The sequence below is a fragment of the Bufo bufo genome, chromosome 1 (assembly GCF_905171765.1).
Source record: "Bufo bufo chromosome 1, aBufBuf1.1, whole genome shotgun sequence".
NCBI lineage: Eukaryota > Metazoa > Chordata > Amphibia > Anura > Bufonidae > Bufo > Bufo bufo.
Genome location: NC_053389.1, coordinates 471,463,130 through 471,604,765, shown reverse-complemented (window position 1 = coordinate 471,604,765; position 141,636 = coordinate 471,463,130). Strand labels below are relative to the sequence as shown.

At 43.3% G+C, this 141,636-nt stretch overlaps 3 protein-coding genes across 9 annotated transcripts; 2 read left to right on the top strand and 1 right to left on the bottom strand.

The window, feature by feature from the left end:
* The first annotated feature begins 7,970 nt into the window (after positions 1-7,970).
* Positions 7,971-19,599, top strand: LOC120984482. The gene is made up of 7 exons (XM_040413386.1): positions 7,971-8,040; positions 9,847-9,909; positions 12,809-12,912; positions 13,009-13,571; positions 14,982-15,056; positions 16,441-16,540; positions 19,374-19,599. Exons 2-7 carry the CDS (start codon positions 9,862-9,864, stop codon positions 19,597-19,599), a joined length of 1,116 nt encoding a protein of 371 aa, XP_040269320.1. The 5' UTR covers positions 7,971-8,040; positions 9,847-9,861.
* Positions 19,600-25,637: 6,038 nt separating this feature from the next.
* C1H3orf20 (chromosome 1 C3orf20 homolog) lies at positions 25,638-55,057 on the top strand. Its single transcript, XM_040408968.1, has 12 exons — positions 25,638-25,775; positions 25,942-26,062; positions 26,733-26,864; positions 26,958-27,068; positions 30,359-30,512; positions 31,734-31,980; positions 37,158-37,241; positions 37,586-37,910; positions 40,258-40,374; positions 49,703-49,845; positions 53,499-53,574; positions 54,837-55,057. Exons 1-12 carry the CDS (start codon positions 25,723-25,725, stop codon positions 54,858-54,860), a joined length of 1,587 nt encoding a protein of 528 aa, XP_040264902.1. The 5' UTR covers positions 25,638-25,722; the 3' UTR covers positions 54,861-55,057.
* Positions 55,058-67,724: 12,667 nt separating this feature from the next.
* VEZT (vezatin, adherens junctions transmembrane protein) lies at positions 67,725-130,571 on the bottom strand. Of its 7 annotated transcripts, XM_040408951.1 has the most exons (13): positions 130,492-130,565; positions 115,522-115,650; positions 106,239-106,328; positions 91,381-91,556; positions 88,864-89,145; positions 84,702-84,851; positions 83,266-83,413; positions 75,622-75,953; positions 75,167-75,360; positions 74,793-74,893; positions 74,447-74,654; positions 73,901-73,934; positions 68,668-68,805 (listed from the first exon to the last, which is right to left on the bottom strand). In XM_040408951.1, exons 1-12 carry the CDS (start codon positions 130,525-130,527, stop codon positions 73,906-73,908), a joined length of 1,875 nt encoding a protein of 624 aa, XP_040264885.1. In that variant the 5' UTR covers positions 130,528-130,565; the 3' UTR covers positions 68,668-68,805; positions 73,901-73,905. The 7 variants fall into 7 exon arrangements, with proteins under 7 accessions (XP_040264867.1, XP_040264858.1, XP_040264863.1 ...); XM_040408933.1 differs by lacking the exon at positions 73,901-73,934 and having other exon boundaries at positions 67,725-68,805; positions 106,239-106,324; positions 130,492-130,571; XM_040408924.1 differs by lacking the exon at positions 73,901-73,934 and having other exon boundaries at positions 67,725-68,805.
* Positions 130,572-141,636: the final 11,065 nt, after the last annotated feature.

The window sequence follows — 141,636 nt, the reverse complement described above, 5'->3', positions numbered from 1 at the left end:
AGGTGGATGGCAGTAAAATTGTGCAAATGTCTGTAGGTATGGTAGGCTACACTAACCTAATAGATTGTTATGCTATTTATTAAGCACCCAGTTTTTCTTCACTGGAGTTTGTGTCTTCTGTAGGTGAGCTGTTGCTGATAACAGACAGCCAGTTTCTCCCTCACTGGAATTTATTAGTCTACAGCTGAGCTCCTTACAGTCGGGAGGGTTACGTTGGTCTTTTAGGCAGGGAACCGCTACATCAAAGGCAGAAATGCTAGTTATTAGGCTAGACACGGCGACACTGATTGCGCGACACCTGTCGCGGCCAGGATTGCTGAGTAGCGGTGATTCCATAGAAATTAATGGGATCGCCGCGTTGGATTTCTTGCGACTGCCGAGGCAATCCCATTCGTTTCTATGGGATCACCGCTACTCAGCGATCCTGGCCGCGACAGGTGTCGCCGTGTAGCCCTAGCCTTAGGGTCGTGTAGCCTACCATATCTACAGGCATTTGCACAATATTACTGCCATCCACCTAGCACACTTTGAATGAATAATTGCAGTGACCTGGTATTTTCAAATGTTTGTGTTTTTTTTCAGTTGATTATTATAGAGTATTAAATAAAAGTTATGTTTTAAAGTTACGCATGGGGCCCAATAGAGAGATTTTTTGTCTATTAGCACTTTTTTTCAGCCCCCACCCACCCAAACAAATACAGAGCTCAGTCCTCTAATCTCTTAAAATATGTTCACATACAGTAGAAATGCAACAGATTTTCTGTCTTAATTTTCCGTATGGAAAATCTGCAGCATTTACAGTATGAATTGACCTGTGGGCAGGTATTAAATCTGCAGAATGTCAATTTATACTGTGGATTTTTTGTTTTGTAATGCATAGGGTGACTTCTGTGGCAAACCCATAGCAAAAACTGTAATGTTCTGTGTTGAGAGACAGTTACAGTCCCCAGAACAGACTCTTCTAAACAAATACAGACCCAAGAACAGACCACCTCATTAAGGACAATGCTCCAAACCAGGCCCCTTAAATATAGACCTAGACCCCCCTAAATACAGATCCTGATCACACCCCCTTAATAAATTGAGGCTGCAGTCTCCAGAGCAGGTACAGTCCCCAGAACAGACCTCGTTCCTAAACAGACCCAAGAACAGATCACCTTAATGAAGAGTTTTGCAGGGGGGCTTGAGAGTGCCTACTGCCATGCATAGTATAGAGATACAACGATCAACACCAGGTGTCATGGTGTGGGGCACCATTAACTACCATGGCCATACCTGTCTTTTATTCATAAAGGGAACATGGACTAGCCTTTGGTATGTCCAGAACATTGTGGTATTAGTCCTACTGCCTTTTTTTACATAGGATGTCACGTTCAGTAGGGATGAGTGCAGCCCTGAACGCCACCCGCACCTCTATCCTTACCTACTTGCACAGTCCGTCCTAACCGACGGTGTACAACTGGGCGGCAGTCCCTAGCTTAAATACGTGCAGGGGCCTAAAGGAAGAAGAGAACTACCGTAACCAGAATCAAGGGAGCCAAGGTCCAAGCCAGGAGGAACGCAGGGACACAGGAAAATACTAAATCCAAGTCAACACAAGCCGAGGTCAGGAACCAAGAGGTAACAACAGTACAAGGGAAATAACAATAACGAAGTCAGATACCAGCCGGGGTCAGAAGCCAAGAGGTCGCGTAAGTACCAGGTGTTGTACCTTTTCATAGGTAAATGCATTGATATCCAATTTATTCTAGTCAAGATGGATGTTCATTGCCTTTAAGAGCCATGCTCGACTATATTTACAATTTTGTATGTCTTGAGTAGGCCAAAGTAAGGTCGCACAAAGGTTTCCGTGTAAAAAGGTTTCTACTCTTCAGTGTTATTCTTCTCATTAATGTACCGGTCTGAGAAGAGGCCTCCTTGTCTAATTATAAATTTATGACGGGAGATAAAGATAAGCTCGATGCAGCTGGTGATAATTACCTATACAATTAGGTATTTATTAATGAAGCAAAATATATAATATGTATGTATTCATTTAATGAGCCTTAGTTAGTCCTTAGCATAAAACAATCAGTAGGACATATATACTGTATATTACTTTATATTATATTGTTATATGTTATGAAGACAACATGTATCCAGTATATTATATATATTTCTCATTAGACGAATATTTGTCTCTAAAAGAGTGTCTGTGAAGATGTGTTTTGTAACAATAAATCACATCTTTGGTATGACAGGAGGTACTAATATCTCTGTGAGAAAACAAGGCCATTCATATCATTATGGTCCATAAATCAACAATGTGAGAAACATTCAGAGAGACGCCTAGAGGTCTGTCTCTAATTGCTACAAGTGTCAGAATTAATCCCTATAGCTTTGAATTAAAGCTTCTAAGGTCAAATGTATAGAATACGTTTTATTCAGACTTATCTAAGTTAACCCTTTATACAATGAAGCAAATAGCTTACACAGCAGTGCCACCTAGGTGTGAGTAGGTGACATTACAACAGTAGCAAAAGTGCATTCTGGGTAAGGTTATGATGTCACATTTTTTATCAATGGTCACGCCCATCCGACAATGATTGGAAAGTTCCAAACTAGGAAGGTGTGTCTAAGGCTACTTTCACACTGGCGTTTCTGGGTCCGCTTGTGAGATCCGTTTCAAGGCTCTCACAAGCGGCCCAAAACGGATCAGTTTAGCCCCAATGCATCCTGAATTGATAAGGATCCGTTCAGAATGCATCAGTTTGGCTCCGTTCCGCCTCCATTCCGCTCTGGAGGTGCACACCAAAATGCTGCTTGCAGCATTTTAGTGTCTGCCTGGTGATGCGGAGCCAAACGGATCCGTCCTGACTTACAATGTAAGTCAATGGGGACAGATCCGTTTACACTGACACAATATGGTGCAATTGTAAACTGATCCGTTCCCCATTGACTTTCAATGTAAGTCAGGACGGATCCGTTTGACTTACACTTAGACTTAGATTTTTTTTTTACAGAGTAATGCAAACGGATCCGTTCTGAACGGATACCAGCGTTTGCATAATAGGTGCAGATCCGTCTGTGCAGATACCAGACGGATCCGCACCTAAACGCAGGTGTGAAAGTAGCCTAACTGATAAGTTTGTGATCATAAACCATACACAGGGGTAGAACAAAGGAGGGGAGAAGTTGAGCTCTCTAGAGGGGTCTATCAAGATGAAAGCCAGTGTGAGATGCGCTATGATGGACCACCCAGCTTTCCTAGGAGCAGAAGTGAGGACTTGGTAAGAGACACAGAAAATGATATTTAATTATATTAAGACTAATTTGATAGTGTGGGTGAAATTATACCATCTAGATTGGCGAATAAATAAATAAATTAATTAATTGATCATCTCTATATTGAGATGTAGTTTTAGGATATTGTAAGGCTTCATTCTACCTGCAGAAGAATCAAGACTCATAATCTAGCAAAGCATTAAATGATTGCCTATATATATATATATATATTGATAGAATATTCTTTTCCAAGCTAAGTGATGGATTCCCACAGGAAAGACTTGTTTCAAGTCCTTCCCATTTAAGATATGATCTAGCAAAGATCCTAGATCCCTGTTATTTGTCTTAATAGTCTTACCAAAGTTAGGCCTCCTGCACACAGCCGTTTTCTTTCCCCGTTTACTGGCCGTTTTTTGCGTTCCGTATACCGTCCGTATACGGAACCATTCATTTCAATGGTTCCGCAAAAAAAACGGAATGTACTCCGTATGCATTCCGTTTCCGTATTTCCGTTTTTCCGTTCCGTTCTAACATAGAACATGTCCTATTTTTGCCCGCAAATCACGTTCCGTGGCTCCATTCAAGTCAATGGGCCCGCAAAAAAACGGAACACATACGGAAATGCATCCGTATGTCTTCCGTTTCCGTTCCGTTTTTTGCTGAACCATCTATTGAAAATGTTATGCCCAGCCCAATTTTATCTATGTAATTACTGTATACTGTATATGCCATACGGAAAAACGGAACAGAAACGGAAACACAACGGAAACAAAAAACGGAACAACGGATCCGTGCAAAACGGACCGCAAAACACTGAAAAAGCCATACGGTCGTGTGCAATAGGCCTTATATGTGTGAAAATAGTCCAGGATGGGGCGGAAGGATACAGTTATTTCTTCCAAGTTATATCCTTGAATGGATTTGCCCATCTTGAAGTCATGTGATGTGTAGTTGGTTAGGGGGGGCGGAACGTATTTAGCATTCCATATTGATGTCTAGGATTAGACATGCCCATCCTGATTTTCTCTGAACAGAAGTAATGTATATAAATTATGTTCCTATTTAATATCCTAACCTAACAATAGCTTTGTTATAATGTGCCGAGTTATTTCCACTCACATGTATTGTTAAAGGGACTCTGTAAATTTATGACAAATTTAAATATTTTTTTTTTTTTAAGGTTAATTATTTTTATGACAATAATTAATAATTCTTAATTGAATTATTATCACCCCGACACAGGGAAGTCGCAGAGACGAAGTCCAAAACAAGCCAAAGTCAAAAGCACAGTAGTCACGATATACAATACACTAGTGTGGTAAGACCAATCACAGGCAACCTGTGGCCAGCAGGCTGCCTGTTAAATAGCCCCAACTGATGAGTCACATGACGTGGCCAGCGTCACGTGACTCGCTACACGCACCTCAATGCAGCTGAGCGCTGATTCATCACTATCGGCGCTCAGCTCCCCTGCTGCTCATTGTCTAGGGGGATGGAGGACTCAGGCCACGCTAAGGAGGCGTGCGTGGCCGGGTCCTCTCCGCCCTGCCGTGACCATGGAGACGAGGGCGCACCACCAGCGGGATGCCGGCGGTGCTGCAAAGAGAGTGCGCGTTGCCGGCTCCCCTTTACATAGGAGACATGGTTGTTCCAAAAAGATAAGGTCCACCCACACGCTACCAAAGCTACACAATGTGCTCTTCAGGGTATTCAGCAACACCCTTGGAAAGCGTTACCCGCAGATCTCTACCCCATAAAGAATGTCTGTGTCTGGATGGGGTGACAGGTCTCCCATGCACAGAAGCCAACAACCACCTTTGCTGTAGTATGGGTCCAAGTTAAAAGACCTTGGAATGCCAAGCCAGAGTGGCAGCCTCTATCTCAGCAAGGGGAGATGCCACCCAGTATTAATATGACCCTGCCTCATCATATACCATGCTCCAAAACCCAAAATAAAGGGGGCACCACCTTGCTGGTGTGATCATTAAACAAGCACCACTTATCTGGCTTGTGATTGGCCATGTATATGGAAAAATATGTTGCCTATGCCAGAAGGAGCGGGGCAGAGGATGGGAGTAGTAGTGGCTGCATCGGTTATTCACATAAATCACAGTAGCAATCCTCATGCCAGTGCTCTCGACTACTGGGCAGTGATTGGAGGGTGCACCCTTTCTTCCCTTAAGGGCACACCCTGATGTTGGGGCTCTTGCCTGATGGTAGTTAAGGTGCCCTTGGTGTTATGAGTGTAGTATGGGTGCAAGGCAGGAGATGTAGGTGCTGTGGCTGGCAAATGCTGCAGGGCTCCGTAACCAGGCCAGTTGTAGAAAATAGACTCTCTTTAAAGTCTCTCTTTACTAAAGTGCAGAATGGGAATTGTAGTACATCCAACAATACCAAAACTCAGTTCCAAACAATTCACAGTGCAAGTCTTCCCTAATAGCAATTTATGGATATAAACAATGATGGGATTGTAGTACTCCTTCCCTATATACTATCTCTCTCTGCAGAATCTAAAGCTGGTAGTATGGTTCTTGCTAAACTTGGGGGGTACATGATTAAGATGAGGTTGGCCAAACCATGTCAAAGTGTAGAATAGTGTATTAGCAATGTTCCTCTCTCTGCAGTAAAGTCTTTATCGGCCTTAGGCTGCTTTCACATTGTCAGTGTTTGGTCAGTGACTTCCATCAGTGAGTGTGAGCCAAAACCAGGAGGTTTTGGCTCACAGATATAAGGTATAATGGAAAGATTTGCCCCTGGTCTGTGGTTTTGACCCGTACTTGGTTTTAGCTCACAATTGCAGCACGCCAGACCTGCAGGGTATAGCGAAGTGAGGTCACGGTTATGGGCAATCGAGGGTTGCTCACTGTATTGGAGGAGAACCCTGGGCAGGCATGCGGCAGTGAAGGAGAGGTAGACACATGTTCCTCTGGGGCACACTCTGTATGTAGGGACCAGGCCTGATGGTGGTTGAGGTGCCCTGGATGTTACAGGTATTTTGAGTGCCTGGGGCAAGGTCCGTTTTGGATTCGTGACGCCAGTGCCTGTAATGGTGGCACACCGATTTATAGTAGTAATAAGTGAGGTACACAGGTGGTATAGTGAACCAAACATTGCTTTACTTAACAGTCCAACTTTGTACATCAAGATAGTAATGCAGTCCTTTACATCACAAGCTTCATAAGCAGGCTTATTTCACAAGATGGCAGGTATTGATCATGCAAGATACTCACAGGGTAAATCCACAACACACTCAGAATCAGGTTGTACCTTTCCTCGGAAATAGTGTACACTGTTCTTTTAGAACTCCTGTCTGGTTTCAATCCCAAGGCCCGGATGCCTAAATGCTGGCTTAAATCCTTGGTAAATATATATCTTCCTCCCGTATTAATCCTTGCTTTGCTTTATAGTTCCTCTGCCTATTAGTGTACTTATCTTGGCTGGAAATATCCTTACTTGGCTTGAGAATGACTGCAGGTTTCTCCCAGGAGGTTCTGTCCTGCTACTGGGGTGACTTCTGAGCTAACTAAGGCTCTCTTGATCTTCAGGTAGGCTAGGGTTCTTCACTAGCCTCCTGGTCATAGCTAGCAGCCAGGGCTATCAAGCTGCATGTCAGGAGGAGGCCCTCATCATATCTCTGGCTGGTGCCTTCTTACTTCTGTCTCCACAGACTCCTGACTCTGAACTACCTCTCCCTGTCTGGGCCTGGACATTTATACTAGGGGCTCCCTATCTTCCTCTAGTGTCTAGGATGTCTAACTACACCCTAACTAGGCCTGCTAAGCATTTACACAGGGGAACATTGCACATAAAAACACATTAGAAAATACATTAAATGCATAGTTAAACATAACATTTCTGTTCCTTGTGAGTAGGAGTACACGCACACCAATTGACCCTTGTGTAGTGCCCACGCCTATCTAGTGGGACACTACACAATCACTAATGAAAATCACTGACCAATTACTGACTGTCTGAATAAGGCCTTAAACAGTGAATACCTTACTGACTGACCCCGATGCTCGGCCATGTGTTCTGGGCCTTCTAGTTCTTCCTTTTCTCACTCTGGAGTGCTGTAAAGTAGAGATGGCTTTATTGATACAGATATCTCAGAGATAGTGGTTCTCTGGGACTAGTTCATCCAAGGAGTGAGCACATGCAGCTCCTCTCTCTTTCTCAGCTGACCCTAGCTTCACACACTAAAACTAGGGGCGGTCCTAGGACCATCTCTTAGCTTCCTACAAGGGAAGAGTCAGGATTGTTAATCCTGACCTATCCATAAAAAACTATTTGTGTACAATACATCAGAATATTACATAGAACCAAATAACAAGAAACAATTTTGCAAGTTCCCTATTCTGGGGGGCTGCGCCTGCATTTATGGTGGGGCATGTGGCTGGTACTATGTATGATAGAGGTGCATTGTATAAGTAGCTCATTTGGAAGCTCCTTACGGGGGCATGCTGCTGGCACTTTGTATAGCCATATACATATATTTTATACAGTCTTATCATATTCCCATGAACTCAAGATCAGTTTTATTCACAGAAGTGTTCCTTTTATTCTCCAGGAAGAAAGCCTGTGAGATCTGAGACCAGGCACAAACACAAAAACCAGTAGGTAATGTAGTAACTCAATCCACAACCAGCTTGATTGTGTATGTAACCAAGCAACCAGCCTTCAAACTCTGCAGGACAAGCACCGTGTGAGAGCAAATGCTGTCCTGCTACCACACACCCATTACTGCTCATACCCTGAACCTTCTAAGATCTTCTCAGGGTAAGTCATATCCATCTGGTCATGTTTGCTAAGCTTCATGGATAGTATAGGAAAGTAGTATGGGGAACTTCAAGAAGCATTCTGTGTTTGCATTGTAGTGTATAAAATGCCTTTCTATATATATATGCATATAGTATGTTTGCTTACAGCCGCATTTATGGTTCAGCCATAGTTATGAGAGTTGCTAATACCTATAACAGAATACTTCACGTGTGGTCGCCTCTCCGGTTCCAGGCTCAAACATGGCTGTAACTTTGATCTATTTTGTTTGTGGTTGACATCTCTTCTTGCTTCACTCCTTGATCCTATAACATATTCCCTGCATTCTTCAGGTTTAGCAGATCAGAGATGTAGTAAAACTGATGACTATGTAGTATTGCCATGTCCTCTACTTGAGAAACAAACATATGAATGTCACTTTGTAACCCCGTTTCATAATACATTATATACTGTATAAATATGACCATAAAAGCTGAGTAACTTTGTAAATTCATCGCTTTACTTATTTCTCACTGATTTCGAGTTCCTTTATTTTAGCCAGTGACATATTCATAAATCTGGTAGCATCTATTGGAAACAGCCAACAAGCTTGATGATTAACGCATCCTTAGGGCTCATTTACATGGGCTGATACACAGGGCGATAATTGGAGAAAAAATCGTTGGTTCTCAGTCATTGCCCACTCTTTAAAGTTGCATTCACATACAGTAATCATCCCTTCTGTATGGGCAGGGGCTGTCTGGGAACTTAAAGTGGCACCGTGTTGTAGGCAGGTCCAGATTAACAGAAGGCGGGCAACACAAGTAGGTAGGGTCACTACTACCATAGCACAATATACCATCCTAGCACAACCAAATAACACAGTGTAGCACAATATACTGCCCCAAAAGCTTTCCCTCTGTGGTGACCATCAATAGCTACCATCTTCTGTCCTCCTCCTCCAGTTGTCTATGGAGCAGGGGGCTTAGGAGGTGAGATGCGGCCACAGCAGTTGAATATAGGAGGACATGTGCGGTTGCTGGCTGGATACATGGGTACCTGATTCTAACAGCATTAATTACCTCTGATAGCTCATTATGTACCCGGTCAGCGGCAGAGAAGGGACTTGGGTGGCCCCCTGGGGCATCGGCCCACCGGGAGATTTCCCTGTAGGGTCTATGGGCAATCCGCCCCAGTGTATGGGGATGTAAAGTCATTACTGCGATCATTGATCCCCATACAGATTCATTGTTTGGTGTCAGCATATCCATTTATACAGGGCAATGAGCAATAATTTTATGTGCCACATAAACACCATTTGTTTGGTGATCAACAGGACATTTGCACTGGGCAATTATTTGGAAAGAGCATTCATAAAACTGTTCGTTCACAATAATTGGCCCGATCATCTGTCCATTTAAATAGATACAACATTGATGACTTATCCTGAGGATTGGTCATCAATATTGTAATCCTGAAAAAAATACACAGGCGATCTATAGATGTGCCAGATTTATCATACAAACTGATCCACTGTGATGACTCTGGTGCGTTTAAAGACTCCATGTGTAGATGTCTACACCACCTAACTAATGATAAATCTGGACCTTTGAGCCAACAAGAAATGATGGAGATTTTAGTGTTGAGGAATGCAGAATTGTAATTGCAATTCACAGTTTTAATATTAATACTAATGCATACTGCGCATGCATAACGTCTCCCTCCAATCTTTAATTTCGACCTAGGCAGTAGCAGGCCAATACGCATTTTATGAATCTTTTAGGGATCATGTCATTAAAAAGATGAAATGTTTCACATCTTTTCTAGTGTGCCGTAGATCTAATGTCATCCATGATGCTGAAAACAGGACCTCTGTATTTCTACGACCAGGTACGTTTCATGCACACCTGCCTATATATCAGTTCCTTGTGTCCTCATCCGGTTTAAAAATACCTAAAATGTATTTCACATTGGCTGAGTTGGAGGGAGAGGCCAATAGTTAATTGCACTGAGGATAGGCCATCAATATTGTGAAGCTAGCCCCTTTGAACCAGATTAACAAATATGTGAAATGATAACATATACATTGTGACTGGGTCTAAGAAAGCATGTTAGGACAAAGGCTCCTAGGATTTACCTAACCACTTAACTGGAATTGCCAGGACCTGTTTGATCAGAAATAGTGGGGGTGTTTAACTGCATTTACCAGCAATGTCAGCAGTATTTGATACAAGGATTTAGAGGGATTATCTCATCCTATGAGAAAATGATGCACTTAAATGTCAGATATTTCTTCCTTTATTTACTGTATAGCCAAAATGGATTGTTTAGGAGTTTATGATATAGCCCTTCATTTCACACTGCTGGATTCCAAACTTTCAAAGTTTGCAAACCTACATGATCTCATGATTTTTTTTTTTTGTCATATTATACTAATACACGCATTATATCATAACAGTAAAGACACATTTCCATACCCAGATGTAAAAATGATAAATAAGACTAAAATTTTAGGGGTTTTCCGGTAGTAAAGTATAGGTCATCGATAACTGATTGGTGGGGGTCTGACTCCCAGCACTCCCAATGATCATAGTAACATAGTAACATAGTACATAAGTACATAAGGCCGAAAAAAGACATTTGTCCATCCAGTTCGGCCTGTTACCCTGCAAGTTGATCCAGAGGAAGGCAAAAAAAAAAACTGTGAGGTAGAAGCCAATTTTCCTCACTTTAGGGGAATAAAAAATTCCTTCGCGATTCCAATCTGAATAGCTCCCTCGATCAACGACCCCTCTCTAGTAGCTATAGCCTGTAATATTATTACACTCCAGAAATACATCCAGGCCCCTCTTGAATTCCTTTATTGTACTCACCATCACCACCTCCTCAGGCAGAGAGTTCCATAGTCTCACTGCTCTTACCGTAAAGAATCCTTTTCTATGTTTGTGTACAAACCTTCTTTCCTCCAGACGCAGAGGATGTCCCCTCGTCACAGTCCTGGGGAAATATAGATGATGGGATAGATCTCTGTACTGACCCCTGATATATTTATACATAGTTATTAGATCTCCCCTCAGTCGTCTTTTTTTCTAAAGTGAATAACCCTAATTTTGATAATCTTTCAGGGTACTGTAGTTGCCCCATTCCAGTTATTACTTTAGTTGCCCTGCTCTGAACCCTCTCCAGCTCTGCTATGTCTGCCTTGTTCACAGGAGCCCAGAACTGTACACAGTACTCCATGTGTGGTCTGACTAATGATTTGTAAAGTGGTAGGAATATGTTCTCATCACAGGCATCTATGCCCCTTTTGATGCAACCCATTATCTTATTGGCCTTGGCAGCAGCTGCCTGACACTGGTTTTTGCAGCTTAGTTTGCTGTTTATTAAAATTCCCAGATCCTTTTTCATGTCAGTGTTACCGAGTGTTTTACCATTTAGTATGTACGGGTGACTTGCATAATTCCTTCCCATGTGCATAACCTTACATTTGTCAGTGTTAAACCTCATCTGCCACTTCTCTGCCCAAGCCTCCAGTCTATCCAGATCAGATGTTTGAAGAGGCTGCAATGCTCCATTGGGGGCCGCGGCCTTCTCCTAGGCCAGTAAGTCAAGTTCATTGGTCACATGGCCTATATGCAGCTCAGTCCCTTTCAAGTGAATGGGTCTGGGCTGCAATACCAAGCAAAGCCACTATGCAATGTACAGCTGTGGCCTTTTCAAACAGCTGATTGGGGGGTGTCAGGAGTTAGACCCCCATTGGCCTGATATTGATGACCTATCCTAAGGTCATCAGTGTCTTTTCTGCTGCAGCTCAGGGGGCGTGTCTCAGCTCTCCCTATCACAGTTCAGGAGGCAGAGGAAGGATGAAACTGAGCATGTGTGGCCATCTCAGTGAGCTGGACAAAGAAATAAGAAAAAGAACAAACCTCAGGTGGCGCTATACAGATACATTTTATTGAATAACTCAGTGGTTATGCAAAACATTTAATTACACACAATTATAAATGTATTCAGATCCAGGTGCTGGTTTGAAAACTGTCGAATATTTTTCGTGGAACAACCCCTTTAATTGGTTTAGCACCTAACACTGATATGCACTAATGTTTTACTATACTAAATATTCCAAAGCATTATATGTGCAATCAACAAATCTTAGCTTCAACTCCCCTAGTGGGACTAAAATCAAGTGCAGAATAAAGTCTAATAATAAATGAGTATGGGAGTAAAAGCCCAATGTACCCCTAGTGGTGAAGGCAGCTGTGGCAAACCAAGCATGTCCTCTGCAGTGGCTCTATGATGTCAATTTGCCTTAATCTGTGTGTGCTAGGAATTTAGAACTGTGAATCAATAAAATTAGGCCTCATGCACACAACCGTTTTTATTTCCGTTTACGTTCCGTATACGGTACCATTCATTTCAATGGGTCCGCAAAAAAAACTGAATGTACTCCATATGCATTCTGTTTCCGTATTTCCGTTCAAAGATAGAACATGTCCTATTATTGTCTGCATAACGGACAAGGATAGTACTGTCCTATCAGGTGCCAGCTGTTCCGTTCCGGAATGCACACGGACGTCATCCGTATTTTTGATGGATCCGTTTTTTGTGGACCGCAAAATACTGAAAAATCCATACAGTCGTGTGCAATAGGCCATAGAAAAATTTTCTGATCCAGGTGCTGGTTTGAAAAATGAAGAATATGTTTTGTGACACAAGCCATTTAGATGATGTGGTATTATGTATTAGTGATATATGGCTGTCATCTTCAAATGCTTGAGTTGTATTCCAGTTGAAAACAAAGACAATTAAAAGAATGAAGAAAGTGCCAGAGGAATTACCGTCAGATATGAAGTACCTGAACATCAATCCACGTCTTGCAAGCTTCATTAACAGGTATAGTAAAATTCTTACCTTTCTGTAGTTCTCATAACTGCCTAGCACCCCTCTAGGCACACCAGATATCTGAGATTTTTTTGTGTTTTACACCAGCCTGAACAAAAATAAAAAAGGGATTTCTGCTCAAGCTGAAAAGAAGCATGTGATATCACCTAAAGAAGAGAAGCAGCATAAAGAGAAGTATACCGTGCTACCGGAGATTGGCGCACCTAGCTTTGTCAAGAATGGGGGAGACATCCATAACCAGAAGCTCAGTCAGGGCGTCCATGATGAGGACCAGTTCATGAACCCATTTGAAGACTATAAATATGTTGCTCCAACTTTGCTTTATGAGCTTGGGAAGCTATTGCGTTTCTTCTCACGGTATGAGATTGTTTTCCCTCAAGGTGTGGTGAATGTGCTGAACTATAGTTGGAAGGAGCTTATTGAAGGAGCAGTTTACCCAAAAAAGCAGTGGCAATCACTGACGTCCAAGAAGACAGTAGACACAAGTGAACAATCAGCTGCAGAGGAGAGTGAGTACAAAACCCCTGCCAACCTGGAGAGTGGAGACAATATCAAGAATAATAAAAATAAAGCCAACACTACACTACTGGAGGGCAGCAAGGATAAAGCGGGACAAGAACTTAGCCACATGAAGCCTGCAGGAAACAAATGTACGTGTATCACCTGTCAGTACTAGTGGATCACACCAATGTTTCATTTTGTATGGAATCTACATGTTTAGGGAGTTGTCTGATGTAACAAAAAGTAACGGTTGTGTCCCAGAGTGAAACTAAGAAGGAATGATCACACAAACTACTGTATTTACACAAAAACTCTGCATTAATATAAAATCAATGCAGGTCAGTGAGTGGCGATAATGTTGATTGGCACTTGTAGGCAATTTGCCTATGTAAAAGGACCCTAAGGACCCATTTACATAGGGCAATGCACAGGTCAAGGATCAAAAACGAACTGTTTATTCATGGTTATTGCTTAATTGTTTAACTGCAGTAAAGCTGCATTTATATACAGCAATCATCTCCTCTGTATGGGGATGAATGATCGCTACTACGCTAATACAGATTCCTTGATTGTCAGTAGCACATCCCAATTTATACAGTGTGATGCACTGATGGCAAAAAACAATTTTGTTGCATACAAATGTGATCACCTGACAGTCAAGCATTTGCTCATTCATCAGCAACACCTTTACACAGGACAATTATGAGGAATGAGCCCTCATATGAACAATTGTCCCCAATAATGGTTCCAATTTCAGCCTGTGTAAAAGGATCCTAATCCCATTATGTTTCTACCACAGGCAGCACAGCTGAATATGCACTAATATTTGTGGTCATCCACTGATTTCAGTGGACACCTGTGGTTTTCTAGCATGGCTCTTGGCTCTGCCTAACAATGGGAACCCATTCTATTAGCTCAGTATGCTGTACTAGGGAGATTAAAATGGGTTGGTTTAAAGGGAATCTGTCACCCCGATGTTTGGTTATTATTTACTGTAGTACTGCAGATATGGAGTCCATATCACAATTTTTTTTTTTTCTACTGCCCCTGGGGACGCTGTCAGTAGTCAAAGCTGCACTGAAATACATGGTCAGGACTGCTGAGCTGTTCTAACATAATGGAGAGGACTCAGTACAGGTCTAAGTGCTGATAGTGGTGGAACGGGGAGGGGGGTTAGTAGGAAAACAGAAAACTCCATATCTGCGGTACTACTCATGCACTACTGTAGCAGAGTGACAGATTCCCTTTAAATCGCCAGTCTCCTTAAGAGTCTCTTGTTCTCTTGTCTAGTTGTCAAAATTGTAACAGCCCTTCTTTAGTTTAACCTGTCTCTGGGAAGCAGGGTTACAACCAATTTCATCACGATTAGAGCTGTCAAATGGGTTATAATCCAGTTATCCAAGACTCCTGGGCATCTAATCTGACTCTATGAATAGGTCTTTTATCTTCATATTTATAAGAATGCTTTAATTTCCGAGCAATATGTTTAATTGCTTTTCATATAATGCTCATTTGTACCCGCTTTTAGAATGATAATTTGCTTTTTTCTCTTTGTCTAGCCCCTCAGAACTTTGCAGCCCATTTACCAGTTACCATCAGTTTCTCAATGTCATCTAGAGTATGTGAAGACAAAGGTAGACATTAATCCTGTATGCAGGGGCGGATTGGCCATAGACCTTACAGGGAAATTTCCCGGTGCGCCGATGTCCTAGGGGGCCGCCTGGACCCTCCTCACGGCTGGCCAGTGGAAGTTTTTGGGAATGTATTTTGTGCTGCTGGCAGTATTTTGTGATGGACGGTGGTATTTGGCTCTGTTGGGGTGGAATAATGTGCCACAATATGGTATAGCTGGCTACTTGTGTTGGCCCTGCCTTCCATCAATTTGGACCCGACTACAAAATGGGGCCACTTTTAGTATTTTTTCCAGGGCCACTTTAAGTTCCCAGTCCGCCCCTGCCTGTATAGTTCTTGATGATGATAATAATAATGATAATAAGAATAATATGATCATACAAGTAGAATACTTTGAAGGTCACCCAAACTGTTATAGAGTAAATGTAGATTTTGACCATTTAGTGATAAGCCATAGTATTCTCAAATGAAATGGTGATGTATTGTCTAAGTCTGGCATTGCACCCACATGTTAAAGAGGTTGTCTCATGACAGAAACAACCGTCCATATGTCCTGTTGGGGAATATGAGCTTCACAGAGCGGATTCTGCGCTCAGGACATCCCTCTAGGTACCAGAACTCTGTCTCCCTTATACAAAGAGTACATTTATTAAGACCGGCGTTTTAGATTCCGGTCTTAATAAGGCCCTGCGCTGGTGGTGGATCTGCCGAAGTTATGTAGAGGCGCCGGACACTTCTAAATGTAAGACAGCTTCTTAGCTGTTTTACATTTAGACCATTTTCTATGCCTAAAACAGGCAAAGAAAATGAAATGAGAGGGGCCTGCCGACCCGTCCTCTTCCACGCCATGCCCACTTTTTTAGACCTGGCATGAGTGGGAAAAAGTTGCAGATTGTTGCACAAGAACCTCTGAACCTCAATCTGCTCCCGGAATATGCCTAATATAAATGACCCCCTTTGCCTTTGTGAGAAAACCCCTTTAAAATGCATAAGTACTTTCTGTTCTTTTCAGACATATTAACAGTCTTATCAGTACTTGCACTTTTTCTGCAAAATCCAGAACACATCATGACCATGAACCATGTATAATATACACAGTGCACCCTATGACGATGCAACATTCAAGAACTTTGACATGGTGGAAATGCAGGAGAGCTCCATATATGTGTATGTTATGCAGTTTATCCACAATTCACAATTAATGGTTATGATTACTACAACTATAGTAAATCACGAAAAAGAGTCCTCATCGTAGCCCAAGGCTTTCTGTCATTTCCTTCTATAATCCATTTTCCAGTTGAGTCCAAGGTGGTTTTAGGTGCAACTACTATTCTTTGTAATAGCTCCACTTGTTCATTAAACATCAGTTTTTCATGTCTGATTCAGGATGGGTTTCACAAACAAATGAATCCAAATCTGAGGATATGGAGTGGAAAAGATTGATTTCCTGGGCCCTAGAGAGACTGCAGCTTGCACAGATCCAAATGTAAGGCCTATCATATAATAAATGATATGGGTGTTATAGAGAAATGATGGCAGCTTAGAAGGACCTTTCATGTATGAATTTAGTGGTAACATGTTTAATAGAGTCTTAGTAGACCACTCTTGTGGTTTTAAAGGTTGAGATACAAGCAGGGGCGTAGCTAATGGCTCATGGGCCCTGGTGCAAGAGTTCAGCTTGGGGCCCCCCTTCTCACAGTGCTTTGTGGCCTGGGGCAGGAAGCACATAGCCTTCATGCTGCCCGAGGCAAAAATTGAAACGCACCCCCTTGAGCCAGAGGTGTAACTTGACTAGCATGCACTTTCTATAATACTGGTGTCTTCTTATGCACCACAAGGGTCTTTGGGCCCCCTCAGGCTCCTGGGCCCGGTAGCGACAGCTACCTCTGCACCCCCTATAGCTACGCCCCTGGATACAAGGAATGAACACAACCCATTTACTTGGTATCACCCGAAAAAATGATGCGGGTCCTTGGATGTGTCCTGTGAGCTGCATGGAGTCTGTCACCAGGAAATTCCCTGTTAGGGCTCATGCACACGACCGTGGTTTTGGTCCGCATCCGATCTACATTTTTTGTGGATTAGATGCAGACCCATCTCAATGGGGCCAAAAAGATGCAGACAGCACAGCCATGTGCTGTCTGCATTCATAAGTCCACTCCGCAGCACCGCAAAAAAATAGAACATTTCCTATTGTTGTCCGTTTTGCGGACAAGGATAGGACATTTCTGAAGGAGTAAAAAAAAAAAGTGGCAGGATCTCGGCCGGTATCCGTGTTTTGCGGATCTGCAATTTGGGACCGTATAAACAGCTATGGCCATGTGCATGAGCCATTAAAGGGAATCTGTCAGCTCATACTCCGATATATATCCATCTGACATAGGTGATGTGCGCTGGTCAGTACATTCTAGTGCTCTTGTTCCCATCGCGATCTGTGCCCCCAGAAATCTGCCCGGCGACCTCCATCCATGTACTGTGCGTGCACTGAACGCAGGGGCACATTGGCCATAGACCTTACAGGGAAATTTCCCAATGGGCCGATGCCCAGGGGATAACCTGAGCCCTCCTCGCGGCCGGCCATCGGAAGTTTTTGGGGATGTATTTTTGTGCTGCTGGCAGTATTTTGTGATGGACTGTGGTATTTGGCTCTGTTGGGCTGGTATAATGTGCCACAATATGGTATTGTTGGCCCTGCCTTCCCTCAATTTGGACCCGACTACAAAATGGGGCCACTTTTAGTATTTTTCCCAGGGCCACTTTAAGTTCCCAGTCCGCCCCTGGCTGAACGCACTGCTGGGAGACTTCAGGGCCAGGCGTGGGTATGTCTTCACTGTCTGACCCCGTCAGTCAAAGAAGTAGGGGTCATGCCCTGAAAGAGAATGGGCAGAGCCTCATGGTGCAATAAGGTGCAACGGCAATCCCACCTTTGCACTAAAGGGTTAATTTGCATGACATTAAAAGACTGATTTCTCGCAATGAGTGGCACAGATCATACATTAGAATGAACAGACCAGCTCACATCTTCCAGGTGAGATAGATATCTATCAATGCATAAGGGCTCGTTCACACAAATGTTTTTTGTGTTCCGTAAACGGGCCATTTTTGCATTCCGAATATGGTCCGTATACGGAACCATTCATTTCAATTGGTCGGCAAAAGATGCGGACAGCACTCCATGTTATGAGACATGTCCTATTCTTGTCCGTTTTGCGGACAAGAATAGGCATCTCTATAATGGTCCTCCTGTTCTGTTCCGCAAATTGCGGAAGGCACATGGGCGGCATCCGTGTTTTGCGGAACGCAAAAAACGACATGGTCGTGTGAACAATCCCTAAGTTGACAGATACCCTTTAAATTCACTGTTAGGGTTCATTTACACATCCGTAGAATGGGTCCGGATCCGTTCCGTAACGTTGCAGAACGAATCCGGACCCATTCATTCCCTATGGGGCCGGAAGAGATGCGGACAGCACACAGTGTGCTGTCCGCATCTGCATTTTCGGAGCGTGGTCCCGATCTTCCGGACCGCGGCTCCCGAAAAAAATAGAACATGTTCTATTCTTGTCCGCAATTGCAATTTGCGGATCCGCAATACACTACGGATGTGTGAATGGACCCTTGGACCCTTTTTTTCCGTTTAGTTTTTTGCGTTCTGTATACCGACCGTATACGGAACCATTCATTTCAATGGATCCGCAAAAAAAATAGAAGGTACTCTGTATGTCTTCTGTTTCCATATTTGCGTTCCGTTCAAAGATAGAACATGTCCTATTAGACAAGGATTGTACTGTTCTATGAGGGGCCAGCTGTTCCGTTCCGCAAAAAACGGAATGCACGCGGACGTCATCCGTATTTTTTGAGGATGTTTTTTGTGGACTGCAAAATACTGAAAAAGCCATACGGTTGGGTGCAAGAGGCCTTAAGCTGATGCTAATGCACAAGTAAGTGGTCCATATTGAGGTTGATAAAGTTGAGAAAAACATTACCTTGTTTAGTCCTCAGTTAAAGGGAGTCTGTCACCAAGAAATTTACTGATAATCCAGGCCTTGTAGAGCAAGCTCGGCTGAAAATGATGATACCTTTCACTTAGCGATCTGTTGCTTCATTCTGGAGAAAATGAGCAGTTAAGCGCAGCGAGGGCAGAAAGAAGAAAGAAGCAACAGATAGACTCTCTCTAACTGAGCAGTATTAAACATAATGTTGTTCTCATGAACCTTGTCAACCTCATTTATGAAAGCTATAACTGACTTGAGCTTTGACTTGTTTCATAGTTCTGTGTTGTATGGTCATGTTCTGATCTTACTTTACTTTTTTCACAGAAACAAGCAGTTATCAGAGTTACATGAGAAAGGATTCTGTAAACCAGTTATCCTCCGGTACTATGAAAATACTAAAAAAGATTCATTCATAAAGCAAAAGAAGCACTGTAAGCCTCCAGTACATGTGCTGACAAATGGAAAACCACATATCCCAGACATCATACGGGAAAATTCTTCTTTGCGCAAACTCCATTATGCACTCATTGATGGTTCTGCAATGGTTTAATATCCTCTCAATGTGAATACTGGGTTCTAATGAACATGTATGGTCTAGTGTGGCTACATATGCTGAAATCATATAATGGGGCCATGGAGCAGGTGTGGACCCACTGTGTCACTGTACATATTTGCCTTGGGACTATTTCTTAAGGCGTTATCTAAGTAGCGCCCTGGTCTTCACACGTTATCTCCTATACATAGAGATGGACAATGCAGCAGGGGAACCACCAGGCTGCTACCTCTTGAAGTAGTCTCTGTTTACTGACAGCTTACCCAGGTGGGTCCAGAGACACTGGTGTGTTGCACCAAGGGGGCAGGGTGAGGTCATGGGAGGCAGATTTCGTACAATCCAGTAAACTGGCAAGTCATGACAGGCAGCAAGGGGTGAATACAGGAGTCAGGCATATGTCAGGCCAGGCAGCAGAGGGTCAAATCCAGTAAGCAGACAGAGGTCCATCATTGGAAATCAGAATGGTAAATCAACATATCTTTGCAGGGACTAGCAAACTAGAGAACCAATTGCTCAGGCATCCTCCCATAGAGGAAGGTGTCTTAAATAACCCAAGACAGGCAGTCATTGTCTATGGACTAGTTAGGAATACAGTCGTGGCCAAAAGTTTTGAGAATGACACAAATATTAGTTTTCACAAAGTTTGCTGCTAAACTGCTTTTAGATCTTTGTTTCAGTTGTTTCTGTGATGTAGTGAAATATAATTACACACACTTCATACGTTTCAAAGGCTTTTATCGACAATTACATGACATTTATGCAAAGAGTCAGTATTTGCAATGTTGGCCCTTCTTTTTCAGGACCTCTGCAATTCGACTGGGCATGCTCTCAATCAACCGCTGGGCCAATTCCTGACTGATAGCAACCCATTCTTTCATAATCACTTCTTGGAGTTTGTCAGAATTAGTGGGTTTTTGTTTGTCCACCCGCATCTTGAGGATTGACCACAAGTTCTCAATGGGATTAAGATCTGGGGAGTTTCCAGGCCATGGACCCAAAATGTCAACGTTTTGGTCCCCGATGCACTTAGTTATTACTTTTGCCTTATGGCACGGTGCTCCATCGTGCTGGAAAATGCATTGTTCTTCACCAAACTGTTGTTGGATTGTTGGAAGAAGTTGCTGTTGGAGGGTGTTTTGGTACCATTCTTTATTCATGGCTGTGTTTTTAGGAAAAATTGTGAGTGAGCCCACTCCCTTGGATGAGAAGCAACCCCACACATGAATGGTCTCAGGATGCTTTACTGTTGGCATGACACAGGACTGATGGTAGCGCTCACCTTTTCTTCTCCGGACAAGCCTTTTTCCAGATGCCCCAAACAATCGGAAAGAGGCTTCATCGGATAATATGACTTTGCCCCAGTCCTCAGCAGTCCATTTACCATACTTTCTGCAGAAGATCAATCTGTCCCTGATGTTTTTTTTGGAGAGAAGTGGCTTCTTTGCTGCTCTTCTTGACACCAGGCCATCTTCCAAAAGTCTTCGCCTCACTGTGCGTGCAGATGCGCTCACACCTGCCTGCTGCCATTCCTGAGCAAGCTCTGCACTGGTGGCACTCTGATCCCGCAGCTGAATCCTCTTTAGGAGACGATCCTGGCGCTTGCTGGACTTTCTTGGACGCCCTGAAGCCTTCTTAACAAGAATTGAACCTTTTTCCTTGAAGTTCTTGATGATCCTATAAATTGTTGATTGAGGTGCAATCTTGGTAGCCACAATATCCTTGCCTGTGAAGCCATTTTTATGCAACGCAATGATGGCTGCACGCGTTTCTTTGCAGGTCACCATGGTTAACAATGGAAGAACAATGATTTCAAGCATCACCCTCCTTTTAACATGTCAAGTCTGCCATTTTAACCCAATCAGCCTGACATAATGATCTCCAGCTTTGTGCTCGTCAACATTCTCACCTGAGTTAACAAGACGATTACTGAAATGATCTCAGCAGGTCCTTTAATGACAGCAATGAAATGCAGTGGAAAGGTTTTTTTGGGATTAAGTTAATTTTCATGGCAAAGAAGGACTATGCAATTCATCTGATCACTCTTCATAACATTCTGGAGTATATGCAAATTGCTATTATAAAAACTTAAGCAGCAACTTTTCCAATTTCCAATATTTATGTAATTCTCAAAACTTTTGGCCACGACTGTACACACTGGTATAGAGAACCAGAGAGGGCACATGTGGGTTGGTTCCCTACAGGCAGAGAGGACTGCAGGCAGGAAGTGAGCAGTTAGGCTGGCCTCTTGTGAGTGGGGCTTTATGCACTCCAGTTAAAAAGGGACCTGGGTTCAGACATTATTAAATAAGTAGCAGGTTATGTAGGGGCACAGCGGGCGAACAGAGTGGCGCCCAGAAAAAATAGTAAGCGATCTTACATCCATGGACTATGCCCTACATATTCTGCTACTTATTTCATAATGTCGGGACCCATGAAAAGTCCTCTTTAAGGTCAAAACTGTTTGGCAGTTCTTTTTTGGCACACAAAAACCACAGCCATAGAACTGTCTAATATGGCCACAATTATTTATTATGTAGAGAAAGTTAATACAAGGCACTTACTAATGTATTGTGATTGTCCATATTGTTTCCTTTGCTGTAATAGAAAAAAGAACTACCCTATGTGAGCTCCCATGGTCCTAGCGACCAGACAGAGCAAGCACGTCCACCACTGCTGGATTGCAGGGTGGCCGTAACCATGGAAAAGAACAGTGTATACTACTGGTCCTGGAACACATACTTATAGTTATATTACTGACTGGCCCTGCTGTAATCCACAAAATAATATTACAGCCTTACCACAAATATACCCGGCTTCGCAGGGGTCTATTTAATTTGTTGTTTTTGTGTGGTTAAAAGACATCCACAATGTTCTCATAACAGTGACATTCGCAGTGCTTCTATAACAGTGATAAAAATAGTGCCCCCATAACAGTGACATACACAGAGCCCCCATTACAGTGACATACACAGAGCCCCCATAGTGTCATCCACAGCGCCCCATAACAGTGATATCCACAGAGCCCCCATTACAGTGACATACACAGAGCCTTCATAGTGTCATCCACAGAGCCCCATAACAGTGACATGCACTGCTCCCCCATAACAGTATCATCCAGAGTGACCCCATAACAGTGAGATATATGGCGCTCCCATAACAGTGATATCCACAGAACCCCATAACAGTGACATACACAGAGCCCCATAACAGTGATATACACAGAGCCCCATAACAATATCATCCAGAGTGACCCCATAACAGTGAGATCTATGGCGCTCCCATAACAGGGATATCGACTGAGCCCCATAACAGTGACATGCACTGCTCCCCATAACAGTATCATCCAAAGTGACCCATAACAGTGACATGCACTACGTCCCCATAACAGTGACATCCACAGGGCCCCCATAACAATGATATCCACAGCGCCCCATAGCAGTAGTGACAACAGTGACATCCACAGTGGCCCAAAACAGTGTCAGCCACAGTTTCCCTATAACAATAAAGACAAATGGCTGTGTTGTTATGGAAACCTGGTGTAAAACTGTGTGTATGTCAATAAGGCCAAGTATTCATTAACACATCTGTATGAACGGGTCCCCATCTGTTCCGCAATTTTGTGGAACGGGTGCAGACCCATTAATTTCAATGGGACTGCAAAAGACCCCGTAAAAAAAGATAGAGCATGTCCTATTCTTGTCTGTAGCCATGGACAAAAATAGGCATTTCTATCACAGGGCCGGCCATGTGCGGTCCGCAAAATGCAGATCGCACATGGCTAGTGTCCGTGTTTTGCGGATCCGCAAGACACTTGCTGACGGGTGAATGGACCCTAAGAATGAGATGTGCAAGCTTCTATTGGCCAATAGGGGTCATGTGAGTGTGTGTATGTCAGAAAGGCCTCATGCACACGACCGTTCCGTTTTTTGCGGTCCGCAAATTGCGTATCCGCAAAACACGGAAGCCGCCCATGTGCCTTCCGCATTTTGCGGAATGGAACAGGCGGCCCATTGTAGAAACGGACAAGAATAGGACATGTTATATGTATATACAGGGAGAGCAGAATTATTAGGCAAGTTGTATTTTTGAGGATTAATTTTATTATTGAACAACAACCATGATCTCAATGAACCCAAAAAACTCATTAATATCAAAGCTGAATATTTTTGGAAGTAGTTTTTAGTTTGTTTTTAGTTTTAGCTATTTTAGGGGGATATCTGTGTGTGCAGGTGACTATTACTGTGCATAATTATTAGGCAACTTAACAAAAAACAAATATATACCCATTTCAATTATTTATTTTTACCAGTGAAACCAATATAACATCTCAACATTCACAAATATACATTTCTGACATTCAAAAACAAAACAAAAACAAATCAGTGACCAATATAGCCACCTTTCTTTGCAAGGACACTCAAAAGCCTGCCATCCATGGATTCTGTCAGTGTTTTGATCTGTTCACCATCAACATTGCGTGCAGCAGCAACCACAGCCTCCCAGACACTGTTCAGAGAGGTGTACTGTTTTCCCTCCTTGTAAATCTCACATTTGATGATGGACCACAGGTTCTCAATGGGGTTCAGATCAGGTGAACAAGGAGGCCATGTCATTAGATTTTCTTCTTTTATACCCTTTCTTGCCAGCCACGCTGTGGAGTACTTGGACGCGTGTGATGGAGCATTGTCCTGCATGAAAATCATGTTTTTCTTGAAGGATGCAGACTTCTTCCTGTACCACTGCTTGAAGAAGGTGTCTTCCAGAAACTGGCAGTAGGACTGGGAGTTGAGCTTGACTCCATCCTCAACCCGAAAAGGCCCCACAAGCTCATCTTTGATGATACCAGCCCAAACCAGTACTCCACCTCCACCTTGCTGGCGTCTGAGTCGGACTGGAGCTCTCTGCCCTTTACCAATCCAGCCACGGGCCCATCCATCTGGCCCATCAAGACTCACTCTCATTTCATCAGTCCATAAAACCTTAGAAAAATCAGTCTTGAGATATTTCTTGGCCCAGTCTTGACGTTTCAGCTTGTGTGTCTTGTTCAGTGGTGGTCGTCTTTCAGCCTTTCTTACCTTGGCCATGTCTCTGAGTATTGCACACCTTGTGCTTTTGGGCACTCCAGTGATGTTGCAGCTCTGAAATATGGCCAAACTGGTGGCAAGTGGCATCTTGGCAGCTGCACGCTTGACTTTTCTCAGTTCATGGGCAGTTATTTTGCGCCTTGGTTTTTCCACACGCTTCTTGCGACCCTGTTGACTATTTTGAATGAAACGCTTGATTGTTCGATGATCACGCTTCAGAAGCTTTGCAATTTTAAGAGTGCTGCATCCCTCTGCAAGATATCTCACTATTTTTGACTTTTCTGAGCCTGTCAAGTCCTTCTTTTGACCCATTTTGCCAAAGGAAAGGAAGTTGCCTAATAATTATGCACACCTAATATAGGGTGTTGATGTCATTAGACCACACCCCTTCTCATTACAGAGATGCACATCACCAAATATGCTTAATTGGTAGTAGGCTTTCGAGCCTATACAGCTTGGAGTAAGACAACATGCATAAAGAGGATGATGTGGTCAAAATACTAATTTGCCTAATAATTCTGCACGCAGTGTATATATATTTTTTGCAGGGCTACGTAACGGAGCAACGGATGCGGACAGCACACGTAGTGCTGTCCGCATCCTTAGCGGCCCCATTGAAGTGAATGGGTCCGCATCTAAGCCGCAAAAACTACGGCTCGGATGCAGACCTGAAAAACGGTCGTGTGCATGAGGCCTAAGGCTAAGAATCAAGGACCTGCAAGTTCTATTGGTTAATGCAGGTCATGTGATGTTACCCTATTTGCTTTTGCATTATTATTTTTTGTGAATATCTCGAAAATGGTTGGTCCCAGAGAGATAAAAACTGGTCTAAAACCTTGGCTTGGCGTTTTTTGGCGTGATTAAAAACATACAGACAACAGGAATTCATTTTTATATATAAGAGATAAGAAATTATAGGACATCTTTCCTTAACGCACAATCCATCTATCCTTCTGGACATCTGGCGGTGTGTCAGAGCTACTCTTGCTTGTCATCTGGAGGTTTTTATACAAATATATTTTCTCCGGAGCAGAACATGCTGGGCACATTCACTCCATTTGGACATGGCAGCATTCATTCTCCAGAGAGGTTAGTATATTAGATGGTGTTTATTCTCCACGGTTTCTTTGGCTGGTAATTTTATCTTCTGGTCTACCTATCTTTTTGAGCTACTGTAACATATACAGTTAAAATGACCACGTCAGTTTGCTAGTAACTTATTATGTCATCACTTATCAGTTTTAATATTTCATAGCAATGTTTTCCTATTGCAATACAACCAAGTTGGAGGAGTAGTGAAGAATAAAGAGGGAGAAACAATAAAGGAATGGGACTGGCCCAAAAAAGGCAAACTGTCTGATCCCTTTACAGTGCAGGTAATGTGCCCATTGGTTGATACTGTAATTCATGACGAGTTCATAAAATGCATCGTTTATAAGGGAAGCTTTGAATACAAATGTTGAACTTAGATTAAAGTAGTTTTCCAAGATTTTAAATCATCATGACCTATCCTCAGGATAGGTCATCAGTATCTGATCGGTGGGGGTCCAAAACCCAGGACCTCCGTCGATCAGCTGTTTAAGAAGGCAGCGGCGGTCACAGTAGCCTTGTGGCCTTCTCTCTGCTTTCCTAGGCCAGTGATGACACGTTGATCTGTCATGTGGCCTAAGGGCAGCTCAGCCCCATAGAAGTGAATGGGGCTGAGCAGCGATCCCAAGCACAACTGCTATACAGTGTACGACACTGAGCTTGGTAAACTGTGAGAAGCAAGCGGCGCTCACTCACAGGTCTGCTCAAACAGCTGATGAACACCTAGGACCCCCATCGATCAGATACTGATGACCTGTCCTGAGGATGGGTCATTAGTATTAAAGTCTTGGAGAACCCCTTTAATTCCACTTCACCATTTTTGCATCATATTTATACATAAGAGTTCTGTTGGTAGATCTTTTTTTTTCAGGGGGATGAGTGACACCCCCCAAGCATCTTCTCCCTGTAGGAATTATCTTACTTACACACCTTATGTGAGTACCCTTTCTTACCTAGGTTAATGAACATGTCTATGTTAGGATTGCCGGCCAGTATGCTATTAGCTTGATCTTCAGATGGCAGCATGAGACTGTGCGTTTATCTCTCTCACCAGTCCTGGATGTTCCTCCTCCACAGACTGAAGATTTGGTAAGCTTATATGAATACAGGAGGAGACTCTTTATAATCATTCTGGGCTCAGTGGTTTAGATATTACATATCATGTATTATATCATGTTATAGGGCCAGCTTATGACAAATGAGAATTTTTCTTCAAAAACTGCAAGAGAAATGGTCAAAGCAAACAAGAAGAAAGCAAAGGACAAGGACACAAAGAGGAGTCCAAAGAAAACTGTAAGCAAAATGATGATTTCTTATGCAGTTTTCATGACATTGACGCTACTGATATTTTGAATTGTCAGCACATTTGTTTTGAGCCATCAGCCTACATGGAATTGATGGATGACAATTGTGGAAAATCTCAACTTTTCTCCGACACTTCTTTGCATGACATCTTTCACATGCATTGGCTTAGATTATTTTATTGGGGCCCGGAATAAGAAAGTAAATGACAGAAATTTAAATTTTTATGCCTATGGTACTTAAAGGCTATGTACACCTTTAGAGGCAATTTTTTTTATGATTGCATTCTACTCATTTTGAGCTATAAATCATTTTTTCCATTGGTCTTTATTATAAATATTCAGCTGTTCTGTCACAAATGGTTAACTGTCTAGCTAAGTGACTGGAACTTTTTACTTTCACTTTGTGCCATCTAATAATCTCTAATTTACTAAGAGGTCATAAACACTTATTTGAGCCACATTCTTATCAGTATAATTTCCATATTTAAAGGCTATGTAGACCTTTGGTGGCATTTTTTATTATTGCGTTGTATTCATTTTAGCTAAAAATCTATTTTTAAATTGGTCTTTATTAAAAATATGGAACCTTTTTTCTGTACAGACCTGAGATGCTCTAATAGAGGGATCTGAATTTTCTCTCTGTCAGTCGGCTAATCTGACAGGCTCCTTATCTCTGCTCTCTCACATTATAAACACTCATTACAGCTCAGTTCTTATCTTACTGATTAGAATGTGGCTTAGGCTACTTTCACACTCGCGTTTTGGGCGGATCCGTCATGGATCTGCAAAAACGGATCCGTTACAATAATACAACCGCGTGCATCTGTCATGAACAGATCCGATTGTATTATCTGTAACATAGCCAAGATGGATCCGTCATGAACTCCATTGAAAGTCTATGGGAGACGGATCCATTTTCTATTGTGCCAGATTGTGTCAGAGAAAACGGATCCGTCCCCATTGACTTGACGGATCCGTTTGGCTCAGTTTCGTCAAGCGGACAGCAAAACGTGGCAGGCAGTGTTTTGGTGTCCGCCTACAGAGCGGAATGGAGACTGAACGAAGGCAAACTGATGCATTCTGAGCGGATCCTTTTCCATTCAGAGCGAATTAGGGCAAAAGTGATCCATTCTGGACCGCTTGTGAGAGCCCTGAACTGATCTCAGAAACGGAAAGCCAAAACGCTAGTGTGAAAGTAGCCTTAAGTAAGTGTTTATGACCTTTCAGTAGTTTAGAGATAAGGTTTATTAGATGGCCCAAAGTGAAAGTACCAGTCACACAGCTAGAAAAAACGTTAACCCTTTGTGACAGAACAAGTCAATATTTTTTTTTAATAAAGGCCAATTAAAAAAAAGATTTTTAGCTCAAAATGAGTAAAATGCAATTATAAAAAAATGCCCCCGAAAGTGTACATAGCTTTTAAATGATTGGTACCAACTAAGATGTGTCCCATTGGCAAATATAGAAAAAATGTATAGCATGTATGGAAGGTAACAATAATCATTCACTTATGCATTTACACATTCAAATTATAACTCATTATCATTATGTATAGATGTCTTTAGTTAAATTGATACTATAATCAAACCAGTCTCCAGCCAATAATGAGATTTTGTAAAGTTCTTCCATCTAGACAATATTGCCACTTATAACTTATACTTTTGGATATAAAACTAGAAACTATTCCCATATTTTAATTAAGTCCTGCAGAAATAGAATATTGGTAGGTATTAGATTACTAAACAGTGACATCCGTTACAACACTTTGGTCTAGATTTACTAATTCTGTCTAATTTGTAGACAGAATAAACCTAGTCTGAAAATGCAGAAATGTATCATAGAGGCTGCTGCTGGATGATAAATCTGGTGCCTCCTTAGACAGTCTAGTCTAGTGTTTACCACCTATTCCTTGGCTTGGTTTATTCCAAAATGTGCCCACATGTCCTAATAATGTGTTCCAATTGACCAAAATGCTGTCCACCAAAAACTTTAAACCAGTTGTAAGTTGTCCTAATCTGTGCCACTTTTATGTGCCATATTCGTGGATTTCAGCTTCATAACTGTATCTAAAAGGTAGATAAAAGCATGTGCATGCCCACATTTCAGTTTAAAACCAGAAAATAATGAGGATATAGGAAAAATTCTTTTTTGGTGCATCTGAATAATAAATGAGGTGGCGCAAACAAAGCCAAGAAAGAGCCACACTCAACATAGTAAATGTGGACCATTATACTAAACATAAAGACCTGACTTCTGAAATATGTGTGGGGTATGGAAGATCAGTAATCACCCATATATCACTTTCTGCATGACAGATATATGCGACTTTGTCTTCACACCAGATACTATTACTGACTCCTTATTCTCGTGAGATACATTATTGATCACAGCTTTGTCACGTATTGAACTGTTGTTGTATAGAACAATGCATCTTCATGATATAAACTCAGCCTTTACTCCCAACATCCTTTTGCAGACTACAAAATGCCATATTAGACCTTTATCTTCTAAAGATCTGACACAATTGCTGCTCTCTAGGGGTTCATAAAGCATAGTTTATATGCTGGCAAGGTAAAAAAGCTTGCAGATAGAGGATAAAAATTATGATGAACAGAACTTTGTTTCAAATATTAGCCGGAGGTAATTTACCCACAAATCATAATTATATTTCTCTTTAACTTTAATCCTTTTAGTGTAATTATGGTAGCCATATGGCACATGGTTCTCCCATGTGCCAAGATGTATTTCTCTAAAATTGAATGTATTAAATGTTTTAATGATAGGATAGTTTTGTTCATCTAAGGCCTCAGACCATTGTCATCGCACACAGAACCATTCATTTATGTGAATCCATTCCGCAAAACAGAACAAGTCCTATTGTTGTCCATTTTGCAGACAAGAATAGGCAGTTCTATTAGGAAAATGTGGCATGCACACGATCGCTATCTTCATTTTGTGGATCCGCGGTTTGTGGCCCACAATATACATATGGTCGTCTACATGTAGCCTAGTTATATAGTATTATTATATCCTAGTCAGACAAAAATATCAAAATGCTAATTCTATTCTCTTCTCCCTATTGAGAACATGTGCACACTTGACTGTGTCCATGTGTATGGGGGAGTCAAGCAGAATGGCTGTTGGCTGAGCAGGCATTTGGCCGACCACCATAATATTGGCTCCGTGCCTTGGTATATGACATTATATATGTAATTTCTACATAATAATAAGAAACTGTAAATAATTTCTAACCAAATATCTATTAATTCTCCAAATAAGACTATTTTATCAGAGTTGGCAAAGACACTTGTAATTCCAGAGGATCATATTAATCCTTCAAATGACTTCAATGCAGCTGTTGAGCTCAGGAAGCTTCATAGAAAAATCAGAAATATTGTAGATGACTGGATGGAGCATTATCGCTTGGCTTCAGGTAAATTCCTTTTCCCATTCTTATTCAGAACTCATAGCGCCTATTCACATGGGCAAATTACCGTATAGAGCCAGTTATTGAGAATGAACATTCTTAGAAACGCTTGTTCCTGCTAACTGACCCATGTAAAGGTGCCGCCAAACACCGTTCAGACAAGCAAAACACTTGGGTGATCTGTTCATTTTGCGGCAGAAAAATTACAATTTCTTGGCAGCTCCGTGTAAACATGTATTGGTTGGCAACAAACAACGAAACTCTATAGGAACAAATGATCGTAATAACAATTGTTCATCCCCATAGAGGGGGATGATGGCAGCATGCAAATTGCATCTGGACAATTTGGGAATGATCTGGAACGAGCGGTAATTCCTAGTTTCCTTTGTATTAGCCCATGTACATAGGCCCTCGGGGATAGAGCTGTATCTTTCTGTATAATCTGCAGTATCTCTGTGTGAGAGTTATTGTCCATCAAGTTGAAAAGAAGGGCTTTTTAATCTCACCTCCTCCAGTCAGTGAATGCAGCTGTACCTTAGGCAGCTGTCTATACTGCCTGCTAGGTCCAAGCAGCAGGACATTCAGTGATTATTTTATTACCAGGAGACCCACATTACATTTCAAAATCAAGATCTAAGTAAAGGAGACTGAGATGATGCTTAATTTTAGCTTTGGCGCTGTGGGAAATTTTACTTGGCATGCATATTAAAGTGGTTGTCTGAGATGCTGATATTGATAGCCTATCCTCAGAATAGGTAATCAGTATCTCATCTGTGGGGGTCCAACTCCTGGCATCCCCTCCAGTCAGTTGTTTATAGAGGCTGCGGCGCTTCGTTGAGTCACATGTCCTAGGCACAGCTCAGTGCCTTTCAAGTGAATGGGCCTGAGTTGCAATACCGAGCACAGCCACTATACAATGTATGGCACTGTGCTTTTCGCGCTGTGAGTAATCCGCTGTGCTCAGGAGAGTGTCATAGCCTCTTCAAACAGCTGATTGGCAGGGGTGCCGGGAGTCAGACTCCCACCAATCGGATACTGGTGACCTATCCTGAGGACAGGCCATCAATATAAACATTTTGGGAACTCCTTTAATGACATCAATAGGTATTTTATTTGCCTTTTTTTGCATTTGGTTTGCTGTTGTGTATTACTATGTATTGGTGTGCTATGGTCAGTGTATATAAGTAATGTGTGGAAAGTTGATGCTGAGACAATGCGATTTTGCAGGTATTGATTCACCGCATATACAGAAGATGTCTGATGCACCTCCAAAAATTTCAAGAAAAAGGAAAGTCCAGTCTGCTGCCATATTCCCAGTTACAGTGCCTGTTATAAAGTCCCAGCCTGCCACAGAAACAGATGTAGAGAGTGCACTACAGAAAGAAAGTGCCTTGCTATATGGCCGCCTGCTATCAGCCCCTGTGCATCATCATAATATGAGATGGGATTCATCACTGAGCTCTGCTTCACCTAGGTATGGAAAACTTTTAAACATGATGACATACTGAAAGGGTTAAAAGAGCTTGTGTCTTCCCCATTGAAGGGGCTGTCCACATTTAGAACAAAGGGTATGCTTTTTTTTTGTCAGAGGCATTTAGGGGATTTAATTTATTTTTTTATTGCTTATATAATAGGAAATACTTTTCTAATATATATGTATTTAAAATTCTGCAGGCATACCTTTCTTATATCAGGAAGGTGACCCTATATGCAGAAGAATGGTAAAGTCCATTTATCAGTCGTATGTGATGCATTCATGGCCTAACCGAAACATGGCATCAGTCATGTGACACTCTTTACACCCTGACATTCAGTAAGCAGCAGTATTACATGACGTACCTGTGGCGGCACACAGGACACATGCCTGTGATAAGTAAATAGAATAGTGATCTGATTTTTATTGTTGATATTACAGTAACTAATCACTGTGTGGCTGCTTCTAGGTGAGTGATGGGCAAACTGCGGCTCTCCAGCTGTTGTAAAACTACAAATCCCATCATGCCCTGCTGTAGGCTGATAGCTGTAGGCAGACAGGGCATACTGGGAGTTGTAGTTTTACAACAGCTCGAGAGCCGCAGTTTGCCCATCCCTGTTCTAGGTGATTCATAAAATGACTTTCTCTAGGTGATGTTGCCATGTGTTAATAAAATTTAGTGTAAAAAAAACTAAATAAAGCACACAGAGATCTGCTTGTACACAGGCAATGTCAGACATGATGAGATACTGCATGTAGTAATAGTGTATATGTTAAAGGCAACATATGAAATCAGGCATTGTATAGAATGCCTAAAGTATTCAGGCAAAGTATGAAACGCTTAATATTTGGCACATTTCCTAGGCATTCTACATAATGCCTAAAGAACAAGTGGCAAGGTATAAAATACTTGCCTTCTAGGGGTCGTTGTCACTATTCTTCGCCTTCCTTATTGCAATAAGTAAGGACCACTTGTCTTCGATTAGCATAGGAAAGACCGGCTGTGCAGGAGCTGGGGGCTTCTGCCTGAGGTCTGTCCACAGATTTTCAGATCAGGTCACTCTGAGGACCATGGTAAAACCTTCATCTTGCACCTTTTGAGGTAGTTTCAGGTTGCCATTTCCTCAGTTTCAAATACAATTTAGAAACAGCAGTTAACTGGAACAGTGGAGGTGAAGAAAAGGTCTGGAAGAGTAAGAAAATTTTCAGAGACAGCTGGTCATAGGATTGCTAGTAAGGCAAATCAGAACCCCTCTTCACTGCAAAAGACCTTCAGGAAGATTTAGCAGACTCTGGAGGTGTGGTACATTGCTCTACTGTTCAGCGATATCTGCACAAATATAGCCTTCATGGAAGAGTCATCAGAAGAAAACCTCTCCTGTGTCCTCACTACAACATTCAGCCTCAGAAGTCTGCAAAAGAATATCTAAACAAATCTGATGCATTTTGGAAACAAGTCCTGTTGACCTATGAGATAAAAATAGAACTCTTTGGCCACAATGAGCAAAGGTATGTCTGGATAAAAAAGAGATAAATCCCTGTGAAAGGTACACCACAATGATATGCAACTGATAACACTGGCCAATCCCTCAAGCTGATGTTAAGAACTGAGACTTTAGCCAATGTATTCTAGTCAGGAACACATCGGAGCCCTTTTGCACCACCGTCAAGGTATCTCAGCGTGGCATGGGTTCCTACCACTAAGCTACCTACGGAGTGTTAACACAGCCTGAGAGGTGCTAAGATACAACTTACAGCCAGGTTCCCACATACCTCCATAGTGAGATTACTCAGGCAGTGGGAGAGATGATAAGGCTGCAAGCCCCCCCTATAACAGGCCATGTGACACAGGCTACCAGGTGCAACAGAATGCTCAAAAACCCCAAACACTGTGGCGTGTTTATAACCGGGGGAGCAATTCCTCCGCATGTGATCCGCTGCTAACGGCAATACCCAGCAAAATGGAGGATGTCGGCAGCGGACCACATGCACCACAATGGCATCCTACACAAGATGGGATAATGTGTGGATGCAAATATAAAAATACATAAATCACTGCGAAAGGTGCACCACAATGATATGCAACTGACAACACTGGCTAATCCCTCAAGCTGATGTTAAGAACTGAGACTTTAGCCAATGTATTCCAGTCAGGAACACATTGGAGCCCTTTTGCACCACCGTCAAGGTATCTCAGCTTGGCATGGGTTCCTAACACTAAGCTACCTACGGAGTGTGAACACGGTCTGAGAGGTGCTAAGATACAACTTACAGCCAAGCTCCCACATACATCCATAGTGAGATTACTCAGGCAGTGGGAGAGATGATAAGGCTGCAAGCCCCACCTATAACAGGCCATGTGACACAGGCTACCAGGTGCAGCAGAATGCTACCAGCAGTACGCAATGGCCCATTCTAAACATATCAAGAAAAATAACTGAAATAAAGTGGCCTAAATGGCAGGAAATGCTCAAAAGGGGGAGCAATTCCTCCGCATGTGATCCGCTGCTAACGGCAATCCTCAGCAAAAATGCATACAATGGAGGATGTCGGCAGCGGACAACATGCACCACAATGGCATCCTATACAATATGGGATAATGTGTGGATGCGAATATAAAAATACATAAATCACTGCGAAAGGTGCACCACAATGATATGCAACTGACAACACTGGCTAATCCCTCAAGCTGATGTTAAGAACTGGATAAAAAAGAGCACAGAATTTAATGAAAAGAACACCTCTCCAACCATTAAGCATGGGGGTAGATCAATCATGCTTTGAGGTTGTGTTGCAGCCAATGGCACAGGGAACATTTTACGGTAGAGGGAAAAATGGATTCAATGAAATTCCAGCAAATTCTGGAAGCAAACATAACAACAACTCTAAACAAATGCTGAAGGTAAAAAAAAGGATGGATTCTAAAAATGGACACACTTAAAAATCCAATATAAACTACCTCAAAAGTCACCTTTGCGGGAGGATGTGCCTAATTTATGACAAGGCGCTACTGTGCGCTCAGAGCTGCTGTAGATTTCTGGCTTCATTTGTGCCAGAAAATTGGTGTAAATAAAGATAAATTTGTCGGGGCAGAGTGGTACTGGACATGCAGTACTGTAGATGGTGCTACAAGACAGACAATCAGCGCATACAGTTCAGTAATACAGATGTTTTACCAGTGAAATCTCCATGCTGATTGGATGGATCTTCCAGCCAATCCGATGTGCTGCTCGGGAGTGCCTGTGGCATTTTATATTGAATGTAGTTTTAAGCCACAAAAGCACAGAAAAGACAACTGTATATTGAAAATGTAATTATATATCATTTTCTACATACATTAAGAACACTAAATTAAATATTTAACTTGATTCCTTTTAAGGGTTTGCATTCTTTGATCGATTTTGTTTTTGTTATTGGATTCCCTGACGTTAAGTTGATCACAGGGCATCCCTTTGGGACCTCCATCATTCAGTTGTGCTCTTTTAGGGAATCTCATAATTAAGCCTCATTAACACTTCAGTGTTTGGTCAGTGATTTCCATCAGTGATTGTGAGCCAAAACCAGGATTGGAGCCTCCACAGACATGGAGAAAGATCTGCTCCTGTTCTATGTTTAGAGCCACACCTGGTTTTGGCTCAAAATCACTGATGGAAATCACTGACCGAACACTGACATGTGAATTAGACCTAAGGGCTCATGCACACGACCGTATGTATTTTGTAGTCCGCAAAACATAGATCCGCAAAGAAATACGGATAACGTCAGTGTGCATTCCGTATTTTGCGGAATGGAACAGCTGGTCCCTAATAGAACAGTCCTATCCTTGTCTGCAATGCGGACAATAATAGGACATGTTCTATTCTCTTGCGGAACAGACATATGGAAACAGAATGCACACAAAGTAACTTCAGTTTTTTTTTTTTAATGAATGGTTCCACATATGGTCCACAAAAAAACGGAACGGAAACAGAAAGAAAATAGGTTTGTGTGCATGAGCCCTAAGTGTGCAATTCTCCTGCAATGCCAGGGAATGTGTCACCTATTGCTTAAAGAGGTTGCCTCAACACAGACAATGTGGGCATATAGCTAGAATATGCCCCTATTGTCTTATAGGTGTGGGTCCCGCACCTATATCAAGAATGGAGCCCAGAAAGTGTTAGATGGTGCACTGCGCATGCGCAGCCGCCCTCCATTCTTTTTTTATGGGGCCACCAAAAATAGCCTGGCTTGGTTATTTCTGTCGGGCCCATAGAAGGGGACGGGAGCGGTGGCCGGTCATGCGCAGTGTGCTCCCATTCACTTCCATGGGGAGCGCGCTTGGTGGTGGCCGGACCAGAGTTCTCCCGCCACCACTTTGGAGGGCTCCGCTCCCGATATAGGTGCGGGACCCGCACCTATAAGACAATAGAGGCATATCCTAGCAATATGCCCACATTGTCTGTGATAGTAAAACCCCTTTAAATCAACGTCTTTATGTTAAACATATTATTTTCGAATTTTTGGTGGTTTTATTTTTTTTGCTTTTTTGTTTTTTCCATGTCTCTATAATTAAAAAATATATATATATAAATCATAAATTTTTACACTGGCCACTAGGCCTAAAATATGTTAAGCTTTCCTGTGTTTTGATAGCAGCTACATGGGCCATGGACACAATGGCCAGTTTTCTAGGCATACTCTGTGACCTATGCAAAGGTCAGCAGGGAGTAGATAAGCTGTGGTATAACCGATTGTGAATGGTGGATCCTGTATTGTCTAAACAGAGGTGTTACTTGTCATTGTAATTCTGCCTGTGGTGATGATAATTGCTACTGAAAAGTTACCTATACAGAACAGGAAATCATTACCTATTATTAGACCTAGTGAGATATAGATACTGACATGGAAAAACTGGGGAAAAAAAGCCAAAAACACTAAACAAACTATGTTTAACATTAATGTGTGATTTAAACAATAGGTCATTTTCTGAAGACATTTACACTAACCCAACTGTGCCTTAATAAGCAGCATCTTAGTGTCTGACAGCAACCTATTCCCCTCTCTCTTTGGCAATAAAATAAGCATATGGCAGCCTTCAGTTTAGATATTGGACCTACTACCACAAAATAGACAAAATGATAACCATTTCTGAGAACTGCCTTCATTTTTTTTTTTTTCGTTTTTTTTTTATGTTTTAGACCTTCATCTTTCTCAAGCATGAAGAGGGAACAAACCGCGGCTGATCCAAATTTAAGTAAAAATTTAAGTGTTAATAAATCAGGGTAAGTTACTATTTCACACTTCCATGTAGTAGTATGCATTATTTGGTGAAATGAATAGATTTTTTTTTTACTGCATTTCCATGTGAATGCATTTTTGGGATTGTGGTATTAATGATCCCACAGATCACTGTTCGTTATCTTATAGCCAGTAAAGGTCTGCATACTTTCATGTGTAATACATGTTCAGCTTTATTGCTGAATGTTAACATTTATTGGCCTTGTTGACTATAATGTTAGATTTTTTTTATATGTCATAATTTGAAACTGTATAATGCTGTATGGTAGCATTTATTTTACTTTTAGGTTCACACGTCAACTGAACTTTTCTTCTATAATTCCTATAGAACCCAAGCAAGCCATTCAGGTGCCCTGATTTCCTTAGAACAAGACCCAGAGATGCTTTGGCACACATCACATAATACCTGCCCCGTCGTCTTACAGAAAATGTTGCTAGGGGAAGAGAGCCGTGTATGTAGGTGTAGTAGTCACCAGATTCCCCATGTCACAGACCTGGAGTTTGACCAGCTGATAAACAAGACGTCATCCTTAGAGCAGGTCATTGTCGTGTGTGTTGTGTCATCCCTGGGCTCTCAGAAAAGTGACAAAAAGGATGTTCTAGACCAGCTGTACGAAAAGAAGAACCGATATAGAAGTATGCCATGTATGCAGGTAGGTAACACAAAGAGAAAAGCTTATAATAACACTTATTTCATTACAACTCCAGGTGAACTGCATTGCACTATGTCTTCATGTGAATTCTGACCTTGAGATTCCTCCAAAGCACCCTTTTTTTAAGAATACCTCTTGGGCAGGACTAAAAAAATGCAGTAGCAAATTAGACCAGATTTAATTTGATTCCTATTCTGAATAGACATATGTGTGTTTGCATACAGTTGCAACTCTGCCTCCCAGTGGCCATCATACACTATATGTAGCTGTCCATGGGCCCTGTAGACAAGGCCAGAAAAAAATATATGATGCTGGCATTGAGAAATAAAGAAGTTGCCCTAGGACTCATTGTACAAGTTGTCTGCACAAGGCTCCTCTAAATGTGTCTGTGTCCCACTCTGGCACCGCAACATTCAGGAAGGTTGCTATATAATTCTTAGTTTCTATAGATTTATATATATTGTACATCAAAACCTTTTTTCCTTTTAAAAAATTGCAATGTATTAGTTCATGTTTTAAATTAATAGTAACTAATGCTATGAAAATAGTGTCCAATGGATATAGTTTACAATATATGACCGTACATCTGCAGATCTGTTATCACTCATTTTTTCACCAAAAATGTAACTGATAATTTAGGTGCTGCCACACATTCAGGTTTTATAATGCAGTTTTTTATTCTATCTGTACTTAATAATTTCTCACCTTTTATGATCCACTCCTGATTTTGGCTATAAAAACTGCATAAAAAAACCTTAAGGTTTGGCAGAATCCTAAGGGTACAACCACATGTCGCGGTCAGGTGACGCTAGTGACGCAGCCGAGAGGGCCACAGCGAGATCTAATTAAACTATTGAGACAGCACTGTTCAGTGGGTCTCTATTCTTAATGGTCACGTGGCACCTACAATACTGTGCAGCCAATAAGAATATAGACCACATGCGCCACACGACCGTGCCATGTGGGCCTACCCTAAACCTGAATACATAGTGTGGCATGGAATTGTTTAGATTACACATGCCCACTCAATATCTTAGTTTGGCAAGAAGAAAAAACTTCTTAAACTTGATTTATAACAGATTAAAGGCTATGTACACTTATTGGAGGCAAAAAAAAAAATTATGATTGCATTTTATTCATTTTTGGCTAAAAATAATTTTTTCAATTGGTCTTTATTAAAAATATTGAGCTGCTCTGTCACAAAGGGTTAACTGTTTTTCAAACTACTGAGAGATGATAAACACTTATTTAAGCCACATTCTTATCAGTAAGATAAGAACTGAGCTATAATGAGTGTTTATAATGTCAGAGAGCAGAGATAAGGAGCCCGTCAGTAATGTTGATCGCGAATACTCTAATCGAATTTATAAGTTGAATTTAGGCACTTCGAGAATTCGCGAAAATCTAGAATATAGTGCTATATATTCGTAATCGCAAATGTTCTAGATTTTTTTTTTCCATCAGTACTACTGCTTCTTGCTTGTGGGCCAATGAGAGGGCTGCAATGTCTTTGTCTGAGCTTAGCAACATCCCTAACAACCAATAGGAAAATGTCCTACCCCTTACTATATAAGAACCTCCCCAGAAGTCATTTTCTACAGATTTATGGAGTTCTGAGAGAGAGAGCAGTGTCATTGCTGTGCTCTGTGCTTTACTGTTTAATTAGATAGTTAGTTAGTTAGTTAGCTTATATATATATATATATATATATATATATATATATATATATATATATATATATAATACAGATAGTGGGAGATAGTCAGTGTAGGTTAGATAGTGATAAAGTGTAGCTGATAGGTTCCAGTGCAGGGGGTTAGGTAGTGTGATAGGAATTACAGTTTCTCTGCTGTCCATACATACATGCTACAGACATAGTGCTGTGATGTCACAACAATACTTAGTGCACCAATCAGTAATATCTACTCAGACCTGATAAAATGTGAAGTTGCATGTTTTACGCAAAAAAATGTGCATTATTAGTGCCGATTTGCGCAATCGCGAAAATAATGACTGCGAATATTATGCGAAAAATTCCCGAAATATTGAGAAAACGAATATTGCCTATGCCGCTCATCATTACCCGTCAGCTCCTGGCCTTACAGAAAAGACAGAAAATCCACAGGCTGCTACTAGAGCATGTCAGCATGTACCAAAAAAAGGGTGTCATATTTTTAATAAATTGAAAAAATTATTTTTAGCTCAAAATGAGTACAATGCAATAATAAAAAAATTGCCCCTAAAGGTGAACATTGCCTTTAAAGTTTGAACAAAGAGCATGATTGCATAGAGATTACAGATTAGATTTCTCCTGCTATGATATAATTTTCATGCTTATGTGTTACAGAGTCGGATGGACTCCTTCCGTCTATTAAAGTACGACATCAACACATGCAATATTATCACAGGTCATAAACAACCTTTACTGGTTGAGCGACACAGTGTTGCTCCAGGAATAATCCTGGTAAGGACATGTACAGTATTTATTGGTGTGGTCTATAAACTCATGTTTACTTTCAAAACTTGTGTTAAAGATGTTCCCTACTGTATTACGGTTCAGCCCCTGAGATGTATGTGTATACAGGCACATGTAGTTCAGACACTGACAGACCCCAGTCTCAGGGACTGAACTGAAGCACATATAGTTTAGGAACCCTTCTTATACTGTCCACTGGGTGGCAGTGTAATCCTTCACAGCTGTCATCAATCACTGCTCGTGAAACATTCAAAGGGTGGTTTTACACTATGTATTTTTTTTAAACGTTGCTGTTTTACAGTTTTTTTAGCAAATAAAAAACCATTGCAGTCAGGTGTTATATCCTGGTTCTAAAAATCTCTACAAATTTGTTTTCCTGGCATCTAAAGAAAATGGATCACCACAATTTCGTTCAGCTCGTTAAAACCAGATAGCGACACATATCCTTTTTTCTGATTGTAGATTTTTTTTTTATTCTATCTCCTGAACATGATTATAGGGCGGCCAGCTTGCCTGAACTGTTCTTAACAGCATGTAGAAAGCATTAAGAAAATTGCTTTACGGTAGCCTCATGGGTCATAGACATGATGGTCAGGAAGGGACCTCATTGACTTCTATGGGAGGGAGAGTTTTCTAGGCATGTTCTGTGACCTGTGCAGAGGTCATTGTACATGGGAAGAATAAGCTCTGACAATCACCTATTGTGAAGTGGATCCTGTCTTATCTGTCATTCTAATCCTGCCTGTAGTGATATCACCTCTGTGTATAGATAAGCAGGTAACTGCAGTAAAGTGATCTGTGCAGACCAAGAAGTGGTGCCTATTATTAGACGTAGTGGCCAGTTCGAAAACTGCAGGATTTTATGGTTTTTGTTTAAATATAGATACTGACATGTAAAATTTTAAAATAACCAATTTTTTTTTTTTAAATATGTTAAACATAAAAACGTGATTTAAATAAGGGGTCATTTTCTGATAACACATTTCCTTTAAGTCAATTTCCTAGTGTTTTTTTTACTCCCTTGACATTTTTTTATTTGCTCTGGGTAAAAACAACAGAATGTAATGCTTTTGTTTTTCTCAATAGAGAAAGTAAGTTGGCTTTCCCAAATCCTTGGTAACTTGTCATCTGTGATGTTTCAATTAGCACTGCATTTCTTTTAGTTTTTTATACAACTTCAATTCCAAAAAAAGTTGGGACGCTGTTTAGAATGTAAACAAATGTAAAATAACAGCAGAATGCAAGGATTTGCAAATATCACAGTCCTACATGTTATTCACAATCGATCATAGAACCTATATCAGATGTTGAATGTGAGACATTTTATCATTTTATGAAAAAAACAACTTATTTAGAACTTGATGGTAGCAACTAGAGATGAGTGAAGCATTGGAAAATGCGATTCGGCTGCTTCGCTGAATTTCACAAAAAAATTAGCTTTGTGATAAATTATTTTGTCATGAAGCACACTTCTTTGTAATTAGTGGGTGCAATGACAGGGAGCGGCGATTATGCTGCTCCCCATCACTGTACCCCTCAGATGCAGCATTCATCCCTGATTGCGGCATCTTAACCACCTCCGGACCGCCTAACGCAGATTCGCGTTCCGGAGGTGGCAGCGCTGCGCAGAGTCACGCATATACGCGTCATCTCGCGAGACGCGAGATTTCGCTCAAAGCCGGCCCGCGCATGCGCATCGCGGGCCGGCAAAAGTTCAAGGACAAGTTCGTCACCAGCCTGCCAGCAATGATCATTGGCTGGCAGGCTGGCGATTTTCAAAAAATCCAATCACAAGTCATATAACAGATCATATTAGTAAATATGATCTGTTATATGGCTTGTCTGCTCCTCTGCTGGTCCTTTTCGTCGGTTGGATCCAGCAGAGGAGCAGACTGAACTGTGAGTAGCACCAACAGTACACTTAGCCCCCAGATCACCCCCTGCACCCCAATTAACCCTTTGATCACCCCTTTGATTGCCCCTGTCAATCACCTAGTGAAAGGAAAAAAGTGATCAGTGTAAACTGTCACTTTTTTTTTCACTGGTATTGACTGATAGGTTTTAGGATAGTTTAGGCCCCTTGGTTAGGTAGTTTAGGGATCAGTTAGCGCCCAGCCCACCGCAGTCACTTATTCGCTGTTTAGCGTATCGCTAATTAGCATTTGAACTTTTATAGTATCTGTAAGTGATCAAAACTGATCACGGTCAGATCTATAATAGTATTAGTGTCACCTTAGCTCACCCTCCACCCAAAACGCAGTGTTTGCCCGATCGGTCGCCCACACGTGCGTTCACCCACGCCCGCCCCACCGCAGTGACAAAAAATATATATTTTTTGATCACTGCACATTCACTTTACAAGCACTGCGGCGATAAAAAAATCAGTTTTGATATTTTTTATCAACCGCAGCGGCCTCCGGTACTTCGCTAGCCTCCCCTTTGTAAGACAGGCTTGCTTTTTTTCTTGGGTAGTCTCAGGGAATACCCCTAAATTTAGTAGTCCAAAATGTCAAACAGGGGGTATTCTTCTGAAGAGGCCTACAGGATTCTGACCCAGTCGGATGAGGAATGGGAATCTTCATCTGACGAATCTAGCGGGTCAGAATAGGAACCTGTAGAAAGCAGTGGCTCTCTGACCCAAAGTTCGGACGAGGAGGTCCCTGATAGAACCAGGCGTACCAGGCCCCGTGTCGCTAGACCACAGGTTGTGCAGGATCCGCTTCAAGAGCAGCAGAGTGGGGCTGGCGCTGTCGGATCACGTGGTGAGGCATACACCAGCAGCGCAGCCCTCCCTGGACCTAGTACCAGCACTGCCGTACAACATGGTGACGTGGCGAGCACCAGAAGGGCAGTTGAAGCTGGTACGGTGGCACGTGCAGTAGTTACCCCGTCGCAGCCACCGAACAGACAGGCCCGTAGAGCCCCTAGAATCCCTGAGGTGCTGGCAAACCCTGATTGGCAGTCACCAACTTCAGCCGCACCATTAGTTCCCCCTTTCACCGCCCAGTCTGGAGTTCGGGTTGAGACGGCTCAGATCGGTTCGGCCCTGGGATTTTTTGAGCTGTTCTTGACTGCGGAGCTCTTGGACTTAGTCGTGGCAGAGACAAACCGGTATGCCACACAATTTATATCCGCCAACCCGGGAAGCTATTATGCCCAGCCTTTCCGGTGGAAACCAGTCCAAGTTTCCGAAATTAAAATTTTTCTGGGCCTTCTCCTCAACATGGGTCTAACTAAAAAGCATGAATTGCGGTCATATTGGTCCACGAACCCAATTCATCACATGCCCATGTTCTCTGCTGCTATGTCCAGGGCACGATTTGAGACCATCCTGCGTTTCCTGCACTTTAGCGACAACACCACCTCCCGTCCCAGAGGCCACCCAGCTTTTGACCGGCTCCACAAAATTCGGCCCCTCATAGACCATTTCAACCAGAAATTTGCAGATTTGTATACCCCCGAGCAAAACATCTGCGTAGACGAGTCCCTAATACATTTTACCGGGCGCCTTGGCTTCAAACAATACATCCCAAGCAAGCGTGCCCGGTATGGGGTCAATTGTATAAGCTCTGTGAAAGGTCCACAGGCTATACCCAGAAATTTCGGATCTATGAGGGAAAAGATCAGACCCTGTAGCCGGTCGGTTGCCCTGACTACCTGGGGAGTAGTGGCAAGACAGTCTGGGACTTGGTGTCACCCTTATTCGGCAAGGGGTACCATCTTTATGTGGACAATTTCTACACAAGTGTAGCCCTCTTTAGGCATTTGTTTCTAGAACGGATTTGCGCCTGTGGCACCGCGCGAACTAGTCGCGTGGGCTTCCCCCAACGGCTTGTAACCACCCGTCTTGCAAGGGGGGAAAGGGCTGCCTTGTGTAACGAAGAACTGCTCGCGGTGAAATGGAGAGACAAGCGTGACGTTTACATGCTCTCCTCCATTCACGCAGACACGACAATCCAAATTGAGCGAGCAACCCGTGTCATTGAAAAGCCCCTCTCAGTCCACGACTATAATTTGCTCATGGGAGGGGTGGACTTCAATGACCAGATGTTGTCTCCATATTTAGTTTCCCGATGTCTGTATATTTAATTCAATTGGCTCTGTACAATAGAAGACACCCCAAGGTATTCCGTGAGGGGCATGGCGAGTTCCTAGAATTTTTTATTTTTTGTCACAAGTTAGTGGAAAATGATGATTTTTTTTTTTTTTTTCTTACAAAGTCTCATATTCCACTAACTTGTGACAAAAAATAAAAACTTCCATGAACTCACTATGCCCATCAGCGAATACCTTGGGGTGTCTTCTTTCCAAAATGGGGTCACTTGTGGGGTAGTTATACTGCCCTGGCATTCTAGGGGCCCAAATGTTTGGTAAGGAGTTTGAAATCAATTCTGTAAAAAATGACTGGTGAAATCCGAAAGGTGCTCTTTGGAATGTGGGCCCCTTTGCCCACCTAGGCTGCAAAAAAGTGTCACACATGTGGTATCTCCATATTCAGGAGAAGTTGGGGAATGTGTTTTGGGGTGTCATTTTACATATACCCATGCTGGATGAGAGATATATCTTGGCAAAAGACAACTTTTCCCATTTTTTTATACAAAGTTGGCATTTGACCAAGATATTTATCTCACCCAGCATGGGTATATGTAAAATGACACCCCAAAACACATTCCCCAACTTCTCCTGAATACGGAGATACCACATGTGTGACACTTTTTTGCAGCCTAGGTGGGCAAAGGGGCCCACATTCCAAAGAGCACCTTTCAGATTTCACCAGCCATTTTTTACATAATTTGATTTCAAACTCCTTACCACACATTTGGGCCCCTAGAATGCCAGGGCAGTATAACTACCCCACAAGTGACCCCATTTTGGAAAGAAGACACCCCAAGGTATTCGCTGATGGGCATAGTGAGTTCATGGAAGTTTTAATTTTTTGTCACAAGTTAGTGGAATATGAGACTTTGTAAGAAAAAATAAATAAAAAATCATCATTTTCCACTAACTTGTGACAAAAAATAAAAAGTTCTATGAACTCACTATGCCCATCAGTGAATACCTTAGGGTGTCTACTTTCCGAAATGGGGTCATTTGTGGGGTGTTTGTACTGTCTGGGCATTGTAGAACCTCAGGGAACATGACAGGTGCTCAGAAAGTCAGAGCTGCTTCAAAAAGCGGAAATTCACATTTTTGTACCATAGTTTGTAAACGCTATAACTTTTACCCAAACCATTTTTTTTTTTTACCCAAACATTTTTTTTTTATCAAAGACATGTAGAACAATAAATTTAGAGCAAAACTTATATATGGATCTCGTTTTTTTTGCAAAATTTTACAACTGAAAGTGAAAAATGTCATTTTTTTTGCAAAAAAAATCGTTAAATTTCCATTAATAACAAAAAAAGTAAAAATGTCAGCAGCAAAGAAATACCACCAAATGAAAGCTCTATTAGTGAGAAGAAAAGAAGGTAAAATTCATTTGGGTGGTAAGTTGCATGACCGAGCAATAAACGGTGAAAGTAGTGTAGGTCAGAAGTGTAAAAAGTGGCCTGGTCTTTCAGGGTGTTTAAGCACTGGGGGCTGAGGTGGTTAAAGTGTAAAAAAAAAAAAAAATCATACTTACCTCATCCATTTGATCGCGAAGAGCCAGCCGCCACCATCTTGATTAAAGATCCATTACGAAATCTCGCATGGCCCATGACTACGTCACCACGTCAACCGGCATGATGTCACTGCACAAGGGATTTCACGTGGGTTCTTCAGTATGATTTTTTATTTTTTTTTACTGCCGTTTCAGGGAAAATTGATTCCCTACCATGAAGCACAAGGAAATTCGGCTTGGTGGTGAATTGAATTCTCCCTGAAATTCCACTTCATGGACGGATTCACTCAACACTAGCAGCAACATATCTCAAAAAGGTTGGGAAAGGGGTAACAAAAGGCTAGAAAAGTGAGTGGAAGTAATAAAAGAAAAGCAGGAGGAGAAATTTGCAACTAAGTCACATGACTGGGTATAAAAAGAGCATATTAGAGAGGCAGAGCCTCGAAGAAGCAAATATGGCCAGAGTTTCACCAATCCTCAAAAACTTGCGTCTATAAATAGTGGAACAATAACAGAAAAATATTCCTCAACGTAAACTTGCAAAGAATTTGAGCATCCCAACATCTACAGTGCATAATATCAATCGATTCAGAGAATCTGGAGAAATCCATGTGCACAAGAGACAAGGCTGACGGTCAATATTGGTTACTTGTGATCTATGGGCATTCAGGCGACACTGCATTCAAACCAGGCATGATTCTGTACTGGAAATCACTGCACAGGCTCAGGAACAATTCCAGAAAGCATCGTCTGTGAACACAGGTCGATGTACTATCCACAAATGCAAGTTAAAGCTGTATCATGCGAAGAAGAGACCATGTGTCAACATGATCTAGAAATGCTACCATCTATGCTGGGCTAGATCAGTGAGATCAAATCAAAATTTGAAATTCTTTTTGGAAATCTCAAATGTGTCCTGTGAACTGAAGTGCATTCATCACAACAGCATGGCTTCGTAGAAGAAGAGCCCAGGTGCTCAACTGGCATCATGAAACGAAACATCCGGCAAAGGAGACCAAGGACTGTTGAGCAGCTAGAATCCTACATCGGACAAGAATAGGACAACATTCCTCCCACAAACTCCAGCAATTGTCCTCCTCACTTCCCAGATGTTTGCAGACTGTTGTTAAAAGAATAGGGGATGCCACACAATGGTAGACATGGCCCTGTCCCAACTTTTTTGAGATGTGTTGATGCCATTAAGTTTTAAAATAGTTATTTTTCCATGAAATTGTATAATGTCTCACTTTCAACATCTGATATGTATTGTAAGATGAATTGTGAAGAAATATGGGTCTACAAGGTTTGTAAATCATTGCATTCGTTTTTTATTTACCTTCATTTACATATTACACAGTGTCCAAACACTTTTATGTAGATCCTCGCTTTGTATATGACATACCTAGAGTGTAAATTCAGCCATAAATTCCCAGGCTCATCACACACAGTGAGCACATATTCATGAGCATTACTAAGTGCAGTCAAGGATCTAATGTTTGGCCGTGACCCAGCAGAAATGGTCTTGAAAACATTGTTTACTGTAGACAGAGGAATGAGATTTTGCGGTGCTGACCTCATTTCATTCCCACTGTTTTAACTTGCACTGTTTAGACCTAGGACTAGATCAAAGAATAATACACATTAAAACATAGCATAAAAGATTTAAATAACAATATGTGAGCACTACCTACTAATATGTTGCCTGCGGAGACTTGATATCTTTTATATTTAAGAAGTTTCATAATTGTTAATCCCCACCTACAAACTGATGCTCAGACTGAACAGAACTAGTTGACTGTGAATTGTGTCAAGGGAGGCGTGCGTGGAATGGCCATAAAATACCTGTAACTAAATAGATAAGGGGATATATAAACTCATTGTGTACCAAAGTCAGCTATAGATCACATCCCTCAAACATAATTACTATACCTAGGTGTAAGCCAAAAACACTATTGTACCCGCTGATGCACTTAACTGTTTAGTGTTCATGCATAGCATGGATTTAAAAGAAGCATATCACATGCCTTTTTGTAAGAAAAACAGTATGGTTATTGTGTGTTTCTCCAGATCCCCAGCTTCCCTTAAATAGCTATTTGGCACGGGTGCCAGAACCCCACCAATATTGATGACCTACCCTGAGGATAGGTCATCAATTTACTCCCGGAAAACCCCCTTAACACGACCATAGAGTTCCATGATAAAATGATGCCTGCATGCAGCAACCACTAGGGGGAGCTAAATGCATATGGATGTATACAGCTAGTACTTGGTTATCCAACCTTTGACATTTTTTTAAACAGCAGCAAGTGCCTTTCTACTGGCATCATGGCTGCCATTGCCGAGTAGTGATGCATGAACTGTGGTTGCTTGCAGAGCAAGCTGGAGATTGGACGTGTAAGTAGTGTTTTTTTTAGCACATTGCTCCTGTTTTTATTATTTTTCAAAGTTCAGATAACCCTTTTAACTCAATGGTAGCTGTATAATGCACACAGTGAGCTCCCTTAGTAAAGGATGCAGGTAAATACTCTGACTTTGAAGAGCAATAAGGCTATTCACACTTGCTTTTATCAGACTCTGGAGTTCACCATATCCAGCCTATCAGATACTGCATGCAATGTTTTCTTCCGACTGAAAACCGGCACAATCCCAGTCAATGGGGTCCGGCGAGGAAGGCAGTATCTGGCTAGGCTGAATCTGCTAAACTCCAGCAGGTTGTTCCAGCAACATGTGTGAACCTTCCCTAAGGGAAACAGTTCAGTGCTAGGAGTCCTCTTACCATAGGGAAACAAAGGGTTTTAATGTCTTGATGAAGGGGGTTATTCACCCCTGAAACACGTAGACAAATAAAAGCCATTTAAACTATACGCTTCATTTGAATGGTATCCTTGGCAGTGCCCGCAGAAGAGGTTCATCCGTTTTTATCTTATCCACGTCCGAAGTACTAAATAGAGACATATAATAAGAATAACAGATCCATCAACTGGGACTTGCTCATGGTTTCAGTGTAAGTACACTGCAATACAAGTGAAAAAATAAAAGCAAAATATTCTGTTTTATAGTTTCTTTCAAACATTCCTTGACTGCATAGCCACTGTTAATCAAAGATGAAGCTCATATCAAGGCTACTTTCACATCAGCACTAATATTTCCGTTCTTCTGCTCCGTTATAGATTTGGCAAATAACTGACAGAAACATGAGCCTAACAGATCCCATTGACTATAATGGGATCCATTAGATTTCTATTTAGGAGAACTTTTTTGTGATATTTTTGATGAACTCAGTGACGAAAACTCCTAATGGAGCCTTCAAGGCAGATGTGACGTCAGACTAAATGTCAAGAATACTTAGTATGGTCCAGAGTGAGAGGATTTGTCTATAAACACGATAAAATATTGGTCTGTAAAAGAATTCGGCTTCATGCCCTGGTGCATTGGATCTTATTTAATGACAGAATTTCATTTCGGCTCATTCATAGAACTATATAAAACATCCATGTGCCAAAACAAGGATCTTATTCTATCATGGAGAAGCAGTAAAACCCTTCCCTTGAAAAAGCATGCTTGTGATGTGATCGGTTCCCCCCTTTGGCACAGGCTGTGCATACAACCACATGAATGATGCCGCCTTCCAGAGGGATACTCAGCTCTTATTAGTGAAAGAATGAGGGGATTCACAGGATTGATGTGTTCTATTTCTCTTTTATTTTACCCCAGATGTATATTAGTGGCAAGCTGGTGTTTGCAAACTACATTTTTAATGGATACAGCAGATCAATAAAAGACCTTCAGAAACAGATAATACTAACTAGGAGCGACTACCTGGCAGGATGCCGTTTACCCAAGGATTTCAAATTTAGGTATTCATCATTATTCATATAATATTTTGTGTGTAATGTCTTATGTGCACATTTCTTTTTTCTCTTTTGGCAAGATTTTGTCCATGGCATATACCATCACTAAAGGTGGGTTTAGATGCTCCGATGTCACAGTCAGTTGTCGGGGAGGCTGCTCGTTCAGTGGGGGTTAGGCACTGCACTTACATCACCTCCACAGTATGAGAATGAGTGATCGCAATTGCGATCACTCGTCCTCGTACGGCTGCATTGTTTAGCACGATGTGCTGCCCAGAAACGCTAATTGGTGGTGCCTGCACGAACGACAGGATTACCCGATAAACAAGCGTTTTGCTCGTTCCTCAGGTGATCGGCGGCACATTTAGACAGGCAGATTGTCGGGAACGAGACAATTGGGCAGTGTAAATTCACATTGAGGCTACTTTCACATATGCGCTAAGGTATCCGGCATGCAGTTTCAGCCCGGGAACTGCCTTCTGGAGTTCGTCGGATTTGGCATAGCCGGATCGGAGGGTCAGTGTACATCCAGACCCCATTGATCATAATGGGACCTGGCAGGGATCTGTCCGGTTTCCAGCATGAGTACCAGGATTTGGCTGGATAAAATACAATGATTGCCAAATCCCTGCCAGGTCCCATTATAGTCCATGGGCTCTGGTGGAGATTGGCAGTATTCGGCTATGCCAGATACAATGAATTCTGACAGGCCTTAGTCTAGTATACTGCAAGCGCTAATCCGTCACTAGACTACAGCACAAAGCTCTCTTCTTCTCCGCTTCTGGTCCCCGCATGAGACTTACCATCTACACTCATGTCACTGCTACCAGCCAGTCAGTGGCCTCAGCAGTGATGTGTGCAGCCACGGCATGTGACCACTAGTACCATACCACTGAGGTCCCTGATTGGACAGCTCATCACATTTCCAGTCCAGCGCGGACCGGAAGTGGAGGAGAATGTAGTTTGTGCTGAAACCAGAGTACCGTTGGCAAGTGAGTCTTTTTAAAATCAAAAGGGGGTGCCCAGTCTCAGAGAACCCCTTTAATGGGACTTGCAGGAGGGGATAGATTCCCTTTAAATTAGATCTGACACCAAGAAAATGAATTTTGTGCCTGGACATCACTCACAACTGGAGTAAAAACCTATTTTTTGTTTGCCAAAATGAATAATCATATAATGAAAATAAATGATTACAAATAAAATCTCTTTCCATATATATAGCAGGGGAAATGGTATAGCTCGGCTCTCCATCTTGGACATTTGCATTTGTCATGTTATGAAGATGCAGCAGATGTCTGGTATTAATAAAACATTGGCATTCCATACAGAAGGGCGGCTTGTCTCTTCACTATTTTGGTTAAGGTCATCAATAGGATATCCTGTGCTTTGATACCTGCTGCTAGTGTAGGTGCCTAAGGCATTCTACTAGCAGCGCAAAGATCAGAGAAGTAGGTCCATGACCTGGAGGTATATGTGAATGCCCACTGCACAGTCACACTGGGACTCAATCCACTAAACAGCAGGTGGCCACATTACACAAAGTCCAGGCATCTACAGACTTTGGAGGCGGAAATCAATAGGTTCTGCGTATATATCAGCTTTGTGCTATATACACGCCATTGTCCTGTCAAGTCCCTGCCCGATGGGTAGTGTGGTTTGTACTTTAAAGTGTGTTCACGCTGCTTAGTAAAGAATCACATACAAACGCTACTATTAGCCCTGCTCAGTTTTGCCACCCCCTTCATATGTTATCAACCTTCTCAGCATTTGCGCACACTTGTGCGATACAGACAATCAGAAGTGAAGGTTAATGCCTAGTTAAAGGGCTTGTCCAGGTTATAAAATAATGGCCCCTCTAGGCAGGAATGGTTATAAAGCAATAACATGACATATACTCATCTATTGCATCTAGCTTTGTCACTCTGCTCCTACCCAACAAGCGTGGTTTAGCACACATACTCCATGTGACCCCTGCAGTTATGTGCCATATACCAGTGACGTGTGATTGGCTGCAGCAGAGTTCAGAGTTTACAGGCTTGTGATCGCTGCAGTTATGTGCCATATACCACTGACGTGTGATTGGCTGCAGCAGAGTTCAGAGTTTACAGGCTTGTGATCGCTGCAGTTATGTGCCATATACCACTGACGTGTGATTGGCTGCAGCAGTGTTCAGAGTTTACAGGCTTGTGATCGCTGCAGTTATGTGCCATATACCACCGACGTGTGATTGGCTGCAGCAGTGTTCAGAGTTTACAGGCTTGTGATCGCTGCAGTTATGTGCCATATACCACTGATGTGTGATTGGCTGCAGCAGTGTTCAGAGTTTACAGGCTTGTGATCGCTGCAGTTATGTGCCATATACCACTGACGTGTGATTGGCTGCAGCAGTGTTCAGAGTTTACAGGCTTGTGATCGCTGCAGTTATGTGCCATATACCACTGATGTGTGATTGGCTGCAGCAGTGTTCAGAGTTTACAGGCTTGTGATCGCTGCAGTCAAGATAATGACATCACAGCTGCGATGTGAGCAGCGGTGCTAGAAGTGGCATTGGGTGTGATAGGTGAGTATATGTCCTTTTTTATTTTATGATTATCCCTGCCTAGAGGGACATTTTTTTAATAACTCGGACAACTCCCTTTTCTTTTTTTTAGAAGGGCTCTGCCATGATTGATGTAAAAAATAAAAATCAGACATCATATAATACATGCCAATAGCTTTCTAACAAGGCTAGAACCAGCCCTGTACTTCACATGGATCCAGAGATCTCCCTATTCATTGCTCCATTTACCCTGCTAGTTTCTCTTCAGGCTGACAGCTTGCGGTGGGGTGAAGTGTCCTTTCTCAGGGGGTGTGTCCTTTCTCATGGGGGCGTGTCCTTTCTACCGTAGCTCTCTCCCTGTACCGGTAGATATGGCTGGTGGCAGTTGAAGAAGGGAACTAAGCAATGCAGATCCAGCTTAGTAGGTGAACATGCACATTACCATACAGATTGAAAGGCTTTTCCAGGAGTTCAATATTGATGGCCTGTCCTCAAGATCAGGTGTTTAAAGAGACCATGGCGCTCCGGGGAGTGCTTTGCCCTCTTCCTAGACTACTGACATCACTTTCATGGGCCTATTTGCAGCTCAATCCTGTTTAAGTGAATGAGCCTGGGCTACAATACCAAGCACAGCCGCTATAAAATGTACAGAGCTGTGCTTGGTATTCTGTGAGGAGGTCACAGCGGTCACCTGAGCACCGTGACCTCGTCAGGGTGTCGGGAGTCAGACTGAGGATAGGACATCAATATTGTACTTCCGAAAAATCCCTTCAGACAGCATTATAATGAAGTTAAGGCAATATCTAGTAACTGGAGTATATTTGCAATAGAGATTACAAAAGTAATGAGTTTGTTCATGTTGAATTACATTAAAATAATATCCCTGTTGCAGCATGCTGCTCAATTCTGTTACTAAAATGATGGAAACTATGTTATACGCTAGTTTAGACAATGGGACATTCAGCTCATTCCATACAGGAACACCCCCATGAACCTGAATGTAGAGATGTGCAAAACAATGAAAATATGAATGGGTAAAATCACATATTGTCTGCTCTTGTTTTTAGGTAAGGTCAAATACACAGTAGTATTGATTTTATATTTATTTTTGTTTTTAAAGCCATGAAGCACATGTGGACTATTCCTCTTTCCATATATCTCCAACAAGCACAACTATTAAGGAAGTCTTCTCTCAGGTACTACAAGTCATCATAGACACTATTATATAACAGCCTGCACTATAGATATATATATATATATATATATATACACACACACTATACACTACTGGAAAATAAAAGAAACACACCGGAAAACAATGCGATCAACAAAGTATAAACTGCTAGTGGTGCTTGGTCAATGATCACACAACCAAGGCGGTGCGCCCCTTATTTTAGGTTCTGCAGCAGGGTATATGAGGCAGGGTCACATTAATTCTGGGTGGCATCTGCCCTTGCTGTGATATAGCCTACCACTCTGGCATGGTAATGGTCATACAGATGCTGGATCTCCTCCTGTGGTTATTCCTAGCTCTTTCCTTCGACCCCTAGTTCAGCCAAGGTGGTTGTTGGCTGCTGTGCATGGGACTCAGGGGTGGACTGGGAACTTAAAGTGGCCCTGGAAAAAATTCTGAAAGCGGCTCTGTTTTATAGTCAGGTCCAAATTGATGGAAGGCAGGGCCAACACAAGTAGCCAGCAGTACCATATTGTGGCACATTATTCCACCCCAACAGAGCCAAATACCACCATCCATCACAAAATACTGCCAGCAGCACAAAATACATCCCAAAAACTTCCACTGGCCGGCCGCGAGGAGGGCCCAGGCGGCCCCCTGGGCATCGGTGCACCGGGAAATTTCACTGTAAGGTCTATGGCCAATGTGCCCCTGATGGGAGATCTGTCGCCCCATCCCCCCTATACATTTAGATGGGGAGAGATCTGGTGATCGAACTGCCGGATACACTAAAGAGCATGTTATGTAGCGCAGGAAGTGTGTGGGTGGGTGATATCTTGATGGAGCACCATGTCGCCTGAGTCAAAAAAGAAAGTAGGACTGGTTCAATGATGGCCTGGACATACCAATGTTCTATCGGCAAATACTAGATAGGAACGTACATTTTAAGCTAATGGCGACCATGACACCTAGAGTTGGTCATGTGTATCTCCACACTATGTATGATAGCAGAAAGTGTTTTCCAGCCCTCCTGTGAACTCTGATTCGGCCATCAATGGCAAACAATAGTGTTCAGTGATGAAAGCAGGTTCTGCCTTGGTACTAATGATAGCTGCAATATAAATATATATATATATATATATATATATATATAAATAATCTGACTGAAACAAGTAGGCTGAGGAATAGATATTTATAGCATGTCTTTTAGTTTGCTCAAGTGACAGCACAAGAACATGAATCATAAGGCACGAGTTTAACTTCAGTTTTGTCATCTCACCACAGGTTGCTCCATTAAGTCAGCAGTAGACATGGTAAAGAAGAGCCTACAAAGCACCAACGGACACTGACTGGAAGTATAAGAAAATAGCACTAGCTTCTGTATATTGCGAGGGGATTTATCACAATCCAATAAACTTTATATTATGGGTTTTGGTAGATACTTTTGAAATGGACAAATTTTGTATCCAATTTAGCAGCTATATATGAAACTGGTACAATTCATCACTGACAACCAGCTCAATGCTGTGATTACCACTGCAACTCAGCATATACCATATGTAGGATTATGCCAGCAGAAATCAAATATTTAATGCAAGACCACATTATAAAGGGCTGCCTTTAATGATACTATAGCAAAGGGTCAGCAACCTCCAGCAGTCCAGCTGCGGTGAAACTACAACTCCCAGCATGCTCCATTTACTTCTATGGAAGTTACAGGAACTGCTGACCAAGTGTGCATGCTGGGGGTTGCAGTTTCACAACAGCTGGAGTGCAGGAGGTTGCTGACCCCTGCTAGAAGCTGAAGGAGAGCAGTACATTTCCTTTAACTTATTGCTCATTTTTATTATAAAGATCAACCAAACAAATAAAAGGGTATGCACATTATTGCATTAATCGCCGCCCCCATTCTTCTAAAATGGACAGGTAGAAAAAACTGATTCAACATGGATGGAAAATCATCAGTTTTAGGGTACTTTCACACTAGCGGCAGGACGGATCCGACAGGCTGTTCACCCTGTCGGATCCGTCCTGCCGTTATTTCGCAGTGCCGCCATTGACTATAATGGAGACGGGGGGCGGTGCTCCGGCGCAGCACGGCGAGAGGCCGCCGGACTAAAAATTAGGACATGCAGTACTTCTAGTCCGGCAGCCTCTCGCCGTGCTGCGCCGGAGCTCCGCCCCCCGTCTCCATTATAGTCAATGGGGACGGAGCAGCAGTCCGGCGGCACGGCGAAATAGCGGCAGGACGGATCCGAGAGGGTGAACAGCCTGTTGGATCCGTCCTGCCGCTAGTGTGAAAGTAGCCTTAGCAGATAGGACACAGACGGGTTTTACGCCGCTTGTCTGAATGAGCCCTAATTCATGGATGACCACAACAACTCCAACATTTCCCTAGAATGGAAACATCTGCAGGCTTTTCGTACATTGGGAACATTGATGCTGGGTATACAAGTGAGTGATTAGCTGTTGATTTTTTCTAGCAGTAAATCTGCATTTCTGCTTGTAATCTGCAGCAGAAAAAACATACCACATGATACTTTTTTTTGCCCCCGTTTTTGTTGCAGAAAAGTTACAGATGAGACACAGTTTTCATTCTTTGCAATGGAAAGGGGGAAATCTGTGATAATCCACTGTATAAATGGATATGCTAGAGGGTTAAATCCGCACTGCTGCGGATCTTTTCTGCCACGTGTAAATGAGAATTGCTAAAAACTCACTTTGCTGATACTGTACGGCGCTGCAGATATGCTACACGAAAATGCTCAGCGCATCAGTCACGAGTGAACCCAGCCTGAATGTGGACATCTTTGTTGTTACCCCATTGAAGATAGTACATCATGTATATTGATACTTCATAATAGAGGAATCCATTAAAAAATGCTACATAAAAATGTTGGTGCGCCAACGATATACACTGTGGGTCAGAAATATGAATAATGAGGGCACCATCTGTACCATAAGGTATCTCTGCTACCGGCCTTAACAAGAGAAAACCTGTCATGTCTGCGTAGGCTTAGGCCTCTTTCACACTTGCGTTGTCCGGATCCGGCGTGTACTCCACTTGCCGGAATTACACGCCGGATCCGGAAAAACGCAAGTGTACTGAAAGCATTTGAAGACGGAACCGTCTTCCAAATGCGTTCAGTGTTACTATGGCACCCAGGACGCTATTAAAGTCCTGGTTGCCATAGTAGGAGCGGGGAGCGGGGGAGCAGTATACTTACAGTCCGTGCGGCTCCCGGGGCGCTCCAGAGTGACGTCAGAGCGCCCCATGCGCATGGATGACGTGATCCATGTGATCACATGATCCATGCGCTTGGGGCGCCCTGACGTCACTCTGGAGCGCCCGGGGAGCCGCACGAACGGTAAGTATGCTGCTCCCCCACTCCCCGCTACACTTTACCATGGCTGCCAGGACTTTAGCGTCCCGGCAGCCATGGTAACCATTCAGAAAAAGCTAAATGTCGGCTCCGGCAATGCGCCGAAACGACGTTTAGCTTAAGGCCGGATCCAGATCAATGCCTTTCAATGGGCATTAATTCCGGATCCGGCCTTGCGGCAAGTGTTCCGGATTTTTGGCCGGAGCAAAAAGCGCAGCATGCTGCGGTATTTTCTCCGGCCAAAAAACGTTCCGTTCCGGAACTGAAGACATCCTGATGCATCCTGATGCATCCTGAACGGATTTCTCTCCATTCAGAATGCATTAGGATAATCCTGATCAGGATTCTTCCGGCATAGAGCCCCGACGACGGAACTCTATGCCGGAAGACAAGAACGCAAGTGTGAAAGAGCCCTTAGATGTCATCATTCAGACTGTAGGCAGGAAGCAATTTTGAACCTTGCCTGCTAAGCCCTCGTGCAGATGAGCGCTCCGCTATGACCTGTACAATGGTTTCTCAATGCTACTTTCCACTTCCTCTATTTAAGGCACTAAATGGTTACTGCATAGCTGACTGTAATGTTTGCTTGACACACGGCTGGGTGTGGTCATGTGAAATGCAGTCCATGTGACGGCCGCAGCTCATCTGACCTGAGCTCCCTACATCACAGATCACTATGATGCTGCGAGTTCAGCTGCACTCACTCCAGGAATTGTGGCCGTCCCACGGACTGTATTTCAAGGACCAGACACGGCCATGTAAAAAGAAGCCTTAGGCCGAATGCACACGGCCGTGGAACACGGATGTGAGCGGTCCGTGGTATCCCGGCCTGCCATCCTGCTGAGAGCAGGAGCGTACGGCGTCATTGGTTGCTATGACGCCGTGCGCTTCGTGCCGCCGCTGCAGTACAATAATACACTCGTATGGATCATAACAGTGTATTACTGTAGTGCAGCGACGGCACAAAGCGCACTGCGTCATAGCAACCAATGACGCCGACCGCCCACGTCCGTATGCATTCGGCCTTACTGGGCTAGTAGGATCCTGAACATACCATAATGTCAATTATTTGCAATTGTTTCAGGATCCTTCTCATCTCTCACATTTTACAGACAGGATATAATTCCTTCACATTGTAAGGCTCCATTTACACATCCGCAATTCTGTTCCGCATTATGCGGAACGGAATTGCGGACCCATTAACGATGTGCTGCCCAGATACAGAATTGCGGATCCGCACTTCCGGGTCCGCAATTCCGTTCCCGGAAAAAAATAGAACATGTCCTATTCTTGTCCGCAAGTGCCGGCGATGTTCGGTCCGCAAAATGCAGAACGCACATTGCCGATGTTCGTGTTTTGCGGATCCGCAAAACACACACAGACGTGTGAATGGACCCTAAATGTTTATTTCACACACATACAATAGCCCAACATTTACTAATGTGAATGAGCCTACGCCTTGTCATATTTTAGAATTTTCTGCATTTTTGTGCATTTACTTTTATACCTAGTTATAAATCAAATGTGAAAAAGGAATAATCCACTACAGTGGCGTACATAGAGAAGTAAGGGCCCCATAGCAAGGATCAAACCAGGCCCCGCACACAGGACAGAAGGGTTTCCGCATAAACCCTTTTCAATGCCCCTTGAGCCATTTTACCACGGCCTCACTTCCTAAAAGTTGGTCAGGACTCTATCCTCTAAAGGAACAAGTTTTCACCTTCAGTCGAAGAGGAGATAATCCCAACTAGGACTGGGCCCCCTCTTGCCCTGGGCCTTATAGCAGTCACATGGTCTGCCGCTATGGTAGTTGCGCCCCTGATCCACTGTGCCTAGCTGAACAAAGAGGGTGTGGTTTAATGAGAAAGGGTGTGTTTTAGCTGGAAAAGGGGCGTGACTTAAGATGCAACAGTGCACACTAAAATTGTGCCAACGTTTTTGTGTACAGCAAGCAAACGAATAGATGGTGTAAAGACAGACAAAAGATGCACCAAATGTATCATCAAATGTGGCACATCTTTAGAATGTTGAGTAATCTCAGGATTTTCTGCATGCTCCTGCAACAAAACAATCCTGTAGAAATCCAAATGAGCATACTAGGGTTAAATTCTTCCTAAATAGTAATTATTAATATATACAGGTTACGCAACACAAAAACAAATAATGGCCCAAGAAATGTAGTGGGCAACATCAAATCCCCTCATAGGAAGCCAACTCAACATAGAGCAAATAAACCTATACCAACAAAGCTGAGTCTAAAATGGCTCAAAAATAATAGTCTTAATTAAATACATATATAAAACATGATAAAAATAAAGACGATATACATCAAAAATGAAAGTGCGGTATACACCTGAGGCTAAATATAGTAGAGCTCTCAATGCAGAGGGGAGTACAATAGCTATACATCACTTAACCATCAAATGATAGTCAATGGAAACAAATGAGGTATATAAAAGCGTCAAGACCTGTGTCTATATAATCAAATGCATTTAACCCCTCTCTCAAAGAGACAACAAAACAATATATAAAACCAGTCCTTACATACCCATGAGTGGGACAATCACCTCAGGAGAACCGCACACCCCGACGCGCGTTTTGGCAACACCTTCATCTGGGGGCGCCAATTACAGGGAGCGCTATAGATATGAATGCAGCAGCAATGTGTCCACTGCTCCAATATGGGGAATAATAGGCCCCCGCCTATTGGACACTTATCCCCCTAAACCTCTGGATAGGGGATACGTTGTTGTAATGGGACAACCGCTTTAATATGCCCATACACATTCAACACCAGTTGACTGAATGCTCGTTCGCTCGCCAGCTATTACTTCTTTACATTGCACACTCAAAATGGCCGCTTATACTAAGCAATACTCTTAACACTCTATTTCAGTGTTTCAAGATATTTATGACTTATTTCCCCCCCCATAGAACATTGTGAAAAATCACCAGGAACCTACTTGATAGCAATCTGGTAATTAAATCCTTGTCTTTTCAGAGTTGTGTTTAATAGGCTTTCGCGGACACAGGAAGTTTCAGCTTTACGCAGGGCTGCGCTACTTCGTCTTTGTTCCTACATCGCCTAAGAAGAAGAATTTAGGTGATGGTGACAACAGAAGACTATTAATTCTCCTTACTAAATGAGCTCACCTCACACAACCTCAGCGTAAAGATCTCCCTTCATTCAGGTCACATCCTGCGTTTTCCTTCTTTTTACTAAAATTGTAGGGGAAAAGGGTGTTTATAGAAATGCTGTTTGGTGTGATCTAGTATGTCTCGCCCTGTGTGTCTGTGCCCGTACAGCTCCTAGGCAGGGCTGGCAAGCTTCATAATTACCATCACAAAAGCTTCTCATTCCTGGCAGCCGATAAGAGAGAACATTGTTAACAGAAACAATATTGAGTGCTACTCCAACTTACTGCCACAAAACTAGGCCGGAAACCCTTCAACTCGCATCTCTAATGTGTAAGAATATGGTTGTGCTCAATTATTTCCCTAAACATAAAAAACAAGAGTACTTTGTCATTTTTCACCTACAATAGTTTTTATAATTCCAAATATACAGAAATGCTTGCAGTGAAAATTCTCTATGGCTAAAATGTTAGCCACTAGCAGACTTAAAGGTGCCCATACAGCTTAAATGGCGGTCAGCCAATCGCTCATTGGTCCAACAGCTATTCTTCAGGACTCCCCCATGTACATGCACACTAGGGTTGGGCGATATCAAAAATATTCCCACGATAACGATAATTAAGAAATGTATTGCAATAACAAAGTATATTGCGATTAATACCCATTTAGTATGGGGGCCACAAGGAGAAATTCCTGTATACTGCATGGGGGCCACAAGGAGACATTATACTATATTTTGGGCCACAAGGAGACATTATACTGTATGGGGCTTATTCAGTATAATGTCTCTGTGTCCCCTCATACATGATATTAATGTCTCCTTGTGGCCCCACACCATGTAATGAGGCTCGGGCCGGAGAGAGAGTGGTGAACAGGGCTTTCACTCAGAGTCACCACTGCTAGTCTGAGCTCCCGGGTCCTCTTGTGCAACATGTACTACCTTACAGGCGGAGTGTATTGACATGTACTGTGCGCCGGAAGCTGCGGGTGGGATGTGTTGTGCATCAGCGCACATAACATGCCAGTGTGCGCCTACGCGGCACCCGTTTTATAAGCGGTCAGCGCTGTCAAGTGCGACTGCCCCTAAACTACTGCAGTAATTAAGAAACCGCCATTTCTTAATGCCACGGATACCTGTATATTGTCCAACCCTAGTGCACCCTTATCTCAGCTCCTGCCCAAAAAATCTGGTGGCAGCTTATCTCCTGGGAGAACAAAAGGATCAAGTGTTAAAATTCAGCTTGCTCAATACTTCCTCCCATACGCATTAGATAGCCGGGCAACAGTTAACTAATGTGTATAGGCAACTTAATTTAAAAGGTACAATAGCATTTTTTTTAAATCTACCAATGGATATCATGATACCCTCCACTTGCTCCTGTGGTCTCCTTTATCACAATACAAAAGAAGAAATAAAAGGGAACCTGTCACCATGAAAATGAAGTGTAATGTGCCACCGGAATGTTATAGAGCAGGAGAAGCTGAGAAGATTGATATATAGTTTTATGGGAAAAGATTCAGTAAAATGTGTAACTTATATATTTATATCCATGTTCATTCTGGGCTTTGAAGTCCAGGTGTCGGTCCTATCAGTGACAGACAGCTATCTCTGTATACACAGTCACAGAGGGAAGCCTGTCATCACTGATAGGACCGACACCTCCTTGACTGCAAACACAGGAAAAACAGCCGTCACTCACTCAGTTTGCACGTTGCACGGGATAGGAAGGGGTCTCCACGAATATTCAAAGAAAATCCCAGCAGTCGTGTCTTCAAGTATGTGATGTTTTATTGCATCAAATCAAAAGATGTCCTCAATCCAGGACGCGTTTCGGCTAGCATGCCTTTATCAACAGGTACAGGTATACAAAATGACCAAGTATATATAATGGGATAACTCCTCCCCTTATGACATCATCACCAACTCCCATCATCTACACAGGTGATGGGAGGGGTAAGTAGCAAACACAAGTGTATTAATCAGTGAATCAAAGGATTATACCACAGGGTTCATGTCTCAAACTATGTTTCAAAAAATATATATATATATATTTCAAAAAAATTATATATCAACCACCAATCATAATTCCTGGTGTATGAGATCCCTCAACGGATATTTGATGTCTGAAAAATAAAGGTTATATATAAATAACACAGCATCAAATGTGCATAATCTCATAATCTCTGTTAAGGCCTTTGGGGTGTAGAGTATCCAACATATGGATCCAAATTCCTCTCTACGTAATAGCAGCTTCTTCAAATCACCTCCTCTCCTAGGTCTTTTAACCTGTTCCAGTACCTGGAACCTCAATTGAGAAATCCCATGTTTGCACTGATCAAAATGAAATGGGTGATAAAATGTGGAACCTCTAATAATATGGGAACATTGAGAACAGTGCAAACATGGGAATGTGCCCTTACGTGGAGTAGCTAACACCATTTGTTTTAGCGTCTTTTTTGGAATCTCAAGAAAAATCACATGGTGTGCATGAGGTTGAGGAGGGACATTCTGGTCTACGCCTAGCGGACTTAGGTCTGAAGACAAAGAGCCATTATATGCCTCCTAAGGTATACCACCCTATTGAGACTTATGTTCATTTAGTCAATAAAGATATACAGAGTCAGATAGGTTCGATAAAGAGGGGTGAATTACGGTTTTCGCATAATGTGACGCTGCAGGATAAAATGGCTATCCGATCATTAATGGAGGATAAAGAGCTTGTCCTAAAGCCTGCGGATAAGGGCGGCGCGATTGTTCTGATGGATCGAAGAAAATATGTCGTAGAGGTTATGCGCCAACTTTCGGATGGGAATACTTATGAAAAATTATCGGGAGATGCAGTGTTTTCGTATTAAGGATAAAATCATGCAAACTGTTAAACAATTTTTATCCCTAGGGGTTATTGATGGTAAATTGCATACGTTTCTGATTAATTATACACCCATCACCCCAGTTTTCTATATTTTGCCTAAGGTGCACAAGACCTTAGTGGACCCTCCGGGGCGACCTATTGTAGCCTCTGTAGGGTCAATATCATCACCCCCGACAATTGTGCTAGAAAAGGCATTGACTCCTTTAATCAAGGATACTAAATCTTTTTTGTCCGATACGCAACATTTTCTTAACACAATTGCCAGTTTGGAATCTGTCCCCTCTGATAGACTCTTGGTAACTATAGACGTGGTTAGTTTATATACTTCTAATGACCATGTAACTGGCATAGAAGCAGTTAGATCATTGCTAGGTAGTAGCAAGTACACTCAGGAAGAACAGGAATTTTTTCCGCAATTATTAAAACTTGTGTTATATGAAAATTACTTTATGTTCGAGGACGACTACTACCTTCAGCGGCGAGGGACCGCGATGGGGTCGAATGTGGCCCCGCCCTATGCAAATGCTTATATGTCACAATTTGAGGATCTATATGTATATAATACCAGTTGGTACCTAAATAATGTCCTCGTTTGGAAGAGATTAATTGATGACATTTTTTGCACATGGGCGGGGTCACAGGAGACCCTGCTGTTCTTCCTTGACCACTTGAACCATGCACATGAAGGTTTAAAATTCACATTAGTCTCTGACAATCATAAGGTGAGCTTTCTTGATACAATGATCAATGCGGTATGCTATCCACAGATTTGTTTAGAAAGGATACTGATAGGAATAGCATTCTTCATTTCTCAAGCTCTCACCCACCAGCATTAATGAGAGCTATCCCGAAATCCCAGTATCAGCGAGTACAGCGTATTGTGTCTGATCCTGATAGGCAGCTTATCAGGATTGATGAGATGACTCATAGATTTGAACAAAGAGGTTATTCCCATTCAATTCTGAGCCAAACTAGAAGAGAACTCACTAATCCTGATAAATCAGCTAAAAGAGTGGCTATCTAGAGTGGCACTTGTACATAAGTTTCATCCCTATAACCAGAAATTGGATAATATCATACGTAGACCCTGGCACTTGTTGGAGAAGGCTTATCCTACCATAGAAGAATTTAAAAACCCTCCCTTGATATGCAACAAGAAGAATCCTAGTTATAGGGATAAACTGGTACACTCTGATATTGGGAGTACAAAAAAGACGCTAAAACAAATGGTGTTAGCTACTCCACGTAAGGGCACATTCCCATGTTTGCACTGTTCTCAATGTTCCCATATTATTAGAGGTTCCACATTTTATCACCCACACAGTGGGCGACCCTTTGCAATTGAAGGTTTTTTCACATGTGAATCCACCAATGTGATTTATTTGATAAAATGTCCCTGTGGTTTATTATATATTGGAGAGACCACTCAAACGATTAGGGATCGCATTGGGAAACATAAATCTACTATTCGCACCAAGAATTTGATGCTCCCTATCCCATTTAATTTTGATCAGTGCAAACATGGGATTTCTCAATTGAGGTTCCAGGTACTGGAACAGGTTAAAAGACCTAGGAGAGGAGGTGATTTGAAGAAGCTGCTATTACGTACAGAGGAATTTGGATCCATATGTTGGATACTCTACTCCCCAAAGGCCTTAACAGAGATTATGAGATTATGCACATTTGATGCTGTGTTATATATAACCTTTCTTTTTCAGACATCAAATATCCGTTGAGGGATCTCATACACCAGGAATTATTAAATATGATTGGTGGTTGATATATAATTTTTTTGAAATATATATATATTTTTTGAAACATAGTTTGAGACATGAACCCTGTGGTATAAGCCTTTGATTTACTGATTGATACACTTCTGTTTGCTACTTACCCCTCCCATCACCTGTGTAGATGATGGGAGTTGGTGATGATGTCATAAGGGGAGGAGTTATCCCATTATATATATACTTGGTCATTTTGTATACCTGTACCTGTTGATAAAGGCATGCTAGCCGAAACGTCCAGGATTGAGGACATCTTTTGATTTGATGCAATAAAACATCACATACTTGAAGACACGACTGCTGGGATTTTCTTTGAATATCCTTGACTGCAAAGACCACTGTACTTTTGCACAACTTTACATAAATCAATAGTACAAGCGACCACAAGAAACTTTGAAATATGTTTTATGAGCGAGAAATGTCTAGTAGTCCATAAACTGTAGTATGCTCTAACCATGATTATATGAGATTATAGTCAAAGACACATAGTCAAAGAATCCTTGAGAAGAAGAAGAAAAAAAAAACTATCAGTAATTTAACACATTTTCATAGTAAAGCCACTTTTACATAGCAAAGATTTGGTCAATGTTTTGCATCTTTATTTTTCCTGTGTTTAGGATCCTCATATTCCAGAGCTCCCGGCTCTGACCACAAACTACTCATTTTAGTTGGAGCTCATGAATATCAGGACTCATCCGCATGTGCTGAAGCTGTTAGAACCTAGCAGTCAGGACAGCATAAAACTGGTGACATATTCCCTTTAGGCCTCATGCACACGACCAAATCTGTTTTGCGGTCCGCTGACTGCAGATCCGCAAAACGTGAATACTGGCCGTGTGTGTCCTGCACTTTCCCATCCAAACCGATTGTAAAAATGCCTATTATTGTTCTATATTTTTTTTTTGCAGGACGGACATATGGCCGCACGCATGCAGACAGCACACGAATGGCATCTGCGTGGTGCATTTTTGGCATCCCTATAGAAATAAATGGGTCCCCGTGCGATTGGATGCAGACCAAAAACACGGTTGTGTGCATGAGGCCTTAAAACTGAATGGAACTTAAACATCCAACTCAGCAGCTGATGAGATTCACACACAGCCACGTCACAGCCTATACATGGTGGAATATCTCCCACACACTACAGGGGGGCCAGCACTACTCATCAAAAAGGGGGCTTCATTGTTGTTGAAAAGGGGAGGAGCTTCAAAATGTCCCACAGATAAAGGTTTTCATATCTGGCTATATGCCTGTTGTGTAGAATTACATATTTGTTCATGCAGATCACATGGCTGTATGCCTATTACACTCATTTCACTTAAGCTCCTTCTCTTTTCTTTCTGGTTTAGTTGCAGGGGGAAGCAGCTAAAAATAGCGTTAGAGAGCTCTCAGTATGAAAGGGGTTTTCCAGGAGTAAAATAATGCTGACCTATCCTCAGGATAGATCCTCAGTAGGGGTCTGACTCCCAACATCACCGCTAATCAGCAGTTTGAAGAGGACCTGGTGAACCTGTGAGCTCTGCAACCACTTCTAGGCCAGTGACATTATGTTCAGTGGCGTACTAACAGGGTGGCGTGGGGGGCGGTCCGCCCCAGGTGCCGGCTCTCAGGGGGTGCCAGAACCAATCAGCGCTTCCATCAATACAGGGAGCTGGGTCCTGTCACTCATCGCTCAGCTCCCAGCACTCCTCCCCTCCTTCAGGCCTGCAGCACACAGAATGGTGAAGCAGAAAGACTTCTCCCTGCTGCACCATTCAGCCTGCAGGTACAGATCGCGCTGCTGGCCTGTGTGGGTGGAGCCTGCAGCCCAAAAATCTGCATAAGCTCCACCCACACAGTGCTGCAGAGCGATTTGTGCCTGCAGGGAAGAGAGGTATGTGAGCTTCAGGAATGGGACAAGGTGAGTAGTTACTGTGTTTTTTTTAATACAGAGGGGGCACAGACAGAGGGCTTTATTACTATGGAAGGGGCACAGACAGAGGGCTTTATTACTATGGAGGGGGAACAGAGGGCATTATTACTGTGAAGGGGGCACAGTGGGCATTATTACTGTGAAGGGGGCACAGTGGGCATTATTACTGTGAAGGGGGCACAGTGGGCATTATTACTGTGAAGGGGGCACAGTGGGCATTATTACTGTGAAGGGGGCACAGTGGGGATTTCTACTATGGAGGGGGCATAGAGGGCATTGCTAGCACAGTGGGCATTATTACTGTGAAGGGGCACAATGGGCATTATTACTGTGAAGGGGGCACAATGCGGATTATTACTGTAAAGGGGCACAAAAAGGGCATTACAACTGTGAAAGGGCACAGAGAGGACATAACTACTGTGAGAGGGCACAATGTGGGCATAACTACTGTGAGGGGGCACACATCTGTACAAAACTACTGTGAAGTGACAATTGTTTTTTAAAGTATTGGGGCCGGGGTGCCAGAGAAAGGACCAGCCCCGGGTGCCAAACACCCTAGGCACGCCACTGATTATGTTTATTAGACATATACCATAGGCATTCAAGTGAATGGGCCTGGGCTGCAATACCAAGTACAGCCTCTATGCAATGTACTGTGCTGTGCTTTGTGTGCTGTGAGGAGGCTGCAGCTCCAACCAGAGCGCTATCAGTGGCCAATGTGAGAATGAGAGAATTAGCGGTCTTGACAAGCTAAATGACACTAGCACATTTATAGAGGTTTTCCAGGAGTTTGATATTGATCATCTATCCTTGGAATAGGGCATCAATATGAGATTGGTGGTACTCCTGGGAGTCTAACAGCTTTATGAAGAGGCTGCAGCACTCAATGAGCACGTAGGCCTCTTCCTAGGCCAGTGACATCACGGTTGTCAGTCACATGGTGTAGGCGCAGCTCAGTCGGGTGTGCTCTGCGGCTTCCTCAAGGAGATCAATATGTAAATCCCAGGAAAACCCCTTTAAAGAACACATAAAGGTGCAAAATAAAAGATAAAATATTTATAATAATAAAAATCAGAATGGACATACACGTTAAGGTTTCTCGTTTTGCTTTTTATTATAAAAATTACATTCTAAGCTTAAAGAAGTGAAATAGTTTAAGAAATATAGAACAGTCACAAAGAAACAATGTCATCAGCCAGTGCACACTGGACAGACAGCCAACGTGGCATCCATACCACACTGAGTAAAACAATGGATCAGCCTGTCTAGAAAGCAAGACAGCCAAAGAGGAGGGCACGATATTAAAACCTGAAAACAAACTGAATCTCCGGTTTAATAAATAACATTAAATATTAAAATAACCCAAAAGATATCTAGGCAGCTGCATTGCTTTTACAGTTCCCATCACTGAATCCGTGCGGAGCCTTAGGTTTCTCCACTGACTAGCAGTATTCAAGAACTTGTAAGACACAAATTTGGATAACATGGAGGAGGGTTCATTGAAACACTGCAGAGTCGATTGCTGCAAACTTTCCAGGCACAGAGGATATTAAATCACCATGTGTTAGTTGAAGAGTAAATGTTTGCCTCTGGTCTGCCCTTACATAGTGAACAGGCTAACCAGTCTATGCGCTCGTCCGTTCTTAGCTCGGTCTGGTCATTCTTCATTTTCAGAACATCTGTCTTCATTGCTTTCATCTCCAACATAAGCATTGCCGCTGTCCTCTTCCTCATTGCCCCATTCGTCACCAAAAGTCTGTTCTTGCAGGAAAGTAAATGTAAGTGAGCGGGCAGCTGCTTGTGCTGCTAACCCTGAGGCAAAGTGTAAATCTGACGCCTGATGGATTCGAGCAAGCCTCTCCTTGATGGAGGCAGGCAGGACAGTCCTGGGTGCAGGACATGGGGGTTCAACAATCTCATTAGCACTAGCCTGTCCAGGCCTTTCCAACAGCCGAAATGTTTCGTTGTCTGCTTCCTCCTGATCATCATCAGGTACCTCTGAGGTCTCATGAATGGTGGCATCTTTATGAAAGGCTTCCACTCCATTTACCTCCCTGGTGACGTCGTCTTCAAACCTTTGCATTTTGCTTTGGGAGTCTGGATCAGAGACGGGAGGAGAGATGGGACTATCCACTATCTCAATATGTGAGAAAGGTTTAATTACGGCTTTTGGGAGAGAAAAAAAAAACAACAAAAAGAAGCAATTACTGATTTGAATACACACTGTCCATTTAATAAACTACATTAGGAGGCAGAGATGCAGTGTAATCCAATCATTGTTAAAAAGCTTTTAGCAGCACTGAACTATATTTCCTTCAAACGTATCAAAAAGTATCATTAAGACCGCTGCAAGATTACAGCCAATACTGTGCTAGATTACAGCCAATACCGCGCTAGATTACAGCCAATACCGCGCTAGATTACAGCCAGCACTGTGCAAGATTACAGCCAGCACTGTGCAAGATTACAGCCAGCACTGTGCAAGATTACAGCCAGCACTGCGCAAGATTACAGCCAGCACTGCGCAAGATTACAGCCACTACTGCGCAAGATTACAGCCACTACTGCGCAAGATTACAGCCACTACTGCGCAAGATTACAGCCACTACTGCGCAAGATTACAGCCACTACTGCGCAAGATTACAGCCACTACTGCGCAAGATTACAGCCACTACTGCGCTAGCTTACAGCCACTACTGTGCAAGATTACAGCCACTACTGTGCTAGCTTACAGCCACTACTGCGCAAGATTACAGCCACTACTGTGCAAGATTACAGCCACTACTGAGCAAGATTACAGCCACTACTGTGCAAGATTACAGCCACTACTGTGCTAGCTTACAGCCACTACTGTGCAAGATTACAGCCACTACTGTTCAAGATTACAGCCAGCACTGTAGCTCTCCTGATCCTTTTTAGCATCTACAGTATGTCTGTTGCAAGAGTAGCCTCCCCTACCTGCAATCCATTTAGAAAACAAGCTTTACATGAGCTTGGACATAGTACCCTACATTTCTAAAAAAAACTATGGGCAACAGAAAAAGAAATTCACTTATAAATAAGAAATCCTAAAGTAGAATCTTAAAGGGGTTTTCCAGGACCCCTTTCCGATCAGCTGATTGCGAAGGCGTGATGTCACGTTCTGTGGTTACATGGCCTAGGGTCCCGGGTGTCTTACCCCGACAATCAGATACTGATGACCTATCCTGAGGATATGTCATCAGTATAAAAAAAGTCAGGACCTAAAATATGCCATGCAAGGCAGTACTCACAGGAGAGGATTACCTATCATTTCTTTTCCTCAGATCTTGCGGCATGACTTTTAGCTCATCTGCACTAGGGCGGAGCTGTGACCTGTGACTACAGTTTAGCTACATGGAGTCTGAGACACATCTCCTGTTTTTTCTTTGAATCATTCTGCTGCCGTCTCCCTTCCTCTGCCTGTTCAGATGCTGTGTTTATTAACGCTGGCTATACACCAGGGATAGGGCAATATAGTCTAAAAATAAAATCTTGATTTTTTTTTTCCCCTTAACTTAAAGGGGTTGTCTCACTTCAGCAAATGGCATTTATTATGTAGAGAAAGTTAATACAAGGCACTTACTAATGTATTGTGATTGTCCATATTGCCTCCTTTGCTGGCTTGATTCATTTTTCCATCACGTTATACACTGCTCGTTTCCATGTTTGCGACCACCCTGCAATCCAGCAGAGGCTTGTACACTATAGGAAAAAGCACTAGCCTATGTGCGGTTCCACGTCACTTTTTCCTATAGTGTGCAAACATGACGACCACCACTGATGGATTGCATAGTGGTCGTTACCATGGAAAAGAGCAGTGAAAAATGTGATGGGAAAATAAATCCAGCCACCGAAGGAAGCAATATGGATAATAACATTACATTAGTAAGTGGCTTGTATTAGCTTCCTCTACATTATATATAAATGCTATTTGCTGAAGCGAGACAACCCCTTTAAGGAGAATTCTGCATTTTCTTTTTTTTTTCTATTCTCTGGCAGTCTCATAGAGAATGAGTGCTCATAGAGCAGCAGTGCTCATGCCTGAGCCCCTTTCTCTGGATTAGTGAGGATTCCATTAGTAAGACCCCCACCAATCAGTTAGGTATCCCCTAATCTTAGCATAGGCACCTTTGACCCCTAACTACTATTTTGGCATTAAGGCCACAGGAAGTAATCTTGTTTTTGTGGTGTTGCATTCAGACAGCCATACCTTTTTATTTTTCCATTGACATAGCCACTTGAGAACATTTTTGCATGATAAAATGTATTTATTGTGACACTATTTTGGAGTGCATATAATTTATTGAAGAACTTTTTTGGGTCTATAATGGAAAAAAAAACGCAATACTTTACAACATTCCCCCGTGGGCCATAAGTTAGCAGGTTAGGCTACTTTCACACCTGCGTTCGGGGCTCCGCTCGTGAGCTCCGTTTGAAGGCGCTCACAAGCGGCCCCGAACGCATCCGTCCAGCCCTAATGCATTCTGAGTGGATGCGGATCCGCTCAGGGCATCAGTCTGCCAGCGTTCAGCCTCCGCTCAGCAGGCGGACACCTGAATGCTGCTTGCAGCGTTCGGGTGTCCGCCTGGCCGTGCGGAGGCAAGCGGATCCGTCCAGACTTACAATGTAAGTCAATGGGGACGGATCCGTTTGAAGATGACACAATATGGCTCAATCTTCAAACGGATCCGTCCCCCATTGACTTTCAATGTAAAGTCTGGACGGATCCGTTCAGGCTACTTTCTCACTTAAAATTTTTTCTAAGTTATAATGCAGACGGATCCGTTCTGAACGGATACAAACGTCTGCATTATAGGAGCGGATCCGTCTGAGCAGACATCAGACGGACCTGCTCTGAGCGGCAGTGTGAAAGTAGCCTTACTTTTATTCTCCTGGTCAGCATGATTACAGTGATACCAAATATGTATGGTTTTATTAGTTCTTTACTACCTCTGCACATTGATAGCAGGAGTTTATGTCTCTGCATTCCAAAAGCCATACCGTATGCATTGGTATATCTTGGGTTACATGGGACTTGCTGATTAACATTCATTATTTTTATCAGGGAGAATGGGGAAAAAGCCATTGTTATTTTTTAAAGATTTTTCTTTACTTTGCTGACTGGGCGGTTTAAATAAAACTTACTATACTTTTATTATACGGGTGTGCATATGTGGGTTTATATTTACCACTTTTACCAAAGAAATCCGCTTTTTATAGAAAAATTGTTTCATTGTTTCTTTTACCTTTTAAATATATCACAATGCAACAGTTTCATCACTTTTACAATGCATTGATACAACTAGCATCCCAATGCAATATAGTCTATCACTGTAAGGCCGACAGACTGTCTATTAGGCTGTGCTTGTGGTCTTTGTTAGACCTCCAGCTGCCTTGGCAACGCCCTGCGATTGCGTTCGCTGTGGGTTGATGGGGACATAGGTAGCCACCTCCCTCCATCTGTCTAGATTGCTATTAACTACAACATCGGGGGGGGGGGGGGGGGGGGTTGCAGATTAAAGGGCTGGGATTGGAGTTATTTCTGATCTAGGCTGTTACTGTGGGAGCCAGACTTCAGTCAGTAGCAAGCTCCCATTGTGTTGGGGCACGGTTAATATTACATTCACGATTTTAATAAAAATGTGAATTGTGTCTTACCGCAATGTTGATTAATCAAATGAATTTGATTAGCAGCCAAATCCCTCTGAATTTAGTGGAACTAGCCAACCATCTAATATGTATGGGGGCCTCATGACTCTCCCCGGATAGTAGAGAAGGACTGAGCTGTTGGACTTCAACATGCCTGATTCTTTTGTGAGGACACATACAATCTAAGCAATGCAGGCCATGCATGTGTATGGGATGTTTGGGAGGGATAGACAATCACCCGTAAGACCAGCATAAACCACCAGCAGGAAAAAGGTAACTGTCACACATGTACTGAGGCAAATGAGCCTTAATAAAGAGAAGGTCGCTTCATTAATATTAATGTAACCACTTGCCATGAAACAACCAACTGCATAGTGGCCTTTGTAAATCCACAAACCCCAATTCACAGAGTAGCAGCGTTATTACAGGTAGTGATTTTTGTGATGCTGCAATGGGAAAACAAATCTTAGGTTCCTTCAAGCTCTGAAGACTTGGCCTGTTACATCTGAGGCAAGCTAGTGGAAAGAGCAGAAACTTGGAAAGATTCATCTTTCCATAAATTTGCATATTTTCCGCTATAAAAAAGATTGAATATAGCGGAGTATACTGCCACATTAATGTTTACTGAGCCATAATGAGCGGAGTTACTGTACAATTATAAGTTTATGCAGTTCTTTTCAGAAACGTTCAAAATTATTAAAAAAAATGATTGAACAAAACGCTAACTCTGATAGTATATAAAATATTACTTTAGTAATAAATTTGAATTAGTGGTACCAGACACTTCTGATTTTACAGAGGACTACATATTTTAGCAGGGGAAGGGGAACAATTTTTAAAGGAAACATGTCACATTGAACATGGTGTCTTGTGCTATAGTAGAATGAGCTGAGTAGACTGGGAAAGGTTTTAGTATAAGGCTTCGTTCACATCAGCGTTCAGCCTTTCCGTTCTCCTGCTCCGTTTAGGAGCAGGAGAATGGAAAGGATGGAGAAGGCACGTAACTGAGCCAAACAGAGCCTAAAGACCCCATAGACTATAATGGGGTCCGTTATGTTTCCGCTCAGAAGATGATTTTGGAGCGGAGACAAAAGTCCTGCATGCACAACTTTTGTCTCCGCTCCAAAATCATCTTCTGAGCGGAAACCTATCGGACCCCATTATAGTCTATGGGGTCCTAAGGGCTCTGTTTGGCTCAGTTATGTGCCTTCTCTGTCCTTTCCGTTCTCCTACTCCTAAACGGAGCAGGAGAACGGAAAGGCTGAACGGTGATGTGAACGAAGCCTAACTTGTATTTTATTCTTTCTATGCTTGGAAGTCCGGTGGGTGTCGTTAATAAGGACCGCACACAGGACTCACAGAACAAGGAGTCCCTGAGTCCACCTTCGAATTGGACCAGTAGTGCACATGTGAGTCCACTGCTCCGTTCACTTCTGTGGGACTCATGAAGCATACCTAAAAATTCCAAATACCAGCTAATTCAAGTCTATTAGGGGATTGCTCTAAAGACAGTTTCCTATTATTTAGAGAAAAATTGAGTAGGTTAGCAAAGCATTAGTTGTACTTAGGTGACTCGCGAAACAGGACAAACCATCATTAGCATTTGGTCATCATTTCTTCTTCACCTATAAAGGATTATTTAGAAATTATGAATTCTGCTCATTTCTGAAGATAAAAGAACATGAGAACTAGAGATGAGCGAATTTCAAGTTATGAAATTCGTTCACGCTTCGTTTACTGGTAAAAGGTGAATTGCGTTATGGATTCTGTTACCACGGACCATAACGCAATTCCATAACAGGATGCCTTTAGAGGCATTCCGTCATAATAGAAGTCTATGGGCTGCAAAACGGATCTGTCCCATTTCCGTTATGCAGGAAAGGACTCTCCTGCATAACGGAAACAGGACAGATCCGTTTTGCAGCCCATAGACTTTTATTATGACGGAATGAATAACGGAATGCCTCTAAAGGCATTCCGTTATGGAATCGCTTTATAGTACGCGGTAACGGAATCCATAACGCAATTCACCTTTTACCAGTAAACGAAGCGTGAATGAATTTCTAAATATGAAATTCGCTCATCTCTAATGAGAACCAACAGGGTAAGCAGCAGTATGACAGAGAATAACACACACCATGTTCACTAAACAGCAACTGCTTCCATTTTTGTCTTTCAGCTTCTGATGCCTTTAAGCCTAGGACAGCCTTTAGCTCCTGCAATACTCTCTTAGATTCCTCCCGTTCTCGCTTCTGCCTCTCTCTCTCCTCTGGAGAAAATAAATACACATCATCTCTGCTAAATTCGTCATCTGGAGCTATGTCTTCAACATAGGCCTCAAATTCCTGAAAGTAAAAACGGTCGTCATTTGAGTGAAGGCTATGCTTGGTGTAAGTACTGCTGATAAGAACCAGGGACTTTGCCACGTGAAGGAACGTACCAGTCCTGGGGCTCTTGGGAAGATGAAAGTGGTCATAAATTACCTGCTCCTCCGGGACTGGATCTTTATCTTCAATGCGTAGTGCAGGGGGCACATTGGGCATTAGAGGGCAATGTGAATTTTCGCAGGCTGTGTTAGTTGTATCTATAGGTGGAGGGAAGAGAAGCATTTACACATCATCTTCTGCCTACCAACAGATGGCAAGTCAGTGGGGGACTACACTGGATTCCCATGCTCCCGTGGAGGCCAGTGTAGTCACCTTCCAGAGGATACAAACAAAATGGTATACTTTACGTGTGTTGTGAAGGACAATTTGTGAATGGCATGTATAATGCATTATAGGTTTGCAAATCCCATTTATACATGAGCTAGGCAAGTAGTCCCACAGAACATGAACACTTAACAAGTTTATCGTACCTTTCTTCGCTGGAGGTTTTCGAACCATTCGCTCTACCTGGCACAAGGCCTCTTCCCAGCATGTGTTACTGGCCTGCACATGTGGTTGTATCAGCTTAAGCTTTTCTTCCAGTATAAGCGAAGCTTCAGGTGTCATGCCTTGTGATTCCTTGAGGGCAGTAAGTTTTTCTAGCTCATCCTCAAGTATAATTACCCTAGGCAAAGACGAGATGGTGATTAAAATGTGTACTTCTATGTGTGGCTTTTCGATTATCTGCTAGCAAGGTACAGTTAGGCTACAAGGCCTCATGCACACAATCATATTTTTGGTCCACGTCCACACTATCCTGTAGATACAATGCGGCTCTGGCTGATTCTGTTTGTTGTATACTAGAAGGGAGCTAATGCACAGCAGCAATGGCTGCCAAATGCAGCTTAAGTGTTGCTACGTCTAGCACTTGCCGTTACAGACTTACTCATTGAGTAGTGCCTTCAGGTGTAGCTGCAGACTGCGGACAGCTCCATGAAGGCAGTTCAGCTCTCCCGTCTCTCTCTTCTTCTTTACGGGGTGGTCAGAACCAGACTGATGTTGTGTTTCAAAGTAACGGTAAAATTCATAGCTGCGCTTCAGTTCTGCTAAACAGGCAGCTCGAGTATGAGGTAGATCCTGTGCCACATCACACCAGATGTAGTGTGGGAGCATCTCGGGGCCAGTAAGTGGACCACTGCATGCATTCTCAGGAGAAAGAAGTAGGGCTAGGCGTCGAAAGAACTCCGAACTCTGTCCTATCCAAAGCTGGAACAGAACCTGTCAAAAGACAGCAAAGCATACTCCGCTTTTTTCATATTATGTATAAAGAATTAAAAAAAAGGTGTAAAATAAAAAAAGTGCACAATGGATGGTTTTGTTTGCTAGATCTGTGAAAATATCATATACTTCTTTACCTTTCCAGTATATTTAGATTCATTAACTTGCACCAATCCTGACATCTGTGTTTTAGTAAATAATTGTATTCTACAAGAAATAATTCTGGAAAATCATTTCTAAGTCTACTTTCACACTGGCGTTTTGGCTTTCCGTTTGTGAGATCCGTTCAGGGCTCTCACAAGCGGTCCAAAACGGATCAGTTTTGCCCTAATGCATTCTAAATGGAAAAGGATCCGCTCAGAATGCATCAGTTTGCCTCCGATCAGTCTCCATTCTCTGGAGGCGGACACCAAAATGTTGCCTGCAGCGTTCTGTTGTCCGCTTGACGAAACTTAGCCAAACGGATCCGTCCCCATTGACTTACATTGTGTGTCAGGACAGATCCGTCCCCATTGACTTACATTGTGTGTGTCCGTTTGGCTAAGTTTCGTCAAGCGGACAACAAAACGCTGCAGGCAATAGAAAACGGATCAGTCTCCCGTTGACTTTAAATGGAGTTCATGACGGATCCGTCTTGGCTATGTTACAGATAATACAAACTGATCCGTTCATGACGGATGCATGCGGTTTTTTATTGTAACAGATCCTTTTTTGCAGATCCATGACAGATCCGCCCAAAACGCAAGTGTGAAAGTAGCCTAAGGGTGGGTTTAATGCCTCCATTTGATGTATACGTTAGAAAAAAAAAAAAGAGATACAAAAATGCAGCACACCATGTTCTTGTATTTTGCAGAGTTCGGTGGAAAAAAAACCTGATCCTTTTTTTTTTTACTCTATGGTGAACGGATGCCACTGTATGGCATCAGTCTGAGGCATCCGTTTAATGCATACATTTTTTGTATACGTTAGGCTGGGTTCACATCACATTTTTGCCATCGTCTTAGAACTCTGTGATGTGCTGTTCCTCTGTTTATACAAATTCCTTATACAAATTTATGAATAAATTAACCCCTTCAAGCGACAGCCAGTTTGGACCAAATGTCGGAGCCCCATTTTTTAAATCTGACATGTGTCAGTTTATCTGGTAATAACTTTGGAACACTTATTTATCCAAGCCATTCTGAGAACGTTTTCTCGTGACACATTGTACTTCATGTTAGTGGTGAATTGGAGTTGATACGTTTTACCTTTATGCATAAAAAAATCTAAAATTGGCTGAAAATTTGGAAAAATTCGCTATTTTCAAAATTAGAATTTCTCTGCTTTTAAGACGGATAGTGATACTTCATAAAATTGTTTTTACTTTACATTCCCCATATGTCTACTTTATGTTAGCATCATTTTGTAAATGTCATTTAATTTTTTCAGGAAGTTAGAAGGCTTACAAGTTTAGAAGCAAATTTTATGAAAATTTCCAAAACCCACTTTTTTAAGGACCAGTTCAGTTATTGAGTCACTTTGTGAGACTTTCATAGTAGAAAACCCCCATAAATGACCCAATTTTAGAAACTACATCCCTCAAGGACCCAATTTTAGAAACGACATCCCTCAAGTTATTCAAAACAGATTTTACAAAATGTATTAACTAGGGATGTCCCAATACCGATACCAGTATCGGGACCTATACCAGACATTTGCACGAGTACTTGTACTCGTGCAAATGTCCCCGATACCACTGCCGATACCTGTGCGCCGCTTCTAAATGTGTCTGTGTCCGTCCGCGGCCTGCCCCTGCATCTCGCACAGCAAAAACCTCTTCTTCTTGCTCCCAGTCTCCGCCCTCGCCCTGATTACCAGCGGCCTCCGCTGTCCCCGGCTCCTCGCATGTTTAAGACTCCGCCCACAGCCATCCGACGTGACCAGTTCTGCATGTGGTGTTAAGAGGTTGTCTGGAAAGAGACTTTTCCCGCGGCTGCTCTGAGTCACACTTTCCGCAGCGGCCGCCACCGTCCCCGGCATCTCCCCCCATGTTCCCGATGACTCCACCCACAGACATCTGATCTCCGAATCGGAGCACAGGAGCAAGCCAGCCACGGGAAAAGCCTCCGGCCTCCTCAAACAGAGTTCGCCTGCCAGTAGTTTTAAAAGTTATAGGAACCGACCCTACTAAGTGTATAAAGCTTAGTTAGAAGATTATAACCAGCCCAAGTGGTCACAGACAGAAAGAAATAAAGGTGTTGTGTCTGTCTTCTATGGCCCTGGTCCTTCCCTTCCTGCCTGCAAGCTGCACATTGATCTCTAAAAGCAGGCATTAGTGCAAGAAGAAATATACATTACTGTATGATGGCCACAAGACTATTATACTGAGGGGGGGGCTTCAAAAATTGTTGTCCTGACTCCTTACAGTATGTCTCCTTGTGGCCCCCATACAGTCTCCTTGTGGCTGCCCCATACAGTATAACGTCTCCTTGTGGCTGCCCCCATACAGTATAACGTCTCCTTGTGGCTGCCCCCATACAGTATAACGTCCCCTTGTGGCTGCCCCCATACAGTGTAACGTCTCCTTGTGGCTGCCCCCATACAGTGTAACGTCTCCTTGTGGCTGCCCCCATACAGTATAACCTCTCCTTGTGGCTGCCCCATACAGTGTAACGTCTCCTTGTGGCTGCCCCCATACAGTGTAACGTCTCCTTGTGGCTGCCCCCATACAGTGTAACGTCTCCTTGTGGCTGCCCCCATACAGTGTAACGTCTCCTTGTGGCTGCCCCCATACAGTGTAACGTCTCCTTGTGGCTGCCCCCATACAGTGTAACGTCTCCTTGTGGCTGCCCCATACAGTATAACGTCCCTTTGTGGCTGCCCCCATACAGTATAACGTCTCCTTGTGGCTGCCCCCATACAGTATAACGTCTCCTTGTGGCTGCCCCATACAGTATAACGTCTCCTTGTGGCTGCCCCCATACAGTATAACATCTCCTTGTGGCCCCCATACAGTATAACGTCTCTTTGTGGCCCCCATACAGTATAATGTCTCTTTGTAGCCCCCATTCAGTGTAATGTCTCCTAACTCTCCTTGGAACCTCAAGTGTTTTTTTTAATTCATGTTGCCCATGTTTTTGGGCCTTTTGGTTGGTCAGTGGTCACAAAATACATGTGTGTGTATTTTATTGTTAAAATTGGTATCGGTAATTGGTATCGGTGAGTACTTAAATAAAAGTATCGGTACTCGTACTCAGTCTTAAAAAAATGGTATCGGGACATCCCTAGTATTAACCCTTTAGGTGTTCCACAAGAATTAAAGCAAATAGGAGGGGAAATTTTAAAATTTAATTTTTTTTGTTCAGATTTTCTATTTGAATTACATTTTCCTCTGACATTTGAAGAGAACCTGAGGTACCCCTAGAAAGAAAACCCCAAAAAGTGACCACATTTTGGAAACTACACTCCTCAAGGAATAAATCTAGAGGTGAAGTGAATGCTTTGACCCAACAAGTGTTTCATAAAATTTAGAAACACATGGCTGTAAAAATTAAAAATTAACTTTTATTTCCAATATAAAGTTGCTTTAGCCCCAAATTTTTCATTTTCACAAGGTGTAACAGGAGAAAATGCATCCCACAATATGTTATACATTTTTTCCAGAACACAGGAACACCCTATATGTGGTCATAAACCGCTGTTTGGAGGCACGGCAGCATTCAGAAGGGAAGGAACAGCATCTGGATTTTCTAACATGTAATTTGCTGAAATTAGTTTAGGGCCCATAACATTTTTATTTTTTTCACCAATGTAGCTGTGTGAGGGCTTGTTTTTTGTGGTACGGGCTGTAGTTTTTATTGGTATCCTTTTTGTTTGCATATGTCTTTTTGATCACTTTTTATACCATTTTATGTGAGGTGAAGTGGGCAGATATGGCAATTCTGTCATTGTTTTAAACTTTTATGGGGTTCCTCCTGCGGTAAATATTGTAGGATTATTTTATGCTGTGGGTTGATACGGTTATGGTGATACCAAATTTAGTTTTTTTTTTTTATGTTTTACTACTTTTTCAGCATAAAATCCCTTTTGTGTTAAAAATAAATGATATTTTGCATCACCATATACTAAAATCCCAAACATTTTTATTTTTTCACCAGTGTAGCTGTATGTTTGTATTGGTATCATTTTTGGGTTGATATGTCTTTTTGATCACTTGTTATTATTTATTTTTGGTGGTGAGGTAACAAAAACAGCAATTCCGTCATTGTTTTTTACATAAATTTTTTACGACGTTCACCGCGCGGGGTTAGTAACATACTTTTATAGATCAGATCGTTACGGACGCGGCGATACCAATCGTGTAGTTTTTTATTTTTTCATTTTTTAATGACTTACAAATAAACGGATACGAGAAAAGCCAATTTATTTTACTTTTTTTTTTTTTACACTAACTTTTTTTTTTATCAAGACCTATTTGGATATCGAAGATCCAGTGGGCCTGATCACTATACAGTGCATTTCAATAGTCATCTATTGCAATGCACTGTATAGTCAGTGCTTGTTCACACGACCGTGCTGTGCTTTGCGGTCCCCAAATTGCGGATCCGTAAAACACGGATGCCGCCCGTGTGCCTTCTGCAATTTGCGGAATGGAACGGACAGCCCTTTATAGAAATGCCTATTCTTATCCGCAAAATGGAATGAAGCAACGGATGCGGACAGCACACAGAGTGCTGTCCGCATATTTTGCGGCCCCATTGAAGTGAATGGCTCCACACCCGAGCTGCCAAAAATGCGGCTCAGATGCGTGGTCGTGTGAATGAGCCCAAAGGCTGATCAGACCCTCAGGGTCTGATCAGTCTAAGGTACATGGCAGCCCGACGCCTTTGTAAGGCTACTGACCGAGGCATCTATGGGGTTAAACGGCCATCACACCAAGACTCACTGCAGGGGACATCATGGGGGGAGGGGGACAATGGCTCAATCTGGGGGCATATGGGGGGGGGGGGGGCAATGGCACAATCTGGGGACATATGGGAGGCAGCACATGAATGAGGGGCACGGCGGCACACAGTAGGTCTTGCCTGATCTCAGGCTGTGATCTCCAGAGTGAAGATCACAGCCTGAAACCGGTATTTTAACACTAAAGCGCTCCGATTGGTTAGTCTGCAGAGACTAACCAATCGGAGTACTTGACGGCAAGGGACCACTCTGGTCCCTTCCCGGGTGGGTCTGCTCTCGGGGAGAGCGGTGACTCCGGGGCTGTGACACTTTATAGTGTCACAGCCCCAGTAAGCAGATTGGACATGACTGTAAGTCCAAATGCAGTAAGTCACTTGGATGTACAATTACGAGTTAGAGGTGTTTCTCTACACAGCCTGGCACTGTCCAATCAGTACTGCCAGTGTCAGACTGTGTAAGGACAAATGGTAACACCCAGTTGTCAATTTATTCATACATTTCTAAGAGGAATAAAAATTGGATTTTTTTTTTAGGGGGGCGGAATAAAAATATTTACAAAAATAGATGTGTCAGTAGAACTGGTCCTCTTTAAGATCCAAGCGTAGACCAAGCAGTCCTACATAATTAAAGGGGTTCTGCACTTTCATTTAACTGTTGATCTATCCTCTGGATAGATCATCAGCTTCTGATCGGCGGGGGTCCGACACCCGGGACCTCCGCTGATCAGCTGTTTGAGAAGGCAGCGGCGCTCCTTCTCACTGTTTACCGCCGGCCCACTGACGTCACGACTAGTATCAACTAGCGTGGGCGGGGGTAAGCTCTGTTCACTTGAATGGAGCTTAGCCGCGCCCACACTAGTTGATACTAGTCGTGACGTCAGTGGGCCGGCGGTAAACAGTGAGTAGGCCTTCTCAAACACCTGATCGGCGGGGGTCCCGGGGTGTCAGACCCCCACCGATCAGAAGCTGATGATCTATCCAGAGGATAGATCATCAGTTAAATGAAAGGGCAGAACCCCTTTAATGAGCCTGACCCCATATGATGTCAAGAGTCCTTACTTTATACAGTTTTTTTTCTAGGTCATTTAAAACATTTCCATCACCATTAACATACTAAAAGAGGGTTTCTAGGTTTTGTCTACATAAAGCTTACCTTAAAGGGGTTTTCTCACTTCAGTAAATGGCATTTATCATGTAGATAAAGGTAATTCAAGCCACTTACTAATGTATTGTTATTATCCATATTGCCTCTTTTGCTGGCTGGATTTCTTTTTCCATCACATTATACACTGCTCGTTTCCATGGTTATGACCACCCTGCAATCCAGCAGCTGTGGTTGTGCTTGCACAATATAGTAAAATCCGCTGGCCTATTTGCACTCTCATGGTCCAGACTACCAGAGAAGTCGGCGACCTCCCATACACTTAGCCACTGCTGCTGGACTGCAGAGTGGTGATAACCCCTAGATATGAACCGTGTATAATGTAATGGAAAAATTAATCCAGCCAGCGGAGGAAGCAATATGGACAATCACAATACATTAGTAAGTGCCTTGTATTAACTTTCGCTACATGATAAATGCCATTTATTGCTACTCCCTAATATAATTTTAGGAACCTTTATCCTTCTCCTACTCATCAAAAAGTTGTAAAGTTTGGCGACATGCCCTGCTTTTTGGGGGGTTTCCAAAAAGGGGAAAAGAAGGACAGGGAGTGGGTGGCACGAGGCTGGCACATTTATTATAACCTGCATCAGGAAACTGGCCTTCATCCTCTGGATGTAAAAGGTAGTGGCCTACATTTACTAATTAAATTGTGGCCTAAATTGAACCAAATATGGTAATATATGGCATACCTAGGCTTGGAGAAATTATCTACGCCTAGCCCAACAAGGGCAAAGTGGGCATGACCTAATAATGCAGAATTTTGCATCAAATTGTGCCACAAGTCTGGCAAAAAAAATAAAGTAAACCATTAGTTGATATGAAGTTAGACAAAAATATATGCACCAGATTTCTCATCCAGCCTGAGCCCCTGTGATCGGTCCTGTGCAGGGACACCGCCATCTATAGGATTAGTAAATCCGCTCCAATGCTTCCACTTACTAAAGAAATAGATTTTAACCATTGAAACACAAAGGATATTAGAAAGCTGTAGAACATTTCATTATACAATAAACAAACGTAAGTTACAGAAAACTGGAGAAAAATGGATTGAAGAGCAGACAGACAATTACCAGACACTTTATTCTGGCAGAGCTGCACAGCAGGCAATGTAGAAACGCGCTGGGGGAAAACATAAGCTTCCAATAACAAGTAAGAAAAGCACATCGTAATTACATAAAATCACAAGTAAATACCGAATAGCGGTTACCTTCAAAGCAGGGAGGCTGAAGCCGTCTGTCAGATTGTGGGCTTCCTCCTCAGAAACCTGCTCTTCACTTAAGCCCAGGCCTAAGTCTTTCAAGGGAACAACGCAGATGTAGTTAGTCACATTGTCTATCTCCGAGTTTAAGGGATAAGTTTAGTCACAGTTAAGAAAAACTAAAACCAGTGAATAAGATGAGATACAAGTATAACATTTACATATCACCAAGACAGGACTTCCCCATGTCTGACAAGAGAGAAAAAGCAACATGGATGGAGAGATAGGGGTCCTTATACCACTGGACATGGCGATTACCCCATCCCTGTCCCCATTGGAGCAGGACTGGTCATGCAGTTTGTGATCTTTTTGTATAAGGCCACTTTCACATTTGCACTTTCCCTTTTCGCTATTGAGATCCCTCATAGAATCTGAATAGCAGGGAAAAACACTTCAGTTTTGTCCCCATTCATTGTCAATGGGGACAAAACGGAACTGAATGAATTCCGTTTGGTTGCGTCCCCATCGTGGACAGAATAACACTGCAAGCGTAGTGCGGAGCAAGACGGCTCCGTCATGACTCACAATGTAAGTCAATGGGGACGGATCTGTTTTCTCGGAAACGGATCCGTCCCCCATTGACTTTCAATGGAGTTCATGACGGATCCGTCTTGGCTATGTTACAGATAATACAACCGGATCCGTTCATAACGGATGCAGACGGTTGTATTATCGTGACGGATCCAGCAAAAACGCTAGTGTGAAAGTAGCCTTACATGAAAGGTCAGTCTGTATAGGGGTGGCTTTATTGTCTATGAGTTTACGTATTCAAGAACCTTCCTTGAGTCATGACAAATGGCTGCAGAATAGTGAAAACCATGAAATCCAATCTTATGTTAGCAGTAAAAGGAGTTACATTAAGAATCTCCTCCATTCCAGAACTGCTGCTCCACCACTGCAGCGATGACATGCCGTATAACGTACATTGCTGCTGCAGCCAATGAGTGGCCTCAGTGGTATACGGCACAACACCATGGAGGCCAGTGATTGGCTGCAGCAGACAGGCATGTGACTGCTGCAGTCAGAACAAAGCCTGGTGGAGAGAACAGAGCGGCTGTGCTGGGGGGGGAAAAAAAAACGGAAACCCCTTTAGACACTGTGAAAATGAAAATGTAACACCTTTCCAATATACTGTGTGCATTTAATTCCTCACCATTTGCTGGCTATTAGTTAGCTGTCAGTGAATGAAAACACTGAGCCACATATACCTAGTCCTGCTCTCAGCAGAGAAGTGGATTCAGCTGTATTCGGTCCAGAAAATGGTCCGAGGCCTACATACACGATGATCAGAATCACAGATCTTCTGGTTACGTGCATGGCTATCTTCGAGAAGAACTCGTCTATCCCTTTTATATAAAATATCCAACCATTTAAGAAAAGGATATCTCTTCAGCATGTACAACGTAGCAAGCCTCGAAACTCTGAAGTTAGTTCTGACCGTCTTGTACACAGCTTTGCGCAAACCAAGGAGGTGCTGGTTAGCGTGTTGTCCAACCTTATCATATGGGCAAGCAGCACTGACCCTGTCAAGCAAACTTGAAAAGTAAAATGTGATACATCTGTACAGATGTCCCAAACCACATACGCCACATACAATAACACAGACAAGTCACGACTTTTACTAGAACTAGTCCTCACCGGGCTATCATCCACTATTAGAATCTTGCTATAGGCATCATTCTTTTCAGAATAAAATGTAAGACTCTCAGCGCTATTATTTGCATATAAGCAGCAAAGGCCGAGATGTTTTCTTCCGGCTGCTCTGCGTTATTATTACACAGCAAAAACAGTAATACTTTTAAAATTTCACTGGGCACAAATCTATATTTCTCATGACGTGCTGCAAGCATCTATGTATAGGAAAGTAATTTTCTTTACAGCGTTTAAGCTATTAGTTGAATCCTTAACAGGGTTTTTAGGTAATTAAAGGGGTTGTACACTTTCTGGTTATTGATGACCAATGTGTTTGTAAGATTATTATATGGTACGGACTAATATAGCCTTTGTTGAAATTCTATGTCATTTTCTATAGTTCATAAATTCTGCCCCCTTGTTTGCCAAGTCTGTTGCTCTGTGCACACAGAGGTCCAGTCCAGAAGATGGCTTCTGATGGAGGGTCATGTGACAAGGCAAATCACCTCCATGAGATGTCTCCTCCGTGCATATACTCTAGACTGGAGGAGGCCGAGTGATGTGTTTGGTCACATGACCCTCCATCAGCAGCCATCTTATGGACACGACCTCTACGTGCAAATCACAGAAGATTTGCCCAACAAGGGGACATGGCTTATGAGCATACCAGAATATCAACAAAGGCTATATTAGTAAGTGCCATATAGTCATCTTACAGACACATAGGTCAACAGTAGCCAGAAGGTGGCCAACTCCTTTGAGATTTTTTACCAAGTGCCCACAGCCTGCCCTCTGAAACAGAAGATTCATAGAACATCACAAGGAGTGAAATGCCCAGCACAAAATGCAGATTCTTGATGAAATACGTATAAATTTACTTCAATCTTCATAAAATCCATAATACAAAAACAGGAACCCAGTCAGGTATACGCATTTGCGATAGCTAAATCCTTATTCATGATCTGATTGCTACGTACCTGCTCCAAGTCGCCTACATCTTCTGGTTCCCACACTGGTTTCTTCCGGCGGTGCACTAGCATGGTCACATGTACCTCTCCAGCGGCGATGTGGCCACAATCAACATGTCACCACTGAAGCCAATCATTGGCTGCAGTGAAGCATGTGACCATGCCCATGCACTGCCAGAAGAAAACTGTGTGGGGACCGGAAGATGGAGACAGCAGGGGCAGTGCAGAGGATCAGAGTGGTGTGGAGCAGGCAAGTATGAATCTTCTGTTTTAGGTAGTAAGCTGCAGGCATGTGCTAAAAATCTTAGTTACCATCAAAAAAAACGTTTAATTGCAGCTTCTATGAATTAAATTGTTCAGATAAGGCAACCACGTTAAAGGGAACCTGTCATCAACTTTATGCTACCCATACTAAAGGCAGAATAAAGTAGAGACCGGTGAGTTGATTTCAGCGGTCTGTCATTTATAAGTAAAAAGTAAGTGGTTGCCGAGAACCAACATCACAATCATTGCAGACTGGGCCTGGAAAAGAGTCTCGGCCACCTGAGAAGAGTCCTGGTTATTCATGAATTCCTGCTCTCCCGCCCCACCTGCTGATGACTGACAGGCTTCTACCTAGTTTTCTCTCTTTCTATCTAGGAGAGAACTGCCAATCATCAGCAGATGGGTGAGACAGCAGGAGATTATCAATAACCAGGACTCTTCTCAGGTAGATTTGACTCTTTTCAAGGCCCGGGCTGCAATGATTATGATGCCGGTTCTCGGCAACCACTTACTTGTAGCTCATGAGTGACACACCGCTGAAATCAGCATTTCTGTCACTATTTTATGCCGCCCTCAGTGAGTTCAGCATAAAGTTAATGACAGGTTCCCTTTAAGATCAGAATCTACATTTTGTTATCAAAGCGGAGATTAAAGAAGTCTGTTCCCTTCAAAATAGGTTTCAACATATACGTAGCTCTGAAAAATAACCATACCTTTCTTGTGGAAAACCCATCTTTTAATTCCGAGAAAAACTTATTTTTATTTTTATACAAGTACGTTTTTCAGTGCATCATGGGTGGGGCCATTGTGTTTGGTGCACCACTGCTCCACCCTAATGCCTTCCATCCCATCTTAACTGACATTCATTTAAATGGTCACTAACTTTGCATAAATCAATAGTACAAGTGACCATAAGAAACTTTGTAATATGTATAGAAATATATGAGAAATGTCTAGTTCTCATGTTGTCAGCTGTTTACCTCTCCTCCGTCCTGTCTTGCTAATTGCTTTTCACTTTGAAAAATGTCTTAATTCTGTCCAGGATGGATCAGCTCTGCTGAAGTATCATATTACACAGGTCAATACAAGTCTACGGAGAGGGAGGCGTGAGCAGGAGCTGAGTGAGACACACACACAGAGACTGCTGCAGCTAAATAGGAAGGTTATAGCTCAGCACAAACGCGGTCCTTTATCAAACTGGTGTAAAGTAGAACTAGCTTAGTTGCCCATAGCAACCAATCAGATTCCACCTTTCATTTTTGACGGCTCCTTTGGAAAATGAAAGGTGGAATCTGATTGGTTGCTATGGGCAAATAAGCCAGTTCTACTTTACACCAGTTTGATAAATGACCCAAAAAGTGCTTTATTCACAACCGTATAGGTCAGTACTTCTCTGTAATGTCCTCCTTGATCCTAGGGCTGATTCTGAGTAAGAGAAGGTTAGGAAGCATATTCTCCTCTACTTTCTGTGTGCAGTAGATAGTCTAGAATCTGGGAGAACTGCAAACTAGACATGCAGTTTGCATAGGGGAAAACTGCTAAAGAGTGCCAGGTACAAGTCATATATTTTCCATAAATAGTGTTATTCCGCATATACATACTGTACTATTAACAAAAACTTTATTGAAAAGTCAAGTATGCGTTAAGATTTCACAGCCAGAAGTAATGGCGCAGAGAAAGACAGGTGCACTGAACGGATTAGAGGTTTGGATTTTCATAAGAAAGCTATGTTTCAGGGCACCTACCCAACACGGAAGGTTTGTTTACTTTGAAACAGATTTTGGAGATTAAAGACTTCCTTTAAATGACACATTTTATTTTAATCATCAAATTCAGTAACTACTCAGCAAGTCATGCACATACGATACAATATTTATTCAAGAAGTCTGAAAGCGAAGCTCCATCTTTGATTTCAAAGTCATCAAATATACCCCAGAATGTATGCAATTTAGTGTCATTGCCTTCTTGCCATTTTCACAGGCATTCTTGAATTTTTACTGTAGTGTATATAAAAGTGACTGGAAACCATCAGTAAGCAGGATAGCTGCTGACAGATGTGTTATTCTGTGTTTATATTCAGTATTTGTAACGTAAGGCTTTGACATATGCTGGTTCTCCTATTTGGACTTGGCTCCAACAGCCACTGTACAAAAACAGCTGAGCAGAGGATGCTGCAGAAAGTCTTATGTAACTGAACTTTTATACTATATGTTTTTACCATTACAGTATAATGCTATAGTGCACACTGAACTATTAAAGGGGTTGTCCCAAAAACAATATTCTACAGTTTTCAAACCAGCACCTGGATCTGAATACTTTTGTAATTGCATGTAATTAAAAATGTATTCTAGCTACTGAGTTATTTAATGAAATCTATCTGTATAGCGCCACCTGCTGTTTGCTCTTTTTCTAATTTCTCTGTCCTGCTCACTGAGACAGAGGCAAATGCTCAGTTCCATCCTTTAACAGCCACCAGCTGCAGCAGAAAGGACACACCCCTGAGAAAAGGACATGTCCCCTAAGCAGACAGCTTGATCTAAATCTAGCAGAGCAATGAATGGGAGATCTCTGGATCCATGTGAGGTCCAGGGCTGGTTCTGGCTTTGTTAGAGGTTGCCATGTACTAGATTATTTATATTATTCATGGGATAACCCCTTTAAGTAAAGAACTGAAAACACTTACAGGGTAAATCCTCGAGAGATGACTTCCGTCTCCTGAATCAAACGCAGGGATTTTCTCACAAGGTTGGTAAAGGCTCGGCTATTAGCTACAGTCATTTCCAACTGGTCACAGTATTTCTTCAGTTTGACCTGTAGCCTGGCAGCGCTCCATGTTCTCAGCGCACGCTGGACGGCAAAAGCGGCAAAGAAAAGAAGGCTGGGCCCCCAAATGAACAAGGATGGAAAGTGCCAAGATCTTAGTGCAGCCATGGCACTGAGAAACGCAAACACTACAGACATCTCCCTGCAGGATGAAAGGAAACAGTCCTCAGCATACTAATAGTGTAACCGAGACCCATACTAAATGACCATATAATGTGCATATTAACGCTATGATAGTCATCATCGGGCAGTAGCTATTCCTCTTGACTCCCACATACACCTACATGCAGTGGCCTACATAGAGAAGTAAGGGCCCCATTGCAAGGATCAAACCAGGCCCCCCACACAGGAGAGAAGGGTTTTCTGCCTTAACCCTTTTCAATGACCCTTGGGACATTTTTTCACTGCCTCATTTGCTAAAAGTTGTTCCCTTAGAGGGTAGAGTCCTGACCAAGTTTTCACCTCCAGTAGGAGATAATCCCAACTAAGACTGGGCCTCCTCTTGCCCTGGGCCCCATAGCAGTCGCATGGTCTGCCGCTATGGTAGTTACGCCCCTGCCTACATGCTCAGCCCAGCCAAGTGTGCATGTGTACTGAACGGAGAAAGGGGAGTAAGCTACTGCCAGACAGCTCTGGTGGAGGCTTATCTGCTAGGAGAACAAAAACATTTGGGGTTGATATTCAACATGCCCATCCCCCACCACATCATCTGTCGGGGAGAGCTGACATAAACTAATACACATTACTTTCACACTTGCGTTGTTCTTTTCCGGCATAGAGTTCCGTCACAGGGGCTCTATACCGGAAAAGAACTGATCGGGTATGTCCCCATGCATTCTGAATGGAGAGTAATCCGTTCAGTTTGCATCAGGATGTCTTCAGTTCAGTCGTTTTGACTGATCAGGCAAAAGAGAAAACCGTAGCATGCTACGGTTTTATCTCCGGCTAAAAAAACTGAAGACTTGCCTGAATGCCGGATCAGGCATTTTTTCCCATAGGAATGTATTAGTGCCGGATCCGACATTCAGAATACCGGAATGCCGGATCCGTCCTTCCGGTATGCGCATGCGCAGACTGAAAAAAAGGTGAAAAAATAAATGCCGGATCCGTTTTTGCCGGATGACACCGGAAAGACGGATCCGGCATTTCAATGCATTTTTTCGACTGGTCAGGCATTTTTAAGACTGATCAGGATCCTGATCAGTCTTACTAATGCCATCAGTTAGCATACATTTTGCCTGATCCGGCAGGCAGTTCCGGCGACGGAACTGATTGCCGGATCTCTCTGCCGCAAGTGTAAAAGTAGCCTTAAGTTGGCAGGTTTGGCGGAATTTTCTTTATGCCCTGTTGATTTGCATTCAGGCAAGTATGATCTATGCACCAGGGTCAGTACAGTAATCAGATGTAGTAAAAACAGGAGCTCAGCTAATATGCCATGCCTATGGACTATTTCCAATAGTACCCTGGAGGACTGCATTGTCCTTGTAATAAACCCAGAATCCAAATGAAGAAAAAAGAAGAATCAACAAAACGTTAGGTGTCTTTGTTATTGGCTCTTGTTTTATCAGATATCACAATCGTAGACTATTAAAAATAAACTAGAAAAGCAGTACATTGTTCTCTCAGGCTGCAGCCATGTCTTCACTCCCCCTCTGATGCTAGTGCATGCATGGATGTCACATTTGCCTGGGCAGACAGTAAGAAATCCTTCCTGCCTATGTAGACAAACTTTACATTCAGGCACCTGGGCAGCACTTTCTGTATTGTCACTTCCCTGGTACTGTCTAGTATCCCTGCACACACACAGCTGCTAAGTTTAGTATTTCCCAGCCCTTTCATCGTGATCCGAGTGTCCAATGTAGTGTAAGCATCGCCACTTTCTCAAACTTCCTGCGTGACTGTGAGGTCATGTTAGCGCACATATACTGATAACAGCCAGTCTCCAGCCAAAGATGGAGAGTCAGGGAGGACTGAGGGGCTTGTCTGTCTGATTGCAGGAAATCTCCTAAAACTGCTTTATGTAGCAGTTTGAAGATGTCCAAGCAGAAAGAGGTAAGGACAAACTTTCCTTAGAAGGTTACGCTTTTGTTCTTGTTCTTCAAGGTTTAGCGTCCATTTAAATGGTAGTGAACGAGCGCCAGTCAACTTGCTATATCATCGGGTAGAGTCTAAGCCTGTGTCAATGGGCCCAGTGACAGACTGTTATCTCTGGAAGTGAGGAATAAAAGGTTCCTACTGAATACACTGCCAGCGGAGATCATCAGAAGACGAGGAACTGACAGAAAAATATACTGGACAAACTTTTAACTGATATCATTTCAAGGACAAAATGGTAGGACTAGCTTTCAATTCATTAAAACCACTTGCGGGACTATACCAAATATTAGGTGTTGCTAGGGAGAATAGAGATGGAAGATGTCGTTTCTGTTGATTCTGGGTCTGACCAGCAGACAGGATCCCCGGGTCAAGCAACTCAATCAGCTCCACATCCTCCTGTATCAGGACTTCCTGCAGCAGGATTGCACGCAGGCTATCACGTCGGAAGCCAATATCCTAAGAGGGTGGGGAAGAGAAAAACAAGTGAATATTAACCCTTTTAGATGAATGTGTCTTGCAATAATTGAGGCAATAATGACAACCTATAGCCTTGTACTTGACTACCAAAATGGCTACTTGATAGAATTACACCTTCTGGACATTCTATGGTAGGGTTAGGTTGTGCCATTATTGCTGTAACATTAAAGGGAGTCTCCTCCGGCCAGCCCTGTATCCTCGTGGTGTCATTCTCTCCTGTAGCCAAAATCCAGCGCCTGCACAGTACACTCTCCACTGTGGGCAGAGGCATAGTGATATGCAGTGCGTACGAGGTGATGCACGCAGGCGCCAGATATCGGCTGCAGGAAAGAATGATGCTACAGGGATGCAGGGCTGGCCAGAGGATACATAGGGGAGGAGGTAAGCGCGCGTAAGGCTGGGGGGGGAGCAGGGCACTTGCAGAAAATGCCCCGCTGGGCACTTGCGATGGCTCATTTGTATATCTTTAAAACTTTGTTTTTGGTGCTTTGCAGATTCTCACAAACTAAACAAAGGTGAACTCAGTGTCACGTATTTGTGTCCCACAGGGCTATGTAATCCATTTAACACATGTCAAGAAGGTGACAGACTCCCTTTAAAGGGGTTCTCCGGGATTTTCATATTGATATCCTATCCTCAGGACAGGTCATCAATATGAGATTAGCGGATGTCTGACTCCTGTCATCGCCACCAATCAACCGTGGCGCTTGAATGGGACTGAGCCTCGCCTAGGCCATGTGACATGACGTCTCTGGCCTAGGATAAGGCCCTACTCACGGAGCGCAGCAGCCTCTTTATAGAGCGGATCAGGGGGCCCAGGAGTCAGACCCCTACAAATCTCATACTGATGATCCATCCTGAGGATAGACCGCCAATATAAAAATCCCAGGGAACCTCTTTAAAACACATTAGGCAGCTGTGAAGTGGTTAAAGGCTACTGACACTTATGCGGGCAATTTAAAAAAAAAAATGTTTCTACTTATTTTGGGCTAAAAATCATTTTTCAGTTGGCCTTTCTCCAAGCCACAGTCTGCAGAGGAAAAACTGGTGAAACATTTTTTTTTATATATATCTTTTTATTTAATTTTCAGGAAAGGGAAAGAAAAAAAATAAAATAAACTTACAACAAACTCTTAAAGGGGTTGTCCGGGTTCAGAGCTGAACCGGGAAATACCCTTATTTTCACCCAGACAGCCCACCTGAGGCTAGCATCGGAGCATCTCATGCTCCGATGTGCTCCCTTGCCCTGTGCTAGATCGCGCAGGGCACGGGCTCTTTTGTTTTCAATAATACACGGCTGGGCGGAAACTTCCACCCGGCAGTGTGTTCGGTGACGTCACCGGCTCTTATGGGCAAGCTTTAGCCCTGATCTAACCGTTTTACTGGCTAGGGCAGCGCTAAATCCCACCCATCAGTGCCGGTGACGTCACCGGGCTTCATGGCAGCCCCATGGAGAGCCCCGGTACGTCACCGGATCTCCAAAAAATGCCTTTGCCCTGCGCGATTTAGCACAGGGCAAAGGAGAGCATCGGACCATGAACTGCTCCAACGCTCAAGTCAGAGGGGCTGCCGGGGTGAAAATGGAGGTATGTCCGGGTTCAGCTCTGAACCCGGACAACCCCTTTAAGGTAACACTGCATCTACAATCACACCAGCACAGTTAGTCCTTTACACTCAGTTCACACCTGAGCGTTTTACAGCGCGTTCCTACGCGCTGTAAAACGCACAGCAAGGAGAAACCAATGCTTCCCTATGGGAATGGTTCTCACCTGGGCGTTTTACAGCGCGTACGATCGCGCTGTAAAACGCCCGACGCTCAAACAAGTACTTGAGCGTTTTTTTGGGCGTTTGTCGCGCGTTCCCGTACATAGACTTTCGGGAACGTGCGACAATGTGTGTTCGCTTGTCTCTGTATGAGCGCTTGTAAACGCCCGTACAATCGCGCATACAGAGCGCTCCTTTCAGAACGCTCAGGTGTGAACCCGGGGTTAGTCTTCTCTGAGCAGAGTCACTGTAGAGGGTAAGATTAACATAGGATATTATTTCCAAGGATAGAAAAATGGAATCCACATCTCAGTATGAAATAGAAAGTGCTTAGTTAAATTACTCAAACACACAACCACACATGCTCCCCCACGGGACAGACAAGAAATCTACTCAGTTAGGCTCCATTCAGACGTCCGTAGTGCATTGCGGATCCGCAATACACCCGGCCGGCACCCCCATAGAAATGCCCATTCTTGTCCGCAATTGCAGACAAGAATAGGACATGCTCTATTTTCTTGCGGAGCTGCGGACCGGAAGATCGGGGCCGCGCTCCAGAAATGCGGAGAGCACATAGTGTGCTCTCCGCATCGATTTCGTCCCCATAGAGAACGAATGGGTACGCACCCGTTCCGCACAATTGCAGAACGGATGCGGACCACACTTGCGGACGTGTGAATGGAGCCTTAAGGTAATACTGTTTGAGCGTTGATCCAAAGATCCCATATTTTGAGGAAACGGTCAGGGATTCCCCTGTGTTCATAAACAAACTTGTATAACCCCAAATCAGAATTAACCAGTTGTATCCAATGTTGTTTTGTGGGTAGTTTGGGGCTCTTCAGAAGTATAGTTTTTCTTACATGATATAAAAGCAATCTGTATAATCGCTTACCATATTTAGTGGGGATAACATCATTAACCAATCCCAAAAGACTCGTCTTTGGCGTGCAAACTGCCGGAAAGCCAATTTTAGTATTTATGTATGTATGCACCTCTGACCAAAAGTTCCAAATAAAAAGGCACTGCCACGCCATATGAAAGAAATTACCACTCTCATATCCACAACAGGTACATTGGGGTGTGGTCTATTTATGCATCTTAAATAATCTACCAGGTGTATAGTACACCCTATGAAACCATTTCAGATGTATAAGTTGGTCTCTGGCACTGACAACTGTGGATCTCCATGTGTGACTCAGTTCATTCACATGATAGGCCTCCAAATCTATCACATCATGTAAGATTTATCAATTATAGAGAGTCTTGTTCTGCCATGAGTGCTGCATACAAAGTGGACACTGGCACTTGGTCAGTTGAGCTCTTCTTACTACTGCTTCTACGGATTCCATCCTCAGTGGATCTTCTCCAAATTGGGCAAGGCAGGCATGTCTGAGTTGGAAGTATCTATATAGGCAATGTTGTAGTATAGGCAATGTTGGGGTAAATTGAATTCTTGTTTTAGACTATTAAAAGACCTGAATAGACCTTTGTCATATAACTGTGTGAGATACCGCAGACCTTTCTGAGGCCAAAATTCAAAGTCTGTTGAAGAAAAACGTTCTGGCAACTCTTTGTTCCTCCATAACGGTATATATGGTGACCACCTCTCTTCACCATCCTGAACTGTATGTACGGTCACCTTTTTAACCCATACTGCCATTGTCGCAGCCATAGTGTAGGTATAATAGCGTGCTGCATAGGCCCCCTTCCTGTATACTAAGTTGGTAAGAGCCTCATATGACCCTACCAAAGCTGCTTCCAACACTACCGCTGGATTACTAGCATCAGCTCTAAACCACCACGCCACATAACTCAACTGTACCGCCGCATAATAAAAGGGAAAGATTCTGTAGCGCTAGGCCTCCCTGCCCATATGGCACTTGAAGGGTATGGTCTAGCTATTCTAGGACACATTTTGCACCACAGAAAGAGGGTAAGCATCTTATCCATAAGAACAAAGTGCCTCCTCAGTAGTGCCAGCGGTGCAGCTCTATAGAGATATAACAGTTTAGGCAGGAGGATCATTTTTATTACATTAACACGACCCACCAGAGTCAGTGGCAAATTTTCTAGTGATATATGTCATGGTGGGAACAACATTAAGCTGGTAAAACTTTGCTGTTTCTCTATGAATAATAATCCCCAAGTATTTAAACTGTTCTACCACTTGGAGTTTAGACTGCGTTGTAATATGAATGGGATCAATATCATCTATCAAACAGAGGCTCGACTTAGCCCAATTCACTCGCAGACCAGAGAAAGTACCAAACTTATCTACAGTATTCAAAAGGGCATTCAGAGAGCTACCTGGGTTCGCCAAGTATACCAACATGTCATCTGCATAAAGGAAAAGTTTCTCGGTTATTCCCGCCACCTCCCAACCTTCAATAGATGAGCTAGAAGAAATAAGTAGAGATAATGGTTCCATTATTAATGCAAAAAGTAGGGGGGAAAGAGGGCAACCCTGTCTGGTGCCCCTTCCCAGGGGAAAAGAGTCAGAGATATACCCATTTACCTTAACCCTAGCTGTCGGAGATTTGTAAAGTATTTGTAACCAACTCAAGAAAGTCTGGGGAAAGCACATCCGTTTGGGCGTAGCCCACATAAAGTCCCACTCCACAGAGTCGAACGCTTTGTCATTATCCAATGATGCCAAGACCCTCATACCCCCCCTATTATCATGTTGAACCTGGAGGTTAGTATACAAGCGCCTCAGATTTATATCAGTAGTTTTCCCTGACATAAAGCCCGATTGGTCCACCCCCACTACAGAGAGGATCACCTCCCTCAATCTCAGTGCTAGTATCTTCGCTAAAAGAAAGGAGGTAAAGAGCCATGCTTAAAAGCGTAGTCAAAGAGCTTCCGAAGCCTGGCACTATGTTCTTTAGGGTGAAGTTTATACCATTCAGCCGGGAAGCCATCCGGACCCGGAGCCTTTCTTACGGCTAGAGATTTGATAGCTAGCGCAATCTCTGCCTCCGTGATCTGCGCCGCCAAGGACTCCCCATCTTCTCGTGCAAGCGTGGGAAGTGGAATACTGGCTAAAAAAATCTGTTCTACTCGCTGCAGTGCATGCATTTTTAGAAGCATATAGATTAGAATAGTATGAAGCAAATTGGCGACACACATCTCGGGGTTCCACCACCAGTTCACCCTGGTCGGACATAATGCCTGCAATTACCGTTTGGGGGGTTTCGGAGCGAGTCAGGTATGCCAGAGCTCTACCATTTTTATCCCCATCAGAAAAGACTGTCTCTGAGCCCGAGGCCTTTTCGGAGTATAGTCAGTGAGATGCAGACAGAATAGCCGCTGTGCTTCCAGCCAGTTGCCCTGTTTCTCGTCACTTGGATCTTTCAAAAAGTCCTGCACTTTATTAGAGATTGCTACCTCTAATTTAGTCTGCGTTATACGTAATTCTTTCCTATATGATGCTATCGCATGAATAATGCTTCCCTCATCACAGATTTAAAGGCTTCCCATTCTACCAGAGGGTCTGAGGACCCTTCATTCTCCGTCCAGTAATGTTCCATAGTCTCATAGCAACTGCTCGCCATTGGGAGGACATCCAGCCACATCGGATTTAGACGCCACCATCTAGTGGGAGGGGTCAATGGCTGCAATAAAATCAGGAGGAGGGGGACATACTGGTGAAACTTTTGAAGAAAGACCAATTGAAAAATGATTTTTAACCTAAAATGAGTATAATGCAATAAAAAAAATGCTTCCAAAAGTGTCCATAGCATTTAAAGGGAACCTGTCACCTCTACTATGCTACCCTCACTGAGCGTTTCTAAATATTCATTGTGTTACCCTAAACATATAAATTACACTTTTAATTTTAATTCAATAAGTATTAAGCATTTTTGTACTTCCTGCCTTTTATGCAAATTAACATAAAAGAGTTATATCTTACTTGTGTGACCAGAGAAGAGTCATATTTTCAAGCTCTGACTCATCTCAGGTTAAGTTGCATATGTATCAAATCGGGTTTTTTACACAATAAAAGCACACAGAGCTATGGGGACTGGGTATTGCGGATGTGCTAGCGGCCATCTAGCAACCCATGTCCTCAGCTCTATACCCAAAATCCAGGTGACAGGTTCCCTTTAAGTCGATATGGATTCAAGTACTGCCATCCAGAGAACAATGTAGTAACCGCACTCCTGTGCAACATTTGGGGCATCAAATAGTAAAGCGTCTAAAATACAATAATAGGTGGCCAGCTAAGAAATCAAGCCAAAACTAGAGCAAAGGGCATAGCATGTCACCTGCATGAATGTCATCACCTCTCATGGGAAACACAAAAGCCACCTTGAGGTACAATTTGAACAACTGGTGTAAACGGCTTACACCTTTGTGCTAGCAAATATTAGTCTATAATCCTAGCTGTACTGGTAATGGTAACTCTAGAAAAACACAGCCATGGGTTGTGTCTGCTATTACCGGGCACACCCCATGTCCGTTTCTGGAAGGAAGAAGCATTGTTTTTCTAACGCTGGACAACCCCTTTAAGAACATACTGGACTGTGTGTCACCATAGGCCCCAGTTACACAATTTCATTTAAAGAGGAGATATTACCTTCACGCAGATGGCTGTTTTAGCAAATTCCCCATAACAATTCCAGAGAATCTTTTCCCGTAACTCTGCATCGCACCATACCTCTGTTATTCCTCTTGAGTATTTCGGAATAAAGTAACAACTGGATCGTACCCTTTCCCACTGGTGTGTTCCTCCAGTCTGGCACAGTCAGCACTGATTGGACAGTGTCAGACTGTCTAGGGACACAACCCCAACTGGTATCACACAGTTGGCAATTTATTAATATATTTCTATGAGGAATAACATAAGGACGTCACAATTCAGAGTTGTAAGACAAGACACTAGCATTATTATTTCAGGGGATACAAGAATTTACTAAAACAGACTTCTCAGGAGAAGTAACGGATTACTTTATTACACTACAGTAAACCATCTGCTTGGCTGCGCAAGCCTATTGGACAATGTTAAAGGGGTTCTCTGGGAATTTAGAAAATTAAAATACTTAACTCCTTAGTGACCAAGCCTGTTTGGGCCTTAATGACCAAGCCAAATTTTGGAAATCTGACATGTTTCATTTTAACTTAGAATAACTTTGTAACGGTTTTGCACATAAAAGTAATTCTGACATTGTTTTCTCGTCACATATTGTACTTTACCTAGGTGGTAAAATTCTACGGATAAAATATGCGTATCTTTATTAAAAAAGTGAAAATTTATGATCATTTTTAAAAATTGCCACATTTTCCTATTTTCAACTGCAATATTTCACATACATACATACATACTATTCAATATTTTTATCAGAAATATATTTCCACATCTTTACGTTATTTTGGCTGCACTTAAAAAATATTTTTTACTTATTTTTTAGATGTGGGGGAGGGGGCACCCTAATAACTTTATTTAACACATCTGGGGGCCATATTGCCCCGATCGGGGTGCTGGGGAACCCAATCGGGGCATAATTTGAACTTCTCTCTCCTCTCCTGAGGAGAGAGACCTTACTGAGAGCAGCGGTGAGCGGCGGCGGCCGGCTTTCAGTCTGCGCATGTGCCGGGCCGCCTCCGCCATCTTTCTTGGGGCTAAGGGGGGGGGGGGGGGGGGTGGGGGGGTGAGGATCGGGACCCAGCTTAGGGTCAGAAGCGCTGGGGGACCCGATCACTGCACTGGAGACTTTCTCCCTCCTCTCTTACATGAGAGGAGGGAGAAAGTTTAGTGCGGGCAGCTCCGCTGCTGGCATTTTCTGTGATCGGCGTCAGGAGGGAGTCATGGTCTCTGATCTCTGATCACTGCCCCGAGCCCTCAGCTACCTCCGGTAGCTGCGGGCACGCAGCTACAGCGCTTGATTTTATCGCTAACTTGGGCTGAAGTGCCGCCATAAAAAGGCGGCGCTCCAGCCCAAGGCCCCTTAGTGACCGCCGTAAAAACAAGTATGGGTGGTCACTAAGGGGTTAAATATTACTTTATTGTAAATATATTCCCAAATACCTTTCATTATTTATAATAGCTCATTTTGTTTAGGGAGCAATCATTAGGAGAAACAAAATGGCCACCATCGTATTAATACACACAAAACCTGTCCTAATCATACAGGAGGACATGTTACTTCTGAGCACGGAGGTAAGGAGCCGTCTCATCCTCCTCTCCTACTTGTCAGGGGTTATGATCCTGAATACAGATTATAAGAACTTTAACTGAATCTCTGTGGGAATGGAGTCCATGAGGAGACATGAAGTACAGAGAAGACGGACTCTGGTAATGAAGACTGCATACAAGTGCTGCTGCTCATTATCTACATCACTCCCACCCTCCTCTCTACTTCATGTCTCCTTATGAACTCCATTTCTACAGAGATTTTGCTGAAGATCATATTAAACTGTATTCAGGATCATAGAAGATGAGGCAGCTCTTTACCTCACTGCTCTGAAGTAACATGTCCTCCTGTGTGATTAGGACAAGATTTGTGTGAACTAATAGGACAGCGGCCATTTTATTTCCCCTAATGATTGCTCCCCAGACAAAACGAGCCATTATAACTAATGAAGGGTATTTAGGAATATATTTATAATAAAGTATTATTTAAGTACGGTATTTTCATTTTCCTAATTCCCAGAGTATCCCTTTAACCACCTCCCGTCCGCACGTTGACTATAAACGTCCGGGAGGTGGTTCTCTATTTCTGAATGGACGTTCCAGAACGTCCATTCAGAAACTGCAGCTGCACGCTAATCGTGCAGCTGCTGATCGGGTTGCCTGCTGTCAATGACAGCATGGCAACCCAGAGAGCAGGCAGGGACAGTACCTCACCGAGTGCTGTGCATACAGAGCAGGAAGCGCCAGACCTCGATCAGCCCTGCACTGAGGCTGTACAGCCTCTCTGGGGGGGGTGTATTTCTCCTGTAACTGGGGCTACTATGTCAGCCCCAGTTACAGGAGAAATCAACAGTGAAAAAAAAAAAAAAAAAAGGTTAAGTAAATGTCCCCCAAAGAAAGTATTAAAAAAAAAAAAAAAAAAAAAAAAGGTTTCACATGTAAAAAAAATTCCCCAAGTAAGGAATAATTTATAAATAGAAAAAATAAAATAAGACATATTTGGTATTGCCGCGTCCGTGACGGTCGGCTCTATAAATATATCACATAATCAACCCAGTCCAATAAACACCATAATTTTTTTTTATAAATAACTGTAAAAAAAAAAAAGCCATTTTTGTCACCTTACCGTAACGGGACACAGAAGGCGCACTCGGTCTCCCATCAGCCGCAGACCTGCTGCTTAGTTTCGGGAGCGAGGATCTGTGTTTGGCCTCGTTCCCAGGGCGGCTTTGCTAGCTGGGAGGCTACCTGCTCTTAGGTCTGCCTTGAGCGCCGAGCTGATCACTTGGTGCTCGACTCATCTGTGCGTCTGTCATGTGACGCTGGCCACGTCACATGACCCTCACTCCCCACTATAAATACAGGCGGCCTGCTGGCTACAGGTTGCCTGTGATTTTCGTCTCTAGGGCTGTGTGTACTATTATTATTGCTTCCTACTCGACCTCTGGTATTGACCTTGTTTGTTTCCTGACCTCGCTTTGCCCGCTCCCTTGGTACCTACGCTATCTCTAGGATTTGACCTCGGCTCGTTCTCGGATTTAGTCTCCTGCCTCATCCCTTGTATTGACGTGACCTCCCGGACCAACCTCGGCTAGTTGACCCGCCATTGCCTTTCCCCTCACTGGGTACTGTTGTCTTATCTACCTCCCTGTCTATCCGTTTGCCTTAGTCTTGTGTACCGCCTTCTGCCTTGGCTGTCTGTTCCTCTCCTTCTCTGTTCGCTCTGCTCTACACTTACGTAGGTCAGGGACCGTCGCCCAGTTGCGCCCCGTCACCTAGGGCGGGTGGTGCAAGTAGGCAGGGACAGGGTTGAGGGTGGCAGTTTAGGGGGTGCACTTCCTCTCTACCTTCCTTACCCGTGAGACTTACATCACAAAAAGTGCAACACCAAGTGATCAAAAAGGCATATGTCCCACAAAATGGTACCAATAAAACAGTCACCTCATCCCACAAAAAATGAGCCCCTACATAAGAAAATCTCTCAAAAAATAAAAAAAACTATAGCTCTCAGAACATGGACACATTAAAACATAATTTTTTTGTTTCAAAAATGCTATTATTGTGTAAAACTTAAATAAATAAGAAAAAAGTATACATATTAGGTATCGCCACGTCCGTAACAATCTGCTCTATAAAAATGTCACTTGACCGAACCCCTCAGGTGAACACTGTAAAAATAAATAGAAACTGTGCTAAAACAACCAATTTTTTGGTCACCTTGCCCCATAAAGTGTTATAATGAATGATCAAAAAATCATATATACCCAAAAATAGTACCAATAAAACTGGCACCGTATCCCCTGGTTTCCAAAATGGGGTCACTTCTTGGGAGTTTCTACTGTAAGGGTGCAATAGGGGGGCTTCAAATGGGACATGGCATCTAAAAACCATGTGGAGTTCCTTTTCTTCTGCGCCCTGCCGTGTGTGCATACAGCAGTTTATGACAACAAGTGGGGTGTTTCTGTTAACCGCAGAATCTAGGTAATAAATATTGAGTTTTGTTTGGCTGTTAACCATCGATGTATTAAAGAAAAAATTGGATTAAAATGGAAAATCTGCCAAAAAAGTGAAATTGGAAAATTTGATCTCCATTTTCCTTTAATTCTTGTGGAACGCCTAAAGGGTTAACAAAGTTTGTAACATCGGGTTTAAGTAACTTGAGGGGTGTAGTTTCTACAATGGGGTCATTTATGGGGGTATCCACTATGTAAGCCCCACAAAGTGACTTCAGACCTGAACTGGTCCTTAAAAAGTGGGTTTTGGCAATTTTCTTAAAAATTTGAAGAATTGCTTCTAAACTTCTAAGCCTTCTAACGTCCTAAAAAAATAAAATGACATTTCCAAAATGATGCCAACATAAAGTAGACATATGGGGAATGTTAAGTAATAAATATTTTATGAGGTATCACTTTCTGTTTTAATAGCAGAGAAATTGAAACTTAGAAAATTGCGATTTTTTCTAAATTTTTGGCAAATTTGGGATTTTTTCATAAATAAAAAGGTGAAATATATTGACTCAAATTTATGACTATCATGAAGTACAATGTGTCACAAGAAAACAATCTCTGAATGACTTGGATTAGTAAAGGCGTTCCAAAGTTATTACCACACAAAGTGAGATATGTCAGATTTGCAAAATTAGGCCTGGTCAGGAAGGGGGCAAATGGCCCAGATGGGAAGTGGTTAAAGACCAGTCAAAAACATTGTGAAAAAAATCTTTCTAAGCCCTAGAGCACATACTGCAGTACAACAATGCATGCTATAGCCTACAGCAGCCATGCTGCACCTGATTTATACAGTAGACTTTACTGCCATGCTCTGTTCTCTCCCTTAGTACAGAATTATCATACTCTTGTTCTCATTTTTTTATTGCAAATTCAGTTCAAGCATCAGATCCTTTTCCTACTGGAACAGACACTCTCCTGTGTTAAGACAAGGAACCAGCTCCTTCCCCACTTCAATAAGGTGCAGGAACACATGCACTTCAAATATAGTGACACATCACTCAACTAATATCAAACAGTACACGGATGTCCTTCCTTCTACTTACAGTATTCAAAAACTAAACTTGTTTTAAAGAATCCTGCTTTTGGGGGCCTTCCTGCCAGACCTCTCACCTTGCCAGAGCTGTGGAGGAAAGCATATTTACCTGCTCGTCACTGGTGGCTACCAGCACCTTAGGTCCCCGTCGCTGTTCACGCGCTCCAGTCCCCTCTCTTAAAAGTGTTATTGTCGTTCTTTTTATTATTTTACTAATGTGTAGGGGCAGTAATACAAACCATTTTTTTTATATACTTAAATTACTGAAATCGTACATTTCTATTAGAAAAATAGCTCTAAAGTGGACCATTTTGAGCCTTAGCAACGCTCTTCTGTCTTCTATTTACATAACACAGTCAGTATTAGCAAGTCTCCACTGTTATGTAAACAGAGGACAGAGAAGCGTTGCCAAGGCTGAAAATGGGCCACTTTAGAGCTATTTTTGTTCACAGACACTGTGCAGCTGAAAAATTATTTTCAAAACATCTCTTCCTAATGATCCGTAAAACACAGCTGAAACACGGATGGCATCTGTGGTTTTCAGGGACCCATAGACTATAATGGGCGTGACTGATCTGTGAACATAGACAAAATAGAACCTGTTTCCGTGCTAAAAACATGGACAGTGGGGAAAAAAAACTGACGTGTGAATACACACATTAAAATGAACGGGGACGTGTGCGGTCCGTGGAGAACACGTACAGCACACGTCCGTGGAACAATGACATTTGAATGAGGCTTTAAACTTCCGATTTGACGATAGCCACATGTGCCGCTGCAACCAATAAGTGGGCTCAACAGTGATGTGCCCCCCATGTGTCACATTGCTGGGTCACGTGATGTATGGGGGGGACACATCACCGTTGCAGCGGCATGTGTAACCCGTCAAACTAGAAGTTTACAAGTGGGGACTGGAGTGCATTAATGGCAATGACGGACCAAAGGAGCCACAGCCCAGTGGCAGGAAGGAGGCAGTTAAGGCTCTCTCCACAGGTTTAGTGGGGTGCAGGGGTCTGGCAGAAACACTTCTTCAAGGCCAGGTTAACTATTTTTACATGGTTTTTATGCATTTGTAAACCATAATCTACAGTGGAGCCTAAAAGGAGGAGAAATATAACTGAAAGCTGTAGTAACCTTTTCTTAATCCAGTTCTGGTAAAAAAATAAAATAAAAAATACATGCAAAAATATCAAAACTGAAAATCAAGCTTATAAAATCAGGCACATACGAACTACAATCTAAAGCATGCTAGAAATACAAAGGAAACCATGAATCTCCATGAAGCATGGTTACTTAGTGGACAGTGAAAGCGTTGGTGGGCTACCACCAGGAGACATCTGCGGGTGCCAAGGATGCCAGTTATGTTTGCTTACACATATTTAATGAGCATTATATCAAGCCAAGAGACTTTCTAGGGCAAAGCAGAGCTCAGAAATGAAACAATGGCAGACACAGTCAGCTGCATCCCGCAAACCTAAGCCATCAACACCAGCTTCAGCAAGCACGATCTGCGCCAAGAGCAAGTCATTTTACTGCCGGGGTGTTACTCTGTCGACGTCACTTCTCAATGATGGCATTCATAAAGAAAAATTTTGACACTCATTCTATTAAGCCGCGCAGATCAGAGACGGAAATCAGCCTTGGCTGCGAGTCTGGTTTGTAAATGTACTTTCCTATAAATTCTATATCCTCCTCACCACAAAAAAGCAATTTTACAGCTAGAAAAATGCAATGGTCGGATCCTGGTCAAAATAATAAATGTCAGCAGCCATAATGTAGGCGTGTGCCCGTTTTCAATTCCAGGTAAATTTGCTGGCATTAGGAAGACAACATTGTATCCCGATTAACCATCAGTAAAGTGAAATATATACGTTCTACAAATCATCAATCAATGAATGAACCTGGTTAGAACGTTGTTTTAACGCTCTAGCGAGGCTCGTTCAAAGACAACATTGTAGCCCCCTAATTCCTACAAATCTGAAGAGAATTTACACTGACCTAAACCTCCGACACTCCAGCTGTTCTGAAACTACAACTCCCAGAATTCTCCATTCATTTTTATGGGTGTTACAAGAACAGCTGAGCCAGTGTGTATGCTGGGAGATGTAGTTTCACAGCAGCTGGAGTGACGAAGGTTGCTGACCCCTGGCCTAAGCCATAAGTATAGAATGAATAAGTCACTAAGTCGCCCACGATCAGTGGCCTTTTTCACTTTCTAGACCACCCTTTGCGACTGTGGAAACAGTATCAATTTAGAGGGGCTAGCCAATACATCTGTACGTCACAGCAAGTCGTACCCCGACTGTGCGGCAGAAGACCCCAGGGTCCTCTCTATTGGCTCTGTAAACTGCTAGACTGTTGCGTCAAAAAGGGTACGAGATGGCGGTGGTGACATGAGTCAACTAGTAACTACATCAACACTTTCTGTGCTGTCCTTGGACAGATCCTCTTCTGTGCATGCGCTGAACAGTGAATAAACATGTCCAGTGCAAGCGCAGGAGAGGATCTATCCAGGGAAAGCACACAAACCATTGATGTTGGCGATTCATGTCAACCCGCCTTCTTGCACCCTACAGACATAGCAGCTGATCAAGTAGCAGTTTACATCGCAAAAAGATGAGGACCATGGGGCCTTCTGCTGGGCAGTGGAGGTAGGTTTTGGTGCGACATATGTCATATCAAAAATAGATTAGGAAACATCTAAAGATATTGGAAATTCCAGTTTCAGCATGATTTCTGTATATATTTTACTTCCAATGGATACAAATCTTTACTGGTTATGTGATATTCACACACAGGGGCGTAGCTATAGGGGGTGCAGAGGTAGCATTCGCTACCGGGCCCAGGAGCCTGAGGGGGCCCAAAGACCCTTGTGCATCATAAGAAGACACCGGTATTATAGAAAGTGCATGCTGGTCATGTTATACTTCTGACTGGAGGGAAAGGGTTAGGTCAAGAATTTGCCATGGGGGGGGCTGCCTTGGGCAGCATGAAGGCTATGTGCTTCCCTGCCCCTGGCCACAAAGCACTGAGGGAAGGGGGCCCAAGCTGCACTCTTGCACCAGGGCCCATGAGCCTTTAGCTACTACGCCCCTGTTCGCACATGTGCACAGCTCCAGCTACTACAATGAGCCAAGCCTCTCCCTCTATCTCCTGGAAGTAAAGATCCCACTGAATCTTTTCATTTTTCTGCACTAAAAAACAGATACCGATGTCTTACTCACCAGTAAGTGGACCTTTTCATTTTTTTTCTTTTCTTGAATAAAAGGGTTCCAGCGCTGCCATATTTCAAGCGCCCTCTTGTATATGCCTGGCTGAACATAATACAATAGTGTCAATTCACTGTTACTGACCCACAATTCCTTTTCAATAGTGATCACCGAAACATATAATTTCAAATAATTTTCTATTTAAAGGGGTTATCCAGGTAAAGATAATGATGACATATCCTCAGGACATCGGTGGGGGTCCGAGTCCCAGGTCCCATGTCAATCAGTTTAAGAGAGCCGCCAGTCTCACCGGAGCTCTGGTGAGTGCAGATGGCTCCCGGCAGCTCTCCAAGCACAGCACCATACATTGTATAGCGGCTCAGCCCTATTCACTTCAATGGGGATGAGCTTCAACTAGGCCATGTGACTGATGTACAGTGACATCACTAGCCTAGGAAGAGGCTGTGGCACACGTGGAGCCCCGGCCTCTTCTAACAGCTGATCAGCGGCGTCCCTGGTGTTCAGGATAGGTCATCAACAATAATTACTGGATAACCTCTTTAATTAAAGGGGTTGCCCAGTTTCTCAGAGGAGTACTGGTGTGTGAACTTGCGAGAAGTGTCCAAATGTATGTCACTCTGAGAATACTTAGCTTATTTTGCATCTTGGGTAAGACCGTAATGGTCCTACATTCGAACACAAAACAGTTTTTAGAAAACAATGCATTATAGAGGCTCAAGCATTAGGATCCCAAATCGGACAACAAACTGTTGTCTGTTACCAAGGGCAACATGCAGTATTTTGAAAAAAAAAAAAAAAATAGCTACGGATACGAAAGGAAAAAGAATGATGTTACTTCCGTTAATTTTTCTCATGTTGTCATAAAATGCTGTTGCCGTTAGAATAATACTTGTAAATAAATTTGTCCATTTGATGGCAGCACAGATACTCGCTGGTTTATTCCAACCTGTGTTTTGTTTTGTTTTTCAGTTAAAACCTGTATTTCAAAGCAGGAGGGAGGTACTGATGGTGCAGGAGGAACATACAAGGTGCATAAATACAGCGCGAGTACTTTCCAGATAATAGATAGGAAGACAAACATGCTGCACCACCCTGGTGAATTCTCTGGTGCCAGGAAAGTCTCAACTAAACATGGGAGAGTTATGAGTTTCACCTGCCTTAAAAAATATTCATTGGGAGTTTCCAACAGCAGAAAACATTATTGTTTTGCAAATGTAAAATAAAGAAATGTATTAATCTACTTTTCATTTGAACAGTGCACACAGTCCTATTTCGGAACCCATATGACGGTCCTAAAAGTTCTGTGCTTTTGCTGTTCCGACACAAGCAGAGAACTTCCTCCATCTGTATTGGTGTCTGGCTCCTGATACAAGTCAAACACAGAGAAGGTAAAGGGGTTGTCCAGTTACTTGATATTGTTGACCTATCCAATATCAGATCAGTAGGGGTCCGACTATAGGCACCCCCACAATCTGCTCTTCGAAGGGGTCACACAGCAAGGGTTAACAACCAAACAAAACTCAATATTTATTGCCCTGATTCTGCAGTTTACAGAAACTCCTCATATGTGATCGTAAACCGCTGCATGGGCACGCAGCAGGGCGCAGAAGGGAAAGAGCGCCACATGGATTTTGGAGGGCAGATTTCACTGGGATAAATTTAAGTCGCCATGTCGCATTTGAAGCCCCCCTGATGCACCCCTACAGTTTAAACTCCCAAAAGGTGACCCCATTTTGGAAAATACGAGATACGGTGACAGTTTTATTGGTACTATTTTGGGGTACATATGATTTTTGATTGCTCGATATTACGCTTTTTTGTGAGGCAAGGTAATCACAAAATGGCTGTTCTGGCACTTTTTTTATTTTTTGCGGCGTTCTCCTGATACGGACGCAACAATACCAAATTAGTCTATTTTTTATTTTTTTTGTTTGTTTTACATAAGAAAGCACTTTTGAAAAAAAAAAATCATGTTTTTGTGCCTTCATTTTCTGAAATCTACAATTCTTTTATTTTTCGTGGGTTACACTTTTTTGGGGCAAGGTGACAAAAAATAATTGCCATTTTGGCACAGATTTAATTTATCTTTAACAGTGTTCACCTGATGAGGTAGACCATGTGACATTTTTATAGAGCCGGTCGTTATAGAAGCTGAGATACCGAATATGTGTATTTATTTTTTTTTTTAAGTTTTACACAGTAAAAGCATTTTTGAAAAGAAAAAAAAATCTTGTTTTTGCGTTGCCATTTCCTGAAAGCCATATATTTTTGAAATTTTTATGGCGATTGTCTTATGTGGGGGCTTATATTTTGCGGGATGTGATGATCATTTCATTGGTACCATTTTGGGGTCCATATGACTTTCTGATCTCTCGCTATTACGCTTTTTATGAGGCAAGGTGACAAAAAAAATGGTTATTTTGGCAGTTTTTATTTATTATTTTTAACGGCATTCACCTGACGGGTAGATCATGTGACATTTTTATAGAGCGGGTCGTTACGGACGCAGCAATACCTAATATGTTTTTTTTTTATTTTATTTTTTATTGTACATGATTTTAAGGTGAAAGGGCATTTTTTTTTTTTTTTTTTAATTTACTTGAAAATTAAAAAATTTTATTATTAAAAAACACTTTTTAAACTTTCTAATTTTGTCCCACTGTGGGACTTCAACTTTTCAGGGTTTGATCCCTGTTTCAATGCAGTACATGCTGTATTGTACTGCACTGAACTATCAGTGTAGTACACCGACAGTTGCCTAGGAGACCCAGCCCTCAGGCTTCCATAGATGGCGGGTTCCGATGTCTGGGTAACTGTCTCCAAAGCGCCTGGCCCCCTGTCACCGCAGAGCGGGGGCCGATGGAGTCAGGATGAGCTCCTTCCTCTGTAAACCCCAAATGTGCCGCAGTCAGCCCTGACCGCAGCATGTGAAGGGTAAATCCTCCGGCGCCTGCGGATACAGACATTTTTTTTTTTGCAGCCTGCATGCGGAACCATTCACTTCAGTGGGGCCGCAAAAAAACTGAAATGACTCCTTGTGCATTCAGTGTCCGTATGTCTGTTCTGCAAAAAAAATAGAACATGTCCTATCACTGTTTGCATTTTGGACAAGGATAGTGGGTCCAACCTCTTTAAAAAGGTTTTCTGGGATTATGGCACTTTCTAATTAGCATTTAGCATGCGATACCTAATGATGGCTCTGTCTCATAATCCTCCAGTCCCCGCCTTTATTTCTGGCCAAGATAAGGATGGTGCACGCCACTGCAGCCAACAATTGGCCTCAGGGGTGACAAACAGCAGGGTGCACACCTATAAGTATAATAAAGGAGTGCAGGCCTCCAATTCATGGAGCATTCCCCACTAGTGGGTAAAATCATGTACAAAATTACATCCAGTACCACCATGGACCAATCAATGTATAAAATTATCAAAGATATAGCAACAAATGCCTAAAATCTGTTCAATAATATACTTATCAGAAACACAGTGGTGGCACATGGGGATTGTAGACCGACAGGGGGGGAAAAAGAAAACCCTCACGCATATCGCTAGAGCATATCCTAGCTTCCTCAGAGGTCCATGTGAATATGCATTAGCGTTTCAACATTATATAGCCTATTGAATTAATCAATTATTGATTATAGCTGTGGTCAAATACATCAAACAATAAAAGAAGGAGGGAATAGGGAGGGCGCACGTAGGTATTACCTGGATTCTCCCTGGTGCATGGTCCGAGCGCGAGACCATGCAAACACGCATGCACAAACAAACACGCATGCGCAAGATGGCGCCCGGGCGGAAGTCGACGCAGCGATGCGCTCCAAAAGGCGGAAACACATCACGGCCTCGCCAACGCCGCAGAACGCCGAGCCGCACAAATGCATCCCCCAATGGATCGCCGAAACAAAAGGAAAGTACTATTGGTTCCGGTGTGTGAACAAGACATAATGTAAAACAAATGTCAATGAAGAGCCCATAATTCCGCTATGTTAACAAGGAGTAAAGAATTCATAAGATCGAAATGGTGTCAAAGCATAATTCAATGTTATATACAATTCAGTCAAAATAACTCCATGATCATATATGAAATACAGTATTCCATAGATAAAATGTGCAAATCGTGAAAAAATAAATAAAACATAATAATAAAAAGTATATGTGTGTATATATATATATATATATATATATATATATATATATATATATATACACACACTGCTCAAAAAAATAAAGGGAACACTTAAACAACACAATGTAACTCCAAGTCAATCACACTTCTGTGAAATCAAACTGTCCACTTAGGAAGCAACACTGAGTGACAATCAATTTCACATGCTGTTGTGCAAATGGGATAGACAACAGCTTATCCAGGATGGCACATCAATGCGAGCTGTGGCAAGAAGGTTTGCTATGTCTGTCAGCGTAGTGTCCAGAGCATGGAGGCGCTACCAGGAGACAGGCCAGTACATCAGGAGACGTGGAGGAGGCCGTAGGAGGGCAACAACCCAGCAGCAGGACCGCTACCTCCGCCTTTGTGCAAGGAGGAACAGGAGGAGCACTGCCAGAGCCCTGCAAAATGACCTCCAGCAGGCCACAAATGTGCATGTGTCTGCTCAAACGGTCAGAAACAGACTCCATGAGGGTGATATGAGGGCCTGACGTCCACAGGTGGGGGTTGTGCTTACAGCCCAACACCGTGCAGGACGTTTGGCATTTGCCAGAGAACACCAAGATTGGCAAATTCGCCACTGGCGCCCTGTGCTCTTCACAGATGAAAGCAGGTTCACACTGAGCACATGTGACAGACGTGACAGAGTCTGGAGACGCCGTGGAGAACATTCTGCTGCCTGCAACATCCTCCAGCATGACCGGTTTGGCATTGGGTCAGTAATGGTGTGGGGTGGCATTTCTTTGGAGGGCCGCACTGCCCTCCATGTGCTCGCCAGAGGTAGCCTGACTGCCATTAGGTACTGAGAGGAGATCCTCAGACCCCTTGTGAGACCATATGCTGGTGCGGTTGGCCCTGGGTTCCTCCTAATGCAAGACAATGCTAGACCTCATGTGGCTGGAGTCTGTCAGCAGTTCCTGCAAGACGAAGGCATTGATGCTATGGATTGGCCCGCCCGTTCCCCAGACCTGAATCCAATTGAGCACATCTGGGACATCATGTCTCGCTCTATCCACCAACGTCACGTTGTACCACAGACTGTCCAGGAGTTGGCAGATGCTTTAGTCCAGGTCTGGGAGGAGATCCCTCAGGAGACCGTCCGCCACCTCATCAGGAGCATGCACAGGCGTTGTAGGGAGGTCATACAGGCACGTGGAGGCCACACACACTACTGAGCCTCATTTTGACTTGTTTTAAGGACATTACATCAAAGTTAGATCAGCCTGTAGTGTGTTTTTCCACTTTAATTTTGAGTGTGACTCCAAATCCAGACCCTAGGATGTGTTATTTTTGTGTTCCCTTTATTTTTTTGAGCAGTGTATATATATATATATATATATATATATATATATATATATATATATATATATTAGGGTTGTCCCGATACCGATACTAGTATCGGTATCGGGACCGATTCCGAGTTTTCTCGGCAGTACTCAGCCGCCGATACCCCGCCCCGATACATAAATAGAATACTATGGGCGTAACTATGGGCGGGGCCCGGTGCAGTCACTGTACTCTTACACCGGGCCCCGCCGCTCACCGAAGTATTTATAAACGTGAATCCTTATCCTGTTGTTAAGTTGAACTAACGCTGCCCTCTCCCATGTTCCCCTGTATCCCCACAGCACTTACTTAAGCTTCCATAGCAGGCAGAGCGGACGGCAGCAGTAACGTCACTCACTGACGTAGAGCGCCTGCTCCGCCCACTTTATGAGTGAAGCAGGCGCGCGACGTCAGTGAGTGACGTTACTGCTGCCGTCCGCTCTGCCTGCTATTGAAGCTTAAGTAAGTGCTGTGGGGATACAGGGGAACATGGGAGAGGGCAGCGTTAGTTCAACTTAACAACAGGATAAGGATTCACGTTTATAAATACTTCGGTGAGCGGCGGGGCCCGGTGTATTGGGGGACACTGTTATGAGGGGGATCTGTGGATGACATATAGCAGTGTCATCCACAGATCCTCCCCATAACAGTTCCATCCACAGATCCCCCACCAAATAACAATGCCATCCTCAGATCCCCCCACCCCATAACAATGCCATCCACAGATATCCCACCCCATAGCAGTACCATCCACAGATCCCCATAACAGTGCCATCCACAGATCCCCCATAACAGTGCCATCCACAGATCCCCCATAACAGTGCCATCCACAGATCCCCATAACAGTGCCATCCACAGATCCCCCATAACAGCACCATCCACAGATCCCCATAACAGTGCCATCCACAGATATCCCATAACAGCACCATCCACAGATCCCCATAACAGCGCCATCCACAGATCCCCCATAACAGTGCCATCCACAGATCCCCCATAACAGTGCCATCCACAGATCCCCCATAACAGTGCCATCCACAGATCCCCCATAACAGTGCCATCCACAGATCCCCCATAACAGTGCCATCCACAGATCCCCCATAACAGTGCCATCCACAGATCCCCATAACAGTGCCATCCACAGATCCCCATAACAGTGCCATCCACAGATCCCCCATAACAGTGCCATCCACAGATCCCCCATAACAGTGCCATCCACAGATCCCCCATAACAGTGCCATCCACAGATCCCCCATAACAGTGCCATCCACAGATCCCCCATAACAGTGCCATCCACAGATCCCCCATAACAGTGCCATCCACAGATCCCCATAACAGTGCCATCCACAGATCCCCCATAACAGTGCCATCCACAGATCCCCCATAACAGTGCCATCCACAGGTCCCCCATAACAGTGCCATCCACAGATCCCCCACATGACAGTGCGTCATCCACAGATCCACAGATCCCCCAAAACGGTCACATGACATTTAAAAAAAGTATCGGTATTCGGTATCGGTGACTACTTGAAAAAAAGTATCGGTACTTGTACTCGGTCCTAAAAAAGTGGTATCGGGACAACCCTAATATATATATATATATATATATATATATATATATATATATATATTATACAGTGCATAATTAGACAAATAAAAAAATAATAATAAACTCACTTTTTTCTCATTAGCATGATTACATGGATAAAACAGATCATGGATTGATTCCCACCATTTCTATTTTTATTTATATAGACTAATTTACAAGGCTATCTATTATATAGCTATGTCTCATTGTTCCGTAGGCACACCATTCCTATATTCTTCTTGTACCCTAAATATTGAACTATTTGTCATTATTTGAAAAATTGGACGTCAAACTATGTGATTTTGAATACTCGATAAAGGGTACAAGTATTCAATCCAAACCCATACCCTCCCACCAAGAGTTACAGCAGGCCAGGGGGGGTGACTGACCATGCACCAGGGAGAAAGAGGCCAAAAAGCAAGCGCAAAGCAGGAAGAGAGCAGATCATTACATATGTAAGTATCATATAAATAATCAATAAACAATGCAAAGGGGACAAATACTCCATCATAATAATGTGTAGCAATACAAATCCGTAAAACATTGAAAGTACAAATAGGATATAGCAACCGTAGGGTTGTATGTGTACAAATAACCAATAATTATTTAAAGTGCTTAGTGCCATTCTATACACATTTTTTATAAACAGTGAAAAATATAGGAAAGGAGAAGAAGTCCAATAAAACAATAAGTCCTGCATCCCTGTGTCATCAAGCCTTTGAGACCTAAAAAGTAAAAACAGTCATAAATAAAAAGTGCAATTAAGTGATTAATAATACATAGACCTATTCTATTGCTTTCCGGTCAGTCAGCATAAGAATAGGAATCTATGTATAGAAACCATTTAGGTCCCGTGGAGCCTGTGAACCCAGGTTGAATATCCACCTTGATTCAGATCGGAGCAATCTGAGAGATATGTGTGCCCCTAATGTTACCACGGATTAAATCCAACCCTGCAACCCGTAGGCCATCATCTCTCAAAGCAGCACACCACTGCTGAGTCATTGGCACAAGTGACCATGTCTGTACCCTGATCACAAGTGCACAAGCAGGGAACCAGAAGATTGCTGAATGAAGCCAGGGTGCCAGGATGGCGCGGCGGGGAGCAGGCGAGTATGATCATTAGGTGCCACATGCTATAGAGGCTAATTAAAATGGGTCATAATCCTGGAAAACCCTATTAAACTATATAATCCCAAATGTTTTAGGTCAATAAAACAAGGATGGAAAAATCCTAGCAGCTAGGTTGGCACATTAAAGGCAAACAAGCCCTGTGCCATGCTTTCTTATCATGAAGCTCTGACTGAGAGGAGCTCGTCTCCGTTCATGCTGCAGTTATTAGATGACACTACCTAGTTTTTCTGAAGCATGGAATTAGGATTCGAGCCCAGAGGGATTGATTGCCAGATATAAAGAAGGTCTGGAAGAGACGCCTAATCCCACCATCATATTCCACAGCCAAGTTGTACAAATTAGATCCTATTTACTCGTTTTCCTCACTCAGCTGGCACTATATATATATATATATTTCTATGGGTTTTAAGGTTTTTCTCTCTGCAGAGAAGTAATGCTGCCATAGACATGAGATAGCTGCTAGTCAAATGGAAGGCGGCTATATGGACGGACACATAATGTGGTCTCTGTGTGTACGGTCACCTATGTAGAGCTGTCGAAAAGATATGTAATCAACATTTTTTCATTCATTACATAATTCCATTTGTGTTTTTACATGGTTTTCAAGGACTTTACTATTCTACAATCTTAAAATCATAAAGAAAAAGGGTCCAAACTTTGACATATAAATGCAGCACATGGAAACCACATAAGTCCTTTGTAGAGTGTTTTGTCAGGTACCAAGAATAGCTGTACAATTTTATGTTTGTAAGGGGGTTTTTTTTCCCGCTCTGTCTAAAAAAGTTTTGTAATTATCTTTGAAGAAAAAAAAAAAAAAAAGAATAGCTGTACAAAATGATAACACAACATAAAGTGTGAAACCCATAAAACGGAAGCTTAAAACCACTGGCATTTGGCTTGTGGTTTGGTGTTTTTGGTTTTGTTTGTATACATTACTACAATAATGAATTAAAGGTATGAACATCCAATATGGTAATAACCACAAAATGGTGCATGAAAATGGCACAACCTCAAATGAAAGTTACAGTATTTCATCGAAAGGATCTAAAGAAAAGCATGCCCACCTTTGGCATTTTGGAAGCCTGCCATTGACGTCCATTCTCGAGCAGGCTCTCTTCCTCTTGTGAGACCACTGGACATATTTCAAAGTCTGTGTGCCCCAAATCCTGCAGGTACTGGTAGAGCGGTGAATTCTGAAAAAAATGAAATAAAGTATAAATGGGCATTATCATATATGGTGCAGCAAGCAATATAGACAATCCATATGCAGCAGTAATGGCGAGACAGAAAACACCACAAAAAAAACATGCATTTAAACCGACCGCCATGAAATGAAGAGCAATCCGCATGTAGCACACGATAAAGAAGGAGGAGCTGAGCAGATTTAGTTTTGTGGGAAAAGATTCAGTAAAATTTGTAGTTTATTAAGATCTCTGCTCTTCCTGAGTTCAGTTGTATTTGGGGCCATCTTATCAGTGACTGATACCCATCTCTGTAGACACACTTAGAGAAGGCTATTAATCACTGATAACACCTCCCCCATGTACATCTATCAGTGACTCTTGCACACGAACGTATTTTATGTCCGTGTCCATTCCGTTTTTTTTTTTTACCGTGTACGGAACCATTAATTTCAATGGGTCCGCAAAAAAAAATGATATGGCCGGCACCCGCAGCGCAGCCTGCGTTTGTATTACGAATAAACTATATTCATTGTTGGTGCAGTGGTCACAGCCCCTCCCCTCCTCCTCCCTGCAATCAGCCCATTGGTGGCAGCGGCACATGGGGGAGGGACTGCCTCCTTCTCCTCTGTGCTGTTGAGAAGAACATGGCACGCGCTGAGAGCAGCGCGTGCCATGTCAGTCTCGTGTGTGAGAGGCAGAGCAGCGGAGGGTCTAGGCGCAAATGGCGACAAGACTACAAAGTCTTGTCGCCATTTAGCAATTCTAAGTCGCATTGGCGACCATTTTGGTTGCCATCTGGAGCCCTGCTATCTATGTATACACACTTACACAGAGAATGCTATCATTTACTGATAATACCTGCCCTGTGTACAGCTATCAGTGACAGCTATCTATGTATACACACTTACACAGAGAATGCAATCAATCATAACACCTCCCCTGTGTACAACTATCAGTGACTGACATCTATATCTGTATACACACTTAAACAGAGAATGCTATCAATCACTGATAAGACAGACCCTGTGTACAGGTGTTGGATTCCACAACTGTGAAAAAAACTGCGTTTTGGCACAATTTTAGAAAATGCTAGTAAAAACAACACTGGGCACGTGTACATCTGCTCTTAGACTAGTTTAACACTAGCGGCAGGCTGTTCCGGCGGGTGAACAGCCTGTCAGATCCATCCTGCCGCTAGTTCACGTGTGCCCACGGACTGCCGCTCCGTCCCCAATCACTATAATGGGGACGGGGGCGGCGTTCCGGCGGCAGCACGGCGAGAGGCAGCCGGACTCAAAGTACGACATGCAGTGCTTTTAGTCCAGCTGCCTCTTGCCGTGCGCTGCCGCAGGAACAGCCTGCCGGACTCCCCTGCCGCTAATGTGAAAGTACCTTTAGCGCAGAAAAAGAAAACCGCACCAACATGCGATTTTACCGTAGAGTGGTGGGGTTTTATAACTGATTGTTAAAGGGGTTGGCCAATTTCTAATGCAATTTATCAAAATGCCACATACAGTCATATATGCTCCATAGAAGCGTACATGACTCTATACTGTCCCCTAGCTGACCTACCGGAGGCCCCCAGCTGTCCGGGGTGCCTGCTGTTGAAAACAGCAGAAACCAGGTGGCTATGGCGCCAGCTAGGTTTGTAAGCAGGTGCCATTTTTATTCCAAGACTGTGTATGGTAGAGATCTGGAAAGGGTTAAAATTCGCAGCATGTCAATTAGTTTGTGTGGATCTGTGGCTAATGTAATGGTTTCCCCATAGACTTCAATTGGGTTGCTAAAATCCAACGAATATCTGCACTAAAAAGATAAACAGTGCGGATTTACAGTGCCTTGCAAAAGTATTCACCCCCACCCCCCTGGCTTTTTTGGTAGTTTGGTGCCTCACAACCTGGAATTAACATGAATTATTTGAGGATTTGAATAAATTTAATTTACAGACCATACCCACAACTTTGAAGATGTTTTTTTGTTTTTGTTTTTTATTGTGAAGCAAACAACAAATAGGACAAAATAACAGAAAAAGTCAATGTGCATAACTATTCACCCCCCTAAAGTCAATACCTTTTGCGGCAATCACAGCTCCAAGTCGCTTTGTATAAGTCTCTATGAGCTTGCCACATCTTACCACTGGGATTTTTGCCCATTCCTTCTTGCAAAACTGCTCCAGCTCCTTCCAGTTGGAAGGTTTGCGCTTGTGAACAGCAAACTTTAAGTTTGACCACAGATTTTCTATTGGATTGAGATCTGGGCTTTGACTAGGCCATTCCAACACATTTACATGTTTCCCTTTAAAGAAGACCTTTCACCAGTTTTTACTTTATAAAAGCGATACCTCACACTGTAGCCCATGTTCCCTAGATGTCATATCACAAACTTTTTTCATGATTTGCTTCTCCGTTGGTCCGCTGTGCCCCTCGTTCTGTTTAGTTGCCCTGTATGCTAATTAATAGCATCGGAACAGGGAGGAGGAGACATCAGCTTTTCTCAGTGGGCGTCCCTTCTCCTTGGCTGTGGCGCTGTCCAATCACAGCAGAGCGCGTCACAGCCATTGAGAAAAAACAGCTCACCTTCTCCCTGGCTGTGACGCGCTCCGCTGTGATTGGACAGCACCACGGCCAGATAGAAGAGACGCCCACTAAGAAACAGGGCGGTCTCCCCCTCCCTGTACTGATGCTATTAATTAGCATACAGGGCGCCTAAACAGAACGAGGGGCACAGCGGCGCAACGGAGAAGCATATCATGAAAAAAATTTGCGATATGACATCTAGGGAACAGTTACAGTGTGACGTATTGCTTTTATAAAGTAAAAATTGGTGAAAGTTGCTCTTTAAACCACTCAAGTGTTGCTTTAGCAGTGTGTTTTGGGTCATTGTCCTGCTGGAAGGTGAACCTCCGTCCTAGCCTCAAATCACACACAGAGTGGTACAGGTTTTGCTCAAGAATATCCCTGTCCATGTTTCCCTCAACTCTGACCAGTTTCCCAGTCCCATCCCCCCAGCATGATGCTGCCACCACCATGTTTCACTGTGGGGATGGTGTTCTTTGGGTGATGTGATGTGTTGGGTTTGCTCCAGACATAGCGTTTTCTTTGATGGCCGAAAAGTTCAATTTTAGTCTCATCCGACCAGAGCACCTTCCTCCATACATTTTGGGAGTCTCCCACATGCCTTTTCGCAAACTCACAACGTGCCTTTTTGTTTTTAGCTGAAAGTAATGGCTTTCTTCTGGCCACTCTGCCATAAAGCCCAATTCTATGGAGCGTACGGCTTATTGTCGTCCTATGTACAGATACTCCAGTCTCTGCTGTGGAACTCTGCACCTCCTCCAGGGTTACCTTAGGTCTCTGTGCTGCCTCTCTGATTAATGCCCTCCTTGCCCGGTCCGTGAGTTTTGGTGGGCGGCCGTCTCTTGGCAGGTTTGCTGTTGTGCCATGTTCTTTCCATTTGATTGGTTAGATTGCACACAGGTGGACATCATTTCACTAATTATGTGACTTCTGAAGGGAATTGGTTGCACCAGAGCTTTTCATGGGCTTCCTAACAAAGGGGGTGAATACATATGCACATGCCAGTTTTCTGTTTTCTATTTCTGAACTATAGTTTTATTTATATATTTTTCTCATTTCACCTCACCAACTTAGACTATGGTGTTCTGACCCATCACATACAATTCAGATGAACAAAACATTGAACTTAAAGGGGTTCTGCACTTTGTTTAAACTGATGATCTATCCTCTGGATAGATCATCAGCTTCTGATCGGCGGGGGTCTGACACCTGGGACCCCCGCCGATCAGCTGTTTTAGAAAGCAGCGGCGCTCCTGCAGCGCCGTGGCCTTCTCACTGTTTACCGCCGGCCCACTGACGTCAAGACTAGTATCAACTGGCCTGGGCAGGGCTAAGCTCTGTTCACTTGAATGGAGCTTAGCCGCGCCCACACTAGTTGATACTAGTCGTGACGTCAGTGGGCCGGCGGTAAACAGTGAGAAGGCCACAGCGCTGCAGGAGCGCCGCTGCTTTCTAAAACAGCTGATCGGCGGGGGTCCCGGGTGTCAGACCCCCGCTGATCAGAAGCTGATGATCTATCCAGAGAATAGATCATCAGTTTAAACAAAGTGCAGAACCCCTTTAAGGCTTTAATGTAACAAAACACGAAAAAAAAGTCAAGGCACTGTACGTGAGCTTTTTATCGGGTTTTTCATGTGGATTTCCTGCATACAAATCGGCACCATGTACAAGTGCCCAAGAGACAAAGGTATTTCTAGGTAAAAAAAAAGCCTCAGGACTGCTCTTCACCAAGGTTCAGCTCAATTTGTGAGCCAAAAAAAAAAAAAAAAAAGAGAGAGAAAGAAAGAAACAGAGTTTTCTTTGTCTCCCGTCTCACCCACTGTTTACCCTGCAATAGGAGCCATTTCCGGAGTGTCTGAAACCTACAGTCTATTATATGACTCACACAGGTAAGACGTATCTGCACCTTTCCCCAGAAATATCCATGTATATATTTTACATACCGTCATGCATTAATCACCAGGAGCCACATTCCTTGGCATGAGACTTCTCTCTTAATAGAGGGAAATTTCCCAAAGCAAGTTTAAACTTGATTTTGGTTGCACAGATTAATCTGCACATCCAGCAATATTTGGACCCTCTATGAACTTTTCACGTACTAATTTGTGATGAAAAAAGATGGTCCTCATTAAAATATTGTACTGTAAAATCATAATATTAAAGGGATTGTCCGTTCTTGCAGCAGATAACCGGTATGGCCCTAACCTGTGCCCCTTAACAAAAAAAAAACATCACTAATCTGTCCTAGGTCCTCGGTCCCTTGCTACTCCCAATCCTGCAAGACCAAGGTGCGACTTGGTCCCATGACCGCTGCAGCCAATCACAAGGGCTTGAACGATGCCTCACAAAGAATTTAATCTGCAATCGGTATACTACATTGGACAGTATGGCAATCAGGCATGATCGCAGGACCGAAAGGGTAAATGCTGGAATCTGAGCCTACTCTGATCCCAGCACGTCTGCCCTCATACAGCTGGTGATCACTTAAATAGGAAGGAGCTGTCCCATTGAAGTGAATAGGGATGGCAGGGTTGTAATTACGCCTGCTCGTCACTGCAATGTCGCCAGCCAGCAAGCAAACAATGAAGAGAAGGCAGAGGTCATAAAAGCACTGCCTTCTCTTCATAGAGCTGATCGGCGGGGGTGCCAGCAGTAGGGGCCCCGAAGATCGGATATTGATGACCTTACCTGGGGATAGGCCATCAATATCGCAAAAGCGGAGAACCCTTTTAATTACATCAATAGAAAGAGTTATTCTCATCCACAAACATGGACACTAATAGGACCTGCACTGAGATTTGTAGATCAGCACATGGACCCCCCCCCCAAAAAAAATAAAAAAAAATAAATGAAGAACATGTGTGCACAGCCCCATAGAAATTAATGGGTCAGTGTGCTATGTGTTATGCTAGCCTAACAGCATACCTCCCAACTTTTGAGAAGCTGAAGGAGGGGCAACAGCAACTGCGCAGCACATTTTGCTTATACTAAGCCATGCCTCTAACTCTGCGCAATGCTTATCTATACACGGCCAATCCCGTCCATATGGCCACTATACAGTAAAATGCCTCCATAGTGTCCCCATACAGTAATCATGCCCCCTTACTGCTTCCACACTGTAGAATGCCCCCTTATGCCACCACACAAAAGGTATGCCCACTTAGTGTCCCCGTCACAGAGAGTATACCCTGTTAGGGCCTCACAGAGTAGTTATGCCACCTTACTGACCCACACAGTAGTTATGCCCCCCACAGTGCCCCCACACAGTAAAATGCCCCCATAGTGCCCCCACACAGTAAAATGCCCCCATAGTGCCCCCACACCATAAAATGCCCAAGTAGTGCCTCCACATAGTAAAATGCCTCCATAGTGTCCCCACCCAGTAGTGCTGACCACTTACAAGAATGTTGCCCCTTAGTGTTAGGCCTCATGCACACGACCATTGTTGTGTTCCGTTCCGCAAAATGTGGTTCAGGTATTCCGTGATCCGTTTCCGTGTGTCTTCCTTTATTTTTGGAGGACCACCAGACATAAAGGAATGTAAAAAAAAGTCTTACACAGGTTTGCCATGCAAATGATAGGAAAAAAAACGGACGCGGATGACAATCTTGTGTGCCTCCGCGTTTTTTAGCGGTCCCATTGACTTGAATGGGTCCGCGAACCGTTTGCCGCGAAAATAATAGGACAGGTTATATTTTTTTGACGGAGTGGAACCACGGATCACGGACGGCAAACGGTGCATTAGCTGAGTTTTCAACAGACCCATTGAAAATCAATGGGTACACTGAAAATCACGAAAAACGCTGCAACGGACACGGAATAAAACAACGGTCGTGTGCATGAGGCCTTAGTGAAATAAAAATGTAATACTCATCTAGTCCTGTTCCCACAATGAATGGAGAACATTATGCTCCCCCCAGCAGCAGACACAATGTGCTGACGTCATTGCGCTGGAGAATGATCCTTGGTCTGCGCACTCTCCAGTCTCCTGCCCAGCACATCAGGCGCGATGATGTCACTGCATTGGACCTGCTGTGGGGCAGAGCACAAGCTGGGAAATGGTGAATCAGGAGGCTGGGGCTCCTCTCTGAGGATACAGACCCAGTCCTTCTGGGACCACGGGACAGCCACCGAAATCCATGACTGTCCTGCCGGACCTAGGACGGTTGTGAGGAATGTAACAGTAAACATCTGCTTCCAGTGTACAAAGTCCCACCGACAACCAAAGATACAGTGGCAGATGGCAATATGGCCTGTACGCACAGCTGCAGGGATCACCAACATCCAGCCCTCTAGCTGCAGGGTACCTGCACACGGCTGCGGGTTACAAAACAGAACATGTGTGCGTTTTCGTGTGGGTATCAATGTGTTACCTGTTCTTGGTGCAGATGTGATGCAGATTTTCTGCAGATCTCACCCTTGCAATGAAAAAGTGAAATCCACATCGTGTGCACATGGCATGTCCCTTCTCGGCGTGACCACGGCATTAAGCAGGCTCCCATTGAAATGAATGAGAGGTAGAAACCACTGGTGAAACGTCAGAGTGGGTACATACCCTAAGGCTTCGGACCTCCCATAGAAATAGATAGAGCATGCTAGGATTTATAGTTTCCCAACAGCTGGCGGGCCAGAAGTTGCTGACCCCTGCCTTAAGGTACGTTCACATATAGCAGGTTTTACTGAACAGGTCCGTGTGTACAGCATTGCATGAGCACTGACTTACAGGTTCTCCTCATGTCCCATTAGCGTTCTAAAGCACTTTCATTCATCATTTTATCGCTGTGGCCCCTGCTGATCAATAAAACGGGGTCCGGCGTTGCTGTCTGAATGACGCAGTAGATATGCCTGTGTGTCTGCCACTTCAATCAACCCGGTGGGGCGGCCACAGACAGGAGTACAAGTACCAAAGCTTTTAGGACTGATGGAGGCCCTGACAATCGAACCCCCACCCATCAGACACTTACCCCCTATTTTGTGGATAGGGGACAACCCCTTTTATGCAATTAGGATGTAGATATAACACAATTGTCAGTTAAATATACATTTTCTGTAGTCAGCCAATGGTGTATGTGCAGTTTTGATCAGGGTTGGTGTAAGGGTCCTTTTACATGTATAGATGATCTGGCAGCTCATTGGGAACACTAGCTGTAAGCACCCTATACATTGCCCTCTATAGAAGGGTGGTACTCCCAGCTCTCTTAGGCTGCGTTCACACGGGCGAGTATTCCGCGCGGGTGCAATGCGGTAGGTGAACGTATTGCACCCGCACTGAATCCTGACCCATTCATTTCTATGGGGCTGTTCAGATGAGCGGTGATTTTCACGCGTCACTTGTGCGTTGCGTGAAAATCGCAGCATGCTCTATATTCTGCGTTTTTCACGCAACGCAGGCCCCATAGAAGTGAATGGGGTTGCGTGAAAATCGCAAGCATCCGCAAGCAAGTGCGGATGCTGTGCGATTTTCACGCATGGTTGCTAGGTGACAGTCTATTCACTGTATTATTTTCCCTTATAACATGGTTATAAGGGAAAATAATAGCATTCTGAAAACAGAATGCATAGTAAGTGATCAGTTGAGGGTTAAAAAAAATAAAAAAAATTAACTCACCTTCTCCGTTTGTTCGCGTAAGTCCCGGTCTCTTCTTTACTTCTCAAAAGATGAACTATGGGCTAAAGGACCTTTGGTGACGTCAGATCACATGCTCCATCACCGCGGTGATGGACCATGTGATTGGAGCATGTGATCTGACGTCACCAAAGGTCCTTTAGCCCATAGTTCATCTTTTGAGAAGTAAAGAAGAGACCGGGACTTACGCGAACAAACGGAGAAGGTGAGTTAATTTTTTTTATTTTTTTTAACCCTCAACTGATCACTTACTATGCATTCTGTTTTCAGAATGCTATTATTTTCCCTTATAACCATGTTATAAGGGAAAATAATAACATCTACACAACACCGAACCCAAACCTGAACTTCTGTGAAGAAGTTCGGGTCTGGGTACCACAGTCGTTTTTTTATCACGCGCGTGCAAAACACATTGCACACGCACGATAAAAACTGAACATCGGAACGCAATTGCAGTCAAAACTGACTGCAATTGCATTCCTACTCGCGCGGGTTTGCCGCAACACACCGGGACGCATCCGGAACTAATCCGGACACGCTCGTGTGAACCCAGCCTTAGACTATGTTATCCCTTCCACGGACAGGTGGTAATCCCATTGAAAACATCTCAGGATGGTGGTGGTAGTAATGTCCCATCCATCTCCTATATAGTACACTAGACACAGCTGAATACATTGCCCTCTCTATACTATCCCTTCCACGGACAGGTGGTAATCCCATTGAAAACATCTCAGGATGGTGGTGGTGGTAGTAATGTCACATCCCTCTGCTATATAGTACACTATACAGAGCTGAGTACATTGCCCTCTAAAGAAGGGTGTACGTCCCAGTTCCTTTTCACTGTGTTGTCTCCTCCATAGACAGGTGGCACTACAATTTAAAAAAAGCTAAAACTGGTGGAGGCACTCCTACCACATCCAGATGCGGTACCATACTGGGAACAACGTGTATCTATATTGCCCTTTACAACATCACAAACTCATTGAAATCCCCCAAGAAGGCTGGTCGCCCTCGAAAGACAAATGCAAGAGAGGACAGGATAATGTGGAGAATCTCCATGGGTCATCGTTGGAATTGCTCGCCAGTTTATCACTGACCAGGGTAAGGATCTGTCTCGTTATACAGGGTCTCCACGTTCTGGAGCATTTGGACTGAAAGCCCACCCTGAGGTGACCAAACCTCTCATTAGAAGAAAGAATCAGAAGGTTAGACTCACCTTTGCTGAAAAGCATGTTGTGTGGACAGAGGAGAAGTGCTCCACAGTTCATGTTAGGCTTCGTTCACATCACCGTTCTGGCTTTCCGTTCTCCTGCTCCGTCTAGGAGCAGGAGAACGGAAAGGACGGAAAAGGCACATAACTGACGCCAAACGGAGCCCTTAGGAACCCATAGATTATAATGGGGTCCGTTATGTTTCCGCTCAGAAGATGATTTTTAAGCGGAGACAAAAGTCTTGCATGCACAACTTTTGTCTCCGCTTAAAAATCATCTTCTGAGCAGAAACATAACGGACCCCATTTTAATCTATGGGGTTCTAAGGGCTTCGTTTGACTCAGTTTGGCATCAGTTATGTGCCTTTTCCGTCCTTTCCGTTCTCCTGCTCCGTCTGAACGGAAAGCCAGAACAGTGATGTGAACGAAGCCTAAGTGATGAAAGCAAGTTTCATTTATTTGGGTCTGATAGGAAACATTATGTTTGTCGACAAACTGGGGAAAGACTGAACCCAAAGTGTGTAAAGAAGTCAGTGAGAAGTGGAGGAGGAGGTGTCATGGTTTGGGGAATGTTTTCTGCAGCAGGAGTTGGACCTCTCATCCAGCTACATGGCAGAGTGAATACACGTGTGTCTCAGAACCTTCTTCAACCACACATGGTTCCTTCCTTGTGTTCATCAGACAGAAATGGTCATGCAGGACAATGCCCCCGTCACACAGCAAAACGGGTAAAGCAGTTCCTTGAAACAATGAGATGGCCGGCCCAGAGTCCTGATCTAAACTCATTAGAAAACCTCTGGAGAATCCTTGGTGACGATGTTATGGTCAAGAAACCCACAACAGTCACAGAGCTGTTGGAGACTGGAAGAAGAGTGGAGCAAAATCCCACCAGAGCAGTGTGAGGACTAGTGATGTCCTGTGGCCGCAGATGTGCTGAAGTCATTCAAAGCAAGGGCCTGTGCACTTCTACTGATGGGTGACTGGTGTAACCTCCAGAATAGTCCTCTGTGCTACAGTCATTGCTGTGCTCTAATTGTCATCATTAGGTTTTTTGAAAAATAAAGGTTTTATGTTGATATACTTTGATTATTTTGGAAAACATGGTGTACCCCTTACAAAAATCCTTCAAATGATGATCAATGTAGATTACATTATTTGGGAAAAAATCAAGTGTTCATAAAAAAGTGTTCTCTAATTTTGATCGCCACTGTATTAGGCTACATGCACACGACCGTATGTGTTTTGTGGTCCGCAAAAAAATAAAAATAAACGGATGACATCCGTATGCCATCCGTTTTTTGGTTTTTCTTGCAGATCCATTGTAACAATGCCTAAAACGGACAAGAATAGGACATGTTCAATTTTTTTTGCAGGGCTACGGAACGGACATACTGATGCGGACACATACGGTGTGCTGTCTGCATTTTTTGCAGACCCATTAAAATGAATGGGTCCGCATCCTATCAGCAAAAAAAAACAAAAAACGGAACGAACACGGAAACAAACAACGTTCATGTGCATGTAGCCCAAACTGCGCATCATGCACCATTGTTTTTCAGATAAGTTGTGATTCTCAGGCTCTGCTTGGGTCAGACATTTAGCAAACACAAGTTAAAATCTGTGCCAACCAACACATGAAGAACTTCCCGATTGATTTCAATGGGGAATCCGCATGTTAAACCATACAGCGCTAAAAAACTGCATCCTAAAAAACGTAATGCAGATTCTGCAGCAGGTTTTTTTCATAACTGTACCTGCGCAAAGTGAAGATTTGTATGCAGAAAATCTGCACCAAAACCACATAAACAACACACATAAATACGCATTATTTTTTGTGGTTTTGGTGTGTTTTTTCTTGCAGATTTTCTGTTTAAGGTAACCCATCCCATTTCATGTGGATTTTCTGCACACAAATCCACATTGTGTTTCGGTAGCCTAAAGCCTCATGCACTTGGCCGTTGTTTTGGTCCGCACCCGAGCCGCAGTTCTGGCTGCTTGGATGCGGACCCTTTCACTTCAATGAAGCTGAAAAAGATGCGGACAGCACTCCGTGTGCTGTCCGCATCCGTTGCTCTGTTCCGTAGTTCCATAAAAAAAATATAACATGTCCTATTCTTGTCCGCATTTTGCAGACAAGATTAGGCAGTTATATTAATGGCAAATTGCAGAACGCACACGGACGCCATCCGTGTTTTGCGGATCCGCGGTTTGCAGACTGCAAAACACACAACGGTCGAAAAAATTCTTCAAAATTTGGAAGTTGATCTAACGGAAATAACACAGAGACTTACCACGTGTGACCAGAGATTAGAGTTTTTTTCAGTTTTGTCAATTGGAGATGAGAGGAACGCCCCAGAAGAAGCGGACAGCGAAACCCGGGTCGGGCAAATTGATTTTATATGTGATGTGAACAAGTGTCGATCTTGTAAGTAAAATAAAATATGTAGTGTATCAATAGCCCGTGTCGTGTTCCTTTTAAAGGATAAAAGAGCTGTGATTGCTGGTGGATATTGAGACCGAGGAGCTGGAATTGTTTTGAATCGAGATCAAATCGTCTTGTAGAAGTGTTGCTGTGTGTGAACTGTTCCTTACTGATGAAGTTCAAGCGCGGACCCTAAATTGCAGTTTATTTTGGTTAAAAAAGGAGAAGAGACCTACTCCTGTTGTTTAGGACTGCTGCTGATTGTGCCGCTTGGAAGACCACACAAAATATCTTTGGTTTTCTTACACAACGGTCGTGTGCATAAGGCCTCAGTCACACTTCAGTATTTGGTCAGTGATTTCCATCAGTGATTGTGAGCCAAAATCAGGATTAGAGCCTCCACAGATATAAAGTATATGGGCTCATGCACACAAACGTATTTTACTTCCGCTTCCGCTCCGTTTTTTTTGCAGACCGTATGCGGAACCATTCACTTCAATGTGTCCGCAAAAACAATGGATGGTACTCCGTGTGCACTCTGTTTCCGTATTTCTGTTCCGCAAAAAAGTAGTGCATGTCCTAATATTGTCCGCAAATCACGGTCCGAGGCCCCATTCAAGTCAATGGGTCCGCAAAAAATACGGACCGCACACGAAACACATTATTATGTCATCCGTATTTTGCGGATCCATACTGTAGAAATGCTATGCCCAGCCCATATTGCTCATGTGTTTGGTGATTAATAAGTTACTGTTTCCGATCCAATATGGAAACCATGTGGATATGTTTTGTGGAATAATGGAATGGAGGAGGACTTAAATCAGAGAAAAAGAAACCTCAGATACGGAACAATGGATCAGTGAAAAACGGACTGCAAAACAACAACGGTCGTGTGCATGAGGCCTAAGAGGCCGGCACCTCTATGTAATTGCAGCGGATCCACTGCCAGTCCAGGGCCTTAGTAAGACTGGCATCTAAAACATCAATCTTAAAAAATGTGCCCCGTGGTACGTATTACACATGGATTTTTGTATGGAAAATGCTCGATGCCCCACGTAAATCTGCAGCTGACCCTGGTTGTGATGCTGCATTCTCAGCTTACCAAAAAAAACTAAGGGGGCAAATTAGCTGAAACTAGAAATACTGTGAGAGTCAGACCATAAATATAAAACAATGGGGGTCATTTATTAAGGGACTTGCGACTATACATAAGGGTTGGCAAAAATATTTAGTTGCACGATCGGTGGGAAGTGGCGTAGAGGGGGCATGTCAGGAACCGTGAAGGGGCCGGAGTCCTTGCAAAATGTACACTTTGAAACAGATGCAAATGTTGGTGATGAACTACTACTGCCAGGGCCTGGAGTAGTTATTACGCCAGGTGTACGGACTGCCACAGATGCGTCTAATTTACGACGAGGTGCAAATACCGTCAAATTAGCTAAATCTCACGGCAGCGTAGGGGGGGAATCGATCACGTAAAAAGGCAGTCTTAGTAAATGACCCCCAACGTACGCCAGGGTGATTTGCATTCACAAGAAAACATTTTCATTAGCTTACGGCGACCTGCACTGCTGTTTGAGGCATGTAAATGCCATGGAAATGCCCTGCCTGCTACGGTGCTAGGAAGACAGGCCTTGTAGCCAATAGTCTGGAAATGAGCCATGAGGGAGGGGGCGCTCCAACAACCTGCAGCATACTGGGATATAGAGCTACAACAGGGACGCACATATAAAAAGGACTTAAAGGGGCTCTCCGGCTTTTATTATTGATGACCTATCCAGGATAGGTGATCAATATCAGATCGGCAGGGGGTCCACCACCCTGCACAAACAGCTGTATGAATGTGCCGTCTCCCTTCTTAACGCTGCTGTCTATGGCAAGGCAGCAGCAAGCAGGAAGAGAGACGGGAGACGGCGCGTGCACACTGCGTGCGCCTTCCCTTCATACAGCTGATCGGCGGGTGTACCGGGTGTCGGACCCTCCGCCGATCTGATATTGATGACCCATCTTGAGGATGAGTCATCAATATTAAAATCTCGGAAACCCCTTTAACATCATCAATATAATAATTGTTGTAAGTCTCACCTTCTACAATTACCTATCTTGTGCTGCTCTTACAGCCTGCCTTATGGTCTACAGTTGTATTCACAGTTCTGCTGACTTCAGAGCTGTACTCTGTCTGCACAGGGGATGTGCATTCTGGGAAGTGTAGTCTGTACTGTAATCTAGGGCAACACTAATCTGTCCACTGCATTGCAGGAGCCCGGCCAAGCTGCTAGGGATGTGTCAGCTAGAAGGCAATGACACTCAGCAGAACTTTGAATGCAGCTCCGGACTCTAACAAAGGCTGCAATACACATGCTTACAGGTCTATGCACGCTACTATAACATGACGTCAAGCTTTAGGAACACTGTCAGGCAAATGAGGCTCTGGAGGATCTCTCATGCTTCCTCCATGGATCTGACCATTTGGAACTGCATGGAGATGATCATATGTATGCTTGTCATAGACGTGAATGTAGATCAGCTATGGTCACAAGGGAACCAGAGCATCTGGCACTTCCACATCCATACAGTTTATAGGACTGGACCATGCCTAGTGCTATCAGTCCATGCAGAGACAGGACTGCTACAATTTGGGGTTGCAGGTCTATATTTTGCATGTGTTGTGCATCAGATGAACTTTCCAATACCCAATACAGTTTTGATCACTGCATAGCTTAAAGGAATTGTCCATTTCTAGATTTCCACTTTTCTAGCTGGTGGGGCGCATACAATAGTAATAGGTGAACATACTGACCTCTGTAGTAATGGTCTGCTAACATGTGAGATGACAGATGAGTGACGAGCAGTCCACAAGGTACACAAAGATCATTCACCTGTCATTCAGACTGCACAGCTCCTACAAGGAACGCGCTCCTCCATGCTGTAACACAGAGCCATGGCGCTACCGGGGCTCAGGGTGCGAGGCGTACACCCGCACACCGCAACCGAGACAGAGGCTATTGTCACCCACCTCAAACACCACTTCTTCATCAAACTCCGCAGTCATTGCTGTCCGCCATGCCACACAGCGCGGCACTCTGGGAAACGGAGTCCTGAGCGAGGGATGTCCCCAGAGAAGCTAGCACGCTAACTGGCTGCCTGGAACTACATTTCCCAGAGAGCAACGCGGCTCCTGCGAGGAGGCTGCTTAGTAGAGTACTCTAGCAGGGGAGAGAACGTGAGCACGTCTATTGTGCTGGGCGCTCCTGCTAGTGATACAGCTAGACTAGAGGATAGCAGTGTTACGTCATCACGGTACATGCATTCAATGCTGGGACCTTGGGTGGGCACTTCTTGCTGATACACGTCTCCTTTTAGTGACGACCTACCGTCCATAGAGGTCTATACCTACCTTGTGCATCCCATATTACACTAACTGATTATCTGGTCAGATGGCCTATTACACACACAGATCTTTTGTTATAAACACCAACTGTTGGTCTGATTGGACAGAAGTTGGTGAAATAATCTGTTAGGGTGCTTTCACACTTGCGGCAGAGGATTCCGTCAGGCAGTTCCATCGCCGGAACTATCAAAACGTATGCAAACTGATGGCATTTATCAGACGGATCAGGATCCTGATCCGTATGACAAATGCATTGAAACGCCTGATCCGTCTTTCCGGTGTCATCTGGAAAAATGGATCCGGCATTTTTTTTAATTTTTTTATTTTTGGCGGTCTAAGCATGCGCAGACAGCAATGCTGGATCCGTTTTGGCTGAACACTCGGGGCCGGATCCGGCATTATTGCATTTTAATGGGAAAAAATGCCCGGCATTCCAGCAAGTGTTCCGGAATTTTGGCCGGAGATAAAACCGCAGCATTCTGGGTATTATCTCTGTCCTGAAAAGGCAAAAAGACTGAACTGAAGACATCCTGATGCATCCTGAACGGATTGCTCTCCATTCAGAATGCATTAGGATAAGGCTACTTTCACACTAGCGTTCGGGGCTCCGCTTGTGAGCTCCGTTTGAAGGCTCTCACAAGCGGCCCCGAACGCATCCGTACTGCCCTAATGCATTCTGAGTGGATGCGGATCCGCTCAGAATGCATCAGTCTGGCAGCGTTCAGCCTCCGCTCCGCTCAGCAGGCGGACACCTGAACGCAGCTTGCAGCGTTCGGGTGTCCGCCTGGCCGTGCGGAGGCAAACGGATCCGTCCAGACTTATAATGGAAGTCAATGGGGACGGATCCGTTTGAAGATGACACCATATGGCTAAATTCTCAAACGGATCCGTCCCCCATTGACTTTCAATGTAAAGTCTGGACGGATCCGTCTGAAGCTACTTTCACACTTAGAATTTTTTCTAAACTATAATGCAGACGGATCCGTTCTGAACGGATCCAAACGTCTGCATTATAGGAGAGGATCCGTCTGTGCAGACCCCAGACGGATCCTCTCTGAACGCTAGTGTGAAAGTAGCCTAAAACTGATCAGTTCTTTTCCGGTATTGAGGCCCCAGGACGGAACTCAATGCCGGAAAATAATAAAACTAGTGTGAAAGTACCCTTAGGCTGCTTCCACAGTGCGGGTCATTTACTAAAAAGACAGGTGTTTTACCCCCAAATTATGAGGAATTTGTAGCAAATTTATCCCCAAAAAAATGGCTGTGATGCTATTCCAATCTCAAACATTTATGGCATATCTAATTGTGGCCTGTTCTGAGTTACATAATGTATTAAAGCCAAAGGGAGGCTATCAACCTAACGACTCAGGTTTAGAGTGAAATTAAAATATCATTGCCTTCACGTAAAAATTGAAACGGCACCGCCCTTGCCAAATTCTTGACCCAACCCAGGCTTGAAATGTCCCACAGGGGAACAGATGAATCCCCCGGTGAGCCCCTAAGCAAGGTAGGCCCCTAGATCCCCATTCCCTACACAGGTAGGACAAGTGACAGTAGACTGACTGCACTTGATATAGGTAGGACGCATCCCAACAGGGATCGACCGATATTGATTTTTTAGAGCCGATACCGATAATCGGTGAACTTTCAGGCCGATAGCCGATAATTTATACAGATTTTCTGTGAATTTTCATTTTTCATATTTTTTTATAAATTCCTACACAAATCTGCTGAAAATGAATATGTTTATTGTTTACGTGTAGCTTTTTTTTTTGTAAATCTTTCTTTTTCAATTAACCGCCTCCGGACCGCCTAACGCAGGATCGTGTTCCGGAGGCGGCAGCCCTGCGCACAGTCACGCATATATGCGTCATCTCGCGAGATCAAAGTTAGAGGGGGGTCGCGTCATCAGCTTGCCAGCCAATGATCGTCGCTGGCAAGCTGATGATTTTTAAAAAATCAAATCAGAAGCCAGATAACACATTATATTTGTAAATATGATGTATTAAATGGCTTGTCTGCTCCTCTGCTGGTCCTTTTCGTCGGTTGGGTCCAGCAGAGGAGCAGACATCACTGTGAGTACCCACCAACACCACACTTAGGCTGCGTTCAGACCTGAGCGTCTTTGATATGCGCGTTTAACGCGCGTTTTTGACGAGCGTTTTTTGCAATAGTAAACGCGCGTTTGACACGCGTTTGTGTGATTGACTGCAATGTCCTATGGCCACAAACGCGCGTCAAAACGCCCCAAAGAAGCTCAAGTACTTGTTTGAGCGTAGGGCGTTTTACAGCGCGTTTTTCAGCGCTGTAAAACGCTCAAGTGAGAACCAGGGCCATAGGGAAGCATTGGTTTTCATGTGTTGAGCGTTTTACAGCGCGTTTGAACGCGCTGTAAAACGCTCAAGTGTGAACCCAGCCTTAGCCCCAGATCACCCTCCATCACCCCAATTAACCCCTTGATCGCCCCTGTCAATCACCTAGTGAAAGGAAAAAAGTGATCAGTGTAAACTGTCACTTTTTTTTTCACTGGTATTGACTGATAGGTTTGAGGATAGTTTAGGCCCCTTGGTTAGGTAGTTTAGCGTCAGTTAGCGCCCAGCCTACCGCACCGCAGTCACTGATTCGCTGATTAGCGTATCGCTAATCAGCATTTGTACTTTTATAGTATCTGTAAGTGATCAAAACTGATCACAGTCAGATCTATAATTGTATTAGTGTCACCTTAGCTCGCCCTCCACCCAAAACGCCCCGCTGCAGTGACAAAAAATATTTTTTTTTTTGATCACTGCACAATCACTTTCCAAGCGCTGCGGCGATAAAAAAATCCGTTTTGATATTTTTTATCAATCGCATCGGCCTCCGGTACTTCGCTAGCCTCCCCTTTGTAAGACAGGCTTGCTTTTTTTCTTGGGTAGTCTCAGGGAATATCCCTAAATTTAGTAGTCCAAAATGTCAAACAGGAGGTATTCTTCTGAAGAGGCCTACAGGCTTCTGACCCAGTCGGATGAGGAATGGGAACCCTCATCTGACGAATCTAGCGGGTCAGAATATGAACCTGTAGAAAGCAGTGGCAGTCTGACCCAAAGTTCGGACGAGGAGGTTGAGGTCCCTGATAGCACCAGGCGTACCCGGCCCCGTGTCGCTAGACCACAGGTTGCGCAGGATCCGCTTCAAGAGCAGCAGAATGGGGCTGGCGCTGTCGGATTACGTGGTGAGGCATACACCCGCAGCGCAGCCCATCCTGGACCTAGTACCAGCACTGCCGTACAACATGGTGAAGTGGCGAGCACCAGAAGGGCAGTTGAAGCTGGTACGGTGGCACGTGCAATAGTTACCCCGTCGCAGCCACCGCACAGACAGGCCTGTAGACCCCCTAGAGTCCCTGAGGTGCTGGCAAATCCTGATTGGCAGTCCCCAACTTCAACCGCACCTGTAGTTCCCCCTTTCACCACCTAGTCTGGAGTTCGGGTTGAGACAGCTCAGATTGGTTCGGCCCTGGGATTTTTTGAGCTGTTCTTCACTGCGGAGCTCTTAGACTTAGTCGTGGCAGAAACAAATCGGTATGCCACTCAATTTATATCCGCCAACCCGGGAAGCTTTTATGCCCAGCCTTTCCGGTGGAAACCAGTCCAAGTTTCCGAATTAAAAAAATTTCTGGGCCTTCTCCTGAACATGGGTCTAACCAAAAAGCATGAATTGCGGTCTTATTGGTCCACGAACCCGATTCATCACATGCCCATGTTCTCTGCTGCTATGTCCAGGGCACGATTTGAGGCCACCCTGTGTTTCCTGCACTTTAGCAACAACACCACCTCCCGTCCCAGAGGCCACCCAGCTTTTGACCGGCTCCACAAAATTCGGCCCCTCATAGACCACTTCAACCAGAAATTTGCAGATTTGTATACCCCTGAGCAAAACATCTGCGTAGACGAGTCCCTAATACATTTTACCGGGCGCCTTGGCTTCAAACAATACATCCCAAGCAAGCGCCCCCGGTATGGGGTCAAATTGTATAAACTCTGTGAAAGGGCCACAGGCTATACCCACAAATTTCGGATCTATGAGGGAAAAGATCAGACCCTGGAGCCGGTCGGTTGCCCTGACTACCTGGGGATAAGTGGGAAGACAGTCTGGGACTTGGTGTCACCCTTATTTGGCAAGGGGTACCATTTTTATGTGGACAATTTCTACACAAGTGTGGCCCTCTTCAGGCATTTGTTCCTAGAACAGATTGGCTGCTGTGGTACCGCGCAAACTAGTCGCGTGGGCTTCCCCCAACGGCTCGTTACCACCCGTCTTGCAAGGGGGGAGAGGGCTGCCTTGTGTAATGAAGAACTGCTCGCGGTGAAATGGAGAGAAAAGCGTGACGTTTACATGCTCTCCTCCATTCACGCAGACACGACAATACAAATTGAGCGAGCAACCCGTGTCATTGAAAAGCCCCTCTGTGTCCACGACTATAATTTGCTCATGGGAGGGTTGGACTTCAATGACAAGATGTTGTCTCCGTATTTAGTTTCCCGACGCACCAGACGCTGGTATAAGAAGGTGTCTGTATATTTAATTCAATTGGCTGCATATAATAGTTTTGTTCTCTACAGTAAGGCTGGGAGAACACGATCCTTCCTCAAATTTCAGAAAGAGATCATCGAGAACCTCCTGTATCCAGAAGGTTCGGTGGCCCCATCCACCAGTGTAGTTAGCCGTCTACACGAGCGACATTTCCCCAGTGTCGTTGCCGTTACCTCAACCCAACCGTCACCCCGAAAAAGATGTCGTGTCTGTAGCAGGAGTGGAATAAGGCGTGACACCCGCTATTTCTGTCCTGACCACCCTGCCCTATGCTTTGGAGAGTGTTTCCGGAAGTACCACACACAGGTACACTTAGCATAGGGATTGCATCTCACAGGACAGGCACACAGGGCTATTAGGGCCCTTTTACTCACAGCTGCTGCAAACCTGTCCTTTCACCTGGGATAAAGTGCATAATGTACTTCGCCACATCTTTGGGCGATTTGCGCTTTGCACATTGTCCCATGGGGAAGGAGAGATTTGTCCTATAAAAGGTAAAAAAAAAGGTAAGCAAAAAAGTTAACGTTCAGTTCCAAAAATTTATTGCGTTGCGGCCTGGTTTTTTCTTTTTTGTTTTGTTTTTTTTACCTTCCAGGTGGACCAACCGATCGACTAGCTGCAGCACTGATGTGCATTCTGACAGAAGCATTGCGCTGCTGTCAGATTACACCAAAGTCAGTGTATGCAGCGCTGCAAGACGAGATTTCTCCTCTGCAGTAAAAGATACGTTTGCCGAGGCATATGAGCTGAGGAGGTGGCAGTGTTCATATACTTTGGGAAACACTTTGTATATAAAAAAAAAAAAAATCCCGGCAATAATTTATTCATCCACATCGATTGATGTGAATGGAGAAATCGGGTTTGCCAGGGCATACGAGCTAAGTGGGTATGGATGTTGGGCGGAGCTCCTATGTCCTGGCAGACGCCTTTCCCCTCCTTTTTTTTTTTTGGCAGAGATATTTTCATCCACATTGATCGATGCGAATGAAGAAATCTGTGCCGTTCATTTTTTCTTTCAGCCCAAAGGCTGAACGGAAAAAAAAAATCTCATTACCCGTATGCTCAATATAAAAAGAATAGCAGAAACTCCTGATGCTGGCCATACATGTAATGATTGCGGAGACCCTCAAATGCCAGGGCTGTACAAACACCCCACAAATAACACCATTTTGGAAAGAAGACACCCCAAGGTATTCGCTGAGGGGCATATTGAGTCCATGAAAGATTGAAATTTTTGTCTCAAGTTAGCGGAAAGGGAGACTTTGTGAGAAAAAACAAACAAAAAAAATTTCCGCTAACTTGTGCCAAAAATATTTTTTTTCTATGAACTCGCCATGCCCCTCATTGAATACCTTGGGGTGTCTTCTTTCCAAAATGGGGTCACATGTGGGGTATTTATACTGCCCTGGCTTTTTAGGGGCCCTAAAGCGTGAGAAGAAGTCTGTGATCCAAATGTCTAAAAATGCCCTCCTAAAAGGAATTTGGGCACCTTTGCGCATCTAGGCTGCAAAAAAGTGTCACACATGTGGTATCGCCGTACTCAGGAGAAGTTGGGTAATGTGTTTTGGGGTGTCATTTTACATATACCCATGCTGGGTGAGAGAAATATCTTGGTCAAATGCCAACTTTGTATAAGAAAATGGGAAAAGTTGTCTTTTGCCAAGATATTTCTCTCACCCAGCATGGGTATATGTAAAATGACACCCCAAAACACATTCCCCAACTTCTCCTGAGCATGGCGATACCACATGTGTGACACTTCTTTGCAGCCTAGGTGGGCAAAGGGGCCCACATTCCAAAGAGCACCTTTCGGATTTCACAGGGCATTTTTTACAGATTTTGATTTAAAACTACTTCTCACGCATCTGGGCCCCTAAAATGCCAGGGCAGTATAACCACCCCACAAGTGACCCCATTTTGGAAAGAAGACACCCCAAGGTATTCCGTGAGGGGCATGGCGAGTTCCTAGAATTTTTTATTTTTTGTCACAAGTTAGCGGAAAATGATGATTTTTTTTCTTTATTTTTTTCTTACAAAGTCTCATATTCCACTAACTTGTGACAAAAAATAAAAACTTCCATGAACTCACTATGCCCATCACGAAATACCTTGGGGTGTCTTCTTTCCAAAATGGGGTCACTTGTGGGGTAGTTATACTGCCCTAGCATTCTAGGGGCCCTAATGTGTGGTAGGTAGTTTGAAATCAAAATCTGTAAAAAATGGCTGGTGAAATCCCAAAGGTGCTCTTTGGAATGTAGGCCCCTTTGCCCACCTAAGCTGTTTTCCCATTTTTTCATACAAAGTTGTCTTTTGCCAAGATATTTCTCTCACCCAGCATGGGTAAATGTAAAATGACACCCCAAAACATATTGCCCAACTTCTCCTGAGTACGGCGATACCACATGTGTGACACTTTTTTGCAGCCTAGGCGGGCAAAGGGGCCCATATTCCAAAGAGCACCTTTCGGATTTCACCGGCCATTTTTTTACAGATTTTGATTTCAAACTACTTCGCACGCATTTGGGCCCCTAAAATGCCAGGGCAGTATAACTACCCCACAAGTGACCCGATTTTGGAAAAAAGACACCCCAAGGTATTTCGTGATGGGCATAGTGAGTTCATGGAAGTTTTTATTTTTTGTCACAAGTTAGTGGAATATGAGACTTTGTAAGAAAAAAAAAAGAAAAAAAATCATCATTTTCCGCTAACTTGTGACAAAAAATTAAAAGTTCTATGAACTCACTATGCCCATCAGCGAATACCTTAGGGTGTCAACTTTCCGAAATGGGGTCATTTGTGGGGTGTTTGTACTGTCTGGCCATTGTAGAACCTCAGGAAACATGACAGGTCCTCAGAAAGTCAGAGCTGCTTCAAAAAGCGGAAATTCACATTTTTGTACCATAGTTTGTAAACGCTATAACTTTTACCCAAACCATTTTTTTTTACCCAAACATTTTTTTTTCAATCAAAGACATGTAGAACAATAAATTTAGAGAAAAATGTATATATGGATGTCGTTTTTTTTCAAAATTTTACAACTGAAAGTGAAAAATGTCATTTTTTTGCAAAAATAACAATTAATAACAACGATTAATAACAAAAAAAGTAAAAATGTCAGCAGCAATGAAATACCACCAAATGAAAGCTCTATTAGTGAGAAGAAAAGGAGGTAAAATTCATTTGGGTGGTAAGTTGCATGACCGAGCAATAAACCGTTAAAGTAGTGTAGTGCAGAAGTGTAAAAAGTGGCCTGGTCATTAAGGGTGTTTAAGCTAAGGGGGCTGAGGTGGTTAATATTTTGGTGTGTTTTTTTTTTTTTTTTACTTTTTTTTTTTTTACTAACTATTAGCCCCCTTAGGGACTAGAACCCTTGTCCTATTCACCCTGATAGATCTTTATCAGGGTGAATAGGACCTCACACTGTCCCTGCTGCTCTGTGCATAGTACACACATCAGCAGGGAGCTGACTATGGCAGCCAGGGCTTCAGTTGCGTCCAGGCTGCCATGGTAACCGATCGGATCCCCGCGATTACACTGGTGGGGCTCTGATCGGAACTGCCACTGAGGAGGGGGGAGAGAGTACCCTGTGGCCACTGCCACCAATAATTAATACTGGGGGGCTTGGGTAAGGGGGGGCGCACTGCACCACCAATGATTAATACTGGGGTTGGGGGGGTGCACTGCGCCACCAATGAAGATACCTCTCTCATTAAATCATATACAGGAGGCGAGAGCTGGCTGCAGAATCACATAGCCGGCTCCTGACCTCTATGAGCGTTAGCTGCGATCCGCGGCAGTTAACCCCTCAGATGCGGCACCTGAGGGGTTAACTACCGCAGATCGCAGCTACTTGTCATAGAGGTCGGGAGCCGGCTATGTGATCCTGCAACTAGCTCCCGCCTCCTGTATATGAATTAATGAGAGACGTATCTTCATTGGTGGCCCTCCTCTTGTCCTCCCCTCCTCTTATTGGTGGCAGCAGCGGCACAGGGGGGAGGGAGACACTGCTTCCTTCTCTCCTGTGCTGCTGAGGGAACACGGAGAGCGCTGACAGCAGCGCGATCCGTTTTCCCGATTCGTTATCGGAATATCGGCAAAATAGATGCCGATACCAATAACGTTCAAAATCCTGAATATCGGTCGATAATATCGGTAAAACCGATAATCGGTCGATCCCTACCAACCAGCCTATGAATCCATATAAAACTGGGTAGATATATTGAACAAACTACCAAGTTTATTATTAGAGATACATTAGATGGCTGAGATGATTTGTAGGTACAGAGGCAGACCAGCCAGCGTGCTCTTTCCCCTGGGATCCGTCTTCTCAAAGTCTCTTCGGGGACCCCATAATCACTCATCATGTAGCGTCTTGCTGCTGCCTGCCACTGTGTTAGCAGGTTATATTTTGCATGTAACTATACAGTGGGTACCCAGAACAACTTTTATTGGTGGGCCCAAGGCTTCCCAGACTGACATTGGCCACATTTATCAGATCAACCAGAAACAATACCACAGCATTTCCTCATCGGATTCCAGCTTCAATTTTCTTTCCTGGCTGAAGAATATGAAAGCTGGAATCGTATTGGTGGCCTCAGGCTGTTGTTCTTTTGACATTTAGCTTATCTGAACATTTCCATCCAGACCTAGTAGACCTAAAGGTAATATCCATAGGGCCATTGTGAAGGTAAGTGATGGTGAACTATAATCATCAATAGAAATATTATATTGAGGTGCTGTCATGGAGATATGCTAATGAGGTGACGTCATAGACATATTATAATGAGGTGATGTCACAAGACAACTAGTATATAGGTGTTGGTGCACCATAATCTCCTCAGTTGTTCGCTGTCTCTTCTAGAGTTCCAGTGTCCAGCATCTCGCTTGCCTTCAAGCAAATTTTTGGATTTCGGCACAACTGCCGCTGCAGTCTGCGTGCTACTGCCTTAAAGCACGAAAACTCTCCAGAGTGCATAACAGTTCCTGCCTAGAGCGGAGTATAGACAATATGTATACTGCCTGCTTTCTGCTCGTTCTCTGCCTGCTCCTCGGAGGTCACCTAGAGGCCAGGCCGCTTCCAAATAAGCAGGAGAAGGATGAGCCACAAGAACTGCTTAGCTCTGGATATGAGGAGGAAAATATGGACGGCCCCACAGTTCCACTGTCTAGACCAAGATTCAAAGTCATCATGAATCGGAAGAAGAACAGAGACAGAGGATACTTTTCCCGCCCTCCATATATACCCAGGGGAAGAAAGATGGAAGGGAGCACCGCTTCCCCTGTAAAGACGCCAACAACCAAACAGAAAGACAAAATTATCATGTACAAAGACTTCAGCGAGAAAGGCATCTATCGCAGCTCTATGATGAATTTTGTAAAGATTGGACTGGCGATCTTCGGCATGTTATCTTGCACATGCCTTCATGCTCTCAGAATGTTATGTCTGGAGAGACAACATCCTCTCGAGGAATAAACTTATGGCCAGAACAGGTGGAGAAACATCAATCACCTGCCATAGAGACATCATGGGAAGCCTGGCCTGATATGAAGATTCTCTATATGATATCATAGAGACAAGATCCCAGTGGAGGAGATCATAGGAGAACAGGTGGAGATCCATCAATCACCTGCATCGTGGGTTTGGTTGGATACAGCAACTGGAAGTGCTACATACAGGATGGAAACCAAAGTGATTCGTTTACATTGTGGAAACGGGTCTGGAGACTCCAGATTGAGAGCATGGTGAAGATGTACATGAGGTAAGCAACTATATGAACATGTCTTTTAAACACCATAGTAATCCCAGAAAACTCGTCAGTGATTATGACAATGACACAAACAATTCAGATTAGAAATCTTCCTGACATATCAGATTCTAACACTGTTCCATATTATCTCTTCAGCATCATCAAAATGTACCCAAAGTCACCCAGGAGCCCTGTCTAAAGATCAATGGGAATCCAGATGGAGGACTCCGGCCAGTACATGTGTACCACCATCCTGGACTCTGAGGCGCCAGTCAGCAAAATCATCTACGATCTGGCAAGTAAGGACATATCATCACTGGTACTATGCTGAATGTTAAAGGGGTGCTCCAGGACATAGACATTGAGGGTTTATCCTCGGGATAGGTCATTAGTATCAGATCATGTGGGGGGAGACAAACAACATCCACAATTATCAGCTGTTTTGGCCAGC

Bases quoted from the DNA above. Each gene is read 5' to 3' on its own strand.
- LOC120984482 (XM_040413386.1), top strand. From the start codon at position 9,862: ATGTCATCCATGATGCTGAAAACAGGACCTCTGTATTTCTACGACCAG. The intron at 9,910-12,808 runs GTACGTTTCATG...GTTGTATTCCAG, and splicing joins CTCTGTATTTCTACGACCAG to TTGAAAACAAAGACAATTAA. The intron at 16,541-19,373 runs GTAAGGCCTATC...CTTTTTTCACAG, and splicing joins CAGCTTGCACAGATCCAAAT to AAACAAGCAGTTATCAGAGT.
- C1H3orf20 (XM_040408968.1), top strand. From the start codon at position 25,723: ATGCTGGGCACATTCACTCCATTTGGACATGGCAGCATTCATTCTCCA. The intron at 37,242-37,585 runs GTAAGTTACTAT...TAATTCCTATAG, and splicing joins TTAAGTGTTAATAAATCAGG to AACCCAAGCAAGCCATTCAG. The intron at 40,375-49,702 runs GTAAGGACATGT...ATTTTACCCCAG, and splicing joins TTGCTCCAGGAATAATCCTG to ATGTATATTAGTGGCAAGCT.
- VEZT (XM_040408924.1), bottom strand. From the start codon at position 130,527: ATGACTGCGGAGTTTGATGAAGAAGTGGTGTTTGAG. The intron at 75,954-83,265 runs GTAACCGCTATT...GTCTTTTGACAG, and splicing joins TCAGCCTCCCTGCTTTGAAG to GTTCTGTTCCAGCTTTGGAT. The intron at 74,655-74,792 runs GTAATTTATGAC...TTTTACTTTCAG, and splicing joins ATCCAGTCCCGGAGGAGCAG to GAATTTGAGGCCTATGTTGA.